The sequence below is a fragment of the Acipenser ruthenus genome, chromosome 18 (genome assembly GCF_902713425.1).
Source record: "Acipenser ruthenus chromosome 18, fAciRut3.2 maternal haplotype, whole genome shotgun sequence".
Taxonomy (NCBI): Eukaryota; Metazoa; Chordata; class Actinopteri; order Acipenseriformes; family Acipenseridae; genus Acipenser; species Acipenser ruthenus.
In genome coordinates this window covers 22372440-22516618 of record NC_081206.1, presented here as the reverse complement: position 1 = coordinate 22516618, position 144179 = coordinate 22372440, and the positions used below count along the sequence as shown (strand labels likewise).

The 144179-nt window shown below is 37.6% G+C and overlaps 5 protein-coding genes across 7 annotated transcripts; 3 read left to right on the top strand and 2 right to left on the bottom strand.

The window, feature by feature from the left end:
• Positions 1-57379: 57379 nt before the first annotated feature.
• LOC117397504 (delta-like protein 4) lies at positions 57380-65824 on the top strand. Its single transcript, XM_033996424.3, has 11 exons — positions 57380-57978; positions 58117-58377; positions 58849-58906; positions 59572-59835; positions 61126-61186; positions 61414-61544; positions 62158-62327; positions 62585-62804; positions 63314-64031; positions 64812-64920; positions 65490-65824. Exons 1-11 carry the CDS (start codon positions 57925-57927, stop codon positions 65493-65495), a joined length of 2052 nt encoding a protein of 683 aa, XP_033852315.3. The 5' UTR covers positions 57380-57924; the 3' UTR covers positions 65496-65824.
• Positions 65825-73666: 7842 nt separating this feature from the next.
• On the top strand, positions 73667-76323 carry LOC117424241 (glutathione-specific gamma-glutamylcyclotransferase 1-like). Its single transcript, XM_058991566.1, has 3 exons — positions 73667-74353; positions 74695-74730; positions 75117-76323. Exons 1-3 carry the CDS (start codon positions 74183-74185, stop codon positions 75513-75515), a joined length of 606 nt encoding a protein of 201 aa, XP_058847549.1. The 5' UTR covers positions 73667-74182; the 3' UTR covers positions 75516-76323.
• Positions 76324-81039: 4716 nt separating this feature from the next.
• On the bottom strand, positions 81040-127823 carry LOC117422997 (chromatin-remodeling ATPase INO80-like). 3 transcript variants are annotated; one of them, XM_058991563.1, is made up of 36 exons: positions 127648-127823; positions 124331-124517; positions 123913-124091; positions 123726-123793; positions 123249-123395; positions 122958-123078; positions 122169-122371; positions 121829-121882; positions 121345-121548; positions 119002-119197; positions 117601-117668; positions 117177-117386; positions 116565-116645; positions 115949-116044; positions 113528-113587; positions 112701-112843; positions 112482-112566; positions 112263-112380; positions 112086-112171; positions 111142-111309; positions 110120-110253; positions 108855-108922; positions 108011-108104; positions 107728-107905; positions 105045-105185; positions 98791-99016; positions 92240-92367; positions 86227-86321; positions 85943-86015; positions 85407-85565; positions 85081-85183; positions 84877-84965; positions 84637-84792; positions 84182-84341; positions 83549-83764; positions 81040-82764 (listed from the first exon to the last, which is right to left on the bottom strand). In XM_058991563.1, exons 2-36 carry the CDS (start codon positions 124471-124473, stop codon positions 82565-82567), a joined length of 4650 nt encoding a protein of 1549 aa, XP_058847546.1. In that variant the 5' UTR covers positions 124474-124517; positions 127648-127823; the 3' UTR covers positions 81040-82564. The 3 variants fall into 3 exon arrangements, with proteins under 3 accessions (XP_058847546.1, XP_058847548.1, XP_058847547.1); XM_058991565.1 differs by having other exon boundaries at positions 84637-84789; XM_058991564.1 differs by having other exon boundaries at positions 124331-124514.
• Positions 127824-129899: 2076 nt separating this feature from the next.
• Positions 129900-137033, bottom strand: LOC131698661 (vacuolar protein sorting-associated protein 18 homolog). The gene is made up of 5 exons (XM_058991562.1): positions 136611-137033; positions 135610-135751; positions 135135-135226; positions 132959-134829; positions 129900-132525 (listed from the first exon to the last, which is right to left on the bottom strand). The coding sequence occupies exons 1-5, from the start codon at positions 136714-136716 to the stop codon at positions 131797-131799; spliced, it is 2940 nt and encodes a 979-aa protein (XP_058847545.1). The 5' UTR covers positions 136717-137033; the 3' UTR covers positions 129900-131796.
• Positions 137034-139712: 2679 nt separating this feature from the next.
• Positions 139713-142903, top strand: LOC117963877 (rho-related GTP-binding protein RhoU-like). The gene is made up of 3 exons (XM_034905416.2): positions 139713-140090; positions 140618-140676; positions 141297-142903. The coding sequence occupies exons 1-3, from the start codon at positions 139886-139888 to the stop codon at positions 141741-141743; spliced, it is 711 nt and encodes a 236-aa protein (XP_034761307.1). The 5' UTR covers positions 139713-139885; the 3' UTR covers positions 141744-142903.
• Positions 142904-144179: the final 1276 nt, after the last annotated feature.

Below are 144179 nucleotides of genomic sequence, written 5' to 3'. Positions count from 1 at the left end.
GTATTGATGAACACATTAGCAGCAGATAGGTTGAAGTAATTTTTTGCCATATTGATTGAAGAGGGAATAAACTGAGTTACGAATGGTAATTGTCTCTAGAGTTGCTACATTGTGAACAGTTACTGCCCTGGGGATAAGGCCACCTGCTCCCTCTCTTACATTCTGCTACACATGAGGGGGTATTCATAGTGAACCAATTAGTCTGCCATACTTGAAAACACCTGATATTACTAGAATATTTTGTTTTCGCTTTCCACATTTCATTCTGCAAATTTTTGAGCAACCACACCCTTACAGAAAAAAAAACCTATAAATATAGTTTTTTAAGAACCCAAAACACATTTGGCTAATGGCATCATCAGTATATCACCCTGAAGAAACAGCAAGTGAAACAGGCCACAGCAGTGACAATACTGGAGCCCAAATACGGTAACACAGGTACCAAGGTGTTGGTGGTTACCATTGATGTACCATTCACTACATCTGTATGTCAGGGGAAATATATTTATATTCTTGAATTCCAGGTCTGAAAAAGCCAACTTCTGCTTTGACAAGCATACTGCAATTAAGAAAAAATACTGTTTTTTAAGATATATGACTTCTTGGATAAAAAAAAACCATACCAAATAGAAGGTAATACTTTGCTGTAATGTATGCAACAATGTTGGATTTACATTGGTCAAAAAACTATTATAAAGTTGAGAAAACTAGTCTTACGTAGGACTCCTGCAATTCCCAAGAGTCAAACAAGCAACAGGTCTTTTCCACCACATGCCTCTCCAGCTCTGTCACTTGTCTTTTTTTCCTTCAATGTATCATGGAAATGGCTCCCCATGGCCCTTTTAACAAAGGTTCCATTGAAGAACTGTAATACGCCTACAATTTACAAAACTGCTAAATTTGCAGCCTTTCTTTTAGTTTGGTTCCAAGCTGTGGGGACCCTACTGAATTCTGACTTTGACAGAGGGCTCACATTCTCTTTTGAGTTGAAACAGCACAGTTGTGTTTGTTGACTCATTGGCCTGTTTTGCTGCAGGCATCACAGGTGTCAGGATGGAGTTTAAAGCAGTGATGCTGGCTGCGGCATCCATCTGGGCAAAGAATGTTCCTCCAGTTGATATGTATCTGGTATTCAGAAAGAACTTTGTGGCAGCAACTGCAATTTAAATACAATGGAACTGTGATTGTCAAATATTGTTTTGTTTTGTTTTTTAACATAATCAATAAGGTTTGATAAAGTCCCATATTAAAGTTTACCATGGTAAATTTGTAGCGTTCCCATTCTTTTTCCATGGTTATACTATGGATGTATCATTAAAAATCACTTTTTAATGTACTTTACCATACCTCTTTGGGCTTTACAATGCTTACCTGTGATTTACTATGCTTTCACTGTGCCTTATTACACTTTGCTATGCTTTTACTATGGGAAACTTTTATAAGGGAGGGCAGGAGTGCTACTCCTACCCTTGCCACACAATTACACACAATGTACCCTCGTAATTCAATACCGTGACTCTGTGATTTGATGATATGGCTACCACAGTAAGCGGACAGTAAACGCCAAGGATTCTAAGACATGCTTTGGTCATTATCTGCAGATGCCATCTGAGTGAAAAAATGTGATGTACCTTCTGTTCCACTGAAAGCAAAGTTTATTAACCTTTTATATTTCTCTTTATTAATTAAGTAAAGATATATCACCACAGATATATAATGTACTGATAAAGTCTGACCATTGTATTGTAACATTATGTGTTGTTTACCTGGGTGGTTAACTAGTCTTGTTTTGTTGTCTCCATTTGTCTTGTTATCCTGTTTATATTTTATTTATATTTTGTAATTTCCATCAGAAACCTTTGTAATTGGCCTCTGGGAAATAATTTCCCCCGTCACTAAAATTCCCCCTGAGTTAACATCATGATTGTGATTCCTGATATGCTAAAAGGCATGAGGACCACCAGACATGACAGTTCTAAACAAACTACTGAGATAACGCATAATCTGCCTATAGTTTTCTTTTACTTTTATTTTTTTTGGCAGTCTGATGAAGCTTTAAGTTAACATGCTCTGGTTTGAAAAATATATTTAATTAAATCGGTGGTAAAAAAATATTTATTCCCTTTGACAACCCTATATTCCCTTAATTTAGCAGGTATTTAATAACATTGTGAATTTTATTAACTTTTAAATTGTAACAGTTCTATTTAATATAAACTGAATAAATAATCCTTGGGGAACCAAAACATGTCACTGTGCTTGTGTTAGTAAACCCTTATGGAAATTGATTGATGCTGTTGATACAATAGAGAGTTAAGGCATGTGCTATGTATATATTTTTTAATAATCCCCTTAGGGAAGACTCCAATAATATATAAAGAAGAAAGTTTGTGTGCCTGTCTGTTCCTTTATGCATTCGGACCCCGCAGGAGCCAGTGCAACCAAACTTTGCATGGCCTCCTCTTTCATCCAGGGGAAGGTCGAGGGCTATGTTTGGATCCAATATTTTGACCCCCAGGGTACTTTATTTAGTAACCCCATTGCTGGATCACTACAGTAGTCATGTATCTCAAATTAAAGAAACCCACAAAACCAAAATAAATAAATAAAAATAACAAAAAAATTTTAAAAAAATTATAAATAGCAAAAACCAAAAAGAAATAAAGTTGAAAAAAGAGAAAGGGGTTGGAGCGCATTGTGCGACACCCAAGATTGGTAACTTATAGGAAACCATAAGACTACCATTCCCCAATTTGTCATGCATGAAATATTTAAATATTGAATTTCCCCAGGCAACGCCGGGTACTTCAGCTAATAATAATAATAATAATAATAATAATAATAATAATAATAATAATAATAATAATAATAATAATAATGAGTACAGGCAAATTAGTACTGGTAATTTAGAGGGAAGTCACATTGATTGCCTGGTCTTTTAACTCTCAGGGAGTACTAGAATCAGGGATAACTATAATAAAGGCTAGGAAGTACTTTAGCTTGGAAACACATGGCAAAGTACAAAGGTTTTGTGACTGTTCTGTTACAAAAATGCATACTAGTACTTCCAAGGAATTGACTGGAAACATTGGACAATAAACTCAAAATAGAAGTGGTTTGACTTGCGTAATGCCTGCATCCATCTTCCTGATCCTGAGGGGATTTTCAACCTCATTGAAGTTGCAGGTGTTCAGGGAGAATGTAACCTTCGTCTAAATGTAATATGTGTGGATCCCCTGATCCAGTATGACCCAAGAGTTACTCACATCTCTCTTTGATGACTAATATGGGCCTGGCACTCTCCCAGACTCGTTTCCTATATTTAAGCATTTCCTGTTCACTTGGAATCAAACCCAGACTTTGGGTTGTCATGCCACTCTTTGAAGCAATTTAGAGTTCATATAACATTAACGACTGCCTTTGCAATGTCATGACTCTGATGTTGAAGAAAATAGATGGCTAATTGTTCTTTTAAGTGTTGGATGGCTGTCAGTGTCAGGGTACATCTTATACAAAGTCTCGATATCAGAGCCTACTGTTATACATTGAAACCAACAGTACAAGCGCATTTCTTCTTGTTATCAAAGTCTTAAACAGTAGGCATAGCTGAGGTTTCATATGTCAAAGTATCAAACCCCTCTGTACTTTACATAAGGTACCTATGACGTAGAGCAAGGGGTACTAAGTGGCAAAGGTAACAACAGGGCAGCTAGCTATGTTGAGAGCTTCAGTACTAGTGGAACACTACAGTATTTGTGCTAAATGCACTTTGCTGCTATTGCTGGTAATGCTGTTCTCTTTGCTGACCAGCATCAACCACACTTGTTACATGCTTTCATATGCAAGTACTACTCAGAGGGTTTCTTCAAGGTATTACAATGATATATTGTAGGGCAGCAGTGTGGAGTAGTGGTTAGGCCTCTGGACTCTTGACCGGAGGGTCATGGGTTCAATCCCATGTGGGGGGACACTGCTGCTGTACCCTTGAGCAAGGTACTTTACCTAGATTTCTCCAGTAAAAACCCAATTGTATAAATGGGTAATTGTATGTAAAAATAATGTGATATCTTGTAACAATTGTAAGTCGCCCTGGATAAAGGTGTCTGCTAAGAAATAAATAATAATATATAATGGTAAGTCAATAGGATTTTTGAACTTTTTTATATGGGTCTGCAGTCTTTTCTCTGAGAATGAAATTGCATTACTGTGGGATGGCAGGTGTTTTTCAGGCAAAGATTGAGAAGCCCTGCTATTTAAACACATACATATCAAAGTTACCCATAGTTTCAGATAATGGAATGGTAACTGTACATTATTTATTTATTTATTTCTTAGCAGACACCCTTATCCAGGGTGACTTACCATTCTTACCAGATATCACATTATTTTTACATACAATTACCCATTTATACAATTGGGTTTTACTAGAGCAATCTAAGTAAAGTACCTTGCTCAAGGGTACAGCAACAGTATCCCCCACCTGGGATTGAACCCACGACCCTCCGGTCAAGAGTCCAGAGCCCTAAGCACTTCTCCACACTGCTGCCCATTACAACAGTGATGGGAGTGGAATAGTAAAAATGTGCAGGGCATCTAGCTTTCTCATGCCAATATTTAAAAAGGTGGCTGTGTGGTCCAGTGGTTAAAGAAAAGGGCTTATAACCAGGAGGTCCCCAGTTCAAATCCCACCTCAGCCACTGACTCATTGTGTGACGGATTGAAGCGGATTCAACTTGGACAGCCACGTACATCATATCTCCGGTTTTGGTATTATATTATTTTATATTGCAGTTATAATGCAGGTGTAGCAGCTAAGTAATGGTTGTTTATTTATGTGATTGTTGCATCTCATACCTGGGGTTTAGTATGGATTTGTATCATGAATTATTATTATTATTATTATTATTATTATTATTATTATTATTATTATTATTATTATTATTTATTTCTTAGCAGACGCCCTTATCCAGGGCGACTTACAATCGTAAGCAATTACAAACATTGAAAAACTAGGTAACATTACGGGTCTCTAACTACATGGTAATTACACTGTAATTGCACATGTAGTTACATAGTAATTATATTGTGAATATACAGTCACTTGTAACATATATAAACAAAGATGTGTAATGACTGTGTTACTACAGTGTAGTTAGGGAAACTTAATGTAAAGGGTTACCAAAAACTGTACACCAAAACGGTATAAGATTTTAATTACATTATGACACTAATAAATGTATTAGGTTGCTTCTAACTAACTGTGTTTACATTGACAATGGGCATATAGCACAGGATAATAACAGCTCTACTCTGTTGATTAAATCATTTGAATACAGATTTATTTTTAATAAACATTTTAGTTGTACGAGTTTTACATGCAGTGACCCAGTTGTGTATTAGTCGACTCGGGTACAAATAGATTACATACTGTAGAAATGCATTTTATTCCTCGAGACAAGCACCCCATTTTTTATGATTCATTTTTAATGCCGTGCATAGTGAACTAAATGGTTGGTAGTTTATTTATTTAAGCTAATGTGGGGCTTTATCTTTTGACTAACTTTGAAGTACTGTGCTGTTGGGAAGTATGTCCTGAAATCAGAGAAACAGACTGAGTTTGTGGAAATCGCCCTTTCAGTCATGGGTTGTTCCATTGTTTTTAATTCAGTTTCTGTAGGAAATAATGTAGAGCCTACCAAAAATGAAAGAGGTCAAAAACACAATACATGGACAGCCTATATATAGTATATCTATCTAGCTGTATACACACATTGGTAATACACTTTAAAAATGTTCTTTTTAGTCTACAAGAGCAACAAAATACAGACTATTCGGTTACACTTTAAAGTGTCAGTATTACAAACATAATCACTGCCGGCAGAATTGTGGGGGCAGGGAGGGGCGCTCTCCCCCCCAGATATGTTCCTCCCCCCAACTCTGAGTCTCTTTATGGCATGTAACAGGCATAACTGTGTATTAAATAGATTTTCTTTAACCTGAAAAATACGTAAATACAGTATTATTTTATGTATTTGACCTTTTTCTGCATGATGAAAGAAAATCTGTTCTAGTACACACCCTCTGAATTGAGGTTTTCATGTGACGTGACTGCAAAACCTCAATTGTCTTTCAATGGGGGAGTTTCCATGTGTGGTTATTTACACGTGAAGTGGCGGTGCACATGCATGTTTGGGAGAACAACTCCACAGGATCAGGTTTGTGGCAGAAAACAACGGCCACAGAGAGGAATAGGGTAAATCTCATTTACTCGTGAGCATGACATAAAACATGGGAAATACACTCATATTTTCACATGAAAACCTGCATTTCATGTGAAAACATCCACTGCTCCCAATCCAGACAGCCTTGGGAGCATACATGGAAGGTGTCTAGCACAGATCTTTATAATCCTACGTCTCCGTCAGTTTTCAGCCATGGTGATCTGCAATAGCTGGGTTTGACAGTTTCAGTATATACCTGTAGATTAATTATTTTCTTTTTTTCTTTAATTAATATGTTGTGTGATAAATTAGTTGAAATATTATTCACTAACGATATGCCACCCCACCAATAGACATTTGAAAAACAATTTGGGCAAGAGCAGTAAAACATATTATTAAAAAAAAGTCACATGGCATTTACAAATCACAGCTTTATTACAAGAGCTTTACACTGTGCTTTAGAGCTTCACTCAAACAAGATGTCACCTGACAACCATGGATTTCTAGGTCAGATTATCTGGTGTACCTGTTCTCTGTGCATAGAAACCACATTTTCCTGAGCTGTCTGCAAAAACAGCACGAGAATGCTACGCATGGCTAATTTGCATATCAACCTCCTCCTTTCCCCTTCATTTGCATGATGTCAGGTGAAAATAGGATCTTCTTGAGTAAAATTAACTGAGCCAATGAAAACCCGAAATGTATAGGGTCATTTTTCATTTGGCACGAGCACCATGTCTTGAGAAAAATTAGAACACACATGGAAACTCCCCCATTGTCAGAGACAATACATTAAGCACATCAGGAATAGCAACTAGTCTCAGGTTTGAATGACAAGACATCTAATTATTTTAGAAATAGAGATGTATTATGAACTGTTACTATTATGGTCTTTTGACAGCAACTAAAAATGAACTGCTAATGCACCCAAATAAAACCCCAACAGAAAACATCTTAATAAAATGTCTCCATGTGATATCAATTATCTTTTGCTCTAGATAAGACAATGGGTACTATCTACAGTTTGTTTTAAGGAGTTTCTCATTTTGATTCATTAAACCATGTTTCGAGATCATGAAACCTGTTTTAAAAATTAAAAGTTAAAAGTTTTTCAAAGCACTGTTTAACATTACCAGAATGTATATAAACACTATTCCAAAAACTGTCCTTAATCTTTACAGTTTTGTGAATATTCCTAATAAAAACAAAATACTGGTACTTAAAAATAAATGAACGTGGTGGAAACTTTGCATTTATACCTCAATTAAACCACTAGATGGAGCTAGTCTTAGATTCCATGACGTTAACAGAAACACACGCACACACACAAAAATGGTTTTAAAGAGGAATATAACCTCTAATATGAATTCAAAGAGGTATGGAATATAAAATACATGCCCCTTCCAACTAAATGAAAGTCAGAGACAAAGTTATAGTTATGCTCGTCCGAGCAGGATCGTTTAGGATCGAGAAATAAAAATAGGTTTTCAAAGAACACCCAATGGTTTAAAGCGGTATACACAAATCTTGTCTTTTTTTGTGACAGAAGCACAGTGGTATTGCCATGTAAGGTTGGGGGGTTACAAAAACGAAAATGCAGTTCTAGTCATTAGCATTTGGTATGAGAGGCCCAAGCAGAACCTTTCATTTTTGTTATAACAATTCCTGCAATTCCAGCATTTTCCTGGAATACTGGAACAATGGATCTTCCTTGAATTTGTTTAATATAATTACATCACTTTTATATGGAATTGGAAAGCACCCCAGCCCCACAGTATCTTATCTCTATCTGTATCTCACACTTCCCAAAAGGAGCTGCCTCATACTCGCAAACAGTCAACTTCTAAGAATCCAACACTACCGCCTCCATCGGAGTTACCTAATTGACCAATTACGGCCTCAGCCTATCCTATACACAACCCCCCTGCAAGCACAACCAATGTGAAGACCCCAGTCATTCAGTCAAGGACCTCTCTCAAACAGAGACTGTCAATTATGCTGATTTGGGCAGATGTTTTTTTTTTTTATGAGGATTCATTTTCTACTCGTGTCTAAGATGAGGCCACCAAAAAGTGATCTGAACCAGATTCAAACCCATAGCCCAAATGAGATGGGCAGGAAGCTAACGTTAAAAAAAGAGACAAACCTTCTGTGAGGTGGAAAAAAGGGAAACGGTGAGAGAAAAAGTGTGTCAAGTAAGAATAAATGGCATGCGTTGTTCTCACAAACAGCAATATATTATTTTATTGTCAATAATGTAGCTAACGAACGAGAAACTCGTTTCTAATTCAGGTTCTGTTAGTTTTTTTTTTTTCTTTTGGCCACTTTAGTGCACAATTTCATTTGACATAATTTGTAAAAATATGTGAGACAAACGCACCATGTTAGCATATGTGCTGATGACCCAACATATTGCCAGAGCACTCTCTAAGTATTTCCCCACTAATATGCAAATGTCATATTTTGTGTAATTCAATTAAAGCTGATAAAATTACTATTTTCAAATAGCGAGTATGATGTTCACTCCATTATGAAAGATGATTATAAATAAATCAATGTAGAACCATCTGTTTAAATACTCTCCCTATCCCCCCTGCCTGTGTTGATTCATGGGGGTACTAGTGATTATAATAATTCAATATTAACATTTTCAAGGGGGAGAGTTTCTGTTTTTGTCAACCCCCAGCTCTTCGTCTTTTTCCTCTTTTTTTTTTTACCACACAATATGATAATAAAAATAACTTGAAAGAGTGGATGGAATGAAATGAGCTTTTGCATGTGGGTGCTCTGGGCAGTTAACCATTTGGGGGATGAGGGCCCCAGGAGAAAGGCCAGGGCAGGGTTATACAGTTATGCAATTCATTATAAATAAGACAGAACCACCTCTGTTCAATTACACTGTGAGATCACTGCTTGCATCAACATCCCTCCACCTCCCCTTACTCTGTATTTACAGCAGTCTCTAGGTTGATATACAGTAAACTGGGGTCTCACAATCTTCTCACTTATTCATGTGTGCAAAATAATATACTGTATCAATATACTGTTATCATTTTTATGCCTTTGAGTCATTTGTACAAAATGTCAGATGAAGCTAAGGCTTCAGCACTCTAGATCTTTGTTATGCAACCCACTAAAATAACATTTATAACCACTAAGATGTCTGGATGCACAGTGAGAACAAGTAAATTGCAGAGCATCAGTGAAAATACTCAATGGTGTCTTGTTGCTTTGTTTTCTCTATTAATCCACATATACTGACAAAGAAACTAAAGCAAAATATAGCCTTCATTGACCTTCGGTCTGCCTATATAGGGAAAGGCATAGTTTTGCATCACCTTATAGAGTTAAATAATTTTCTCTTCATAAAGTTGAATGAAATCTGCTTAATAATGTTAAGTTAACATATTGAATTACATGCTGCTTTGTTGTTTTCCATATACCATATTCCTTCGAATTTAAGATGCACTTTTTTAACCATTTTTTGCTTCTCAAAAATACCCTACGTCTTAAATTTGAGTACAGTAGTGATGATTAAAATCACCAACAAAAGATGTGACTACCCAAGTGCACAAAAAGCAACATGACTGACTGCCGAGAAAAGATGAACAAAGACATCACTGCATGAATACACAAGCAGCAATGTGACTTACAGCAGAGAAAAAACGAACCATCGAATCGTACATGACATACAGGCAGCCCTTTTCAAAGAAGCATCATTAGCTTCCTGAGGAATTCAAAGAGAAGCTTTTACAATTTGGGCATTTCTAAAAAACAGTACCAGCTTGGACAGACCCTGTATTTTTCAACATGCCAAGCAATACCACAGTTCACAAACTGGGAGAAAAACAGGTGTGAGTAATCACAACTGAAAATGAGAAGCAGCACATAACTGTATTGCTCTGTGTGATAGCAGATGGCCGCAAACTGCCTCCATATGCGTAATTGAGGTTGTAGCTTTGTAAATGCATATTTATTTTATGTTTTATTATTTTCTCAAATTGAGGGTGGGAAATTTGGGCTGCATCTTAAATTCGAGGGCATCTTAAATTTAAAGGAATATGGCACTTAATAAAAAATGGAAAAATATGACATTTCAAAATCTAACATGAAATACTGTACTACTATTATGGTTTCCAGTAGACTTTTGCAATATAATTTTGTAGTTTCTTTGATTCATGATGTTAAATAAAATATCTAAATTATGTTCATATAGTTTTGCTTTTTATAATTATCTCTCGATGTTAAAATTCTAGGTGATGAAAAACTTTTGGCTATAGCTGTATTAACAAATCTATAAGCGTAGTCCTTTGCAAGAGTGATTTGTTAGGCATCCTTCTGTTTTTTTTTACAATATTAAATGATGTAAACAATATAAATATATAATCTATATTATATATTTAAAAATATTTTGTCAGCATAAATAAAGTACACATTCACAGACAACATAAACAACTTAAGCAATCCAAGTTCAGCATGTTTATGAAAACCTGTTGATCATAGGCAAGAGAAAAACAAAAAACTGTATTTCAGTAAGTGTTTATTATGATGAATAATGTACCTTGCAGACTATAAAGGGAAGCTGTATGATGCTTGTAGTGGAGATAACAAATAGGTGGAAATATGTCCTTGAACTTTAATCTACTCTGCACACAAGTATTCACTAAAATAAATACATTCTTGTGCATACATAAGAGTATGTATGTATCTACTAATACATAGACTGCTTAACTTATCCAAACCTTTTTTTTTAATTATGTATTACTAAGATAATCATAGATATTTTCAATATTCAATATTGCTTTCATTTAGTGACAACAGATGAAAGGTGCACTTAACCTTTTAGCATAACCTGTATATCAATATGCCTGCCTCTGTGGTAGCAGATTTGTTTATTCCACACTAGTCTCCCAGTGGAATCTTTTTCAAAGATCATCTCCATTTGTACCCCCCCCCCCCAGAGTGCTTTTGTGTTCGGATCGCTAAGTCACGAGCCACACACCAGCATATGCTCAATATGGCGTAGCTGTGGAAAAGTTGGAGTCAGTCACAAACCCTCTGAGGTACAAGGCCATTAATAAACAGACTGTTAAGTTCCCCTAGCTACTTAGCTGCCTAATGAATCGTGCATGTGAAGAAGGAAGCTGCTGTCATGTTCATTTTTACAACACAAGTGGGTCTGATTGGGAAGAATGTTTATTGCGTCTCTTAGTAAACATACCTATTATTAGTGGTTAATTCTCATAGTCTCAACCTCTTGGGTTCTTGTATAATATAATGGTCTGCTGCGTTACTCATCCTTCAGTGCCTTCATGATGGGTTGATATGCTGACTACAAATATAATATTTCAATTGGTTGGAGAAGTAGATCTTAGCAGTTGTGAACAATTCAGATATCAGAGGCTGGATTAGTGTGGTGCCCTCACAATCAGAAGCACAAGAGAAGGCTGTAAAGATGATAATAACTTGGTAGGTCTGGACTTTGTTTTGAACATGCTCAGTTGACAATACAATAGTGGGATTATTTATGTTCTGGCTAATCTTAAACAGAAATGACACTGAATAATAACTGAAGGCTAATTTCCTGGATGAAAACATATGTTACAGTATATTATGACAGAATACTGGACAGCACAGTTTAAACTGTAAATGCTTTGTACCATTAATGTACTTTTAAAAAAGATTTTCTTGATAAACATTTGAGTAGTTTAAATCTTTTTCAAAGTAATTTCTACATGTTGTATTGTACAGGTTAGACTAAACAGGATAGTTGCTGGCTGAGTTAGGGACCATCTGAAATTATCGGCATTTTTTGAAAGCGTACAAAGTGTTCTCTGTGTGTAGGACTATTGCTGAACACATACTGTAATGGCTGCCACATTGGCCTGTCACTGCATCCAGACACGTTATAAAGCACTTCAGTAGTTCGGGACAAAACACCAATCACACAAATTTATTTGATTTAAACTATTTATTTAAAAGAAATGCGATGTATGCGATAGCTGTAAACAAAAACATTTCCATAGAAAACATTAATTTGGCATCAAACCTAACTTGGATTGAGGACTCACGCCTGGCCGTGAGGACGAGGCAGAGACCCCCCCAATTGAACTAATTTTAAGAGGTGGAGATGGGGGAAGGTGGTGGGTTACAAATGAATCAAAACGCATACAAGGGGTAAGTGGAAAGGGGATTTATAATGCTAGCAGGAGTTAATTCGCTGACATGTAAATTGAATGATTCAATTTGGTGATGCGGAGATTGGTGCATGCCCCTCCTCCCGAACTTTAATTATAAATTTCATTTTGAGATTCCTCGTCTGACGAGTTATTCTATTTTGCAAGAAGTATATCTGCCTTGAACTCTGGAGTCAGGAGTGGCTGCAGCCCAACCAGGACTTTTGGGTCCGTTGAGGTGCCCTGATTTGACTCACTGTATCAGAGCAAGTAGAAGTACAGTGATACTAGGAGGTCATCGAGTGAATTCCTAGGTCTACAGTTTTAATGCCAGCATGAACACCATTATAGCAATAAAATCATGCATATTGGTTGGAGCAGTAGATCTTCTCAGTGAACAATTCAGACATCATACACTGGATTGGTGTGGAGTCCTCAGACTCAGAAGCACAAGAGAAGGCTGTAAAGATTATAATAATTTAGTAGGTCTGGACTTTGGTTTGAACATGCTCAGTTGACAATACAGTAGTGGGATTATTAATGTTCTGGCTAATCTTAAACACAAATGACACTGAATAATAACGGAAGGATAATTTCCCGGATGAAAACATATATTATGACAGAAAATTGGAACGTCACAGTTTAAACTGGAAATGCTTTGTACCATTATAAAGCATACAATCCTGCATATTGGGAATTATCAGAGATAAGGATCAGTTTGTCAATTTGTCAGTACAAGACCCAAACTTCACCCCGGACTCATTACTTACCAATCATTCTGTGTAATGCTGTTTAATTATCCTCCACTTCTTACAAAATCATTTCACAACAGGAAGTACAGTTCCTTTAATCAGTCTAAGAATGATCTGTAAACAGACTTTGTGACCCAAGGTTTAGCACATGGTTCTGATGGCTGCCATCACAAGTGTGTCCCTCTGGCCCCTGGTGAGGTCCTAAATGGAAGTGGATGGCTTTCCCTCAGACTGCCATACAGCTGTCTGCCCTGCAGGATGCCAGTTAAACCACTGACATGGTTTTCTGTGAAGGACTCTAGCAGTGAAAAAGAATTAAATGGCTTTGGTTAATGTAGCTAAATTTGTTCAGTGTGTTTGTGTGCTCGGAGGAAATGAAGCATGCCCTACCCTGAGCAATACATTCTAATGTGATTTCTTTGTTGTTCAGGCTCTCGCCACCATTAGAGGCCTGCTGTGGTATAGTTCGGTCACCAGATGTTTCATCATATTGGACACATATGAGAACCGAGTTTTCTAGAAAAAGGTCAATATTTAAATGGATATAACATGCTTGTGTGCATTTCCTCCCACATAAACATGTCCTGTTTCTGTAAAGATTATGGCCACTATTCATACACCTATAAATTCTTATCTCAAAATAGGCAGCTGTTTATAGCTTGTGAAGTACGGTAACTAACAACAATGGTATTCGTCTCAACAAAAAATCTGCTAATTTTGAGATAACGGTTTCTTTTTGTAATTGTAAATTATAGCACCCATGTTTAGTACAAAGACATTAAAAAGGACCAAAATTGACATTGCACCTGACACTGAACTAAAATGGACTCCCTTTTATGATTGTAGGCAGCATGTTGCTTAATGCCTGGTGGTTGCTTACTACAATCACAGCACCAGTTACTGCCAACCTATTGCTTTGTAAAGCACATTGAAACGTTTTAGTGCATGAAAAGGTGCCACTTGTATATCAATGTGAGATTTTGAATAGTTATGTCAGAAGCGCATTTGGGATGCCTCACTGAATGTCAGATGGAGGAAGACCAACCTTGTAAATTTGGCAACACCACAAAAGAGTGTGGATAAGCTGGAATAGTTTGTTGGTAAATCGAAAGTGCACTTACTGTGTTTGGATGTGTTTCATTTTTGATTTTGGTGAAGGTTTCTGGTGTTCGACCTATTTGTATATAAGTAGTAGTATTACTTCTTTATAAACAAAAATAGTTTAGAACCTTATTATTTACAGTTGTGATATGTGTCATGTGATCCCTGTAAGAAAATAAGACTTTGCATACCCGCTGTAATTAATAAACACAAACCTCTTCTCTGAATATGAACTGCTTTATATTGATTGAATGGTGAGATCCTTGCCTGTCCTCTAAATTTAAAAACATGTTAAAAGCCATTTCCTAGTATAACACTGGAAAGCCATTACTTTATCTCATTAACCTTGTTGTTGCTGGGATTAAACTAATGTCAAGCAAGCTGCACACAAGATATACTTGGGAACTTTCATTGTTCGCTGAGGTGGTAGTCAGTCCCTTAGGAGTTAAGGTTGATTTTACTGTTATCCAGAAACATGTGGATTTGGAATCAATTTTCTATAAATCAAACCTCTGTGGTCTTATGCATCAAAAGTTCTTGACACTGATCACTCTATCCTACTATACTCTCCTGCTGACCTGGGAATCTCTGGAACTGCTCTGACCTGGTTCTCCTCCTACCTCTCCAACCGCACTTATCAGGTAACCTGGCGTGGAGCAACCTCCACAACTCGCCCTCTCTCAACAAGCGTCCCCCAAGGGTCAGTCTTGGGTCCTCTCCTGTTCTCTCTCTACACCCGGTCCCTGGGCCCCCTCATCGCATCCTATGGTTTCTCATACCATTTCAATGCTGATGATGCTCAGATTTTCCTCTCCTTCCCCACCTCTGACTCCACCATCCCCTCCTGTATCTCTACCTGTCTGTCTGCTATCTCCTCCTGGATGCACTCGCATCATCTCAAACTCAACCTCTCTAAATCTGACCTCCTTTTCTTTCCCTCCTCCTCCTCCCCCTCCTCTGATCTCTCTATCTCTGTTCCTCTGGAATCTACCACACTCTCTCCCTCTTCCTCCGCTAAGAACCTCGGAGTCACCCTGGACCCCTGCCTCTCTTATTCCCAGCACATCTCCACTCTGGCACGCACTTGCCGATTCTTCCTGAGCAACATCCGAAGAATCCGACCCTTCCTCACCAACTACGCCACCCAGCTCCTGATCCAGGCCTTGCTACTCTCCCGCCTAGACTACTGCAACTCCCTCCTGGCTGGCCTCCCTGCGTCCGCCACCCGTCCGCTCCAGCTCATCCAGAACTCCGCTGCCCGCCTGGTGTTCTCTCTGCCTCGCTTCTCCCACGCAACTCCACTGCTCCGCTCACTCCACTGGCTCCCGATCACCGCTCGCATCCAGTTCAAGACTCTTGTACTAGCCTACAGATGCCTTGACCAGACTGCACCCAGCTACCTCCAGACCCTCATCTCTCCCTACACCCACACTCGACCTCTCCGCTCCGCCTGCACTAGAAGACTGGCTCTACCTCCTCTACGCTCCCCTGCCTCCAGAGCCCGCTTCTTTTCCACCCTCGCCCCGCAGTGGTGGAATGACCTTCCTACAGATGTCAGGACTGCCCAGTCTCTGACCACATTCCGGCGCCTCCTCAAGACTCACCTCTTCAGAAAGCACCTGTAGAACTCCTCTGTTCTTCGCCTGGGACACTTATCACCCTTCCTTAAATGCGCTTTACTTGCTCTTATCTGCCCCCTATTTTACTGCATTTAATCCTGTTAGTCAGAGTACTGTAATCTGCCAAGTGTTTAATCTGTAGTATTTTGTATTTAATCATATCCTGATGTAACTATCACTGACACTTATCTGCTGTATCATTGAATTGTATTTTGTCACACTTGTACTTGCTTGAACCAAAGTCATTGTATTTATCTTGCTCTTAATTGTATTGTTACTTGTACTGTGATACTAGAAATGTATTTTGCTTTCGATTGTAAGTCGCCCTGGATAAGGGCGTCTGCTAAGAAATAAATAATAATAATAATAATAATAATAATATTGGAGGTGTGATGATCTCTAGGAGGCAACTAAACTGAATTAATTTACCATTTAAATAAACATCTTATTATTTGTATTTTTTAAGGATTTTTACAGGACTGTTGGAGGTACTGAGTGACCTTGTCTTATTGTAAAGTAGTAGTGTACAAAAAGCACTTCAATCCAGTGTCCAGCTGGGTCACAGCGTTTGATGAAACAGATTGCAAGTTAATGCTGATGTCTCATTTAACTTGATCCTGCTAATTAAATAAGACTGAGAGGGGGTGAAAATGAAACACATAATTCAATCAAATAAATGGTCCCACACTGACACAATATGATGTATTAAGTTAAAGTACTCAGGAAGAAAGCTGGTCATATATGACATTGTATTGTATTCCTGAAGTTACTCTGCATAATAGACAATGATACAGTCTGGTCAACGGTAGGTTATTTCTTTCAATCATGTTAGTGTCTGCATAAGGTTTGCTTAGAGTTATTGGATTATTATTATTATTATTATTATTATTATTATTATTATTATTATTATTATTATTATGATAGCTTCTCAGATGTTTAGTTTACACTATGGCTATGTTTACGAGAGTAGAACATTCTTTTTCCAGATTTTGGAGATACGCATTCCAATCATGGAGTGCCTGAAGGAGGTAGGCCAGTGCCAATTTGATCAATATAGGAACAAAAAGAAGTGTTTTGTTCTTTTTTTTTTAGACACACAGATAATATAAACGTTTTTACCACTTTGTAAATCCATGAACAAATTAAGTTACAGATTAAGATCCTCTTGCGAGCCATAGAAAGACGGTGTAAAATATAGGATATTTTCACTTTCACTATAGTGAGTAATTACATTTACTTTTAGCATGATTAACATGTTTACAGATTATAACTATTTATAAAGGATTCCTAGCGTTACCTGTATTTCATATTATGATACATTTAATTGTATAGTTACCCTATTGCATTAAAAGTATAATTAAATTAAGACAATTAATTTAAGGGAATGTACATTATTTATAAAACTTATCATGGGTTTTAGCAAGGTGCTACACATATAGCACATTTCGCAATAATATCTGTGATAGGACTATTTTATTGCAGAAAATTTTGACAAAACTATTATTCTAAAGTGTATATTGCATTAAGCCATGCTAGGCAGTTTACACAAAAATCAGGTTGGGCATAATGAGAAAGATGAGCAGGAATAAGAAGCTCCAGGGCTCTTTTTCTAATGAGATTTCCACCTTTGCACAATGATGCCTGGATGATCTGTGAGTAAATTGGTTTTACAAGGGGTTGAAAGTTTCAGAGATGCAAACACAGCCAATTAACATGCCTAATTAAGCCTTACATCTATTTAACCAGCTGTAATCTGTGTAAATGTCCTTGTTAACACAATGCCACACATCAGTAGTTCTATCCTGGTGTCAAATGTTGATAATATGCTCATCAGAAATAAAACAAATGGATTAAGGAATCAAATTCTCTGACCTTTGGCCAAGATGACTTAATTTAAATAAATACAAAATACATAGTTTTCTGTTCCTGTTTAACTTTATTTTAAGTTTAAACATATTCATAAAACAGTCCAACAGTTTGATTCTATATTTTAATTCTTAAAAAAATACATGTCTAAAAACTGTTACAAGTCTAAAGAAAAACGTTGTCTTCACAGCTGTTTTGTTAGCAGAGGGATGCAGTCTTCAGTTCACCAACCCCTGTACATGGAGGATGAATATCCTTGTAAATGGAAGGTGTCTACTATATCGAAATATCTCAAAATACCTTCTAACACATCAACACCCCACGGTTCATATTGTGCTGATCTTTTCTTGCCATGTTTTTTTATTTCTTGCTGGCACCAGGTCTATTTATATAAAACAGTGGTAAAATAAAAGGTTCGATGGAAATCCAATGTCAACATCAACAGCAATGGTCTCGCTCTTTAGAAATTAACACAAACTTTGATATTTCGAAGGTCATGGACGGTCATAGGGGAAGCAGTAAAGTACTGAATTATTTCATTTATTTTTTGTTAAACTGTTTTTCTGTCAAAATGTGTTGACATCAAACTCAATTTGGTTAAACAGGATAAAGCCTATTTGATCTTGTCAACAGTGTCTCCTTGTCAAGGTTAAGTCATGATCTTGACTCCCCAGTGGCTCACTTGTAAGTCATGCATTTAGGAGCTTGCTGGTTCAAATCCAACTGCTCTTAGCTTGAGGCTGTTTATATGAAGCATTTATATGAAGCATTGCCGTTTTAAACATTATTGCTAGATTATTGTTCAAATTTTCATGAGAAATACAGGATTTGTTTCCACTGTATTGGTATTGCATATAGTCATGTTAGTAAAAGGTCATTAAATCAATCTTGGGGACACACAAGCAGGCGTTAATATGTCCCTTGCTTGCTTGCATGTGGGGGTTATACTGTTTTACCAACATCATCCTGAGCTCTATACAGCTGTGTTGAATTGGTCTGTTCTTCAATCTTAATGTAAAGCATCCTGAATGGATTGCAATCCTTTTATTATTTTCTGCAAATGGAAAAAACAGATGTTAAGTTTGTGTTTATTTTAAAAAAAAAAGTCTTGCTGTTTGAATATTGTTACAACAGATTTGCCTTAAATATACTGCATGTCTGCATGATCAACACCTTAACACCTAGATGTTGAGATTTCTACATCGCCTGCATAAATCCAAACATTTTAATATACAAAAATTCTGCATTGCTTTGTCCTCAATTATGTGACTCGTTTGAAACTATGGAAACTGACGAACGGTCTGTCAAAGAGAAGGTAGCAGACCTGTTAGTGTTGACATGTAGCTTATGGGGGGTTGGGGAGTGCTGTAGATACTTTCTAGCACCTGACAGATGTTCTACTGGCACAGTGCATCAACTTGCCTTCCTGGGAGGCTTTCTGTACTCATTAATTGAGAGAAAATGTTCAGTTCCTTGATATAATGTAGACTGCTGAAGGAGGTAATGAATGGCATGGGTGCAGCCAAGCCTAAGTGTCACTAAATTCTATTGTGTTGATCAGACTCACACTTTGCTTAATTGTGCCATATTTCCAGTTTAGTGTAACCACCTTCCTAATTGGATCCCTAATGATGGGGTACTGTCTGACCTTTGTCACTGCTCAACTACTGATAATAAAACCATTCTAGAATTAGTTAGATCAGTGCTGTTGAAAGGATTTTGGTTGATTCTGCCCTGCATGAAGTCCAAAATATTCATGTATGTTTCATACAATTTTTTTCTCATTATTTTATTTAATTTCAGTGAATGATGAATAAATCATAGCACTGACCAGTTTATCAGGGTAATGCCATCAAAATGGGATCCCATGCTTTGTTTTCTATTATGTGAGCATCCTGGAACTGAACCACTTCCTAAAAGATCTGCCCAGTAGTTTATGGTTCAAATCACTTACATATGACACTGTAGGTGCAGCAAGATAACAAACCATATTTAAAACTTTTAGCTCAAACAATGCATTTATTCTGCAGACAGAAAATTAAGTCTTATCAATAAACTAATCTGAGATGGGATTTTAATGACAGAAAATATTTTTCAGGGCTTCAGCACATTTTCACAGGGAATGGTCTCAACAAACAGCTTTATTATTTTCCGTGCAAAGTGCATGATTTTGATGTTCCTCGCATACTTCATTAGAATGAAATATGTAACAGTTACAAGCCAGTGGTTCTCCCATTTAAGTAGGTTTGAACAATATATGGAGATGTGTTTTTTAACATTGGTGCACAGTATTTAGATCTGCTATTGAATAGTTACTCTGATTTCAAGCTGGAAATCAGCATTTGTAGAATTGTTCAACAGTAGCTCATTTAACTAATAGACTCACTTAATGGTACAGTTTGTCATCTAGCTCCCTATTAGTTTAAATTAGTTTGACCTTATAGTTGTATACATTGTAGCCTTGTGGTGAGAGGTGAAGTCTGCCACCATTGAGAGAAAACAATTGTTTACCTGCATGACAGTGCATTATGTTGAGACAAATGTGTATTAGACAGCCTTGTAAGTGCAATCTGAATGTATTATATCACCATTGTTAAACAGCATTCTTGTACCATTTTCACATACAGTACAATACCCTTTTACTTACTAAGTTGTAGACTATTCACTTCTGGACCAGTTAATGCACAATCGGTCTTTGTTGCATTAACAATAGGCAGCTAATCTAGAACAATTGCTTACACACTGACTACGGCATTAAATTCAGTACAAATACCAGAAATTCAGCGGTGTGAACCAGATGTTTTCACAGCGAGAAAGGAACAAGTATGTGCAATGGTTTGCTGTACCTTTACTGCACTGACTTCATTTCACACACTACTTTGGAGTTAGTTGTTTGATTTGATAACACTTTACATTAAGTTTCAATTACACAGCTGTAGCACAATCAAAAATTAAAAATATTGCTTTTGTAATTGTACTGTATTTACATGTGGCTGTATTAATTACTACATCACCATACATGCCATTACAGTTTATAAGAGAAACGTCATGTAATTAAGTGTGTAGTGAGTGAAAACAGTTTAACTGCTGTTTTTTGTTCTGATTTTTCAGATGCAAAATCCAACATTTCTGTGTAATTTCAGATTACAGTTCCGATTATCCAGCCCTTTCTTGGACTTCAGAGTACTGCCTCCAATTCAATTTTTTCCTGAAATCCATATTTTATCCCAAGCTGAGCTCGGCATCTGTGGCAATTGGGGCGCAAATTGACAAAGTAGATTTGAAGCCTGCCAATGAATTTGCTGCTTCTGGGTTTGCCAAGGCTCCACAGCCTGTTATTGCCTCAAGTCTTGTTTTTTTCCTCCACTGTCATTGTTTGTGGCTGCCAGGTTGAAGGGCTAGCGTGAGTGGTTACTATGGCTTCCTACAATGTTCAGCTTTTTAGGGAAAAAGGCAGGAAAACAAGAAGCAGGCGTCTTTTTGGATGCCCAACCTGCTGGCCCATTTCCACTTCCCAAGATTGCAGGTGCAGTGCAAAGGAGAGGAACCAGTCATTGTGCTATGACAGATTTATAGATGTTTTGGGACAACACAGATAGAAACTCCATTCCAGATTGAAGCTGTTCTAGTATATTATAGGATGAAAATGAGAGTAAGATCAAATTAATCATCATAAAAAAGTGCTCTCGATAGCAAATGTACTTATAATTCAAATGGGACAAAATCCAGAATCTAAGTAGAAGCTAGATCCCTGCAAATTAAATAGTGTACATGATGTATTAATTGAGTCACACAGAAAACAAATAATAATTTTCATTTGGAGAAAACAAATAGCTATTTTAATAGCTAGGTTAATAATTGAAATTGTGATCTCGATATAACAAGTTGTTATTTTTTTCCCCTGTTCTTATAATAATATCAATACTACTACTACGACTACTACTACTACTACTACTACTACTACTACTACTACTACTACTACTACTACTAATAATAATAATAATAATAATAATAATAATAATAATAATAATAATAATAATAATATCTGATTGCACTGTAATCAAACCAATATTGCACCTTTTGGTCTCACAAAATCTACAAATCAAATAAAAAATAATAATTTAAGTGTGTTTTACACAAGTACAAACATCAGGTACTGAATAAAAGGATCTACTGGCCATAGATATGGGTTAGCATTAGCAATGCAGTGTGATAGAGCAAAACTGGGATGATTGTTACTAGAAAACAATGATAGCAATGTAACAGGACAAGCAGGATGTCTGTTGAAAGTATGTTGGTGGATTAGCCATCATGTGGCAAGTAGTTTCTGCACAGATTGACTTCCCGCTTAAATATGTGGGCTGGAATGAACCTTAGTGTGAGAGGGCGATGGCACAGTCTGTACTAGCCTGCAACACACCATGACAGGATATGTAATAAGCAGGCCTTGGCCCAGCACGTTAAGCCAAAGGGTTGTAGAAGATATAGAGTGGATGAAGAGGAAACAAAGGATAGTGGTGCTGTCACATGCCAAGCAGGGCGCCTGTTTGAACCGTGAACAAACCATGGCTGTTCAGCTTTCATGGTCTCTGCACAGATTGACTTTCTGTTTACATCGATGTCCTTCTATCAGCAGCCAACCTGTGTGTGGCTTGGAGAGGGCCTACAGTTTGAGGTCTGCAGCACAACAGCCTTACCCCAGTGCTGCATCATGACAGAATGTGTAATAAGTAGATCTTGGCCTGGCAAATCCATCTCTGGTGCCATAACTAGCAGGTGCTGAGAAAACTGGCAGTTTCTGGAGACATCGAGGACGGAGAGAAACAAATCCTCAGCCTCCCGTGGGCACCATAGCTGGTTTGTCAGGAAAGGGCAGAAGCGGTGAGGAAGGGGGCAGCTGGGAGTCAGCTGCATCATTTGCAGCAGCTGCCTTTTCACAGAAGTGAGCGATTGGCAACTGAAGGTGGTTTGCTATAAAGACAACATGTTAAGTGGTCAGTCGAGCCCGTGATTTAATATGTAGGGCAGGTTGTTGTCCCTGATTGGACCTTTATCAGATTCTTGAATTTGTTGAGCATCTATATTTCATAGTAACTGTAGTCCTCAACACATTAGTACTAATATGGTATAAGACCAATGCAATTGATTACCAGTGTGATAGCATTGAGATTCCAAAACTAAAACATTACCTCTGTGGTATTTTTTTTATTTTTATCAACGGCTCATAGTATTGTTGTTTCCCTGGTGCTACCCTTGCCCCTTAGTTCAGAACCTTGCCAGTTCCTTGGTTGTACTTTAGATGAGCAATAACAATGACAGTCAAATGTTTCTATTAAACCCCTACTGCTTAGAAAACGTTAACAGCTGCCCTAAGAATCTCTCGTTTGCAATTCTTGGATTCAATTAAACAACAATAACCTATTTGCCACATACACTGTATAGTTTTTTGTATCAATTTGAAGCACTTTCATCACAGATAAATTCCTGGTATCATAATTACTAAATAAAGACAGAAAGTAAATGGTAGTCATGTTAGGAACTATTTTTCTTCTGTTGATATATTATGCCTTGTACAGAGCTATTTCTTGTAGGTATTTTTTCAAGTTTGTAGAGCTTTACTTGTCTATTGGAATTAAACTATGTCAAATCTCAGACTCGAGCCACACTGGTTCAGAAACTTTTTTTCAAATCAAGCTATTAATTTGGCATGAGTGTGCACGAATAAACAAAGATAAGCTGAAATAGTCATGAGTTCCTGACATTTTAATCTAATTTTACACTACTGTAATTGTCCAGAAGTATGTGGGGAATTACGAACTAGTGATAGGGGATTACTAATAAGTGATCTGTCTGTAAGATAAACAAGAAATGCTACAGAATGTAATCCCAAACAAACAAACACATTTTGTCTCATTAAAGTAAATCTGACAATGTTCCAAAAACCAACAAAAATCAAGAGGTGGAGTGTGCAGACAGACCAGAGGAAAATGATATAAGTTGGGTGTGCCTCATACATTAGGTGCTGGAGGATGCCTACAGCTATGGCCAAAGGTTTGGCATCACCTAGAAAGCCATAATAGTAGTACAGTATTTCATGTTAGATTTCGAATTGTCAGGAGGCCAACTATGGGTTATCAAAATCACTTACAGGAGGCAACATTTTAACCCATCAGTTATGTGGAATAACAATGCAGAGAATTATTGGTTTGTAATTAATCAATGAAGTATGAGTCAATGTGGTAACTGCTGGTAAATACTTGGGAGATACAGTATCATCTTACGTTGATAAAAGGTAGAAAATATTGTTTTATCAAGCAGACCTCCAGGAAACACTTAATGATAACAAGATAATTAGGAAAGCACTGGTACTGGGAGGGAACTTACTGAAAAAGATTAGGGAGGCTAGGAGTGGTGGGAAAGGATGGCACAAAAAGATAAGGAAAGGGGAAATAATATCAGAAAAACCCTTTAGAAAATAACTCACTCTAATGGTCTAGCTGCAATCAGATCATCATACCTAAAGCAAATTTACCAGGATGCAGCAGCTTATCAATAACCCGACTTAAGTTAAATAAAAAGGAAGAATCAAGACATTCTCCGTACAGTAAAAGGTGGATCAGAAATAATGTTAATAAAGTTGCTAAAAAGTAAGTTCATTGAGGAAATAAAACCAACAATAATAATATTGAGTTGAATGGAAAGAGTGTTGTGATCCACCAATGTTTACACCAGTAAAATACAATAGACCCCAATGACTGGTAGTAATTACACTTGATTAACCAAATCCATTTTCCTTTAATAAAAGTAATGTGTGGCAACAGCAACCTAAAAAACAAATGTGTTTCAAGGCCTCATCTATACACAGGAGTCCCTGAATAAATAGTGATCTATCAAAGATTAAAATGAAGAGTGAGAAAGAAAGCAGACTGTCTTGGCAGTACTTATGGGTTATATGACCCAATGACAATTATCTTGCATTTTTATTTTCAGAAAATGAATTTTGGTGCCAACCAGACTGAACTCTGGCCTGTGACATCACAGCATTCCAAACTCTGCCAGAACAAACAATGTGGACTGCCACAGTTAACTACTGCTGCTATATATTTATAACAGGTACCCATGTATCAGCCAAAAAATTACAGCAACATTTTCACGGAACACCATTTCATGAATGTATGCTATTTTATATTAGACCATTATATATAAATAATTACTACTATCACACATTTAAATATGCTTCAACATCAATTAACAAACAAACCTTTGGTGTATTTTGCTGTTAAGCCCGAAGCTTTCATTGGTGAACATCCTACACAAGAGGCCTAAGCAAAAGGCCCAATTCCCTTTACGTTCCCTGTAGGCCCTGTGTGGTGCGTAGAGATTAATTCAGTCCTCTCAGATCTCACTGCTGTTCTCCACTACCCACATCCAATTCTCTGAACCCCACAATTCTACTGCTCTAATGCCAACCCCACCCCCCAAGCTGAGAATTGAGATGACTTGATACCTGAAACTTTATTGTGTATGTCAATGCTGTACACAGATGTAGGTATGTATGCAATCTTTACAAAACATCCTTATTATCAGTTGTTCTCCTTTTTATCCAATATCTTTGTAATGGCTTCAGAATTGTACTGTATGCTATGTATACCAGTAATGTATAGTGTTTGTAAAACCTGTATAATGTGGTAACATAAACAACGTTCATTTAAACAGCGTGATAAGTCATAAGTGATTTTAATTGTTTTGTGTTTCAGTGTGGGTGTGTAATGGAAGCTTCCAGTTGTTAAAGAGCCCCTATTGTTTCATTAGTGTGTACATGATAGAATGTGAGGACTAAATGAAGAAATGCAGAGGGTAAAATAAAAAGTCAAATTGGGACAGAGGCTGGGTGTGCTTGAACAGAAACCTGCGATTTAAGGTGGCCCAGGGCCGCCTCAGGGCCGCCTCTTCTCATATGTGAACGCTCCAAAAAAGAAAAGACAGCCCAGGGCATATATATGAATGCAAAGCAGACTTTGGGCCACCTTTTCGTATCACATGACCAATTTGGTTACGTAGCTCAGTAGACCCTCCTATGCTCCCATGCTCCCACGCATGTGAAATGTACATAGAGCCACTCCCATGCTCCCACGCGTGTGAAAGATAAATTGAGCCACTCCCATACTCGCGCGCGGAAATATAAAAAGTACGTTCATAATTAAGTTTCATTTCCTTTCCTTCCTCTTATTTATTAACTAAGCGATAAATATAAAAACTGCAGGATTGTGGATCTCAGTAATGATCAATAATGCTGGCGACTTGGCATATTCAGCCGCCATTGTTTATTTTGCACACATCAATATACAAAGCTACAGAAGTGTGTGTTGTTACATTAAAATGCAGATCATGTCTTTTGGTTGCTTGCTTTTACACATAAAATACTGTTCTCATCCACAAATATTAAGATCGTTGATACACCATAACATTAAACCAAAATAGTCAATAATATATATTGTTTTTTTTTTTTAATATATACCATACAATTGCTACTGTGCTGCATTGAAAAAAAAGATATTAATAAGAAACATTTGCTACAAATCAAGGATTACTGTATATCCCGGTAGCGCTTCCATTCTGAGTGCAGGCTATCATGCCATAAAAGTATAAATATATATTTATAGTGTCACATTATTATATGGCTTTTATCTGACAACTAGTAATAAATAATAATAATTTTAGCCCTGCTTTTCAGTCACATATGTGAACGGGAAAAATCGCCTTATACCGTAAATGTGAACGGGGTTGCAATACTGACTGAAAGAACTATCTTGTAACGTTATTTTTATGTATTCATAATATTTAACACGTGAGGAGATGGCTTTGAAAAGGACAGATTTAATCCCACACGACAGGTAAATGCAGGCCCCTTATGAACTTCAAAACATTTTAATTAGAATGAGATTGATATGATTCTTTACTATGCTTACCACACCATGCCAAGGCATACAACCCCTATTGGCTGAATATTGAGGATGCGTATTTATTTACTTAACTAAATATTAGTGGATAACTTTACTAATATGTCTGAGAAAATTGAATTACCAGTAACAGTTGACTGCACATCTAATGACTAATATCCCATTTGTAATTATTACCGGTTGGCACCGTTCTTAGGTCTAGCATAGTGTCACAGACATCAAGCAAAGTAAGACAGTGAATTGGTCATTGTGGGTTTATGGAAAAAAATAATATGCATTACAGATTGTGATAACAGGAGGTCTATGGATACCAGCAGTTTGCAGTGAAACCAGCATCTCATGATAGAGGGAGATCAAACAGAATTCATAAAGTTAAAGTGGTGGGAAAGAAAGAGTGTGGAAGTGAAATTCTCTTAAGATCAATGAATGTGGTGGAAAAAGGAGTGGCCGGATCAGCCAATGAAGGGCAGGCCACTGGGACCCCAAGCTAACGTAAACAAGGAAACCACCTGATGTGGCTGAGGTCAGATAAACGCACTCATCGCAGCCGAGGCAGGTGTTTCCTGCACGCTGCTCTAAATCACTTCCACTTTGCTTTTGTACATCAGTTGCCGAACAATCGCTTCCCAAAGCCCTTTTGAATTTGTGTTAAAGGTACAGTATCCTCATTCGAGACATGCTTCCAGGCTTTATGCAGTTGTGTGTGTGTTTGTGTGTGTGTTTTTTACTGAAAACAATTTAGGGCCAGATTCTCAAATTGTAAATTGTACAGTTTTGTCTGGTTTGGTAACTTTATGAAAAACGTGTTCAAATTGATGATTTGGAGAAAAAGCTTTTAGAATCCAGCCTTATAGATTAGAACGTTTCCAGACAAGATTTATATGTTGTATATTTTTACAACCAGTTAGAAACTAATATTTTAAAATAGTCCCAGTTCTTAATCAAATATTACAAAAATGAAAAAATGATCTTACAAAATACAAAGCAAGGTACTGGAAACATAAGCCTGGCTCATAATGTAGGTAATGTTTGTTTGAATGAATAAAACAATGTATTCAACTCCAAAAGGAGAATATTAACAAATATATATATATATATATATATATATATATATATGTCTACAGTACTGTACTTAATTTGGATAATCTGATAAATATAGTGTGGCACTTGCTACATAATCAAAAGCTTTGTTAGACACCTTTCATCGCTTTAATACCATCTTAGACACATACTGTAGTAACCCTTTATTGATTGTAAATAATGTATACAAATTGAAATGATCCCCAGACCAGACACTCACAGTACTTGTGTGCCTGCAGAACTGGTTGCATAGTCACACAGGGGGACATGTATCAAGATCGACCGACACAGCACTAAATTGGCGGAGTGTAAAGTAGCGCTCTGCCATGACACAAATTTGACCCCATCCGGAATGTATTACTGGCCCAAAATTAATGTCAAGGTGTTCTGAAAAATAGCTCCTCCCCTCTAAATGGGCTACCTCAATTGAACAATAGGTAGGTCATTTGGAGAGGCAGAAATGACCCATTTTGACTGTCGTGACTTTATATTATATTATTATTATATGACGGATAAAACCAAATATACATAATGAAAGGGATAAGTTAATGAACCAAGTTTATTATATGACAAATATAAACAATTGTACATAATGAAATAGCTGCTATCAAGCTATAATTTCATCCTCAGGGAAATGCGGACCCTAAATACTCTCCCTTCTTCTCAGTACTCTCCCTCTGTTCCTGGGTTGTTCAGGAAGGTTAGGAGCCTGCACTCTCCGTCGCAAGAAATATGTTATGACTGCTGCCATAATGCTCTTTCCTATCAGCTTCTTTCTGACTTTTCTTTGTGCCCAAATAAGACCAATTTGAAGTCTGACTTATTTGTGGACCCTTTTAGAGCCGGCACAGTTGTTCTGCCACTGCAAACGCTTGATACATGACCCTCATAGTCCTTTGTGCACAACCACATTGGGGTTTATTAACTGGCAGTAAAATATACAAAAATACGTTGAAGAAACATTGTTCTCTTCAATGTTTGATTTATAACCTTGGTACACAAAAGGCTCTTTTTTAATTATTTAAATGGTGGCAGTACTTAGACACATAGCTATTTAGATAAATTGACTAGAACCCATATCTCCACATATCCTTGCTGTAGGCTGCCCAGTGTTTTCAGAGTTTTCTTGCAGGTAGCAAACCTTGACATACAAGTTTGAGGGAAAACAGGTTTTGTGTACTTATTGACTTTTGTTGTCAAAACATCAGAAAATGCACTTTACATATTTTTGAATGGAAGGCTTTAATTCAATAAAATATATACTGTATTTGGAAGCAAGATAATTGGTAGAAAATACACCAACGGTTTCTATTGGATACATAACATAACAATGGTTCCATCACAAAAGGCGAGTTCACAGAGTTCTGTGACAGGCACGTATACAGTGGGAAGGCGGAATACACACACACGCTTGGAACTCATTAAACTTCTGACCTGTACATAACTGGCAAATACAAAAAAGCCATGTATTACTGAATTTATCCAGCAGGTCTAGACACATTCCTCAATTTGTACCGCTGAGATTTGTTTGAATTCTAAACAAATTTGGCAACCTTTAATTTAACTTCATAACTTCACGATCCAGCCACCTGTTTCTTCACACATACTGTATGAATCATTCTATAAGGACTGCACCAACCAAAAAGGGACTAACTTTTTTTAAATATAAAGGAATACATAACCTAAGATTATATTGCATACTTATATGATGAAGGACTATGCACACAGACCGCACAAGTACCCTTTATGGATGTGTTATGAATTGTTAATAAAGGTGTAATAAAACATTGTAATCAATTGTAATGTTAACTGGGTAGTAATTAAGATTGTTCTAGAAAATAAATCATTTTGAAATATCTGATTTTGTTACCCTAATCCTAACCACAGCTCTAACCATAACCTTATCAATTTGAGCAATTGTACTCTCTGAAGTGTGACATATGTATGGTACTAATGAGATATTCAATGTCTTTATATGTGTCCAATTCAAGCTGGTGTAGCTTTTATTCTTTCAGGGATGGTGTTTTAATAGGTGCAGATAAGACCTAATGATGACAGACCAAGTTACATTTCACTTAAAGAATATGCTTAGATTTTTGCTTTACGATCTCTGTGAGCAGTTGATTTTGAATGTGCATGTAAATGTTCACAGAGATAGCCTGGCATCAGTTACCCAGCTTTCTTTTGTTAATCAGGGCATTTTATTGTTTGTAAGCAAGGTTGTTTAGCACTGTTAGGAACACACACACGCACACGCAATCTGTTCATACTGATAGAATGCTAATTTGTTTGTCCTTTGTTGGTGCAATTTTATGTGGAAGCGTGAGATTGTGCTGGTGTTTGTTTATTTTCAATGGTCGATAAAGAGAGAACATTTTTCCCCCCTTGCTCTCCATCAGGACTTTTCTTCTCTCATTTGGTGAGTCCGTGATTGTTTTGCGCTACCCGGAGAGGAAGGAAGCCAGTGTGAGAAAGTGCTTGTTTTTTGGGACCCAACAGGATTTGGCCTCATCACAAGCGGTTCCTTTTTTTGCTGCTCGAACAATGCAGTGGCGTCACACCCCTCCGCTGGACCTCAGAGTTTCACATGGAAAAATGTTCCCAGAATTCCGCTCCCAGGCTCTGGTTAAGGCTGATGGGGGAGGGGGGTGGGGGTGACGAACATGCACTTGTTACCAGAGGCACTGTATCTATGGAAACAAAAAGTGCTCCAAAGCAAATTGGTTTTATGAAGGGGAGAAAATTGAGCTAATGACAATATTTTTGGTTGGTCACGTTTTTTGTGTTTTTTTTTTCCTCGACTGACCCTGAACCCAGTTAATGGAACTATACACTCTCTTTGTATCTATCTCACAAAAATATAATGTGCTGACTTAAACATTTTGCATGCTAATATTTAAAAAACGCAAGCAACTTAAAACATATTGTATTGCTTTTTTTACATTTCCTTTACTATTGTAGGATGTTTGCAATCATTCTAAGTGATCCTGGCTTAAGTTGCTATCATTGCTATCAGTTATTATCATTTTTCTCTAAATATATAGTAGAGTAGATGAGGCCATTTCTTTAAAATGTCTTCAACAAAAAAAGACACAAGCTGTAAATATTTCTGCAAAAGATTGATCTGTCCAGTACAAGAAGGGGACATGTCGATGATAACTGTATATTGGGGCAACAGAACCCAGAACTACCTGGAATGATTGTAAACACTATCAACTAGTAAGGAAATGTAAAGCAATTAAAATTCCATGCGAAGCAACTTACTCTTAAATAATAGAAAAGACCATTCTTAACAAAAGGGTTTGCTGAGGGTTTTTGGTCAATGTATTTGTTCTGAAGTTTTTTTTTTTTTTTACACAGAGGTACGCATAGGTGAACTTTTCTTTCAAGCCATACCAAAAACTATGTTTAAGGAATCGAAAAAATTCAAAATCAGGTCAAAAACTGAAAAATTAAGGCAGCACAGCTAGAGAGACTGTGCATGCCAAAGAAGCCTGGCAGGTTTGACTCTTGATCTATAATAATAATTTGGCCGTATTACTCGCAGAAGACTAAAACTGTGAAAGAAATTAATGTCATGCTGGTGGCAGCAGGAAATGGGCTAAGGATTTTTTGCATTAAAAGCAAAGACAGAAGAGGAAATAAATTGCATGCTGAAAGGAAACACAAGCTGGGGTAGCCAGTAGAGTGGAGAGTATCTTCTAATTCCTCACTCACCCCTACTTTTCTAAATATCTACAGTACTGGTACAAAGTATGGAAACAGCAAATGATTTACTAGGGCTGGGGATTGTATTGCCCGTTTTTACTTATTAAATATCTAGGTATCCCTGAATAGATAATCATCATTGCAAAAGATTTTGAGCAAGTCATCTCACAAGTCGTGAATGGTGTCTGCCAAGACTGGTACAATATTCAATAGTATATATCAAATAGTATTGTCATTCACAATCAATCAGACTAGCTGCAATAGTTGTGTATGCATTGACTTATAAAAACTGTTTTCCTTTACACTGTTGACAGTCGAGAGTACAGTAGAACAACTATTTTGCTGATGTGGGTTTGCAGGTGCGTACAAACCCCATGCCCAGATACTGAACCATACCGATTTGTGTTATTCAGGACTAACCAATATTTGGGGTGCATTTGCCTGGGAATATGGCTGCTTTTCATGCACCAGCATTGAAATCAGATACCACAAGCCACTCTGGTGAGGTGCTGCTGGCCAATAAAGCTGTGGGGAAAGACTCACAAGGGTGTAATGTACAAATCCATAAACAGGCAGACCGCATTTTTTTAGTGCTGGGTGGCTGTGAGGCTGTTTTGTTGTTCAATCTACAGTATAATGTTGCATTTTATATTGAACATGTGTTAAATACCTGACTGTGTTTAATTGTCAGGTGGACTTGTGGTGTGTGTCAGTGTGTCAGTGTGTGTTTGTGGTGTGTGTGCGTGTGTGCATGGGCGTGTACGTGTGAGTGTGCGTGTGTGTTTGTGTGGGGGTGAGCGTGTGTGTGTGGGTGAGCGTGTGTGTGTGTGTACAGTATGTGTGATTCTCAAGACGCACAGATAAAAGAATATACTGTACTACCCTATAGGTTGTGTTAGCTTCTTTTGAATCAAAATGGGATTTTTTTTAAAAATTAAAGATCTACTGTATTTAATAATTGTTACTTTGCCTTTCTTTCCCATACATGTCCATACTGTACCATTCTCAGTTACCTCTAACTACAAATTTTAAAGAACCTCTTTGTTTCATTTTCTAATTGTAATTGGTTGCCTTAATCCTTTAATCAACACTGATGACGCTGTCTGCTTTTATTCAGATAAACGAGAGCTTCAGTGCATTCATGTAGAAAGTATATATTGAAAGTTACCACTGTAATACAACAAAATATACAATATGCATACACATTTAAGAGGAAAATATTTTCAACCCCATACATGTATACTGTTTTTAGGTAGATATGTAGTAAGATAAGAAAGATAAGTACAGAATAAATTAGTTAAGAAACTAAAAGAGAAAGAAGGGGAATAAAGAGGTGGAAAATGATACCTTCTTGAGTTTCAATTAAAATCCCTTTTTGATTGGTAGTAAAAATGTAGATATAAAGGACAGTACAAACTTTCAAAATTTGCACTTTGGTTGAAATAGGATCCTGCATTACATTTTTAAAATGTTTTTATATTAATTAAAATAAATACAAAGGTGCATTCTCAAGATTGAAAAACATGGACATGTTAGTTTCCATTTTGAGTTTAGGAAGAAATTCTAAATTTCTAAAGACCAGAAAAGGATACTTTTAAAAAAAATGTTTATGCTTATCTTAAAGGCGTGATAAAGTTCACCTTGCCTTTTGTTTTCCATGAGTTACACAGTAAACAATACATTGAATCAAGGATGATATGTAGCCCAAGAATGGAACAATAAACAGGATATTACGCACTGACAAGGTGCATCCCTTATTTTGAAATGACACACACAGAACTTTACTGTAGTTCACTCAGTCAGCTTTATAAAAAAATAATCTCAGAACAATGAAGTGCAGGACAACTATTCTGTTAATACATCTAATGAGAGAAAACAAAATGTCTCTCTCAGTTTATTCTAGGAAAAGTTTGTCAGAGTTTACATTTTGCGGCCTAGTTCGACCTTTGGAAATCCTAAACCCTAATACAAATATTTGGCTTCTAATATTTATATAACATTTAAAAATGCATGATTTATATATTTATTAGTATGCTTTAATTGATAGTAGTACTTTTTAATAAGTTCCTGCAGACACACTTACAATACAGTGCAGTGCATTTTATTTAAATAAATAAATAAATAAATAAATAATTCTCAGCCCTAGGAGTGTGAAGACATCTGGGATTTTTTCTTTTTTTTTTTTTTTTTTCAAAGTCATTTTTATTTAACTGATTCAGCTGTGGAATGAAAAGGTTCCACGGGCGGGCCAAAATAATTATCATAATTAAAAGGTTGATGGGTTTTGCTTACCACATCAAACTGAACTTTCAGCCCTGGTACTCTCCCGCCTAGACTACTGCAACTCCCTCCTGGCTGGCCTCCCTGCGTCCGCCACCCGTCCGCTCCAGCTCATCCAGAACTCTGCTGCTCGCCTGGTGTTCTCTCTACCTCGCTTCGCCCACGCTACTCCACTACTCCGCTCGCTCCACTGGCTCCCGATCACCGCTCGCATCCAGTTCAAGACTCTTGTACTAGCCTACAGATGCCTTGACCAGACTGCACCCAGCTACCTCCAGACCCTCATCTCTCCCTACACCCCCACTCGACCTCTCCGCTCCGCCTGCACTAGAAGACTGGCTCTACCTCCGCTACGCTCCCCTGCCTCCCGAGCCCGCTCCTTCTCCACCCTCGCCCCGCAGTGGTGGAATGACCTTCCTACAGATGTCAGGACTGCCCAGTCTCTGACCACATTCCAGCGCCTCCTCAAGACTCACCTCTTCAGAAAGCACCTGTAGAACTCCTCTGTTCTTCGCCTGGGACACTTATCACCCTTCATTTAAATATGCTTTATTTTGCTCTTATCTGCCCCCTATTTTACTGCATTTAATCCTGTACTTCAGAATATTGTAATCTGCCAAGTGCTTAACCTGTAGTATTTTGTACTTAATCGTATCCTGATGTAACTATCACTATTATCTGCTGTATTATTGAATTGTGGTTTGTCACACTACAAAAATTATTGTATTTCTTGCTCTTATTGTATGACTTGTATTGTAACACTTGAATGTATTTGTATTTGCTTACGATTGTAAGTCGCCCTGGATAAGGGCGTCTGCTAAGAAATAAATAATAATAATAATAATAATTCTTTAATCTGCGTTAAACTTAACACTGTAAACAAGGGGTTACACTTAATCGATGACAACTGAATAAATGGTGCAACCAGATTCTTATATATAAATGTGTTCATTCATTTTCAGGCCTTGATTATTCATGTGATGTACAGTATTTTGAACAACGCAATGCTGAATGATTTCTCCAGGTCCATGCTGGTGCTTGCCATCTCATTTTCTTTTTTATCTGCAGAAAAAAATGTTATCATCTCTTGCAGAACACTGAAACTACAAAATAAGGTGGTTTGCTGTTTTGTTTGTGTAAAAATATTACAAAATAAAGGGAAGAAAGTTATATTATTATATATTGTTTTCAAACAATATGAATGTAGGTCCCCTTAAACTTCCTAAAAAAAGGGTTTTTTTTTGTTTCATCAAAACATGTTAGTGGCATGATTTTAATTATCCTGTTAAAATAGTTCACAGTTACCCTGCAAAGTAGCCAATTTAAGGATCAGCCTTGCTCAGCCTTGGGTTTGTTTAGAATTCTCAGTACACTCAATGCCACCTTGCTTCGATAGCGAAGTCTGATAAACCACCTTAAAATGTTTAAAGGTATTTGATCCATAATGATATATAACTGGAATAAATGATTCACAACATAATTTATCTCAGGGTGCATGAAGTACTGTTCTGTGCTGTCACTTCCTTTAACAACAATGTAATTATCATGTGACAGATCATGTGATTGTGTGACCTTTAAACTCTTGTCATGTTATTTCTCAGGAAAAGGACCACAGTGACCTGCAAGTTCAAGGGCAGATGATTAAAAATAGAGAAATATGATAATAAAAAAACACAATAAAAAAAGAAGGACTGTGTCATTTAAGCAGGTTAACACAAGGAATTAAGATTTTACTGGTCAGTAAAATGCACACTGTAAACTATGGACGCAACTTTGAATTCATCGGAGGATCTATCTCAACAGATGAGACTTCCTCCCTCAGTGAAATACACAAGCTTGTCTTGTCTCATAAATCCCACCTCTGTATAAATAGCTCAGGAAAAGGGAAGTCTGAGTTAAATGCTGCTGCTTTTTTTTTGTTGGCAAAATTACTCTACTTTTAAAGGTTAATGGGCTTCACAGGTACCCACGGAATAATCATCCTCATTCCCATACATAACATTGTAAATCACTGATAATGTATGAGAACTTTTGCTTCACAACTAATGAGTTAGTTTAAGACAACAAAAACAGGTCAATGAAATTTATATATGATGATGTACACAGGACTTTTTTATGAGGCTGCTTTGTTGGAACACAGTGGTTTATTGTGTGCCTTGGTTTTCAGCTCAATTGAAACCATAATTTTAACAGTGTTTATTAGTGAATGTGTTTTCCTTTCCAAAGTGTTATACTGACATATGTAAAAACCATGGTCAGGTAAAAAAAAAAAAAAACTAACAGGAAGGACCTCTGACCCCAGACTCCCGTTCCACAAGATTTAATTTTAATCATAAGTTCACAACAAAGAATTGCCCTATAGTGCCCCATACCCAAAATTAAATACTGCATTTGAAAAAGTAATTTCCCAGTACTTTTCAGAAGTATAAATTGCTCTCTGAATCCAATTTTGAGACCATAATTCACGCAATAAACATAGTAACCTATAGCGCCCTCCACAGCAAATGACACACTTTAAAAAAAAAATTTCCAACATTTGGGTTGTCAACCTCATCCTTGACAAAAAGTCACGATTGGTCTGAAATTGAAACAGGAGTAGGTGGGGTGGTGGGGGGGGGGGGACTGAAGAAGAAGTTATGAATAACTACGTAGTTCACCTACATGTAGAAATTTCCACAAATGAAATTCACAAAATAAAAATATATAGTTTGCTGCATGTGTTCTTCTTCACTTAACTAACTTGTAAAAACCATTTAAAGGAAGATTAATGTGAAAAGGCATCACAGCATGTCATACACTGTATATTGGACACATAAAAGAGTTTAAGCAGATTTAGGTAACTTTCTATTTGTATTGTAACATTGTGACTTGTTAAAAGATTTCAGAACTCCCCACATTTACTGCCATTTTTCTAAGAAATCTATTTAAAATATTATTTTGTCATTCAAGAGCAGAAAAAAAACAGCAAGTTACCCTTACATGAATTCTTGAAAACCCTTGTTAACTACCATGCAGCTTGTAACACTATAAACATTCGTATTTGTATTGCAGTACAGAGTATATACTGTAATTGAAGTCTATCAAAATGTATTTCATATTAAAAATAAAGATGAAAATGTCAAATCTAAAATAATCCTGCTTCTTTGCAACAATGGAAACTGCAGGTTAGGCTGTTTAGAAGCCATCTTCTCCCCCCTCCCCTCTCTCTGATGTATACAACTGTGCTCTACTTCCTGTTCTGGAGGAACTAAGATCCAAAATTCACAGGCTTCCCGGAGTTAGTGTCAGCTCGGAGGCATTGCTCCGGGCACGTTCCCAGCGATCATGTGACCCCAGCCGTCGCCTGTAAACAAGAGATAACGATTTGTGTTTTAGAATTTGGATTCAGACACAGAGCTCAGGTCACCACGCGGACAGAGGGGAAGGTGCCATCTGAGCCTGATTGTATCCATCATACTTTTGTGGAACAGCACTAGAGCTGGTTACCGGAAGAGTCATTGATATATTGTAGTATCCCTTATTACAGATTGATATAGGTAGCGCTTCCTTTCCCATATTAAACTATTAATGTAATTGGCCTGAATCCAGTTCAGGTCACAGGTGAAATGGTGGTCTCAACTTATCCCCCAGTAGACATTAGTGTACATCACAAAACCGGCACATAAGTCTATACTTGAGAGAGGTTCAGATCTGAATGGCACGGGGTATTCAAGTCAGGATTGAGGTGTGCCAACAGAGGGGAAGCTCTAATGGTGCTTCCTGGCACAGTGACTATAGTCAGTGCCATTGTTCCACACTTTTCATGAGCATTGATTGTAACACAGCAGCATTTTTACAGGAGTTGGACTACAATTATTTTATTTATTTTCTCAAATCCTCTGGGTCTCCGAACAGACCTGGTTTATGAATCGGCCTATCAATTATGTTCTAGTCTGATCCTGTGGTACTGTGAACAATCATTGCAGCTACATTCTATTTAAAGTCTCAAAGGCGGTCTGAGAGTGCAGCCTCTTTTGTGTACTGGAAAACAATGTGGAATTCGAAACAAAGATTATTATTATTATTATTTATTTCTTAGCAGATGCCCTTATCCAGGGCGACTTACAATTATTACAAGATATCACATTATTTTTTACACATTATTTTTACATACAATTACCCATTTACACAGTTGGGTTTTTATTGGAGCAATCTAGGTAAAGTACCTTGCTCAAGGGTACAGCAGCAGTGTCACTCACCAGGGATTGAACCCACAACCCTCCGGTCAAGAGTCCAGAGCCCTAACCACTACTCCACACTGCTGCCCCTGTTACAATTGTTTTCCAAAGTGTAAGGAATGGAGACACAACTATTGTTAGCTAACCCCTTTACAAGGTGCTTTCTAATGCTTACTTCTAAGCCTATTAGATTTCCTCATTCAAAAGCTGTATAAATAATGTCTTGGTACTTGGCTCCATCCTGTGAATGCAAAGCTCCAAGTTCACAATTTGATAAATTTTACTCAGGTATCCTGTGTAGGCCTACCACTGACTTAACTTCAGTATTCTGCTGCTGACTTACCAAGCCTTCTATAATCTTGCTGTGAGGTGCTTACTCGTCTCTCTATGTGGCAACTCAGGTTGTCAGCTTCTAGCACTCTGACCTACCAAAGTTTGTCTTGATTACATGAAAATGGCGCTGCTCCTTTTAAACGCACAGGAATGCATCCTGTATTTAGCGTTCTTTGAAAAAGTAAAAAAAAAGCACACAAGTGTTTTCAAAACCAACTGACCCTTCCTTCATCTGCAGTGAGCTATACATATAAGAAAGAGGAAGACTAGAATTCACAAAAACTTGAGGAAGCACTTAGTCTGTCTTAAAATAATATTAACACAAGCAACCAGCTTTCTGGGAAAGTGTATTTTGGATTGGTAAAACAGTAGTTGAAAGGGATCAGTTAGAACCATTTGAGCTTAGAATAGTTTTACACATTATTATTACATACAATTGCCCATTTATACAGTGGGGGTTTTACTGGAGCAATCTAGTACCTTGCTCAAGGGTACAGCAGCAGTGTCCCCCACCTGGGATTGAACCCACAACCCTCTGGTCAAGAGTCCTAACCACTACTCCACACTGCTGCCCTGATGAAGTGTAAGAAAAAGTTGCAACAAGTACAGAGTAATTTGTGCATGCATGTAGCTGCCTAAGCAATGTTGATATGGAAAAGAATCCATTTCATAAGTGACTAAATGGTCAGTAAGTTCTTAGTAAAGTAGAGTTGTTGTTAACAGTTGAAATACAAATGCCCCTTACTATATGAAACTTGACCCTTTGGTTCTGAACAATTAATAAGCATCCATAAACATGCTAGTAAGGTGGTGCTGATAGTCAACAAAGGATACAAAATAGTTTATTATCCATCATTTAAAGTGATTCCCCAGCTGCTCGCTGAGTAAAAGCGTTGCTGTTTGGTGTGACGATCATGGCTTAAAAACAATAATCTATTGTTGCTTTTGAGCAATCTTTATAACACATTGGTAATAATGTATTACAGTGGTACCGTACCAATACTTCCAAGACGTGGATTAATTTACAGTTTGTAATGTGTGGATGTACTCAACCAAGTTTTAATGACCTCTTTCCCCCTTCTTCCACCCCTCCAACCCGTCACAATCAAGTTCTGTGAACAGGAAGCAAGGAGAGGAAACCATACAGCATCCAGTGGCTGGGAACGGGAAAAACCCGGAACTTTAAATTGAAAGGAAAAAACAACAGCCCTCCAAAAATACCTCCAGCCCATCACTGCAAATAAACAGAAATATTATTACTCAATTCCTCCAAGCCCTGCAGCTTCCCAGGAAACAATGGCTGTCCAGACGATTAGAGCAGCATTGCTCCCATACAGGACAATCCAATAGCAGGAGCACTAGCTAGTACCATTTTCACACAAATAGGGCTGTATTCATTAAACCTGGCCTGGGGTTTAGCATCTGTCTAATTTTTTTTTCTTTTAGCAACTTGCCAATTATTTAAAATAAGTTGCTGAAATATTTTGTAAACTGTAGTGGCAAAAGAAAAGGCCTTTAAATTTCATTGAAATTATTAATTGAAAAATGTACTTTCAGTGCATATTCTAATTGACGTTGCTAGGATTTTCGTATTTTGTGGTCATAAAACCACCAATACAACTAAAACTCTGTTTTAATCCCACAGGACTGATTTATACACATGTTTAGAGTGGTAGTTATAATATCAGCTGCAGTTTAGATCATTAAAATAGATTGATATACAGCATATTGTAAAGAATGCACATAGGTGTACGATACATACCGGTAAATACATTTTGTCATTCCTGTGGTTATGTTTTTGTATTATGTGCACACTGGTATCTCTTCTGAACAACCTGCAATGCTAAAACACATGCACCAGGAAATAAATGGAGATATGCTATAATCACTGACTTCCATGGTTCAAGCAGGCCAATCTTTACTATAGTCTGTGGGGTTATGGGTTATCAAAACCACACTTGCATTCTGAATGGGAGACATTGCTTATAAGATTTACAGAGAGTTGCCCTTTCCAAGCAGCCATGGCTGTTTCCGTGGGGAAGAAGTATGGCTCAACTATTGTTTTAAAGATATGTAAATGAATCAGGTAATGCTTCTTGTGCTAGTGTGTCTGAAACATTTGATTTATTGATGCCAGCTCCTTGCAGTAAGCTTCACAAACATTATTATGCACCAAACTTAACCCTTACACATTGGCCGTCACTGGAAAACCAAATGGCCACCACTGTGCCCGACACAATCACAAAGTGCAATAATTAGAGTGACACGTTGGTGATAAAGGATGCCAGGATGACTGACAGGTCCTTCCTCTGAGAAACTGGAGGTTGGTGCACTCTGTCCATTTCCTGTGACCTTTGCTTGTAAATGATTTTCTTTTCTTCCTGCCATGTTCAATATCACTTGGAGTGAGCGTGATGTGACCTGGTCTGCTAATTGAAGTACCTTTGATATTGAGGATGGAGATACGTTTGAACTGGCAGTGTTTTGCACAGCAAAATTATTATTTTTTTAAATGTCAACAAAATGTGAGTGTGGATTATCTTCCGGGAATGTTGGACAGTATCCTCAGTCTGCCCACCACAGTGCTTGAACGGCCTATTTTGCCTTTCTTATAGTATAGAGTTCCACATGCATTTTTGGACTCTTCAGTTCATGGGTCCTGTATTTCCATTTGAACCTGGCAGCCAACAGGCAAATCAATCCAAGCCAAAGTTAAGCGCTTTATGTTGCATGGCTGTAGTAGAGCAAACTATTGAGCAAAAAAACAATATCTTCTGTAGAACCAAGTAAGACCAGGCAAATCTACAGTGCATTCATATTTAAATATCTATTGTTACACAGAGCTCTTTACAATGCATTACTTAATGAGTTAATTAAAGAATGTGAAATACTATTTAGTATCTGTACTTTTTAATGCTTTAGGTCCACATTCAAAATTGCAGTTTTCTGCTTATGAATCTGTATCAATCTGGACTAGTTGTAGGATCAGGGCTTAATTCCTGCTGACATCAAGAGCCATTATGACATGTAGGAATTGCACCAGTGTGATACATTTACTCCTGTGAGGCGTGCGGGTGAAAGTCTGACTTTGTTGACTGATTGCTTTCCACGTCACTCCACAGATGGCTGCAAATCCTCTCCTCCATGTATCAGATTACCTAAATTGTTTTGAGGCCTGGCTCCAGCAGCATCTTCTGTAACTGCCACATGATAAATCAGGCTGTCTACTATTGACTTTGTTTTTTTGTATTTTTTTTTTATATAACAGCTTTGCTATTCCGTGCTTTGTTGTTGAGGCAATTAAGATACAGCATTTTAGAGACTCTAATCCCTCTGCAGGCTGCTTTTTCATCTCTCTTCCTATCCAACGTCATGTATCACTGGATTTTTCACTGGCGCGTATGTGGAATAATTTAATTCAATTACAGTTTAAGAGAAAAGAAAAATGTTCCCAGATGGCATTGTTGTAAGGCTATGGTTTACCTCTGAAAATGAGTTCCTGGGAGTTCAATGCAGAACCATATGGTTCATTAGGGCTTTTTCTGGAATGCTGGGTCTGTTTTGGTTCTTTATATACAATTCTAAGAATGCCACCTTAGAACATAGAACCCTCTCGGTTTAGTTTATTACTAATGATCGCTGCCAAATGAGGAGTCTGAATTGACTTGAGCAATGTACAGATGGAGATTACCTTGCTGTCTTTCATGATGACATGACGCAGTTCTCCACATTTTAAAGGACTTTTTGGACTATTTGGAACAGGTGACACTGTAGAAAGAGGGGACAAAGTGAAGTGAAGTTTAAATCAGATCTGTTGTTTCAAATGGCAATATGTACTTCCATTAGTCGTTTTTTATTAGTAGTTTGCATCATTCTGTACTGCGTGTGCTGCAGTTGGTATGTGCTTAACGGTGATGTTCAGTTTACAACAGATGTTTTACACATGGCAGCCTCAAACAGTACAGAACAATACCATCCTATACACTGTCAGTTTGTTTTAAGATGAATTTCAAGGGACCAGCAAAAACAATTGTCTTCCTTATTCCCAGGACTCAGTGCCAAATAGCTAACTACTATACATTGTTCAGGTATTGTATATTAATATTACTGGACATATAGAACACATCGAATTGACATTATATATTGTAAATAAAACATATAGACTAAGACTGGACTGTAATTAAACAGTTAGACAGCAGCAAATCAGATTCTATTACTTCAACAGTATTTGTTTATTTTAAAACACAGTCTGTTTAATTGAAACAAAAATCCAATTGAATGCAAAAGTCAAAGGCGTTAGTAAAATGGTCTTTAAACTAAACTAAAGTACGTTTTTTAGATACCATACCCTTGAAATCAGCAGCCAAGAATGTTGGGGTTCCAAGAATAATTTAATAGAAAATGTCTGACTGTAATTTGGTTCAATATAGAACCAAAGGGTTTAACAACCATTAGAGGTTCTTACTCCATGGCTTCATATAAATCGAACTGTAAGAAAAATCAGTCAAGTAGACACGTTACTATGATGACATACTTAAAATGATTGTCTGTGTGGTTTTTCTTATAGTTGTTTTTGAACCTGTCACATAAAGCCCCTGTTGTTCAGAATATAGCAAATATAAGAGTGTATTATGCTGCTGCAGACAGAAGTTGTATTTCAAAATGCTTTGTAAATAAATCAGGGTTATTGCTGTGCTCCTACTTTTGAAGTTGCATGCATTCAGGGAGAGAGGAATCGGTTTCCCTCCTAACAAATGAATTCAATGGAACCCAATCCCTGTGGCTTGAGGTTTCCATAGCAACCAGTGTCAACATGAAGTCTTGTACAGGTGCTGCCCACAAATTTATATAAATACATGTGTGCATTGTATGTGTGTGTGTGTGTGTGTTGGGAGGGAAGAGAATTCACAGAAATATAGATGGTTTAGACAATTGTTTCTATTAAAATCAAATTTGAGGCTACACAAGTCGTCAAAAATCACTGGATGAAAAAATAATGGCACAGTTTTGTATTTTTAGGTCATCAGCAATACCTGCTTCCACTCTTCTGTACAGTGATCTTTCATTTCTTTAGCTGTATTTTCAAACGGTTCAAGTCTCAATGAATAATAAATAAATAAATAAAAGCAGTTTTAAAGGGTATTGGGGTCAAGCTTTATGTTGAAATGAGACACAATTACCCTTAACTACTGGCAATTGATGCCTGGTTGATATTCATAGCATAATAATAGCTGTCAGGCAGTGAATCATAATTCCAGCAAGGCAAACGGATGGAGAAATAACCCTTTTTTTAATTAACACTGATATTGAATGACAGCGTTAAAGATTGTGACATACTGCACTTTCTATTGCTATGCATGCTGGGATTGATTGAAACAAACTATTACCAAACCATTTATATTCACAAAATACTACACATTTCCATACAGAATGTAAACTCTGATATACATTTAGACTTAGATGAGGATATTTGAATAGCGGACTTAACAACACTTCTCTAAATCTAGCTCACCGGTAGTGAAGAACAAGCTCTGTCCTGCCTACTCCGTGCTGCCTTGTATAAAGTAAACCACATTACTGTGCAGTATCTTAAAATGAGTTAGGGTAGCCACGGCATCTTCGTATTACTGTCTATCTCATTGACAGAAAAAGGAAACATTTAAAAATGACTTTGTTTCATAGTAGAGATCCATTTGAGAAGCTATACATTATGACATGCTATCAATACTGGAAATTATCCTGAACATTATTGGAAGGAAAGCTTAAGAGACTTAAACATTCAGTAGAGGTTGTAGGATTCAAATACTATTCATTCAAGAGTACTTTCATTTTTGTATGCAAACAGGATTTGAATTGGATGACAATGTTGTTTGTTTTTTTTCAGGGAAAGATAATGCAAACCATCTTGAATAAATGTTACATAACATTTTAAATAAATCCTTTTCTGATGAAAATGATTATTAAAAAAAAAAAAACATAATTACTGCACATAGAGAATATACTTTGATTGAAAATCTTTGCAAAATGAATGCCTTGTTCTAGCTATTTCCTCCTTGGTTTTCAAAAAACGATGTTGTGGGGACATCCCCACTTCGTAAAACACCTTCAAAAAAAAGAAAAAGTGTCAAAATATTTAATTTGTTGTCGACTTTCACCCTGTGTGGACTTTTGTCTGACTGGAGTTAGAAATAGTAAATAAAAATATAGTGAGAGTCAATGAGAAGTCCCCACAAATATAGGAATGCAAACGTACGTGTGTGTGTGTGTGTGTGTGTGTGTGTGTGTGTGCATGCGTGTGTGTACGTGTGTGTGTACGTGTGTGTACGTGTGTGTGTGTGTGTGTGTGTGTGTGTGTGTGTCTGTGCGTGCGTGTGTGTGTGCGCATGTGTGTGTGTACGTGTGTACATGTGTGTGTAAGTGTGTGTATGTGTGTGTGTGTGTGTGTGTGTGTCTGTGCGTGCGTGCGTGTGTGTGTTGGTAATGATGAGAGGTGGAGAGTTTGGGTCTATCATTGTTTAATAAACACACCATCAAGTTAAATTGATTGAAAAGTTCCAAGTCACAACTGGGAATCACTTGTCGTGTGGTTACCTCATGCTAGGTAAGTGCTGATTGCTATCAAGGGAAAGCTCCTGGCTTACACTTGACTCTCAGGAGCACTTCTCCTTGGAGACAGATTCATTTGTTTAGTCAAGTGCCACAGGCTTCCAGCTTCAGACAACCGATATCTGGTTAAGCTTCGGAAATTGAAACTGAGTTTACTCCCTTTCTTAATTTTAAAAAGTTATTATTTACCTTAGTGTTCATGAAATTACAACAGCATTAAACCCAGGTTGCCAGGACACATAACACTATATTAAACAGAATGGCAGATGTTTTACAGCAGTATCATATTTACATTTAGATAAGGTCTAATACAGCACTGACTAAATCATGTACTCATAAAGGTAAACTTACTATTTAGATATAGCTTGGATATAGAATTTCAATTACTTTTAAAATTTGATTATTTTTTCTCATTGTATTAGATTTTCATGACATAAAACTACACAAATAATATGAACATTTTCACCTTTGAATTTGTGATAAATTGACAATAATTAATGTATTTGTCAATGCAGCTGTACATCAACCAGTTTCTATAGCAGGGTAATAAAACCGGTTTCAATCATTTAAAAATAAAAAGGTCTGTAACCAGCCCTTTATATGACAGATTCGGTAAGCAATAAACTAAAACAGTTATTGATTCTTAAGATTATAAGATTACAGTATGTGTTCTATCTATTTAAAAAAGACAATTAGTACATTTTACAGTGTCATTAGTAAAGTATTTCAGTTGAAAACAAGCTATCTGCTGTTACCATATCAATATGCACAATGACTGCTCCACATAGAGCATAACCTCCTTGAGAATACAACATGTTCATTAGGTACACATTTCTTAAGCACAAAAGATATCTCCTGCATTTATAGGGCTATCGGACTAGGAATTGTTTTCTCTACTATGTACTATGTACTACAGTACAAAACAAGTAGCACTTTTGTTGCATCTCGGTCTGTGTGTCATTTCTGTCAATGGCATACAATCACACTTCTAAAGCCCCTTTCACACTGGCACTCCTACCTGGGTCCGGACCCGGGTTCTGGCTACCTGGCTCACAATCCCACCTATTGTGAAACCACGTACCTGGGTGGTACCGGGGTCGACCCGGGTCCCAGCGACCCACCTCAGGATGTGGGTCAACATGCTTTGACTCGGGTTGAATGAGACGAAATGCATGATGGTCGCTTGTAAGCTGATGAAATAACAAACAGCCACGCCTGCATGAAGGTTTCACTTCCACACGGAACATTTATGTTTATTCTGTTTAGCCATATTTTTGCATGAGTCAGATTGCAGCAGGGATGTAGAAACATTTGCTCTAATCAACACCTGGGCTGATGCTTCAATCCAGAGAAGCTTGAGTGGAAACATCCTTAACAAGCTGCTTACGGGGTATTGATACACGCATTGTGTACTTGCGTCTGTCACCCAGGTCAACCCTGCTTTATCTAAAAGCAGTGTGAAATCTCATACCCGACCCGCATGACACCGGGTCCTTACCTTATTCAGTTAAGGTAACTGCAGTCCATTCCAGTAGATCTGCATTATGAGTGCCATAAGATGTAGTAATTAACCACCATCTGCTATATACCAGTCAGGTTTACAGCATGATGGCACTGAAATAACCCTGTCCATCTCATAGAAGGACTGTAATACACAGGCTGCTGTAAACTTACTGTCAATATTTTAAAAGAATTAACAACCCCAATTCTGTCACCTGAGATTGGGAAAGTTGGGCAAATATTTACCTGATTAATAAAAAAGACAGCTGATCAGAAAGTAGCAAGTTACAAGTTGCCATAAATTACTCTTGTTCGACAGGTAATTGCAGAAACAGTTCTCTGGCGAGAAACACCAAGTCCTGCTGAGGATTAATTGCAGTCAGAAATCTTATTACCCTGCTGATAAATACAGATACTAATTTGGTACCATGGAACGACAAAGATTATTATTGTGTATTGGTGTGTACCTTTGTGATAACACAATGTTTAATATTATGATAAGGAAAATATGTCCTGTAAAATGTTATTTAGCATAACAATATACAGCAATCTTCTTTAAGATTTATTTTGCTTTCTCAGTTATGATGTACAGTATATAGCCCCAGATGAAACTTGCATCACAATTGAATTAGATGCAGATTTTATATCACAGTTTTTTAACTAAACTTTCTAAAGTTCCGTACCGGCTGCCTTCTCAACCCAAGTAGGCTACTGGACCTGGGCTGGATCATCCGTTGCTGAGCTCACATCTTCAGTCTAAAGCAAAATCTAAGAATATCTTTCTTCACAGGTCATATTAAACATAAGAAATTAAGGCATCACAATTAAGTTTGTCCAAACCCAGTTTTCAGCAACTAGAAATTAACACGTTTTCAGCAAATACAATACAATTACCTAGAAAATTACACTATGAACAATCTCTTTACGTCTTTGACCCAGCAGGTTGTTTTCTTTGCAATCTCTCAAACCAACATTAACAGTTGTAAAATCAAGCTACCAGCTATGATAAAATGTTGATGACCATGGCTGGACTCTCTAAATGTAGCAAAAGGAAATGGGTCAGACACCTTGTAACAACAGCTAGACAAGACTATGGTGGGAATTGTGACCAAGAGACAGGCTGAGACGCTGAGGAAGTCAGGAAACAAGAAGGAGAGATGAGATATAGAATGTACAGGACTCCCTGACAGACTCGACTTGGGACTCATAGGAAGACATTGCATGGAAATGCCACGCACAAATTGACATGTAGGACCAGAGCAAAGGCCAGAAGCACAGTGGAAGTACAAAAGAAGTCTGGAACCTGGTTCGGCTCAAACTGTTGAAGGCTTGTTAGTGGTTCTTCTAACACCAGGGAGCTGGTTTCTGAATTCTCTCAAGGTTCCATTAAGGTTCATGTTCTGGTCTGCAAACTACTGATTGGGAACTAATCCAGCTGCATAATATTAAATTCCATTTAGCCAGAAGTATTTCCAATGATCGAGGCCATCACTGGGCTCTCCATACCGTGGCCCTTCACTTTTTAGCAGTTGAAATCGGTTGCCTTGAGCCTTGAGCTTTAGGGATTACCATTAAACCATCAAGTATTATTTTTCTATTATTTTTCACATTACATGCTGGGACCCTCACTCATGCCTTTGCATGTTACATCAAAGCTGGATTACTGTAATACATTACATTACAGATTACTGTAGTACATTACATTACAGACAGGCTTCCCTTATCAAATCAGCACCGTTTTCAGGCTTTACTAAGGTCATCACCATATCATCCAAGGCTTCACTGGCTTGAAAATGTATTAAAAGATCCTTCAACTCACATTAAATATGCCTTACAGCCAGGATCTCGACGGTTTTTCCAACCTTAAAGAGTACCATGTCTTAGACCACACACAGCTGATTGTTCTGCTGATGAGACATTTTTTGTCTCCCTCCTTCTGCAGCTGCACTTCTAGGGAGCATTTAATATACCTTTTTAATATCATATTATGTGTGTTCTGTACAGTTCTCTATTGATCATTATTTACCACGCTTACTAACTATTCCAGCAAAACACTGTACAGGCTTTGTGTACAATGCTTCAGCTCACAGCACAACACTAATACGCTTCCTCACTTCCCCACAATCAGCCTAAGGAGTCTTTTCAGAAGCTTTTTTTTTTTTTTTTTTACAGGAATAGTTAGTAAGCTTGGCAAACAATTCATGGAACTGTCCATTAGTATAAAATACTTTTGAATAGGGCTGATTACATAATAGAATAAGAATCCACTTCCATTGTACAGTTTGCACTGTGGAATATAGTAACTGCATGTAAGTCGTGGCAGGAGCTTTGTCTGCCTTTTAGCAACAATCAAGCTGAAACCAGAGGCTGAGCTTCATGCTTCATTAGGCTATAACCTGTTACATATACTTGTAAGTACTGAAGCCTCCCTGGTTTCCTCTGACACATTCTATGGTGCTATTGTTCTGCTTCCATGTTTGTCGTATTATTATTATTTGCTTAAAGCCAGATAATAAACTTTCTCAGTCAAATTTACTTTATTGTACTGTTGTTCACTATTTTATTGGTGGACTGCAGTCTTTAATTACAGTAACCCCTATTTGTTTTTTTGGTTTGTTTTTTTTACAAAACTGAGGAACAAATGATTAGAGTGAAAACAGTTGTTTTTTTTTTGTTTTTTTTTAAGTTAATTGAAGACTGGAGCAAGTGCTTGAAAATATGTCCCAATCAGTCTAAAAATGGTGGACAGGTGAACAAAGTTCCACAAACAAATGGTGGATTTTGACTCACTGCTTTGTTTTGCATGCGGTTCTTTTCCATTGCCCAATGTCACGGCCAGAACAGCAGAACGCTAACTTTTGAATATATTCCAAAATCAGATGGTCTGTTTTTCTTAATCAAATTAAAGACCCAAAGCATATTCCACTAGGCGGTGTCAGCTCCCTTCATGCTGTCAAAATGACGAATGGGGAAACTGTTTATCAAGTTGGGTCCTGGCCTCTGTGACCAGGATACTTGTAAAACCCACTTATTAAATAAAGACAAATTAAATTAGTCAAATTTAATTTTGTTAATAAATAGCAATCAGCCATTCCACCAACATATGGAGGAAGATGGCTGGGAACATGTTGTTCTTAAGGTACTGTATGAGTGAACTACAGCACACAGTTAGGTCAATATAACCCATTTTATAAATGCAAATATTATGTAGTTAAGCTGCACTCGATCCAAAGGCAAAGGCAGTTTATACTACTGGGTTACTAAAAAATATTTACATGAGGCCAGCAATGATATTACATCAATCAAATAATAAAGGGTGTCGTTTGGAAAGCTGTGTAATATATTGTCAACTCTGATATTATTGATAGTCTCATTCTACTTCAATTGATAAAGTAAAAGTCATTCTGGATAAAGTAAAAGTCATTCTGTGTTCGGTCCACATTAAATAGAGCAATTCCATCTATTATTTTATGTGCATTCTTTGTTATGTCAGGCTGTGTTGACACAGAGGGTTTTAAACTATTTATTGTCACTTGAATATGATAAATAAATAAACAATAAATAAAGTATTATTTTGCAGGAATTACAATTTAGTTTTACCCATTATTTTTGTCAAAAGCAAAAGATTTAGTGGATAGTTGCCCTGTGAATTGCCTACTTCAATGAACCTATTGAGACCATAGCCACATGTACAAGGGCTTCCTGACAAGATGGCATTCAACAGCAGACAATCATACTCAATGCTCAATGGCCTATTGTTTGTTTTTAAAATATATATCGGATGCTACTACACTATGGGAAGAATAACACAATAGACTTCAGTTAACTGGAAGCAAATAACTTAGTAATGCAAGTTAAAGTCTCATAAGCACTCACAGGTTGTTTATTTTCGAAAAAACAGTAACAGTGGTAACAGTTTCATATTTTGATAGGAGATGTGGTTGGCGTATCCCATTATCAATTCATTCCTGTATGAATGATAAGTTTATAAGGACCTAGTGGCCCTTCAGAAAAGGATGTTATTTACCATCTTTAGGGATCAAAGAGTAAAGCCGCCTCTAACAGTCCTTTCACAGTTGCCCACAATGCCTTGCTCAAGGCAGGGTTCCATTATCAATGGAATAAATGCATAAGTCGCCCCTTTTGAGAGGTCAAGCAGGTGGAGCTTTTTGTAACTAAATTAACTATCGGAGAGTGTGTGATTTGTCATTTTTAACCCTTACCCCAGTGTCTTACTCCATCCTCATTAGGTTGCTTGTTGAACTGAAGTACATGACAATAAATCCTGAATATTCCCTCTTCCTTATTTTACATATTTTTGAGTCTCCTTATTTTAGTGGATGCCTGCACTTTAGTAATCGTGACTCTTTATTTAATAGCAGCCAGGTATTAAGGCACCAGTGAACTCCTGAATACTTCCCAGCCAAGTCCAAAACACTGTTGAAGTCAATAGTGATGATTGTATCATTTAATTGTGCATAATAGCTCCATCAGAGTTCACCTCTGGATTGTTATTATTGCTGTGCTATGAGGCTCTATATATAGCAAACTGGAAAACATCTGTCTTTGGTCATGTCACTCATGTGATACTTTGAAATTTAAATGCCCAAAGATTAAAACAAAAACAAAAAACCTTGCTTCAATATTTTTACTCAGTTTAATTCCAAAATCATGGTTAAAAATGTTCCTTTTAAATACATGATTCACTACAATATCATACTCAGTATAATAGATGACAATAAAAAACAAGATCAATGTGCATGACAAACATTACCATTGTAAAAGCAGAAAGCATAGGTAAGAATGTCAGAGAGGTATAGTAAAGCAGAAATAGTAAACTATTGTAAATGTATAGTATAACCATGGGAAAAACATGGGAAAACTGCAAAATTACAATTAAGATTTACTGTAGTATGTCCCAGAATCTCAATATATACAGTATATTAAACCATATTTGTTGATACAATCTGCTATTTAGTTCTGCTATCATATTTGATTGTAAGTAATAAAACTACAATTGACAGCCTTTTAAACGTTTTAAATTGGTATTTGCCTTTCTAAATCCCATAAATACAATCTGTGAAATTAAGTGAAATGTTGCAAAATGTTAGTTTGAAATGGTGTGTTTGTTTGAGTGAGTTATTGTGTTCTTATGAAACATGTTCAGCAGGAAGTTGATCCTGTCACAATGTCTTTCATACTGTTATCAGAAGTGTTGTTTTTTCCTATCATAACAAGATGCATTTCCCAAGCTACAATAGATGATAAACAGGGCTTCATATTTTGATTAGACAAAATGGGTGCTCTACAACATGTATCTTTCTTAATTAAACATTATGCAATGTCTGCTGATTAAAGACATGAGATCTGGGTGCAGTGTAAACAAATAATAAAGTAAAAGCAATGAATACCAGTTCAAACTTAAAATTCAAATTTACTGTTGCAGCAATGTCATTCTCACAAATCTGTTCTGAATTCTTTGTCAATTTCTCGTGCCCTGGATAGATAACAGACACACTTAGTTGCAAAAGAAAACAATGGCAACTGTGTTCCTTTCCTCTGGTACAGCTGTGTTTTATTGCAGTACTTCATTAACGGTCTTTTTATATGAGTTGTACAAGAAGCCAGTATTACACTGGCTGAGCACACTTTTAATATGTACATAACAGATAACCAAATCGGGAGTTATTATCCAAATGCACACCTGCAGCCTAATCTGTATATTCAATTAACATCTTTCAAGAAGAGTCACAATAACACAGCAGCCGTAAATGGGCTACTGTGCAGTTCGACTTTATTATCTTCCTATTAGATTCATGCTAGGTAAAACAGATGCATTTTCAGATATTCGCAGATTTATTTTGAACTGTGTGTATTTTTTAACTCAAATGAGTTTGGTGGTCTCATACAATTCGCCACATCGTATCACAACTGTTAGTCTCTGCTTGAGACAGGACCAGCACTGGCAGGGGGTGCTCGGGTCAGAATTGGGGTTTCTCATAGGGTTGTGAGGGGAAACTCCTGAAGCACCTGTGGGCACTGAGTCTGACTGCAGCCAGTCTTTGCCCCATATATTCAACAGCATTAAATAAATACACCAGAATTAAATGTTTTGTGTGTGTGTGTGTGTGTGTGTGTGTGTATAGAGACATTCATAATCAGTCCTCTGCTTGAAAGGTAAGCAGTAAAATAAATAAAGCGCTGATGTAATATGCAGTTTGTAGTATTGCAATGTCTGGCTGGCAGGTTTTAACTTTCCTGCTGTGTAGAAATCCCAGTTCCAGGAAGCCCATGTGAACAGGGAGTTGCAGTTTTCTTTTCTGAAAGACAGTTCTGACTCATATGTTGGAGGAGTAGCACAATCGGTTCTCATTGAGTCAGCTACTGTTTGTTTTTTTAATACTGTAGTTTTAGGTCATTTTTTTTACCATATAAAAATGGTATATCATTCAAACATGTACTACAGCATTACAGTACTACTTCAAACTACAGTAAAGACGTGTACACATTTTATCACACACACACAGAAATGAAATAAAATGTTTTATTTTATGTTTAAATCTTAAACAGAAATGAATATGTGTTTGTTTTTAGAGAACATTGGGTGTGAAGCACACATGTAATAGGGCTCTAAGAAAAGACATTCAGATAATTATCATTCAATGAACTGCTATATACCAGATAAATGATAGCTATAGAACTGTCTACTGGATACAGTAATATAAATAATGTCATTCACTCAACTGGGAGCATACGATATCAAGTCTCTATTTCTCAGATTAATTTAATTCCAGACACTTTCCTCTTAGGAACCTGTAAAATGGTGGGAATGGGGCTAGATAAGACTTGCAGATCCTGCAGTGCCAAATCTCAAATTATTCATTGAGCAATTTAAATAAAATCGACGGAATAGTCTATTGTCTTAACAATAGAACCGAACCAGCATTAGCAATCTCAGGCTGTGCAGAGGGGGAAACAGATGAGGTCATTTCTTGAATATACAGGGTCATTAAAGTCGGAACAAATTTCAAGAGACCTAAAAGGAATTTACTGGCTTTGCATTCCACCCACTTAGCAGTTGAAAAGTTGAACTATAAAGTATTGACTATATCATTCAACATGTTATATACATTATTGAATATCAACTGGCCAAAAAAAACAAAACATGGATTGGAAAACTGCCTTAAGATACCATCTAATCAGACTTGTAGAAGGACATTGGCTGTCATGCAAACCTGACTTCTCAGACAAAAAGGTGTAAACAGAAACATTAAACTGTGCTACTCAACATGATACTGTTTGTGTTACTAAAGAAGGACAACACATTTTTTTGTTGAACTAACACAAACTGTTACAGTGTATAAGCACTCCACATTTTAGTGCACATATAAGCATCATCTTGTAGCATTTGTATGTAACATTGTTACAGTAGGCTACCTAGTAACTTGTAATTAATGTACCAGTAATGTTATAAGAGTTGCAGACAACCACATTACGGATTCCATGCATATTGATTATCTGTCCGCCCTGCAGTAATTCGGTATGTTAATGTATTTGAATATCTGTATTTTACTCCCTCCTTGTCCGGCGCATGCCAGCTTTGCACGGCAGATCAGCACGCGCCATCTAACTACAATGAGAGCAGGATGGATGAGACAAAGCGCAGCTGTCTGCAACAGTTTGCAGATCCGAGTTCCCTTCTGTGCAGTCACCCATCCATTGAAACATCTGCATCCAAGCTCGAAAAGCCGATACGTCAAAAAAAAAAAAAAAAAAACCCTATAGAAAAATACATAATATGCATGGTTCGTTTGTTAAAGAAAAAAAAAATGGCACTTGTTTTAATGTCATTTTAGAAACTCATAGCTAGGATTGGCATATTAATCTAATTTATTGAACACCATTTATTACACGTATCCATAAATATATCCGTTGCTTTATGTTTATGTACATGCCGCAGGTGCACTATTACAACCTGCAGTATCTGTCGTCTGTGTTTACATATCTGACAAAGGTAGCATGAAACAGACAACGCGCTTTCTAACACGCTATTTGATTATTATTTTGATTACAGTGTTTGTTTGGGTTATTGTTTGTTTGTTGTTTCTTTAAATTACTTGTACCTGTTCCTTACACCTTGTAAATTAGAGCTGTTGACGCTGATTTAACGTGCAATTGATGGTCAATCTCTTATATTCAAAGGTAATACTGTACGTTAGTACATATACACTTGTACTTGAATTAATGGCTGATGTTTTGCATCAAACCCAAGTATAGCTTCAAACCCAAGTATAGCTTTTTGAAAGAGTACCCTATGTAAAAATAATTGTTTCATATTAACAAAACGAAACGGCTTTATCTCTAATATTTTTACGGTTACATTATTTTTTTTACAATTTTATACCATTCGCAAATAGTGCAGGCATATTTATGAAATACCTAAATATGAATACATATAGTAGATGGAAATTCAACAAAAAAAAAAAAAAAAACTTGTGTTCAAAATTTAAGACAGCAATTTATGTATAGGGTACATTAGCCTATTTGTAATGTGCTTATAAGTAAATACTTCAGAGAGTAAACGCATGTTACATTTTATCTTAATCCACAGTCGTTTTTTGTTCGTTTGAAGATAGTGGACACACTTTATCTGCAGAAGTCGTGTTCATACCTAGCGCCTTGGCAGATGGTGGGAGCATGGTATCCATGTATAAAAAGCTACATTATATTAGTCTAACAACAGATCGAGTCAAAAATCAAAACCCAAAGACTGACATCTGGGAAAGCATAAAGACCCAGCCAGGTATTCAGTACTAAATTCAAGAGCCTACCTCCCTTCTGCCGCTCTGTGCAGGCAATCATTATCATTAATAGCTGCATTTAGCGGGGACTGATGTTATCTGGGTGTCGCTTTTTATTTAATTAAGCCTATTCTGTGAAGCTTGCGTCACTGGAATAGTTATCGGGACCCGAATCTCAAATGAGCGGAAATGTATTTAAAAATATGCCGTATCTCTCTTTGTATACGTAGATATAGAATTGATCTGTGATTCAGTTCAGACCATTTAAGGGTTAAAAACAGACACACGACACTCCAAATTGCTGGAAGAATAATGTAAAAAAAAGAAGGTTTCAAACAAGATTAAAAAAATAAGATGTTGCATGACATTTTAATGCATTGTCTTACTGCGCAATGTCGTCTGAAAATAAACATAACATTGATTAGGAACGCGTCAGTCTTAAAAATGTATTTCTGTTAAATTGAATCCACGTTTTGCAGTGTGATCCTTATAAAATGTTGCCACATTCGCATGGTAATTTTGTATTCATTGCCCATAGGTACCAATGGTTTTGCTAACTTAACTGTGATTTACCACGGTTACCTGAAGCTTTACCATGGTTGCGCATTGCTGTTACAATGCCACTGTAAGCCTTTATAAGCGGAGGTTTAGAGTAGGATAACTGGTAATACACCACGCTTCCACAAAAGCAACCGAGGGTTTTATCAAGCGCTGCCTTACCGTCAACATTAGCTTGAAAGGTGCACTAAACCAACCTCTGTATTTGCACAGAGCGACTGTTAAGCATGTTGCCATAATGGGGCTGTGTTATGTTTGCATCTCTCTCTCTCTCTCTCTCTCTCTCTCTCTCTCTCTCTCTCTCTCTGTAACTCATTTTCTATGTCGATTGAAATCTCTTATTTCGAATATAATCCCTCTTGCATCTGTAGCATTAAAACGAAGCAAGTTCCTGAAAAACACACATACACAAAATGATGACCTGTTTGGCTATGTCCCTGTTTACTGTTGGAGTTGCAATGGTGTTATATGCTGCATAATATACAAATCGGACCGAGTTGATTGCGTTTATTTTCGCGGTGCATTTTTTTGAGTGTCCTCAAGATTTAACGAGCTCGCTCACAAAGGTTTATGATTTCACGAAAACATAATTCTGATCGGACCTCATTATCATACAGCTGAATGGTTATCTACACCCCCCGTTTCCCCCGCCTTTCCTTTTTTCAAAAAAAAAAAAAAAAAACATGAAAGGTTCTTCTGTGCTTGGCTTTAACGAGGGGCGCGCGACCCAACAATAGAGGAACGTAGCAACCATTTATTTAGGCGAGCTTTATAGGTACACGCCAGACTTTGAGCCAGGCAGCCAGCTCCACACGCACTATAAAGCACAATAAAAATCGAATAAAGTTTACTTTGAATACGAAATAGATTTCCAATAGCAGCAATCTGTTCTTTGCAAAAACCCACATCTGTTTTAAAATAACTTTAATGTGCCGTATCGCTAGAGAAAGTCACATCTGAGCACTTAGAGTCATCACCTCCCTTTCGTGTCATTTTGATTCTGATATTCGTTTTTATTTTAAATAAAGAAATATGTGAACTGTATAGTTTAAATTATTTTAAAAAATCTATACATTTCAATGTTAGTTTTACAAGAAAATGAAAAAAGAATCTAGCATCTAATTAAAATCAACATACAAAAAAAAGAATACAATTAAACTGAACAATTTCATATTTTCCCTTTTATAGTGCAGCAAGAAATATGATATTGTCTAATATCCATTGATTATTTCATCTTAATTTCACCGGTGTCATTCGAGGTCAGATCATTAATCTTAAAGCTTTTAATATTATTTATTATTAATAATAATAATAATAATAATAATAATAATAATAATAATAATAATAATAATAATAATAATATAGCCAAATGATATCCAGCTCTGCTTAATAAATATTTTAAGATTCTCTAAAGGCGCATTTTACAAACAAAGCAATAGGGCGTGTATTAATAAAATATAATAAATACAAATAAAAAGCGCCTCCCCTATGTGTTGTAAATAGATCAACAGATGCTCCGCTTGTTAGTACTCAGGCGTTCTCCTCTGGTGGCGGTCAGAAAAGCAGCAGGGCATTAATTCGAATATGAGTGCTGTTGTCATTTAGTTGTAGTAGTACAGGGAAAAAATTAAGATGGGGCGGTGTTTCAGCCTCAATCGAGGTGATTGACAGTTTACATAATGAGAAGCAAGGGCACGAGGCAACTATATAAACAGAGTAAAGAGAGAGACGTTCTCCATTTAGTAATTGTAAAACCAGCGGATAGGTTGCAAATCCAAACCTTTTAACAAAGACGCAACTCCATAATCCTAAACTAAACAACCTTAACCCAACTGGAGTATACACACATATGCAAGGTGGAGTCGATTAAGAAACGCAAGGTACCTTACTTTGGATATTGAGTTTTAGATATCTTCAACCTGTACCACTGGGATCACTGGAATTTCTATAGAAATTACGCGCTTTGGATTTGGAGCACTTGGAGGAAAAGAGGATCTGGACGGCTGGTCAAACGACTGGGAATTTTGGAAGAGTGTTGTTTTTTTCATCAGAATATCCCCGCCAGTACTTGGATTAGGTGTGTTTTTAAGACAGAGGAAAAGGGCTGCATTTAAAGGAAAAGGGCTGTCTTGGAGAAGTGGAAAGAATGGCAGCTTGCTTCATTTTGAGCATCGCACTCGGGTTGACGTTTTTTACGCAGGTAATTGCAATGTTTTTAGTGTTTGCAAGGGTGGTGGAAAAAAAGAAGATGTCATTATTCGAACGTCATTCATTATTTCTTAATGTTCTGCTGTATTTTTTATTCGATTTTGTATCTTTTGTTGTTGTTGTTGTCAAGGTATCGGGATCGGGAGTATTCGAGTTGAAGGTTCAAGAGTTTCTGAATGAAAATCGTTTGCTGGCTAATGGGAATTCGTGCAAACCCGACTGCAGGACTTTCTTTCGGGTTTGTCTGAAGCACTATCAGTCGGTTGTATTACCAGGTGACTGTACCTTCGGCAGCGTTGTTACCCCGGTGCTGGGAAGCAATTCATTCCAGGTCATCGATGCAGACAGTTCAAGCAGCCCTATAAGAATGTCCTTCGACTTCAGATGGCCGGTAAGTAAGGCAATGCTAACTGAGACCTAAACCGCGCTTATACCAAGAGTAGAATGAATGCACATGTGCAGTTTATTTCTGTTTATGCATTCGTGTATTAAATAGAAATTAAATGCTTAATACCAATGCAGTTATGCGGTGCGCGTTTTAATTTCGATAAGCTAAACGACAAAAGGCAAAAACAAGTGCAAAGATACCACAATTATTAATAATGTTGCATCTAATATTAATAAGGTATATAAGAGTATACCTTGCGTTTGTGCTATGCTTTTAAGTGTGCACACAGAGACTGATAAGTACTTAACATGCCCGAGTGAAAACAATGGAGTATTAATTCGCTTTTGTATGCAATCATATTTCAAAGGCCATGCATTTGTTATCTTACTAGTATGCTTTTTTTTCTCGTTTGTTGGTGTTTGAGCTATATGTGTAACTACCTTTTTCTTGTCTTATTTTCCTTTTTGGTCTTAGGGGTCGTTTTCTTTAATCATTGAATCCTGGTATGCTGCCTTTGCCGACCTACCAGTAGGTGAGTGCAACACACCTCTTTACCACAAGGGGGCGAATGTTCTCCACAAATGCAGTGTTGTGCGAGGAAAAAAAATACAGTAATATTTGTGTATGCTTTTACAATGTATATTATATACCAAAACACGTTATTTTATTGTTTGTTTTAGTATACCGTTATTTCATTTTTTTGTCTGGCTTACGTGCTACAATAGAACTTTATTTCATTCAAATTTCATTCTTTCTCAATTTCAAACACAATTGCACTTCCTTTGGTTTATTTTTGGCGTGGGAAAGTGAGCCGTTCTTTGGTGAGAATATGTCAACCTTGCCAAAAACTTCTGACCGCCTTTTCCTGTATTTTACACCTTTTTCTTTTTCGCCCTTTGGAAAAGGAATAATGGGTTTTGAATGTTTTGCTGACATAAAGGAAGAGGACATTTCAGTCTCAGTAGAGTTTCTTGAAAGAAATGCTGTAAAAAAAAAACAACTTTAAAACGACATACTGAGTAACATACTTAGTTGTGTTTTAGCTTCCCAAACTCAAGTAATTATGTTGTTTTACATTCATAATAATAAAAAAATAATGGCATAATGGTTATTATTAGTAGTAGTAGTAGTCGTAGTAGTAATAGTAGTAGTATTTCATGTAATTGACGTTTTATTATCCTCATTTTCTAATTTCAGACACAACCAACCCTGACTTATTGATTAGCTTTTTTGCGACCCAAAGAAATTTGGCTGTAGGGGAGGAATGGTCTCAGGATGAGCAGACTGGCAAGGAGACGAAGCTAAGGTATTCTTACCGGGTCATCTGCAATGAAAAATACTACGGCGAAAGTTGTTCCAAAAAATGCACGCCCAGGAACGACCTTTTTGGCCACTACATCTGCGACACTGATGGGCAATTATCCTGTCTCCCCGGCTGGAAGGGAGAATACTGCGAAGAACGTAAGCAACAAGAGAAAATCATCTTCTGGCCTAAAGTATTTGGGGTTTTGCTTTAAAATTCTGAATTAGACAATTAGACAATGACCGACTGAAATAATACGACGAATAACTGCCTCCTTATCACCGTTGCTGCGTTCTGTGTAATTACTGCTTTTAAGACAAACATATCATTGATATATTTTAGGATTAAATATAAACACGGTTGACAGCTGTCCAGATTTGAAGTGGCCTAGTTGATTTTAGCCCTCCAAGTCACTGTCTGACTGCTGTTAATCCCAATGAAATGTGCGCACTGGTATGGTAATCAAAGTACAGGTTTTTACTTGACAAGAAAGGTTACTTTGTTAAAACATAAAAACACACACACACACACTGAACCCCATTTCAAATGTATCTCTAAAATGAACAATGCATGGTGGAGCGCAGCATTTTTTTTCTGTTTCTTTTTGACTTGGTGCACAGAAATCACAGCTTGGTAAATGTAGCTTTGGCATCCATATTTCACAGACACAGTCTGGTCGTTTTGTTTGCTGCTATAGACATGTGTGTTTGTTATCTCGTTGAATAACAATATGCTGTTTTAGTTATCCCATTGTTTTGTTAATTAAATCCTAATTAGCACGTACAGCTTTTGAAATAGGCGCCAAGTAAAACCCCGAATTTGTGCCGCCACATTTTCCTTTTTTTTATTTAGGTCTGCTTTAATTTAAATTAGCAAACGCGTGCTGGAGTAATCCCCCCTCTATAGAACGCGTGCAGTGTTACCTAATCCCAGTCCTGCGTTCTAATGGAGGAGCAGCACGCGCTCCGGTTAATCGCAGCATTATTATCCGCCACGCGCCTCTAAATTGCGGTCTCTATTGTTGAGCTAGGAGCACGGCAGCTGCAAATGTGGTTCGCACAGCCTTCAAACAACAATGGAGCAGCTGTCCGCTATTCAGAGCAAGCATCTGTTCAGGGCTAACCAGCCGTTAAACACTGGTCTTGTAACCATGCAAAATCAATGTCACACACAACACAACACAAACAGCAGCAAATTAACTGGCTTCTTCAGCATAGCAGGCCAGCAGAACAGTTTGGGTTCAATTGCCCTTGAAAAAAGAGACATATTGTCATGGTCAAAGAGGGAAACAACATGCTAGTTGCTGTCCCAGAAGCTCAGCTGGTAAATACAGAAAGTTTAGTTCAATTTAACACAAGCAAGCCTAGTTTGGAGGTAATACATGTGTGGTTGAAAAAGGACAGCAGTTAGTTGAACTAATGTCATTTTATTCTCTTTTGAATTTCTAGCTATCTGTCTTGAAGGATGCAGCAAAAGCAATGGAAACTGTTCCAGTCCGGGAGAATGTGTGTAAGTGTGTTTTATTAAACCTGCTTAATTCTTGTTTTAATTTGATTGCAAGCTAATTCAAGGCTGGTCAGTATGCTGTGGGATATGTATTTAAAGACCACCGTTTTTAAAATTAAAAATACTCCCATGAGTGGTTAGACTGTATGCTAAAGTGTGAAATGAGAATAAAAAGCTGTGAAGTTCTGTTGATGCACAGGTGTGTAACGCTGGTTGGATTCTTCCCTCAGGTGTCGGGCAGGCTGGCAGGGCCAGTTCTGTGATGAGTGTGTCCGTCATCCAGGCTGTAAACATGGCACATGCCAGTTATCCTGGCAGTGTAACTGTGAAGAAGGCTGGGGAGGACTGTTCTGTGACCAGGGTAAGTCTAGCCAACTCACTACATGTTCTATATGGTTATTTTTTTTGTAGGTTTGATTATTGTGTGAAACACCCACCCATTACTACTGCGTTTTGAACTCACTCAGTAACTTTGCAGTTGTACTACCCAGATCACCTTGCCTAATATAAACTTTGGATACTGGTATAAATACATAAATGAAATTCATCATTTATTTACATGATTATGCCAACTGAACCATTAAGATGTTCAATAAACGATTTTCGACAAGTTGTTGTGCATGTTGGTTGTAACATGTCATCACACATTTCAAATGTGAAATAAATTAGGATCGTACAAATTGGGGTTGGATAAAACAGTGGCTGTCATTGTAGTTGTTTTATTGTGGCTGTATTTACTGCCCTATCGTAAATAAACCCAGTTAATACCAGAATCTCAACTTTCAAGCAAATGTAAAGCCTGTTAAACACTTGGTACCGTAAATAAATTGACCTTGACTTTCTGTGTGTTGCACCATTTATTATTCTCTCTGCTACAGCGCTTCAATTAGCCACCTGCGAATAAAAACAATGAAAGGTTGGAATAAAAGGATTTAATAGAAGGGTTTTTTTTTTCTTCTCTCTTTTGTTTCCAGATCTTAACTACTGTACTCATCACAGGCCATGCTTGAATGGTGCAACTTGTATGAACACTGGCCAGGGCAGCTACACCTGCACCTGCAGACCGGGCTACTCAGGTGTGAACTGTGAACTGGAGGTCAGCGAGTGTGACAGCAACCCTTGCAGGAACGGAGGGAGCTGCACGGTAAGAGACTGTCCTCCAGCAGATGTCTCAGCATAGAACAGCAGGGTTTTAGCTTCTGATGTAGCAAACTGTAAAATCTGGAAGCAGGTTTTTTGTCGCAGGGTGGAAGAAGAGTATACATAACATATTTTTAAAGCAATATTAAATAAGAGCTGGTGTATACAGTGAAAATATCAGGTTGTTCAAAGTTGGGATGTGGGTAGATAATTTATTTAATTGAGGTAAATATTAAACAGTGTTCTCCTTTGTTCCCCTAGGATCTTGAAAATGGTTACAAATGTACTTGCCCTCAAGGGTTTGAAGGGTCTCATTGTGAACACAGCTCCTTAACCTGTGCCGATTCCCCTTGTTTTAACCACGGTATCTGCTCTGAAAAAGACCACGGAAGAAGCTATATTTGTAGTTGCCCTCGTGGCTTCACTGGTTTAAACTGTGAGAAGAAAGAGGACAAGTGCACCAGCAACCCCTGTGCAAACGGTAGGCTCCCAATATCTCTGCCTGGTTTACAGCACATGTTTGTAGATCATTTCCATCTCACATGTAGTTAGCTTCATCCCAGAATGCAAGAAGGTTTCTATCCTTGGTAAATGTTAAAAATGGTAGCGGAAAACATGTCCACTGTCCCTTCAGTTCATTGAGTCTAAGTTATTTCCACATCATCAGTGTGCAATGTGCAATACAAACCATCAATTAGAAGCACCAAACGGATTGAGGAAAAGGTTTTAAATAGATAGCTGGTCCTTACAGAGGAGGCTGAGTTTTTATTAACTGCCAGACAAACTAGGTTAATTATTGCATGTATAAATGAATCCCCTCAATCTATTTTAGTAGTTTGTGTGACTAGGGAGTGTGTAAATGTGTACACTGTGGGGTTTTACATAATATTTGTAAGTGTAAATGTTATTTTTTATGTCATGCCACCTTCCCACAGCCCCCTTAAAATAGGAATGGTTTTCACATGTTTCTTTTTTGTTTTCATTTTTAAGGTGGGCAGTGTGTCGACCTTGGCCACAGCAGGAATTGTCGTTGCCGCCCTGGGTTCACTGGCCAGCGGTGTGAGATCAACATCAACGAGTGCGCAAGTAAACCCTGCAGCAACGGGGGCACATGCATCGACAACATCAACGACTACAAATGCAGGTGTGCTCCTGGCTACAGTGGCAGAAACTGTGAGATCAAGACGAGAGACGAATGTGCTTCCAACACATGTAGCAATGGGGGGACCTGTCAGAGTAGCACCTATGGCAGCAGCTTTTATTGCAAGTGTCCAATCCGCTTCACAGGTAGCCGCTGTGAATTCTACACTGTGTCTGTGCCTGACTCCAGAGATCAGACCTTTCCCTGGGTGGCGATTTCATTGGCTGTGGGTCTGGTTGCCCTGCTAATGTTGCTCTGCATCATTGTGGTCGTCCTGAGGCACATACGGAGACAGAGGGACTTGGAGGAACAGGACTCGGAAACCATGAACAACTTGTCGAATTTCCAGAAAGACAACTTGATCCCAGCGTCACAGCTTAAAAACACCAACAAAAAAGTGGACTTGGAAGTGGACTGTGAGGTCGAAAAATCGAACTATAAACACAAAAACTACCACTTGGACTACAATTTAGTTAAAGACTTCAAAGACGATATGTCACAAGAGGATAAATGTCATAATTGTGACAAATTGTGTCAGGAAGAAAAGATACCGTTAAGAATGCACAGGTAAGAATTGAGTTTCTCTGGTATGTTCGGCAGTTGCAGTAGCAATAGTATGCTTTTTATTTGAATTAGTTGATTGTAGACTTTTATTTTTACTCTTGGTCTCTGGTGACTGTGTTGGAGAGGAAAAGAGCGTCATTAATATTGTCTGAGAGAGGCTTGGCTGAGAAACACACCGGCATGTGTGTTTGACCTGGCCAGCCCTTGACAGACGCTAGGAAAGAACTTCTTCTGTCTAGGGGTCGCTAGAGACCAGCAGGAATATGTGCCAATACTCAACCTGTTATCTAGGAACAGACATAAAAGAACAGCACTGAGGGCCATTCTGGGTTTTACTGGGCGACAAATAAAGTTCACAGCAAAACCTGAAAAGGCTCAATGCAATTATTTGCATCCCAGTTACGACAAGATTGTTTGATTGCTTGAGCAGATTTAGTATTTATGAAAATGAAAAATGTTTGTCATGTCTGTGTTTTATAAAATGAAAATCAGATTCCTAAGCTTTGTTTAGGTTTATTTATTTTTTTTGGTGCCATTTTTATGACATCCAAATTGTTTCTTTTTTGTTCAGAAAAACAGTGGCAACATTTTTATTTGCTTCAAAATCAGACCCTTTTCTGGTCAAATGTGTCAATACCACATGCTATCACAGGCAATGTCTAATGTTTTAACTGATATCTTTAACAATACAAATACAATTGAGGTGTTTGCTTCACGTCTCAAGTGGACTTAGGCTATTGTTTTGCAAGTGGTCTAAAGTTTCTTTGTGATCTGTGTCCCCAGTGAAAAGCCGGAGTGTAGGATATCAACGATATGCTCCCCAAGGGATTCCATGTACCAGTCTGTGTTTGTAATAGCAGAGGAGAGGAACGAGTGTGTCATAGCAACTGAGGTAAATTAACTTGTCTATTCCCACTTCATTTCTTGATTTGAATTACTGGATCATATTCACAAAACTTCACTCACACTTTATATAGACTGTTCTGTTTTTAAAGTCATTAATAAGGTTTGGTTAGAGGTTAAAATCCTTTATGGTCTATTTCTAAAGATGGTTTGTGTGTTTTTAAACCCTACATTTACAAACTGTTATTTAAGTGTGATGTTTTGTGAACTGGTCATTTATTTATTGTTTTCCAACTTGTTTTGTGTTTTATTTGAATTTTTTGAATTTTTTTTTTTGTAGTTACTGTTATTTTGCAAACAGTAAGGATAAGTGGAAGAATTGGTTCAATGTATTTTCTATTTGTGTTTTTAAGCAGCCTTTGATTTAGTCAGTCCACATTCATATTTTTTTCCCATACCAATACAATGCTAAAAGTGGGCACTGACATTTCATATATTTTTTTTAAGCATATATTTTCCCAAAACTCATAAATTCATAACAGTATTCCATGGATTGAAATGTAATGTAAAAGTAGTTTTATTTTACTTAATAATAACGGTTCCTTTTTGCCCCCACAGGTTTAAATCTAGAAAAACAGCAATACACCTCAAACGAAAAGGAGGAACTATCTTCTGCACTGTTTACAAAAAAGACACTGAGATTGAGAATTATTTAAATGCAAATTGCTGCTCTTAAAAACTATTGAGAACTGGATAGAGCCAATGACTGACTGCTCCGGAAATGCAATATTACTTTTAATAAGTGTTAGAATGTATCTGCAGTGTAGGGCTGAGGCAAATCATGGACGTTTTATATTGGGTCTGAATTCCCTAATGTACAAAAAAAAAACCTGTAGATTTGTGTAAAAAATATAAGCAGGAGAAAAGGATCCTTCTGAACTATCCCACCGTGGAGCGATGATCATAAAGAGACAGCCAAGGAAAACAATGGAAGCTGGAAGCTTTGTGCTATGCAAGATATAGGCAAAGGGAAAGAAAGAAAAATTCTCACAAGGACATTTAAAAATATTTCAGAAGAATGCCAGGGACTGGTGACGTCATACCCGTGAAACGTCATCATTTGAAACTCACTGAAGACTGTACGCAGTCCAAATCTCTAAGCCTTACAATTGTTTCAAAAGACTTCATGATTTGTTTTCCATCTTTTCCTGGATCCTTTGCACTACTGATGTTTGTAAATCAAAAGGATATATATATATATATTTTTGGTTGTAAAAGGTGGGACGTCTATACTGTACATCAAGCAGTGCAGCACAGTTCCAGATGACTAAATCCAATTCCTTTCTTAATAATATGCAACACTGCCCATATTAAAAGAACTGACTATCAAACCATGGACTGCCTATAATTAGTGTTGAAATTACAGAACCAATAATGTTATTTAAGATTGGTATTTCACTAGCTAATTTAAAACAAATATGAAGCTCTGATCTTTCTATGTTTTATAAGATTATTTTGTATATAATGTATATTTATAAGAAAAAAGCTCTGAAGTGTAAATGTTATTTCTTCACACTGTTTTTAATTTGATGTCAACAAAAATTTGATTTTTTTTTTTTTTTTTTTTTAAACAATGACCGCATTCCTGGTACACTGATGTTTGCTGGTTTCATTCATCTATTTGCCATGCTAGATGCTGCTTGTTAGTCACAACATTGGACTAGCTGGCAGTAAAATGAATATTTTTAAAGAAAGTAAATTAATTGCAATTGTAAAATGTGCACATTTTCTTTAAAGCAAAGAGGAAAACCTGCTCTTCCGAATTACAACCCTTTAGTTAAACGTTGTACCATTTTTAATCAGGAGACTGACTGTAAGGATTTTAGTAGAACAAACAGCTGTCAGAACAAGATTATGAGTTTTATTAAATGGCAGCCAGTTAACATGGGACATTTGAACTGGGAAGTAAAATAAATGTCCTTACCTGTGAGGTCCCAAACATCAAATCCATGTGGCTGGAAATCCATTCTTAATATTGGATTACCCAGTTTCATGATAAAACTAACAGTACAATAAAATACATAAACTGCTTTGTTTTCCATATATGAAAGCTATACAAAAAAAAATGTATTCATCAAATGTCCATTCAATTTCAAAACGATTGGCTTGATTCCTAGAAATAATAATGCCTTACACACACCTCTCTCTCTCTCTCTATCTCTCTCTCTCTCTCTCTCTCTCCCTCCCTCTCCCTCCCTCCCTCCCCGTCGTCTCCTCTTGTCTCCAGTTTATTGAGTACAAAATTAGCTTCAAATCCTAATGCGTTTCCCTGGCTACCAAAACCCTTAAGCTGGAATTCTGAAACAAAAACAAGCAAAGAGCAAATTATGGGGGGAAAAAAAGCATCTACTTAACAAAGCAGAGCAGATGCTTCAAGATCAGGCACAACACTGTGTTAAAAAACTACATATGCCTTCCTTCTTAGTGAGCACAAACTGGTGACCAGAGTCCCAATAACATAACACACAGAACACCCACACACACAAACTCACACGCTTTAAATAAGGGCAAAAACTAAAGTCACCACAAAACACTCTCCAGAACCTAGCAAAGCAACGAATAAGTGTCAAAAACAGATCTTCACACAGGTACAGATAGACTAGAAGCAGTAGTCGGGCTTCTGTTTTTTGTAAAAACAATCTTCATATTTCAATCTAAATGTTGTCTTTTTGATACAAAAGAAAATATGGTTGGTAAAACACCTTGTGATATTGCATGATCCACAATATTATTAACAATTTCTATACATATAAGTGTCATGCTTTAGTTCTAAAATAATTTTAAAAAAAAGATTTAAACTCTCCAAGAACAAAAATACATTTAAAAAGACAGTTACAGTAAGTGCGAGACTAGACATTAATCAAATCATTCTACATGATTTACTTTTCAGATTTTCACCTTGAAATATATACAACCTTGTGGCTATGTACAGTACAATCAATGGTGTCCCAGGTTAGCGTATAAACTGTTTATATGTAAATATCAGAATGCACACACTTGTAGACTGCATTGTCTGTATAAATATTAAACCTAAATTAGCATGCTGGATATACTGTATCTTCCAACACAAACATTTTTTTAAAGCCAATTTAGCCTTTTCTGTGTCAGTTGTTTTTTTAAAGTCTACTGAGCTGGTAAAACCGCATATCTACAATTCCAGATGCATTGCTGACAAAACAGAATTTGCAGCAGCTCATTTTTCTGACATTTTATGTTTTGTCTTCAGAACGAAACCTGTAATCCGTAAATCTGAAGTAAAACTGTAGCAACAAGCTAGACAAACCTTTTGGCTAATGCTTTTACAAGTGTTGTATAGTACAAAAAAACAACAACCTCTGAATCAATATGTTGTTTTATGTAACTTAAAAAGAAAATTATATGAATGTATATTTTTATTTATCCAAATAGATTGCTTGGTGTACCGGTACTGTGCAAAATCAGGCATTAAAAATGCACTGAAATAAAAACATACATCATGATGAAAAAGGCTGACAACAGTAATAAGTTCCTTAAATGGACCAACTAGACACATTAAAAAAATACAGCACACCTCCAGTTTAAGCCATTACAAGTCTTTGGTAACTTGAGAAGGCATTTTCTTGTGCTGGTGAGTTCCAGTCAAGCACGTCATATCATGTGTAATGCTTTATTTGAATTGGGCACTATGTACGGAAGCATTCATAACACCGTCATAATGGTTACATAACACTATAATTACGTGCATAATCCTTCAGAATAAATCTGATCACCAACATAACATGTTGTCATTACATGTTTTACAAATGTAAATGACTGTCAATTGCATTTCTGTGACTTTTACTGTAATTATTGAGATTTTTTAAACATATGCTTTTTGCAGCATTATTGTTACGTAATGTTATGACAACACATTTGACAACAATATTATGAATACCTATTGTGCCAGTGATTATGAAGGGTTATGCACATAGTGTTATGTAACCTTTATGAAGTGGGTGCTATATAGTGTCCAATTCAAGAAAGTATTAACAGTAATGATCCAAAATCTTGACCACCAAATGTAATGTCCAGTATGCTAAGTTCAATGCAGTACAGGGTTAATCGAAGCATTGTAGTAAGCCACACACAAGAGTATGTTAGAGACCTAAAATATTTGCTTAATGTGATTGCTGATCCAATTATATAATCCATCTGAAACATGATGTTTCCTTCATTCACAACTCCAGTGTTTGGAATTACTGTAAATGCACCCTTTGATAAGAAATGCACTACAATATACAGCTTCTAGTTTGTCTTTAAATGATTTCCTCTGACATTCCAGCCAAAGCACTTGTTATCACTGCAATCAGCCATCTGGTAAAACCTTTGAGTTGCAACCTGCTATAATCACCCTCTTCTCCCCCCCTAGTGTGTGTTTTCCCATCTAGAACCTTCTCTGAGCTCCAGGTTTTACTCATATAGCCAAGCATTTTCATTGTGTTATAATCACAGCTTCCTGTTTGTTACCAAGTGACATCATTTCCGCTTTCCTGTCTGATTAAAGCCCAGAACAGACCGGCCAAATGTTTTTCTCACGCATCACTTTTTAAAGAAAGGCCACTACAGTAAATGCATTTGTTTTCTATATGGGGTGGGGGCTGTTCACTTTAAATCATAATATGAGGCCCTTGATTATGAAAAAAAAAACTTAATCTGGAAACTAAGGTAATTTTAGCAACATTTATCAAATTAAGGTAATTTATGCAAGATTTTCTTCAGTTTATCTATCTTTAGATAATGCATGATTCAAGAGGTAATGCATGATTCAAGATTTATCTAATAGTTCAATGTTATAAGGTAGACCTGTTTAATCTCTTTTTATAATGCACCCATTCAAGAGGGATGAAATTTGACAGCCAGTACTGCATAAAATCCAGTCTGTCTTTGAACTGCTGTGCATAAAAATGGATTATACCAGCAGGGCCCCCTTTGATATTGGCAGATGCCCGTTTGAGAGTGAAAAAAAGCAGAAGACGGCAATATTTATGTTTTGGTGGGACCCTGGAGTTCATCCTACGGTTCATGCACACCAGAATGTACACTTCTACACCCAGAACACAACAACACACACAGCACATACACAGACACACTCACTGTACAGAGTCACACAGATCTAACCAGATAAACTAAGGACTGACATTGTGTCGTCCAATTCTGACCTATCAGAGCAATACAAATAGACTGGTAACTTACCCTTCTATTGCGTTTGATTCATTCACATCCCTCCGACTCCCCCAACTCCTCCTTGTAGCTACCCCTTGGTACTATCTGTCATGGGAAATATTATGCTATGTAGTATAGTACAATAAATAAAGCCCCCTGAGTCAATGTAAACTTGTACAGCAAACAAGGGTCTCTAATGCAGAGCCTTCAGTCTAAAGTACACACTTCTGTGTAAATGGCCTGTTCCTCATGGGACTGATTAATGCAGTGGCTTCCCTCACATTAAGTTTCAGTCACAATGGAAGCAGATCAGTTAGTGAGCTGAAAGTAGATGCTTGGTAGGCAGGTGCTACAGCATCTAAGACTTCACAAATGAAAGCTACAGAGTTATATTATAAATAAACACTAGGAGGCACTAAGGAACCATACATTTTTTCTGGACACCTGGGAGGCCAATTTTAGTATGTAATAAATATATCACATTCATATACAGTATATATTTAATTTGTATATTATAAGAACAAAAAAATATTACATTTAAAAAAAAAAAAACACAAGAAAGAAAAAAATAAAGCAATGTTTTGTATTACTAAAATGTAGGAATATCCGAATATTATCTCCCATTCACAATATTTAAGACAGTGGAGAATATTTAATTATCTAAACTGTGACATATTTCCGTACTGCAGTCCTAATATCTGTAAATCTACTCTATGGCAAACATCATTCAACTGTTGTATTCAGTGAGGACGGTCAGTATATCACACACTGAAACACGAAGGAATAAAGTTAAAGGGAGACTTTAGATTCCTTTGGGTAAGGATTTGTGGCAAATGTGCAGTGATTTATTGGAGTGTATTAAACACAGCCTCCTGCACTGTACTGTGTAATGTTTTTTAACTGTTGTAATAACTTGAAATGTCATTTGAATTGCTTTTTTTTACATTACTATTTTATGGTGTTAATTTGCAGTCTACTACTTGTTATTTCATGGTGTTTGAGTGGTTCTAAGTTCTGTTTTCTAAACCTGCTTATACCAGAAGAATCCTAAACTCCAAGATTGAACAGCCATTCTGTTCAAATCATATGGCAATGTAACCTTTCAACTGCTAGCCCCACCTACTCCACATTAATTACAGCTGCACACCGCTTCTGGTCATTTCTAAAACTGCTTCAGAAATTCAGCTTTTAGAAGTATTTGGTAAAGGTTGTTTTGCTGGAATAGTTAGAAACAAGCATGGTAAATAACCGCCTTAGCAGAAACAACAACAGAGAATGATTGGAATGTCATTTTACAAGATTTAATTAACGAAGGGGGTTTCAAAGAAGCACACTGTAAGTGGAAGGTAATTATCATGACGTAAGATTTGGATATGAACCCTACACACCTACTATTGTTAAAATACACACATCATTACATTTAAGGAATTACACTTGCCCCAACATGAGCTTTGTTTTTCACAGTAAGTTATATGTCATAAAAATATGTACAATTAGATTCATAAGTAAGCAAAAGTGGAAAGCAAATGAGGTAAGTTCTTGTGAGAAACAAAAATGAACCACAGCAGATGAGGGTGAAAAGGCACACAGGTCTTTGTGTTTAAGGGTTTGGATTTTGAGAGGAAATAAAACCAGTAGTGTAACTTACTGCAAACAAGTTTATATAATATGTATTTTTTATGATTATCCCTTGCTTTCTTGAACTGTGCTCTTCTACACTTTGTTCTGCTTACACTATGTCCCTAGTCTTTTTCTCATACAGCATGTGTCCGTCAGTCTGTCTTACACATACTAGCCGCAATACAGCTAAAAGCCAATATCTGTCAACAACTGTCTATTTAAGTCAGGGGAAGTTCTTTGGGCATTTGTAGTATGACAGGAGACCTGAATCGCCAAAGGATTGCTCTTAAGCCATGGAGAACAGACACATATAAAAGGGTGGAAAAATTCTTCCTAAAAATGCACATCTGGAAGTATGTTAGTGGAAAATCTGGATTATTGCATAATTGTTCCTGTACAGATCAATCTGCTGTTTATTGGCTGTTAGAGCAGGTGACCACTTATTGCGAGGTCCTTAACTCTTTCTACACTGCAGACTTGTATACAGGTCTAGTAAAGTTAGCTAAACTAGTAGTGTAGGAAAGATACCCCTCAAAACAGCAGACCGGTAAACTCTTCTATTACCTTAAAACTTCAAATACAATGATTATTTGTTTATTTGGCAGACGCTTTTATCCAAGGTGACTTACAGGTGTTACAGGGCAGTACAGGGTTACAATGCAAGATTAATATTTCAATACAGTATAGTTTACAGTAAGTGCAATAATACTACTAGAATACAATATGAACTAGGATGCAACAAGTTAGGATTACAATCAGTTATATCTACAATGACATAGTGGTGCAATAGTGCAAGTTGTTCTTTAAACATACTATTTCTATAAAACAAAGACACGTTAGGTGGGTTTAATTATAGCTCTAGAAAAAAGGGACCTTTCAAACTTAGCACTAAGAGCAGGCACAATGGAAGCTGAGTGAAAGTATGTTCAGATCTTGTAGGAAACACTTTGATTCCATTCCATTCTGTCCTCGGGTAACTGGTGTCTCAAAGACAGGAACCTCAATAGGGTGAACAGTCCGTTTCATGGCTTGTCTTTCGACAGAAAGATAACATTTCAGTGACTGCACTGTGAGGCACAATGAAGTCCTAATCTGACAATAAACACGTCATGTCCTTAACAATCTGTAAACAGTTAATGTATGTCTAGTTTCTGTATATGACTCTTTCCATTATTGTCCTTGCTTGGCATTTTCATAAAACAAGCCATACACACAACCTCCTGTTGATATATGAAATATGAATCCTTCCTATTTTTGGCTCTTTTTCCATTTCTTTATTTTTGTGTGTGTGTGTCATTTGTGGATTAATTTTAGAATTTAAAAAGTGTATTTAAAAAGGCAAGTTAATTTGCATGTTTCGCTCTGAAACCCAAGTTTGAATGCAACACAACGGTATATCTATGCAATCTGAATTAATGGATGTTGAATCCGCACTGCACACGCACGTTATCTCTGAAATACAGTTTATCTATATGGCAACTGATCTATTTTGTATTCTTAACAAAAAACTATGGCTTAAAATAAACACGGACTTGTATAAAAAATATATTCAATATATTTTGTTTCTGTATACAATTCCGATCACAAACCATACCTGACGCAACCCTATTCGTTATTGCCTGTGACTAGGGATGGTCGACTGAAAACACTGTGCCACATTGCATCAGCCAAGACTATAAAAAAAATGCATGTGGTCTGCAAACTGACGTCTATTACAACCAGTAACAATTCACTTCCTCCTACTAGACACATTGTGTATCCTATCACGGGCATAGAAAGGGAGGTTTTAGCATTCCTCGTGTCCAATGAAAAAAATAAAAAGGGTATTTTGAGTGGGACCGGTCTGCTGCTCATGATTGGACACATTAAAACCCATAAACCATCTTTTACGGAGTCTGATTGGCCCAATCTGCAAGGTATCACGATGAGAAACAGACACGTGTGTACGGAATTGGGGATTATAAATACATGCATAGTTCAACTGAACTGTATCACAGCGTCTGGTGTTAGTAACTGGGTGAGAAAATTAGTTAAAGGTTATGCTCTGGAGTCCGAGATTGATAGCTTGTTGTAATATTCCAGTATTCCAACTAGAATATAGACTATAAGTACGAACTTTAGAATTTAACATTTTATTTTGTAAAACCGAAAACATGACAGCATTTTAAAATTGCAAATTGGCAAAGAAAAAATCCAGCTGCACCAATGAATACTGCGAAAGCGAAAAGGGTCAAATATATACTTCAAACTTCAAAAAAGAGGCACCTCTTAATAGTTTTGAATCGACCTATAGAGCAATAACACCTGCATTATTGCATCAGACAAACCCGACTGCAGAACAAAGTCTGATGTTTAGCATCTTCTCACCAACAACGTTTATCTAAAAGCTAACACTTCTTATTTCACTAATACAACTGCCGTGTTTAATTGCAAATACACCAACAATCGAAATGAAGCTGAAAGAAATCGTGACAGAGAAATCCTCGTTGTGGATTTTCGGGTACGGTTCTTTGGTTTGGAAACCTGATTTTAAATTCAGTAGAAGCAAAATCGGGTACATCAATGGCTACAGCAGAAAGTTCTGGCATGGGGACACGTTCCACAGAGGCAATAAAGAAACGGTGAGTTGGTACTATTATCATTGTAGGCTATGTAGCTGAGGTTTTGGGCTGAGTAAGGCAATTGAATTGGGGTAAATAAAGTGTCATATTGGATGTCGGTCACTAGCCCTATATTGTGTGTATGTATGTATACGGTATCTATCTATCTATCTGTCTCTCATAACCAATCATTTTATTGACCTGTAACAGTACTATACTTCAAATCTATGGCTGTTTAGGCAATGTTTTTATTAAACAGATACAGTGACAGTAGTCTACTATGTAAATTCCAGTCTGATGCAACTCTAGCGTCACTGCATTGCGCGGTGTGTTCTGATCTGTGATTATTTCCATTTCTGCAGCCTGGGCGAGTGGTTACCCTCGTGGAAGATAGTGAAGTAAGTACATTTCTTGTTTTCCGTGTTGCGATATATATATATATATATATATATATATATATATATATATATATATATATATATATATATATAATTGCAGTATCACTTTAGCTACCCTGCTGCACAGTCTTCATTAATTACAACAATACAGCAATTTATTATGGCCTATATTATGTTACTGCAACAGTGTCTTTGTATTTGTGTGAAAACAAACCAAAATATTTTACAAAGAGAACGATTTGCTTATGAGAGCTGTGCTGATGTAGAATACATGTAGATATTTCTATGCAGTTAGAGATTTAAAGTTGGTTGGAGTATACCAATTTAATAGCATATTTAAATCTATATGTCTGTTCTAAAGTGAAATGCATGTGTGTGTGTTTCAGGCTTGCACATGGGGAGTTGGCTATGAGGTCCATGGTGCCCAGATAGAAGAGTCCCTCAGGTACCTGAACATCAGAGAGAGTTCGCTGGGTGGGTACGTCACTGAGCTGGTGGAGTTCTACCCGCGTGGCGAGGATGAGGCGGTGCTGGCACTGGTTTACATTGCCACCTCGGACAATCCCATCTACCTGGGTCCTGCCAGTTCAGAGGAGATCGCTGCACAGATCGCCATGTCCAGCGGCAAAACCGGGCACAACATTGAGTACCTTGTACGGCTTGCAGAGTTCATGCGACTGTACTGCCCAGAGGTAGAGGATGATCATTTGTTCTCTATTGAAACTGCAATAATAGCCATGTTGCCATACTTGATAAACAAAAAACGGTCAATGCCTGTGTTTTAACCTGTTTGTTTCCGGCCTTCCTCCACCACAGAGCATAAGCTCATAACCCCCCCCCCCCCCTTTTTTTTTTTTAACTCTTTCCAAGTAAGGTTTACCAGTCTATAGTTATTGCACACTTCTGCATGTGCATATTGTACTTTATATTCATACATGGTACTTCATATATGTCTAGAAGCTCAGATACAAGTAATAGTATGTGTGTGTGTATATATATATATATATCATAGTGTGTGTGTATATATATAATATGAGAAAATGAAAGGGAAGTCTGTTCAATAGTATTTGTTTGTTTAGCCACAAAAGAGAGAAACAATTTGAATAAAATTGTTGCGGTGTATCACAATTTTAAATACCATTTTAGCTGCTATTGTGCTGTAAGTTAATTTATAGACTCATTTGCTGCTGTGCCCAAGTGCAGCATTTCTGCCTCATCCTGGGTGGTTCCTATGTATGCACTGTATGAATCAACACTGTTTCAAAATATGTTTTCTTCAGTTTTCAGTGGTGCTTTGATAACTGTAAATTCCAATTGGAAAGGATTATTTTAATGCCAAGCTGATGTAGGTGTAAATTGAGTTTAATGGTACCAATGTATACTGGCAATGAAGCTGTTTTAATGTTGGTCTGCCTCTCAGTATAGACTTATTGTGCTTTTGTAGCCATGTTCACTATGACATTGTATGTATGCAAAAGCCTGGTACAAGGTGATCATGATTAATTAATACCTTTGTTTTGAAAGGAAGTATTTAGCTTTTACTTTTACATTGTATGTACAACCATACTCCAATAAAAGTCAACACACACTCGACTGGTTTTTTAATTTGCTCATGTAAAAATGATACCACAAAACCACAATAGTTTATTGTTTCATCAATTCAGAGTACAACGGCAACATTTTTAAATGTACGTTAAATAGATTTGAAGGGAAATTGATTTATTGTGGGAGCCCTGGTATGACAACATAAAACGAGAATAACTGGGGGTAACTCGCAATTAAGAGAAGTTAAAACACAGCAAATAAAGGGCAACTGAATATACTATTAATTCATATTAGTACAAGTAAATGTACCCAACACCATGCTCAGCAGCGTACTTGCAGTATAAGATGAATGAGGTGGTGATAAAAGTATTATTACCGAAAATGTCTCGATGAAAAATTCTTAACACAGAGTTTGGCGGCACAGTTTATGTTGCCTATAAACAAAAAAAACATTTACAGTACAATTAAATAATCACCCCAGGGACTAGGCACTAGGGTTCATTCGACACATTCGGATTCATGACCAGCTATGTTTGGGTACGGTTAAAGTACATTGCAATTCATAAAACACCTGTTGCTTACATGGGAAGCTCTAGAAATAAATTGGATCATGCACAGCGGCAGCACTAGCATACCTTCTGTAGCAGTTTACTTCATATTCATTATGTTTTTTTGTTTTAATAAGTATGAAAGAGCGTTTCCCAAACTGAAAAACAAAATGAACAATTCCATACCTGCTAAAGATCTATGCCTCCTCCCTTTCAAAGTGTTTTGCTTACACCACTCAATATGTAGTGATCCTCAGAGTGTCACCCAAGAAAGGACCTTTCTTAAGCACTTCATGTGCAGGGGGTCGTTGTGAGGTCGTTGTACTTTCACAAAGCAATTCTGGGCCAACCTGAATTTCAGTGTTGCCTGAGGCCCCTTCCTTTTCGTCTTGGGTTTGGGATTTGAAAGCAGGTTCAGGACTGTAGACTGTTATTAAAATACTTTTAGCAGTACAGGTTACCACTCCTAAGAAAGCCATCCCTCCAGATTATCACTTAAACATATTCAAAATTATTTCTTTTCTGCATCAATTACATTGAAGTACTATGGCATGGTTATAGCATACTGCAATTATCTTCCCTTGCAATTACCTATGTGGTTTAATTGTATCCCTTATTTACTAGTACTTTGCAGGGTTGTTTTTCTGCAATGAAAGCCATGCTTCTGGCATTATGTTTTGCAAATACACATTTGTTGTCACGATGGGATTTTTTTTTTTTTTACTCTATTGTTGTTTTCTTAGGAAATAAAGGAAACAATCCCTTTTTTCAAAATAATTAGAAGCAATTTAGGACTACTTGCAATTAAATGCCTGAGCTGTTTAATGCTGGTTTGTAACTTGTATCGGCTGCATATTTACTTTCTGATAAAAATCATGCAAGTGACGATTTGGAGTAAAGAGCTTTTGAGTAACTAGCCCGTTGTTATCTCTGCAAATGACTAGAAGTATACATAAATACTGATGTTGTGTTTTGAAGCCACAGAAGTGCCTTACAATTGCAGAATTTAGAACAGAACGTAGTGTTTCTCACTCTTAGTGGTCTGAGTGGCTGCATTTTTTCCATTAGTTTAATGTTTTTTTGTTTAAATTGGATTTAGCATCTGTATTACATGAAATGTTGGCAGTCATAGACTCTCACAAACACCAGCTCAGTGTTGTTAATGGTTTTAAAATGACAGGCTGTGCTGTGTTCTACTTTGCTTCCTGGAATTATGCCCAGTGTGGGTCAAAGGTCACCCTGACATGCTGCTGTTTACTACAGTAGCTGTGACATCACTTTGGGAATAGGGCCAGAGCTACACATGGAAAGGGGTTATTCAAATACCATTCCACAGCATGTGGGCTGTTTTACAAAAACAATGCAAGACTGGACATTTATATTGTTCATGCAGGGAATATTAAAACCAAATGTGATGCATATTTTAACAGTAAAACAGACCAGTCACTTTGCTGTGAAACATTAAATTCAGTAATAGTGAAAATGTTGTTTTGTTGGTGGTTGTACAGTCCCCTTGCCAGTTTCAGGGTTGCTTTGTATCCAATTTCCAATATTTTATACAGTTTTGTTTTCTTTACTTTGGTTTGGAGTATTTGGCTGCACATCTGTGGCTTATGGATGACCCATTTACATGAACTTGAATAATTAACAAACAGTTATTTCAGTTTCTTGCAGCATTGACAAGTAACAGCAAGAAAAGCACAATGCTTCTGGGGGACAAAACCAGACAATTCCAAAGTCAGAGTTGGCCTGGTTCCAGAAAGCGAAGTGAACAAAAACAGCATGGTAGCACAATCTAAGGGTCAATATGGGTTATGCGGCACTAAAGTGGTTACTGTTCACTTAACACCAACTGCAATAGAACTTTGTAGTCAGCGTTCTCTGATTCTCTCAATAAAGTTCCTTTGTCAAAGCAGTGGGTTGACAAATGTATGCAAGCTCAAATCATGTGCATGAGCGGATGTGTGTCTATAGTGAACCAGATTTAGCCATATACCAAAAGGAAATGAACATTGTAGCAGCTTATTCTGGTGCCTCTTAAAAAATGGAAATCTGTTTTGGGTTTTTATGTGGAGATGAACGCTTAGTTCAGGAGGCTATAAATACAGATTTTACTGTTGGTATTCCTGCACCTAATCAAAATTTAAAATGGCTAATGTTCAGGTATGTATGTGTGTGTGGTACCTCCTTTAAAAAATATCCATGTAGGGCTGGAAATAATACCTTCCATGTGCAACCATAGGAAACAAGAGGCTGTTTGGTCCAGTGGTTAAAGAAATAGGCTTCTAACCAGGAGGTCCCCGGTTCAAATCCCACCTCAGCCACTGACTCATTGTGTGACCCTGAGCAAGTCACTTAACCTCCTTGTGCTCCGTCTTTCGGGTGAGCCGTAATTGTAAGTGACTCTGCAGCTGATGCATAGTTCACACACCCTAGTCTCTGTAAGTCGCCTTGGGTAAAGGCGTCTGCTAAATAAACAAATAACAAGATCGCCTGCAGCACTCTGTACTAGAACATCAGTCACCGTTCCAGGAATAAAAGTTCTCAACCAGTTCCAAGAATCAGGGTGAAGAAAGACCAGGCTCTTGTTTACCAGCTGTGGGGAGGAGCACTGGGAGGACGTGGTTACACAGAGAATTGCAGCTGACTAATGAAAAGGGCATGCCCGTGCCCCCCAAAAAAATGTGAATTTGCCATTGGTACTATTTATTGAATTTACAGCCCAGGGGGATATAATCTGATTTGGATTATGTGTGTTTTCCTAGGGGCAAATCATAATATAATGTATACAATGTACTTGACTTGCTTCCCCAAAGCCAGACTGCTACTTTTGTGCCTCACAGCCAGAGCCAGTCTGTAGAAAGAGCAGAAGCAGAAATTTGATTTGCCATCTAGGCGTCATATATTGTAGACCCAACCTTTCACAGCAACACACAGGGGTAATAGAATTCAGAAAGTGCACAACCTATTTTCTTTGTTGACACTTACACATCATGCTGTGATTTGTGAACATTTTCAATAGCGGACGTGGTTCAAGTTGACGGACAGCATTTTCAAGATTGGATTTAAAACACAGCAAGGCCTAAGGAATATCGGTTTGGTGTGATCTCACCTACAGGAAACAATCCAATGCAATAGAGGACAGATGAGCAACCCCAAGTCTGGACACAGGGCTGTAAGACAAGCAAGATATTATGAAACAAGAAGGCACATGTGTTTTTAAAAAGGATTCTCTATCACTCTGTTTATTTTGATTCTGTTTCTCCAGTTAGTAAAAGAGCAGTTTATACATATGTACACAATTACCTATAAAAATAGACAAACATAAAAGGAAAAACAAAGGGGTAGCAGCCCCCATCAGTATTTACATTGAATTCAGGCAACAAACACAAAAGACAACGTGGTTTACGAACGCAAACGATTTTATACTCCGGTGTCATCTACAACACTGAAGCCGTGAATTTTTAAAGGAGATTTTGGTACTGTATGACTTGATATAACCCAAAGTCTAAATGATAAGTGGGAAAAGTACCTCTTTGGTCTATCAGGACCATGACAAACATTATTTTGTCACTGTAATTGTTGGAACTATGGAGGCTGATTCCATCCTCACACCAAATACCCTTTTTAGTGCAATTAATTTATTTTTGTCATCTTTTAAATGAAATATTACAGTACTTACCATTTGAAATTGTATTTAAATACTAATTTAACCTTTATGAAAGGTTTGAAGAATTTTGCGAGTTTCCTTTTTGGTATTTCTACTAAACTAACCTGCAGTTGTATATTTATAATGGTCAGATTTATCTTAACCCATTCCTTTAAATAGGTTTCCTGCAAATGTAAATGTAGCTTTTCCTCACCGGAATCATTTTCTTTGCGTTTAGTCGGATATGGTTGCTGTTTACATGGGTACAATAATTGATCTACTTCAACGCTGCATCTTTTAAAAAAAATAAAGACTATAATACAAAACAATCTGTATTTTATTATCACTTTTTTCTTTTTACATTCAGGGGTTTGCAATAAGAAAACCCGCTCTTGATTTTGTGCATCTTCCATCTGTGGTTAACCTGTTTCCTGCATTTTTTTGTGCAAAATGTTAGAGATAAGAACCCCATAAAATATCCTCAGACTTTTTCAGTGGACATATTTTGTAAATGAATTCCCATTCCTTATAATACAATTTTACAAGGCATAACAACTTATGTTTTAAAAAATCCACTTGCCTTCCCTTAAAGATAAACTCAAATGTTATTTATCTTAACTAATGTATTCTTGTTTAAAATCACTTTGTATATCATGTTCTGTTGCAGTGATCACACCCTTGTGACATTTCAAAACTGACCTTCACCTTGAAGCACTCTGCCCCCAGTGGATACAGGAAATACCACATGTGTTTCCGTGGTATTTCTTACTGATGTAATTCTTAAATCCACTAGGGGCAGTGTTGCAGGGGAACAGGTAAATGACATACATTTAAGAGTTTCAAAAAGTCACCAGGATGTGATGAATGCAACATTAAATGACATACAAAAATAATACTAAACACCCAGAAGAATACATTATTTAAGATAACTGTGATGTTTCCGGCTCAGACCAAGTTGCTCTTTCAGTAATGTCAGTTAGCTTTCGATGCCATACTTAGTACTTTGTTCAAATTTGAATTTATAGAAAGCACATGCAAGATACATCCTCTGAAGGTACAATGCATTAGAGAAGCACTCTCGTCCATGTTGTTCTGCAGGCACTTATGCTCTCTGTATTGGACAATGTGTCACAATCGTGAAACATTGAATGAGTAACACTCTCCTGTCCCAGTTTCTGATAAGGATGGCACTGTATGTGAAAAGTATGATTCCAACTGGAATGTGGCTCTCTGTACAGCTAAAGAAAACAATACAGAGATAAAGGGTATGACATTGATTCTAAAAGGTGGGGCTTACTTTCTACACTGATTAATACCATGAAATGTTTCACTGCATGGTACAACAAGGATGCTCTTTCATTTAATACTGAGAACACTGAAACTTTCGGAATTAATCACAGAAAACAAGGTGGGGGTTATTGTTCAGGACACAGATAAATACACCAATTGTTTAAATGAAAAACCAGGAAGGATTTTTGTAAAAAAATTAAATATTAGATAACAGCTCAAACTATACCACTTTATTCTACAACTGTGTTGGACACCAGCCTAACGGGAACGGTTACTCAACACTTTGGTCTTTTGTTTGCCTGATGGTATGCAAATTATAAATAAACAACTAACGAGGGAGTTGAATTTATATTGTCTGGCAAAATACAATAACGCATACGCTAAAGACCAAAAATAAATAAATAAACAAAATAAGGGCAAAAAATGATTGTTTCATCAAAGCAGCCCTCTGCTGTGTGTGCGTCCTCCATATTAAATTATTATTTTTGCCTCAAGGTGGTCTTTTTATTCCTCCCATTTGTATTGCAGCATTGGTGACTGTTTTTCTTCTCCAGAAAGCTGAATGGCAAGAAATGTACAATGTTGGTTTCTAGATATTGAATCACAAGTGGCTTGACCTAGTGTTTGCTGAAGAATACACCACTTTAAAAATGGCTAAATTACTGCATAATCTTGGGATGCTAAAATCTGCGCTTCTTTGATGCCTGTATACTGTGGTTCTGTTTCCGATGCAAAAGGACTGGGGTTCGAAGGTGCAGTGAGAGTGCAATGGCAGCGTAGATCTCCTGATGCAGGGTTTCTGCTATTGTTCTCCTGGTGCACTGGGTCCTTTATTTTTTCTATTGGGAGTCGGAGGGTTGGGGGTGCTAGTATGGCTTACAGGGATGCTATTCCCTTTACCCTGCGGTGAGGCTAGCGGAGAGGAAGCGCCTGTAGGGATGAAGGTGGCTGTGCTGGAGGATCGGGAGAGGGAAGGCTGCAGTGTGCTGCTCGCAGGAATACCTAACATGGAAAAATCAAAGAAAAAATAACAGGATTCACGTTTTACTAATATATTACAGATTATCTGTTGAGCATGCTATGTGTTTGCTCATACGTGCAGTTTTGAAAGAAGCACACGTTAAAGCAAATTTTAAGAATTTTTTCTGGTACAATACAAGGTTAAACACCTCTAGCAGTTTGCATACTACTTTCAGGTAGTTCTTTACAGTTTCACTTCATTTCACTCGTCTTTGGGGTAAAAGCATGTCACCGGCTGCAAACTTTGCCATTAGGGTAGCAACTGGTTGACAGGAAAAGCGGCATTTAAGGGATGGGAAAAGGTGAGATGACTAAGGATGTGCCGGACTACCCGAAAGTAAGGCAATGGTCATCATTTTGATGACATCATTTTCTTTTTTATTATTTGACCCCCGATTTTTTCCCCAATTTACAGTAGATTGTCCAGTTATGTTTTTTCCCCTTCACCGCAGCAATTCCCCACACAGCTGAGGAGAACTGAAGGTGACATAATTCTCTTTTAAATTAAAATACCGGTTTGCTATAAAACGGTGTGCTTCTTTATTTAAAGCATGAGGTAAAACTTTCAAAGAAACCAGAACAAGCGGACAAACATTTTTGCGTATGAAGGCATTCTAATTTTAACTCCGAATTGATAATTTTGTGTTGAAAGTTACAGATGAGTCATTATTATTCTGAAAATGGGAGTCATTTTTTGCCATAAAAGCTGCTATATAAATTGTAGATTCCCCTTGTTGTTATCATTCACAGTTCCAGAATGTTTCACCTTTTGATACGCTGTAACCGTATGCTGCGTAAGCAGCCGCTGAGGCAGCTGCAGCTCCCGCCATGGCCCCTGCTATCGCTGCGGCACTTCCTGCGGTCGACTTGCGGCTCCTCCCCTTCCCAGCTGACTTGGTCCCTCCGCCTGAGCCTTTGGGGCGCCCGCGGGAACGACCTGACCTTCCACGCCCCGGGCTCGACGTGTCCTGAGAGGAGACGCCTTCAAAACACAAGATGGGAAAGTTATTGTGAATAGAGGCAGTTTTAAAACAGTGAAATACCATTACACAGCCTCCGGTAGCATATTTCTGATTTAGAGCCTTGACAGAATCACTTTGTTGTATCGAGGAAAGGTCATGCCAGACCATTTCATTAGTTAAATGCTATAGACTCAACTATAAAAAAGTAGGTCAATCATCCATCCACATGGGTTGCACATAGTTGTACCAGGCCATCAAAATACAATTTTTTTTTTTTTTTTTGGTATAGCTAAACAATTGCCCAATATAAACTGCATGTGCATTTCAAAACTAGACATTTGGAATACAGTATATATTTTGGTTGCTTGTTTGTTCTTTGTGGTGGAAGAAGGGTGTTACCAATCCTTTAAAAGTGGCACAAGTGAATCTTTCCTCACCGTTTATGGTGTCAGACACAGAGCCTGTGATAGATACGGGCGAGTTGGTTGCCCGAGACTGGGGAGCGGAGGATGTCGGATCGTCAACAATCACCAGCATGTCACTGCTGCTCTCGTCCGCGGGTATCGATCCTGCTAGCAGCTCACTGCTCATTGAGATCTGTATGGAGGGGCAGTGCTGGGGTAAGGACTGGGCTCTGTTCTGTGTTTATGAATACTATAGTATTATACAAAATTGTATTTGTAGCCCTTAACTCAGAGCAATAATATTGAAATGTTCACCTAAACAAACACTTCTTCCCAACAGCAGATTATGCTTTGTTTATTTTGGTTGTGACACTTCCTCATGAACAAATGCATTTTGGTTTTGACTTGGTAATTATTTCAGAGAGTTGTAACCCTCGACAATACTGCTTGCATTCATACAAATCATCAGTACAAGAGTTTCTGCTAACCTCGCTGAAGGGGCTTGGCATTGCCGAATCCACACTGATAAAGGAATCGTCTCCGTCTGCAGACAGGTTAGAGTTGTCTGCCAACGGCAGGAACGGAATGACAATATTCACCCCTTCTTTTTTCTTTTTTAAATCCACCTCATCTTCCTTCTTCTTCTGAGGAGAAACAAGACCTTGAATTATTTCTACTCTTTCCACTTCGCCATTCATGGTGTGCCAAGATCCTGGAAAAAACATTACCTTCTCAGCGTATTTGTCTCTTTTTCTCTTGCGATCTTTAACTTTATTGCACTCTTCCAGTTGTCTCTTTTCCTCCTGCCGCATTCTCACTGTGGAAAAGAGACCAAATGAAAACACTTAACATGAGCAACACAGGTTATTAGCCTATGATTTTAGAAATCAGTTTATATGATGTAATTTTCACACAAAACTACAGTGTCTTACATTTCTTTTCCAGCTCCTCGTCATCCAGTAACAGACTGACCACCTCCTTTGGTTTCAGAGTGTCTGGTTTGAAATTTCCGCCCGAGATCACCATTTGCTGGATCTACATGCACAATGTGACAGTTAAAACATTGTTACTTTGCTACAGTTTGTTTTATAACTGGTACTGTTCAAGCAAAATGCTCATGAGACAGATAATATTGGGTTAACTGTACATTTTAATTATACTGTGTAGTAGTACTGTATTTTTTCTTGAAAACCATGCATTACAAACACGTTTGAAACAGCGTCATCTAAAAATGAAGGCAATACATCTCTGCACACACCTCACTCTTCTCCTTGGCTCGCTGCAATATCCTCTCTTCGATTGTCCCCTTGCATATTAACCTGTACACAGTCACCTGCTTGGTCTGCCCCAGCCTGTGGGCTCTGTCCATGGCTTGCTGGTCCACTGTTGGATTCCAGTCACTGTCGTAAAATATAACCTGAAAAACATTAGTTATTTCATTATTTAAAATATCTTATAACCAAGACAACTGGTGCACAAGTGAGGCCTCTAATAGTTGAATCTGATTTTGTAATGGAAGTTCTAGTTAAAATTCTGGTAGGTTACAGTACATATAAACACTGCCTGAGGGCTGGTGCTGGAACATGGCAGTGCACAAACAAGAATCTTAGTTCTCTGATCTCACCAGCAGTGCTTAACATTATTGTCATCTGTAACAGAAGAAAAACTAAAACCTCTCATCTCAATTCTGTTCAGCTCGGCATTGTTCCAGTTTTGTTTGCTTTATTTATTATTGGTGGTGGAGTGCTGTTTACTGCCACACCCCTCCAGACTGTAAGGGAACACTAGACTTACTGTGTCAGCAGCTGTCAGGTTGATGCCAAGGCCCCCAGCTCTAGTACTCAAGAGGAAGACAAAGATATCGGTTCTGGGAAAGGGGGAAAAAACACAAGGGTTTGCTCTAGATGTAGGTGACAGCAGGTCTTACTTGCAAGGGTTTCTGTAGGCTTATCTGCATCTCTAATGTGTAATGATATTTTAGTGATTACCCAATAAATATTATCACCACAAAAACATAACAGCAATTCAATTAAAAAGACTGCTTCTTGTTCCACTTCTGTGAATGCTTGGAGACATACCTGCTCTGAAAATCTGCCACCATGTCACGCCTCTCTGAAATCTTTGAAGACCCGTCTAGCCTCATGTAAGTGTGCTTGCGAAAAACCATATACTCCTGGAAATAAAAGATACAGAAATGAATTTCATGATTTATGGGAGTGTTGTTGTTTTAAGATACTTATAACACAGCTAAAATAAATGTAACATTGCCTCTTACTTTTGGTTCCTCAAACTATCATTTTGTAGAGACACTGTATACGTTTTGCTCTGTTGAGAACAAACACTTTCCTTTGTAAAGGAGTATGCTTTATTTAATGTGCCTGGAAGCAGCACTGGCAAAGGAACATCTGGTATTATAGTGAAGAACAATTGAGCTTTTAATGAGTATAATATTAGCTTTTAGCAAATGAGTAAAAGACCAGCACGGTAGCCCCAAACAGTGATAGAAGTGCCAAACTGGTATTGTTCCAGAAACATCTAACAGAATCAGGCAGTCACCCTCTGGCATTGTTGAAGGACTGTAGGGCTGCTGGAATATACTGTACAGGAGTCTAAACACTCAATCGTAAATACTGAGTTAAAAATATTATAAAAGGAGTGCTGCTGTTGTCTCCCATTGTTTATTTAGTGTGTATGTACTTGGTAGGGTGTTGTGTACGCCAAAATGGGAAAAGGTAGACATAGAGGTTTTAAAAAAAAAAAAAAAAAGCAAAGTATTGTAGCAGATGTAGTTAAGTAGCTAAAATTCCCAGATACCACTAGGCTTAAGAGTAAGACAAAGGATCCCCTAAACTGATACGTCTTGTGAAAGCTTTGCAGATTTTTTCTTCTTAATAATGTGGCTAACCCAAGGATTATGACACAGCTATCTTTCTAGTGGCTTTTCAAAAGTACCACAACTGCGTGCAATTATGGAATGCTAACGTTGCATAAAACCCCAAACATGATCAGTTATCATTATCACAGTTGCTGATTGTTTTGTTGTTCAGATTTTTTTTTTAAATCCAGTACTGTATAAGGATAGAGGTGCCAAAATTAAAATGTAATCCTAGGGTAGGTTTCACAGCACTGACTCAACAAACCATGGCTATGAGGCAAAACCATGCACACAGTGCTGTGCTGCCCTCTACAGGCATTATCTCCTAAAAATGTCTAATCCTGGCACAAAGAAACTAAAATCTATTGCTACCAGTTACGCTCCGTGAAAAACAAAACACACACATCACACAACAAGCCTTGAGGCAGTATAGCTGTGTGATTAGATCAAACTTATCTGTGACTAGGCAGGTGCTGTGACTGTTTTTACTTGTTTTAAGGTTTCCAGGTACCAGTATTATATTTTTAAAATTATGCCAGGTAACTGAAAATGCAATGTGAAATTTACTGCACAATAACTTCTGTGATACTTTTTTGTTTCTTGCTGGTGATGTAATGCACTACCGTAAATGACTATCACCACTGAAGGAAAGCAGGCAACTGACATTGTACACAAACTTATTCTTGTTTACCCATTACAGTTAAAGAACATTTGCCAAATAACTTCTGCATTATTCTTCAGTCTGGTGTACTGTCTGCAAATCATTTACAAGAGGCAGAAGAATAACCAGTAGCACAGTGTCTGCATTGTGATGATCAAATCTCAAATAACGTGCTGGTAATGACATATGGATATCCTGGAACCTGGCTGGTTACTGGCAGAGTTCTTAGAAATTAAAAAAAATAAATAAACACCATTGTCTGCTGGCAACGGTTTGCTTGCTCACTGATCAAAACACCTGCCTCTACACTGTCAACACGGCAGCCAGGACAGCACTGGACTAGTCATCTATAAGGTCTTTAAATTGTTCTAAAGGGATACCTGACCATTCCTCAATGACGACAGCCTCAAATTCCACAGGATGGAAAGCTGCAACATAATCTGTTCAACAATGATTCGTAGTTTACTGAAATCGAGTAGGTTTGGCTACCTCAATATTTCTATCCTTGTTTTACACAGTGTCTATCTTTCACTATTCATCCATCAGTTTTTTGTTCCCTTAATTTATGACCACGTCCGTTGGTCGATGTTTAACTGGAGGTCTTAATGAACACAATGTGACCTCTAATACTAGTGCGGGTCATTGCCATGGCGATGATGAAGAAGCAGTGCTCTTGTGAACAGTCTTTTGGACTGATTTGTAATGATGTTATCCCTGTAAAATTAGATTTAGGTCGAGTCAGTGAATACATGCACACTCACTCACTCACTCACTCACACACACACCACCCACTAATACACCACTAACACAATTGACCCCATCCTCAACTAACATGCAGATTATCATAACAGAGTACTCTGGGTTGCTACTGCCTTCAGTACCCTTAGCAAAAGCACCAATAGACTACAGCATTACCAACTCAGCAGATTTTGAACAAATATTGTACAGAGGTCGATACTGTAGCAAACTGGTACCGATATGGTACCATAATGAATTACCAGTGTGTATTGGATCAAATCAACGGTGTGCGATATCAGTATGTGACAATATGTGGTACCATTCAACTAAAGCCTCATACCATTGTAGTCAACCTTTTGCTGCCTTTACACCTCAGTACAGAATCATTTGGTTGCCAATGTAATGAAACTTCATTGCCACTAAAGATAATTTGCCAAACATATTTTAGCTGTAATAACAGTCACTGAGGTGGCTGGCAGAAATGCTGCCAGGTCAATATCATCATCCAAACTGAGATGGATCAGCTCAGGACTCTGGGTGAAATATATGCAAATGTGAAATAAATCTGCTCAAGATGTTCATGTTGAAATCCAATCTAAATGATCCATTTCAAAATAAAAAAAGCTCTTAAACTATATTCCCATTTAAACTCTATGGTCTCACAAGGTATGGAGTACTGTGTCTAATTGAGACCTAACCAGATTCCATTATTTTTAACCTGGGCTAGATACATGTGATTGAATGTGTAGTCCACAAAAAAATAATTAAAAAGCATAAAACAAAAATGAATCACACAAGCAAGAAATGGTAGCTTTACCCTTCCCTTAACATACATGTATTTCAAATGTATTTATTTCAATTATTCATACTGTAACTATAATTTTATAAGCAGTTGAGTCATCATAGGGTGAAAAATAATACAGAACTACATGCAGATCAACAAATTTGAAACACATGGCCAAAGTCATTATCCAAATTCAGGACTGAGTAGAATTACATGTGCATGCTCTATAAGATTACACATTACTGTTCACTGCACGCTTCAAGCATCACGACTAGCCCATATTCATTTTAGCAACCAAGAGAGCATTTCAGGATCCTGCTAATAGAATTAATATGAATGTCTGCTTTCAATAAACTTAATTATGTTTACAAATCTTTCAATACAACAATGCAAATAGTCTTTGGGGTCCCAAATACATTAAATACACGATTTCAACAGTGGTCTAGTGATGGAACTCAAGCCATATGCAGTAATCCAGTTTAGGTGGCTGTTCCCTGCATAGGAAAGTGTGATATAATCAAAGCAGTGATAACAATGAGTGTCTACCCATTGATAATCCAGTGTTGATAAAAAACTGCCTTTTTGAATTTCTTGAGCTGTTTTTACTCCAGAGGAAGTGCACATGTCTAAGTTAATGTAGTGATCAAGGAAACTACTATGACAGATTTCCCTTTAATCAGCTTCCACTTTGCACAAGATGACCATCATTCTTTCCCTCCACTATGCAGTCAGACTTCAGGTAAATGGTAAGTCATTAGGCCATTTAATTCCCCAGAAAAAAAGTGATTGCGGTGTGATGGATTTTCTTCCAATACATGATGTAGCAGTTTGAACACCTAATAAATGACAAACCTGCATTTACAACCAATAAGGGTAAACTGCCATTAGCTCTCTAAAAATGAAGACCCTTATCAACAAATCCACAAAACATATGTGAGCCCAGCAAGAAAACAGGATTCCTAAACATTTTGTCTTTGACCAATCAGGAGAGATATTTTGAGAAGGTGACTCACTTATCATGTGACCAAGCAAGATGGCACTTTATTGATATGAAGTGTGAGTCTATTTAAATGATCTGAATAGTGGTGGATCTTAATAGCACCATCCTGATAGGTATTTAACTGGTTTTCTGAGGACTACTGTAAGTTTAATTGTAATTGTATTATAATGTCAAGGTCAATACATCACTCCTGGTTGAAAGCACCAGCAGGATTAATACAGAGTTATAGGTTGGTATTTACATCGGCACCTGATCACTAAAATAAGTCTGCATAACATCTTTTCAATGCAATATTAATGTCTTTCCGACTTATGTAGGGATTGATCGCTTGCTGCCTTGCAGCTCTCTCTCTCTCTCTCTCTCTCTCTCTCTCTCTCTCTCTCTCTCTCTCTCTCTCAGCTGCCTGCTCTCTGCAGCTGATGCCACAGTAATTACCCATTTTCCACACTGATAAATCTGTTCTGCAGAGGGCAAGAGGGTGTCAGGGAGAAGAAAAACATCTTCTCAGAACATATGGTCAAATTGGTCGTTTCCGTCTGATTCAATGACACACCCCGGTTAACTTGCAAAGAGAGTCTACGGAAACCATATCTATATCACAAAAAATCAACTCCCTTTCTATAATCCTTGCATTAAAGACAGTAAATCTCAAAAATCTTTATGATTGCATAGAATTTTTTAAATGCTCTCTTGTAAACTGTCCAATACTTTTCACAGATTTTCTTTGTATATTATTATTATTATTTATTTTTTAGCAGACGCCCTTTTCCAGGGCGACTAACAATTGTTACAAGATATCACATTATTTTTACATTACTATTATTTTTTTATAGTATGCATGCAGTAGTGTACTTTGATGTAGCTGACATGATTAATTTATAATGTCCCAACGTTAATAAAGCAACTACAATGTAGTATCATGACTCCCTCAGACATCCGATGGATGGATTTAATTGGATACCTTCGCTTATTCAGTAGTATAAAAACGGTTAGATGAGATACAGACAAACTGGTGATGGTCAATATATGCTCTAAACTGTTAAATCTTATTGTGGTACTTTATTCACCACAGCAGATGTGCTATCACTGTTACTGGGCAGCAAAATAACCACCAGAGGAGAACAGAGTGATTAGTGCCACCATTTTCTGCATTAGTGCATGAAAATAAATTGATATCAACAGCTGGCGTGTCACTGGCTGACAAGACTTGTTTGAATTGTGTGCCTCCAGTTTTAAAAACTTGGCAGGTCAGTGTAAAATCCTCAGAAAATCTCTGATAGGCAGACACCTCAGCATGCAAATACATAGCTAGTTTAGATACTGTAAACCCATAACTGTCTCTCATTCAGCCAATCACAAGAGAGAAATTAACGACGGTGAATTTTAAAGTTACTGCATTGATAATGTAGGGTTTTCACTGCTGTGAACTGATGCTTCCATGGTTTCATGAGCTTTTCCACTAAGGACATATTTACTGCAAACAATGCTCTGTTGAACTGAGGATTGTTCTGTTAAATCAATATTTGCTTCCACATGGCGGTTGAGAAAGTTGGCTAATTTAAATAGAAACCAGAGCATTGCAGAAATTAAACCACAGTACTGGTTGGTTCTTATACACCTTCAAATAAGGGTTTTTCTGGTTTCAGTTGAACAATATATCCCTAAGAGAAATATGTAGTCATTGGAAATGTACAGAAATTGCAACACTCCCTCAAGGAAGTCTTGGTTTCTACTATATAACCTACTGCATTCTTTGATTATTAAATTCTTGACTAGGCACTATAGTCTCCAAAAATCAGTTGCATGGTGTCAGTGCAGTGAACCAAACTAACAATTCTGGACTTTTAACAGCTCAGAATAGATATCACTGAATATTGTATAATGAAGAGGTTAAACTACAAACCCATGTGAAACATGTATGTTCTACACCTTATTTCCATAAGAGTTTATACTACTGCTTCAATATCTATACTACACTTTTACATGAAAGGCGCTAAAGAATAATATATGACATTGCAATGCATTGCATTTACCTCCAGCAGGTCTATCATTCGGGTCATCTGGGAGTAGATGAGGACTCGGTGTCCATGGGATTTCAGCCTGGTCAAGAGCAGGTCCAGAGTGTGCAACTTCCCACTGTCTGTAATCAAAGTCTCCTTGTCTGAACAGGAACAAAAAAAAAAACCACACTGTTAATCATACTGAATACCTGCAATAATTCAGCACTTGCCTTTTTGTGTGAACTTCTTTAGGGCATATCCAGTTATGAATAAATATTATAGGATATAGGTATAGATAGGGTTTATTGGACAGCGTTAAAGGTGCAGCTGATCTCCCCCTTTCAAGGGTTGTGCAGCAATACCGTACACTCTTTTACTGTATATACTTCCAGGTCATTTTCACCACAAATGCATATTTTTTCAGTGACATACAATATCAGTTTCATGAAAAAGAGCATCATGAACTACTGTACAAATCTATACACGGACGAACAGATATATAACCCCAGATTCAGAAACCCTCTTGTGCTAAAGAATGTCAAAGTTGTATTTTCAATTGGATATATGTAAAGCACTTACATACACTTATGCATTCCAAGTGGGAGATAATAATTCAAAGAGACTTTTTTGACGGATGTAAATGGTCATATTACAATAACCTGACTTGAGGAATTTATGAATAAATGTTAAATTTCCCAAAAGAAAATAAATGCACTTTTTTTTTTTCATAAAGGTTTTTATGGCAGTAACTGCCATAAATATATAATGTCACTAAAAACTTCATTGAGTATATTTCCAATACAACACAGATACTGAAATGTTGGGGACCTTGCGTTGGGAGGTCAGGTTATGCACGGGTTGATGAAGGGCCTCATCAGAGACCTCGAATGTGAAGCTGACCCAGGCCAAAGCACTTGAAAACCACTCTTTATCTAACAGCTGTGCTGGTCTCATGTGGAGCACACTGCCTCAGCAGAACTCCCATTCATAGAGACCACTCTTCACAAGACCAACCAAAAAAGAGCGCTAATTTGGCACCATTGGCTGATTTTGTAAAATAATATTAGATATAAGTAGAAAATCATCAAGCAGGAAGTGAGACATGTGTACAATACTGTATGTAAAGACAGACAGACAGACAGGCACATCCATATACACCCACGTTTTTATCAATACCTTGTGCTAAAGAATGTTTTATCTAACAAAGTTTCATCCCAACTGGATAAATGATTCTCTTCATAGGTGTAAAGCATCTGTACACAACCAGAGTGGGATAAATGTATGATGCTTTTTGTAGAGCTGGTGGTTAATACAAAATGCCTTTATCCAGCAATCTTTTCACTCCTCTACAATAACATTATTCTCTCTCTCTCTCTGACAAATGTAACTGGCCAATGCAACAGACAGTCGTGGCTGCTTCGCCAGTTCTCATGAGGTCAATCCAGAACAGTTATCTCCCTGCTGTGAATAGTTTTGCAAGCTACAGTAGCAACAGAGTCTATTAACACTCATACAAGCCCACTCATGCATTAGATAAAGCACTCTAATTTGTAAGAAGTGATTACAAGATGTCTGATTTGCAATACATTCAATTCATGTTTTAAAAAATATACATAAACTTACAACAGGGTTAAATAAATAGTGTTTGACTAGAGAATCCTTTTAGATGTTTCTATTAATGGTAAAGGCTTTCTACTCGTATCATTGCTGCAGCTGTGCTGTTTTCTTTTTACTTTTGCGTAAAGAAAATGATATTTCTCTGATTCTGAGTGAACAGTGAAGTTTTAAATACCTTGATATTACTTGCACAATGCAACAAAGAAGCTTGTTGCAACATTGGGCTGTTTTTTTCAATGGGATTCTGTTTTGAGATTTTTTCATAAAGTTTGAATCTGTGCAGCTTCTGTCTTCCCCACCTGCATGCAAATGTGTACTGCTAATGAACCCGGACCTCTTTCCAGTGGAGGGGGGTGAAGGTCACCCGCTTGTTGTGTCATAAAGGAACAAATCAGAGCCTTAATGAAGCCAAGGCTTCTGTAATAAATTATCATCTTCAGGACAGAGGCACATCTAAAACCTATAACCTACCTTTCTAAAAAGCACATTAGTGCAATTACATGGAATCCAGAATCCCTGTAAGTAGTATATCATACCGCATTTAATTTTCTCTCATCATTATTATTTATTTTTTTAACACTGTGGCGCAAATACATATATGACCATGTACAAAGAGAGATTGGGGGGTGGGTAAGATTCAGCTCATCCTTCCAAACTTGACTCATTTTGTATGTGTTTGTATTTATTGAATTACATATACACTGTGTATATAGAATCAAAACTTAAATGTCACATGAATGCACTTTTCATATCATCTAGATAATTACTTCAGAGGAGGGAATGAGTGGGCTTGATAGCTTGATAGATTTTCAAATAATATTTTGAGCTGCAACCTGACCAAACCGGAAAAAAAAAATCTTTGTAAAATGTAAACTGTGCCTGAGAAGTAACTATTTGTAACTGTAACTTTTTTTTTTTCAAAATAACTACTGTAACAATTTTGTTTAAGTAACTTGTAACTAACAGATTACTTAAAATAAATAAATAAATAAAATAAATAAACAAAATTAAATCCTGAACTAATATATTAATACAAGCCAACATTGTATGTTTTTTATTTGATTGAATGTTGTTTTAATTTGAACAGTAAATGATCACACATGCAAACATTCTCTGGTAGTATTTAGCCCCATAGGGATACAATCACAATACATACTGTACGTTATAGCACATGCACAGTTATAAAACTGCTGCTGTTGATTCATTCCATTATACTGCCCTGTAGGAACACATTTATAAACAATATGGCATGCAAGCTTGAGACAGAAAAGACAATACAAACTGTATCATGCTTCACCATCAAAAGTCATCTAATTAACATCATTAGGCACTGCAATCTGGGTTGTGTGTAATTGTATTAGGTTTTGATGATGAAATACAGCATAACGTAATGTGTAAATATCATGCAGTCCAGCCACAGTAATAACACTGTCTACCAGGCATAGTTTGAAGCTGAAGTCAAAATGTTATGACGATGCCCAGTTCCCAAGATTTTAAAACGAAAGATTCAGTGCTGTCTGTAACTTTATTGTAACAGTCCTGCAAAAGTGTGCTCTACATACAGCCCATTTCAGATTAGCATTCTCTCCAATGGAACATATCTTACCATCACACTGCATGACTTACAACTGTAATAGAATACAGCATTTGTTTAAATCAATGTTTAAAACTATGGAATTAAGCAATGACTGAAACACATTTTATTCAATTGTCGTAACAGACCAATTTGAGTTTCATCTTTTTCTCGAGGTTTCAATTCTATACAAACACCCTTTCTATGGGTACAGTAAACTGTTCTAAGCATCATTTAGCTAAACCAAACTGTTTATACCCAAAACAATCTTTCTGGAACATCACGTAATTCAATGTCTTATGCAAACAAATGACCGGTGTTTGACCCAATTAAAAATCCACCAGAACGGGTGTTTACTACTTACTGGAAATGGCAGACACGCAATTTCTGTTTTATTATACATAATATTATTAAAATAATCATGTTTCCATTTAGGCAAACCAAAGGCTGGAAGATGACGGAAGATCCCCTGGCAAACAGCTTGATGTAGTGAAGCAAAGGTCAACAACACAAAAACGTTTACACTTGAAATCGATAACTACATAAACAAAAACACAGAGAAACCATGACAATAGCACATGCGTCAGCATATACACATTGTTATTTATACATATCATGGCAGATAAATGGCACATGTATAACCCCGTCCTTCTAAAGCCTGAGCCAGGTTAATCACTGGCCTTCCACAGGTAATAGGGGTTTCTGCTCCATAGCCTATAATTCACTACCACACTAGCTGCATTGTAGATCTTAATCGACATATCAAATGCCACCTCCTTTTACTGCAATACAGTACACTGTAACTTCAGGTTAATTATGCAGTCAATTTGACTTTTTCTAAATGCTTTTCACTGCAATATTGCACAACACTGCACTATAAGCACTATAAATAGAATTTAGTCACACTTTTGAGAAACTCAAAAACTGATCGATTTTTCAGGGGGGTAAAAAGCTACATTTGAGTTGCAATGTCTCCATCTACTGTTCAGATGCTGTAAACGAACTCTACTGATATGTAACCAATTCTCAAATTCAAGTTCCCTGCTGTTTTCTCCAGTCTACCACTGTAAATGTAAAGAATCTGACTGACAGATTAATTATGGTTAATTTATAATGAGTTCGCTATTTATATAGCAGAACGTTCAATATACTCAACACAGAAAATAAGTGTTAGCTTTTTTAAATACTTTACGTATAAAGGGCCTCATGCACTAAACGGAGGTATAGTTACTTGAAATACTGTGTGGCAAGGGCAACCCATACTGCGCGCAAAAAGGAAGGTGTGACCGCTCCAGTCATTAATATGCACTAATAAGGCGATCAAAGTGTTAATTGTCTGCATTTGTCAGGCGATATCTTTTTAAATTAACGTTACATGCAAAATAATTAAGTAACTAAATCCAGTAGGCTTACAGCGTCGAAACACTTGTTCTGTAGGCTAATATAAATTTTCCTGAACTTGTACTTATATTGGGGCGTTTTGTAGCTTACGAGTCCCAAGTTGTTAAAGATTTTGTTTTACGGAAATGACCCACACAAGATCAGGGGGAGGTAAATTTCTAGGCAATTCTAATCTCGTATTTCAAGATTGGCAAACTAGTACATCAAAACTGAATTAGAAATGTGTGCAATGTGATGACATTTCAATATTTCAAAACCCCACACTCTGCCAGTTCAATTCCATGAAAAAACTGTAGTTAAAATTAATTAAGACTGCTGCTTTGAATACGATAGCCTTACAAGCTCTCACTGTAAACAACAATGTAACCCTCAAAGTTTTGCTGATTTCAAAAGAATCAGGATATTTCCTGCTATTTTACAGGAGCACGTTTTTCTTTCAAAGAACAGGAAGGGAACCAAATGTTTCCCACAGACTTGGAGAGAGTACCAACGTGCTTTCAGACGATTTCTATGACTCTGGAATCTGGGTCTGGAGTTTGCAATAAAAGAACATCTAAAGCTATTGTAAGCGTGTCTGTATACAAGATTGTTTAGCCCTCCTAATTAATGTTCTAAAACAAAGTTCTGACTAACAAAAGTTTTTTTTTTGTTGTTTAAAGTACAGCCTACTTTTATTATTTGATGAAAAGATTAAACAAACGCTTTAATATTTTTCAAAAATATACTTGAGCAGTATTTATTTATGTTCACAAAGGTCTGCAGAATTGATCTCAGACTGTACCGGTGTGTATTTCTCTTTGTCTGTATACAAACGTGTAGGGGAATGTGGGTAAAAATGCATGAGTGGCTGTATAAATGTGTACAAAACACAAGCTTGCTTTTTTTCATTTCATTTTTGGTAAGATTCTTTTTAGGGTTTTCTTAATTGCAGACCACATTTATTTCCTCTTGAATTTAAAACAGCAACAACTAAATTAAGTTCTATAACTACACTATTGTTAAAGTATGTGTAAAAAGTCTTGTTAATATCCGGGCATCCTTTGATCAACACATTTACAAAGGTGCTTCCCTCCTATAGAGGTCCAGGATTCTGCCACTTCAGTACCCCAAGTATCTCAAGTTCAAAATGGTCCCAAAGGCAGGGTCCCTCAGCAGATGACCAATGCCACTTTAGACTCAAAAAAAGCACTACAGAGTTGCCATTTCACTGAACAGACCCCTAAAAACATGTTTTTGTAACACAAAGTGAAGTACAGTCAATTTATTACTTTTTTTCTGTTTCTAAGCATTCTTTAGTAACAGAGATATACAGCTTCTTGCACTGGGTTTCGTCATTTGTCCGTAACAAGGGTCTGAATGGCCGTGGGATCCCAGTTCGACACACCTGATGTAGTAAATTATAACAAATTAGCTGACGACAGTCTTCTCTGGAGCCAGGAGTGTTGTGGGATAGTTCTAATCCCCAGCTCGCCCTTGCCTTGGTCTCAGCCTTTGGTGTGACCTTGCTGAAGTTTTTACAGACATTTTTTGCCCAGTCTGGGAAAGATCAAGTGATTTGGCACAGAGTGGGTGTTTTTTCCTCTTGGAGATCTGTGCACTTATCTTGATCATTTCACAAAGGCTAAACTGTTTATGTTTCGAGCTGGCCTTAAAGAGGCAGCATTATTAAATAAATTGTAATCCCTTCTGAGCAATGTTCTGATCAAAAAGTAAGTGGCTTGTAACTAAATTACCAATCATGAAAATGCAGCAGAGGAGGGCTGTAAAACATTACATACTCTCCACGGTCTCAGTGGAATTCAGAGTCTGGCATATTTCATGATTGTCTAACTGCATTTTGCTTATACAAGATGAATATTTTACAGAAATAGCAAGAAAAAGGATTAAAACATAAGACCAACAAATAGAAGAGTGGATTTGTCTATTACAGCCACTACACCCTCACCCTTCTGTACAGTAATTTTGCTGATATAACAACCCTTTACAGTCATACCTGGGATCCTTATGAAGGACCAGCCGTGTCGCGGGTAGAGTGCCATCACACCCCCAGGGCTCTCAGGGAAAAATGACGGTCGGTGTCCCACCCAATTGCTTGCCAGCTCTGGAGCTCCGTACAGGAAGCACTGCTTGACAGTGAGACCCCCACCATCTCTCGTCATCCTCCAGTCATAATCAGCACTGCGGTCATTACAGTACTGATCCATAGGGACTGCTGTTACCTAGAGAAAGCAAGAGAGAGACAGAAGCACTGAGAAATCTGAACATAACATTTTCAAAAGCAACTGAAAGGACAACAATAGGGGGAAAACAATATAAAAAAAGATTCATACACACACAAGAGGCATGGTGTTCATATATTTTTAAAAGGAGAAAACAACTAAGTAACAATTTCTAAATTTTGTAACATTAACTTGGACTCTTCTACTTTAATCAAATGAGAGTACATTTAAAGACTAACGCACACTTGTCTTCATTCCTGTTTTGGGAAAAACTTATTTTGTTTTTGCTTTATTACCATATTGAAGCAAAACACGGTGTGCTACAGTAATAACGCAATGGCATTTAGGTAGGTTAGCAGGTAAATTTTTCGTTTCTCGTTACCGTTTATCAGTTGTTTCTATCTTCCCAGCCCTTTGCTTGCGAGTCTACAGTAATTGCTCCCAGTTGAAAAAGAGTGCTTCAGTTTGTGAACTGAAACTGAGGTTTTATTTACTGTTTTGCTGTCTCTTGGGACAGTTCAGATTGCCAGAAAAAAAAAACACTATCAGCGATATATGTATATGTTTTGTTGCATATGTATATCATTTTAATAGTAACCTTCAATAAATGCAATCAGGTATCTCTGCATTTATCTATTTAGTTGAAGAAAATGGCCCAGTGTTGACCTCGAATGGCTTGGCTGTTCTTTACCTGAAAAGGCTACGTGTGCACCTCCGAACCAGCAGCGGCCCACAGGCTGCTAACCTTTTGAGGGGAAATTCCCTGGAATTGAGTTCACTTGACAGGGAGTAAGAAGGGGTCAAGCAGACATCTCCTCTTCCAGACTGTTCTAAAACAATTGTGTTCTCTTTACAATAATGGGAACTATTTGAAGTAGAACAGTACTGTTTCATGGTCAGATAGGTACAGTATGGAAACGTTCTTTATAAAGTGTGGTAAGTTGCAAAGCAGAAGCGTATGTTTAGGTAAACTGACATTAACTCTTTCAATACGAAGTAACTTCGCAAAATATTACTATACAGTCGTGTCAATGTCTTGTAAGGAAACCAGTCACACAAAAATGAAATAGGCACAGTTAACTGGTCTGTTGCTGAGCAGTTATTTCTCCTACACTAGCTGTTTGCTTTTTTTTAGTGGCGACGTCTGCCGAGTTGAATGAATTCAATAAAAGTTTTAGCTTAGTTATTTCCCAAAAGACATGGAAATATACTTAAACATTCATAGAATGCTTGTTGAAAATAACGATACAAATAATTATTATTATATATGTTTTTATAATAATGTTAAACATTCAAACATTTTATATTTTTTAAGATGATAAAGACATATTCATTTTTTATGCTAGCATTGCTGGGATAATGTCAGCCATCACAAATGTGGTAAAAGTGGGATTACTTGTGCACGGCAAGCTGTCTGATCTGCCGGTATCGTTCTTAAACAGGTTTATTAACCCTATTTAATGGCCATCGAGACAAAGATTAGGTTTCTAAATTCAGTCTTCATGTCTCTAGTGTATTTAGAGCAAATATTTACCAGCATGGGCAGAGACAGAAAGCAGCATTATAAAGCAGTGGCACTCCTTGTCAAGTCCCTTTCTCTGAGGCTATAAACTAGGTTACCTATGTTGCTTTGGTAAACTACTACTGCTATATGATTCTAAGTATACATAATACTAAAATAACACTTTCACTCAAATTGTTCCATAAATCTATATGTACTGTACCTGTAAGTTTATAAACCTAAATATTTGCTCCTCTAAAATATAATTGTGTTTAAATTGAAAAAGTTTAGGGCCACTGTTTAGATCATTCTAGAAAAAAATACTACGACTATTATTTGTTAGTTTTTATTTATACTTGTGTTTTACCAATTACTATTAACACATGTAATTGTTTGCACTTCCTTTAAATTTATGGTATGCTTTTATTGCATAAGAAACACTCCACACTAAAATGATTTATGTATAGTATATGAGGGATATGGTACATCTTGCTCTTTGTGACAGTTTCTAGGCCGAGCGCTATGTTTTAAGCAGGGCAGTAAAGTTCTGTATCTATTCTTTCGATGGTGTTGACAACAGGACTTGTTTCCTATGCTACTACTGTGTGCTGAGTCCCTGGGGAGTTCACATTCAGCTTGGGAGACTGGGACAATAAATTCAGATTTGGGCAAACTGGGGTTAGGCATCTAGAAACTACAAGTACTATATAAGGACATGAGTTTACTAGGAGGTATGTGTGGGAATGAGATGGTAATCTGGTTAGGTTTTGAGAACCATATATATAAAAACACAGTTCCATCATTGCTCAATCAGAGATGTGTTGCAGATCTTTCTCTAAATACCTGCCTTTATATGCCTGAAGATGTCTGCTTTACATGCTTAATCATCTCCAAACTGCACACTGATATCTGTTATATTCACAAACCTGATAACACTATGTAACACAATTTTTGTTCCTGGGTAGTAAGTATTATTTCCTAATTGCTTATGCCTCAAAAGTATAGAAAATGGCTATTACTCCCCACAAACTTTGCTTTTGTGACCAGGACAGTGATATTTTGAAATTTACCTATTTCCAATGAGAAAACGGGCGAATTTGTGTCTTTTCGTTCACATAAAGTCAGAAAAAAACAACATATGAATCCAAATTAACATGCATTTATACTAAAGTAATACAAAAATGACTACAAAAGATTTAGAAGCGAGTAGTGTTTCGAGATTTACGATTATACTGTAAATCACTTTCACGAATCAGCCCCCAAATGTAGTCTCCCATCATGTTCTCGTTATACTGTCCTTGGTAGCGGCGTTCAAAGTCCAGTATATCCTGGTGGAAGCGCTCGCCTTGCTCCTCCGAGTACGCTCCCATGTTCTCCTTGAATTTATCAAGATGAGCATCAAGGATATGGACTTTGAGGGACATCCTACAGCCCATTGTGCCATAGTTCTTCACCAGAGTCTCAACCAGCTCCACATAGTTTTCGGCCTTGTGATTGCACAGGAAGCCCCGAACCACTGCGACAAAGCTGTTCCAAGCCGCTTTCTCCTTACTAGTGAGCTTCTTGGGGAATTTATTGCACTCCAGGATCTTCTTTATCTGTGGTCCGACAAAGACACCGGCTTTGACCTTTGCCTCAGACAGCTTAGGGAAGAAGTCTTGAAGGTACTTGAAGGCTGCCGACTCCTTATCTAGAGCTCTGACAAATTGTTTCATAAGGCCCAAATTGATGTGCAGTGGTGGCATCAGCACCTTCCGGGGGTCCACCAGTGGCTCCCACTTGACGTTGTTCCTCCCCACAGAGAACTCGGTCCGCTGTGGCCAGTCCCGCCTGTGGTAGTGAGCCTTGGTGTCTCTGCTGTCCCAAAGGCAAAGATAGCAGGGAAACTTGGTAAAACCGCCTTGGAGACCCATCAGGAATGCCACCATTGCAGCCTCTTGATGCCATCTCAGAAAAATACAGATATGTATCCATTCAGGCAGCTGGAACTAAACTGAACTGGTGGGCTTAAGGCCCCTGTATTTATACTATTTATATTACTGGAAAGTTCTAGAAAGTTCTAGAAGTTACTCCAAGTTTACTCAGCACTGAATCTATCTGGAATGTTCTGGAAAATAGGTAAATTTCAAAATATCACTGTCCTGGTCACAAAAGCAAAGTTTGTGGGGAATAATAGCCATTTTCTATACTTTTGAGGCATAAGCAATTAGGAAATAACATTTACTACCCAGGAACCAAAAAAAAATAAAAAATCTGTTACACGGTGTAACTAACAAAGCATTATGGGTTGGTTCTAGAAAGTAAGGTAGTGTATCCAATTGGTTAAAGTTCATCATTCATCAATTTTCTGTTCAGCAGCTGTTTTATGAGCTTTGTTTGCAGATCACTGGTCTCGTCATGGGTAATAAAACTCAATACATGTCACTTCTCAGCCCTACAACTACAATTTGAAATGACGCAGCTCATCCATCAGTGGCTTCCCTCTCTCACACCTCAAATCCTGTTGAAAGACTTTCCGACACAGCACTTAATCCCTAGCTCGCTGTTACAGATCATTTCTGCTGGTTCTGGATGGGCAAACCATGCACAATTTGTTAATCTCAGATTGCACTTATTGTCAGATTGTTTCCTGCCATTATAATAAAAAGTCAAAATTTGCTTTCCCAAAGAATCAGCTGCCAAGAGAAATAAGCCCTCTTCAGACCGGACTTATTCACTTTGAATTATGATTGTAGATTTCCTGCAATAATTCATTAAATGAGACGTTGCTTTAAGAAGTAAACCCGTTAAATCTGAATTCCATTTTGACTTATTGATTTTAGTCACGATCCTAAATCTTCGTTAGCCTATGTCCAATTACAAGTCACTTCATTAATGTTTCATTTTGAAAAAAGAAAAAATGTCAGTGCGATGAGGAGAAACAATCCCTGCCGGTTTTGTCTCCCTAACCCACGACAGCGCCACAGCCAATGCAGCGCTTCCTTTGGAATCCCCAGTGAAGACCAGTGACTTCGCACAGCCAGGATGCAAACCTGCATTATATGACTCATACTGCACACGGTATCACGCGGCTGTGCTTCTACCAGATGAGCCACAACGAACCAATGTTATAAAGCAGCATTTTGTTTCAGGGTACAGATTAAAGCCATAGACAAGCATCAGATAATTTTCTGAAATAGTCACAGGGTCAAATATTTGACAGACATTCAGACTTTCCCAGGACAGTTTTCATAGAAACCACAGGCCAAAAAAACGGGCCTTCCTTGGCACAGCTTTACAATGTCTTCTCGTGGACTGCAACACTAATTTCAGGTTAAAAGTAAAATAAGTTAAAAACAAGAACATTACAAATGTTAATCTTAATACAAGCACACCCCTTCACCACTAAGTCACCACAGAAACAGTCAGCAACATTATCAAATTCAATTTATCAAGAGACAGGTAGCCAGAACATATCAGCAGACAGCAGCCAGCGTGCTCCTGGATTATCTTACACAACTTGTTTTAAATACAACACTTGATTCAACAGCCGCAACCAAATACCCAACACATGTTTACAAGATAAGGATATCATTGTTATACAACATCCAAGTACACCTGAGCCACACATAATGCCTTCCCAAGGCAGTATTTTTTTTTTTTACTGATTTACTACGGCGTGTATCTCCAAACTGACTGCTTTCACAACAAGCAATGAAAAACCAAGCACTCCGTTAACATGCTGCCTATTAGCCAGATGGTCGACAGCAGCATAATATGGTCTATAACTGGGAAGTACTATAACTGGATGTACTTCTCTTTTAATGGCCAATAAAACAACAGAGACAATCTGTAGAAATATGGAAACGTAGCTTCTTTTCAGCACTAAGAAGCTTTTTTCTCAGTATGTAAAGGAAAATAATGTAATACTCAAGTAATGAAAATGTAATATATAAAAAATCTGAGTGAAAAAAGAATACAGTACAAATTATTCAAAAAATGGTATGCCACAATACTGAAGGGTTAACCTTTTACACCTCAGTACTAGAGAAACATGTTTGATAACCCATGAAAGCTCACATTCTTTTTTATGTAAGTAGCTATGGTGTTTAGATAAATGTGTTATGTATTGTGAGATGTGACTTATTGCTGGGTTTCTGTTTTCCATTCTTACATGATTTCAAATTCTATCAAATCTTGCCTCTTACTAAGTCATTTGTTTGACAAAAAATAAACCAAAAAGCTATACAACATCTAAAGATTAACAAGGTGTAGAGGGTATATTGGCATACCTAGACAGATGTATTCTGATGCAATAACCACCCCATAAAAAATGTATAGCCACCCACAAAGCAAATATTGCAGATAAATATAGGCTATCCTAATAGACTTAGTAAACATTTCACTGAGTGAAGTGAACTATGCAAGTGAGGCTGAAGCAGCAAAACAAATCTAGAACTAGTAACATGAAGTCATTTATTGGGCGTTTTGCAGTTTCATATATTTTAATTAAGCAAGCTCTTTCCCCAAAGCATGCGTTAGCCTTACCCGTGGTATAGAGTTGAATAGGAATTTTGGAAGTTCTGTTCGTTGGCATTGCCGGATGGTTGAGGTAGCCGACTTCCTTCGGTGTATAACCAGGTCTGCGTGGCCCATAACTAAACTACTCTGACTAGTGAAAATGAGGTCCTGCAAAATAAAAATAAACCACATTTCAGATGAAGGCAGTAATACCATCTGAAAATTCTCATGAATTAAAACTTTTTCAATTAAGTACCTGCTCTGTATTAAATAAAATATATATTTTTAAAGTATGACTGCAATAAAAAATAAAAAGCAATGCACACAAGCAGTTAACAGTAAAGAATGAGTTTAATTTTAAAAAGACAGCATGTTGTGTGACAGTTTGGCTAATAAATTAATCTGTATTACAAGTGCAAGATCTTCACACGACGACAAGAAACGGATACTTACAATGCAACACTGACGATGGCTGAAAATTTTAGTCTACTTGACAAATTTTTTATAGTTTTACATGTAATAAAACTATATAACAAATTATTTTACAGAGGAAACACACAGTGCTGTATGATAGCTCTTTCAGTAAAGAGCCACAGAGGTCTAGAAACTCAGCACATCGTTGGTGAAGTTTGAAGCCCAGTCTACCAGACTATGTCGGGATCGAGTCAGGTCAAAACACAAGCCGATTCAGCAAGTGATCCTGCCAATTCCTGTCAGAACTGGCACTTGTCAGGCATGACCTTGTTATGAATTCTCATCACTCCACCCCCCAAAGTGAAAAAGACTTTGCTTTTGTGAGAGAGAAGGGAAAGAGTAAACTAGTAATTTTGTTTGTCAGCAGAAATCTCACTCTTGTGCTTGAGTATTAAACGTAAAACAAGGGCGCCTCCTACTGGTGGCATTAAAAAATGATTCTGCCAAGACCAGGAATGCCAGTCTGCTCATTAACAATGCATACATACAATCTCACACATTTTGGTTGGTGTAAAATTATGATCTTAAAATCATGTTTAAATTATTGTTAACATTGTATCTCACAAAACTAAGCAGGGCTGGTCCTGGTTATGTTTGAGCCCTGCAAGTCAGTGGAGGTGGTAACTCAGTAGCTTCTCTCCAGTTATATAGAGCAGAGCCAACGTCCCAGCCTAGTGTTACAAGATTTTAGATGGAACAATAACCTAAAGTCCTATTCCTGGGACTGCTTTATTTGAAAATGTAAATGACTTAACATTTTTACAAAGTTCAACTGTGTCAACATTTTCCTAAATCCCCCATTAGTAACCCCAAACTCCATTCTTCTGCACTGTAAGAAGACAATTAATTGGATAGCTATAGTGATATATCTGTACAGAAGAGTGCTTGGACAAGCTGCTAATATTTAGTAATGTGTATCGGAGCTACAAACACATTTCAATCGGTGCATAGTCAAATTTCAGCCATCATTCTCCTATACAAGCTTGTTTGGCATCATTTTGGTCAAGTCTAGATTTCAGTAAAAAAAAAAAAAAAAAACGCTTGTGTTAATGTGTTTAGACAGTATAGAGTGTACCTGACATGCCAGGTTAGAGCTAGGGAACGCTGTTCTGTAAGTAAATGTGTCACATTCACTGAAGTGACTGAGGATCTCCAGTTACACACAAAGAGAACATTGTAATACAGTAACTTAGAGCCAAGCACCAAAAACAGTTGATACTAAGGCTGTAAAGGTTTAATTGTTTAAATGGTAAAGGAAAATACAATTTCTAAGTGGAATCGTGTTTTCAATGTTTAACGAGGATTAAACAAACAGTATGTTTAGTTTAAATGGTAAACAACTGTTTAAATGAAAATAAATGTATTCTATTAATTATATTGTCTATTAATTATAAATTATATTAATTATAATTACGTTGATATTAACAATAACCCATGATTTAGAAAACTTGTTTTTATTTTGTACCACCTCTTCCCCAGTACACTGTGGTGGTAGTGCATTCAGCAGAATGGATCTCCTCACCCTGAAACCTGACACACAGAGCCTCTATAAATTATTAAGCAGGCTAACTCACCTGATTTTCCACAGTCATCAAATGGGAGATTAAATAATCATGCAAATGCTACAGTGGCACGAATGAATGAATGCAATACTCACAATCACATACAAAAGACCACAAAGCCATAGTTTTCATTATGTAACCAACGCAACAAAGTTAAAAACGGCTATATTAAATTATTCAACAGGTTTTTCACACAGTCCAAGTACAGTTGTCACATTTAGACTGAACTCGTGCCATCTTGGCTTCCGGTATATCTTCATGTATTTTCAATTCATCACTTTAGCACACTTCTGGTAAAGTGATTTCAATGTCTTTGAATATTTAAATGGTTCATGACAGACCACTAACAAAACCAATATGCTTACACATGTATTTTAGTACTACTAAAACTTTAGGCAAACAAGTCACGAAGACACTGATAAAGGCTTTTCAATGAAATTATTGTCTAAGATTTTACTTTAAGTTTCTTTTACACTATTATTGATAATATGGATAAGTGGTGCAAACAATACACTGGAGCAAAGGCTGTCCCTTTAAAAAAAAAAAATCTATTAAACTGATCTGTCTGTGACACTCTGAAGTGTATTTTGTCTATAAACAACAGGTTTGCTCCTAACTGGATATTTAAACAGTGGTAAGCCTGTCCCTTTAAGCCTATACAAACTGCTTCTCACCTGTAATACTGGACTGCTGCGGACACTGGGGAAGGAGGTTGGGGAGTCCAACCACAGAATGAGAGCCTTGTTACCTAGAAACACAGACTTGGCCTCAGCTTCATCCCCTCCTGCAGCCCACAGGTGCTGCTGGTAGAGCCGGTAAGAAGACTTCAGAGACAGAAAAAGAGCTAACCACCTGAAACGGATACAACGACGTCAAACATGGAGGGCAAAAGAAAACTCTGCAGCTACTACACAATCACTGAGTCAAACCTTGTGATTGAAGCACTGACTGACTCACCTGACTAATATTCCTTGAAGCATTACATTGGTCATTTCAGCAGGAGACACATCTATAAACCGCAGGAAAGAGAAGCAACTGCCCTCATTGTTCCCTGCGAAACAGCAACAAAAGTATATGTTTTAAACATAGGGGGTTCTTCTGGAATCACAGTGAAAGCGTAAGGTTTACAAAATGCTGTATTCTGTTATAGAAACATCATTGACATGACACGACATATGAAATACTGATAGAATAGACATTTGAGTACGGTCTTACAGCCAAATCATTTTGTAAAGAAATTAAGGAAATGTGCAAAGTGATACTTACATACAAAAGACAAAAAGTAATTCTGAAAAATCAAGGCGGCACATTTGTTTTTATTTTGTATCTAAAGCAAACTTGGCAAATACGTCAGGGATAGCCGTTTTTTTTTTTTTTTTAAAGGCTTAGTGTTTGGAAGCTGCATATGTGACAAAGCTAGTGAAATAATATGTTATCCCCTAAATCAGTTCCATTGTTCTGCTGCATAGGTCAGGTTGTTGTTCACCGTTTATCAGTGGTTCTATTGTGTTTTTGTGAAGGACTGTGTGACTGAAAGGGGGAGTTCCACCTGGCCACTCACCAATGTTACTGGCTGTTTGATGCACGACTCTTTTCATTCCAGACCTTCTTGGCCACAACTAAACATAATTCCCATCTGGTGCAACTATGGAACGAGTAGTTATGTTGTTCTCAGCACAGTTTCTAGTGGGCCTATGTCAGCTACAAAACAAATGAGGGGGGATCCTGGAAATAAAATCAGTTCTAAGTCGTCTTATAGAGAAAGGCTAAGCAGTATTTCTGTTTTATATCAGCCACTCACCTTTCCTGTGAAATAAGGACTGATGGATGTGATCTGGTGCAAATGGCGAAAGCAGGACCTGTAACAACCTGCAATGAAACAAAGAAATGATAACACTGGTCTCATTTCCACAAGCATACAGCATTTCCACAGACAAACAGTTAACAGTAGGAGCTGCTGTGGTACTGCATGTTTGCACAGCACATACAGCAGTCATTCATATTAATATGTTACTCCTGATCTGGCTTCATGAATTCCAGACGTTCTATACAGTACTGGGACGTTGAAAAAACTTATTATGAGAAGTCTACTAATGTCAGAGAAGACAACACTGGAAAAATAAAAAGTAAATTATGAGGTGTATTATTTTGTAAACAGAAGAAAATAATATTTATGCTGCTTTTAATGTTCTCAGTACAAAACCTTCTATCTAACAAATTTTGACTCAGAAGGAATCCAATCCTCAGGCTAGGTTAAATGCCAATGTGGCAGACGGCCAGATCTTAATGTAGCAGAAAGCAGCTATCAGCTCAACAGAACTGCAGCTCTAACCTACAGGACCTTAAAAATCAACTGCATTGTACTGACACTTTCCCAGCTACCTGTCACACAAAATCGCTTGGTACATGTCAACTGCAAAACCATTACTTAAAAGTGTCACCTGGCAAACATACAAGACAATTATAGCATGGATGCAAAACCAAAAAAAAAAAAAAGTACATTTTTGATTGACATAAAATATTAATTTTCACAGGTTTCTTAGGGAATTACATGACAAGACTATAGAAAGTATTTCAAGTCCACCATAAATGGTAGCTGATTTTAAGGACATAGAGTGCTGTTAGGGATACTTTATATTATTTACAGTTTCATAATATTTATTATTTGTACCATTTAACAGTCTTACTTACTATGCAGTATATGTTATTTATCATTCTCTAGACAGTTATTGACCAGGCTTCCTATAGTCCAGCCACTCTGTTTGATTCTGAAAAATGACCCCAATAGGTGTGTAGCTGGAATTTGCTGATTTTGGTGTAGGGAGTTTCCACTTCCTAACACACAGCTGCAGAGGGGGCAGTTACATATGGTGGTCATTTCAAAAACCACATTGAGAAGCCCCTGATTGTAACAGACATTAGACAGTAAGCCTGGTAAATAGTGATCAAATCCAAAACAGGAATTATACAAAATGCACATCATAGGATATTGAACAGGTAAGGAATTCAAGATTTAGAAAAGGAATACGTTTTTTTCTAAACTGCTAAGAACTTGTGCTCACCCACCTGGTGCGGCTCTGGTTAAACGTAGAGACCAGGCCCTGGCGGTAAAGAAACTTGCACATGACATAGGATTTCAAGGACATGTGAAATGGAGATCGGGTTTCCTGCCGTTCAAACAGATCTGGATGGTTACACACCTAGAGATGGAAAAATATATATATTTTTAAATGTCATTCAATTATATAGCTAGCCTATGTGAACCAACGTTTTTTGCAGGGTTAACTGTATAATATTAAGTCGAACTACAAATACAAATACAAAATAAATAAAAGCAGACAAATATTCATGCAAAGTCTTTAAATGTATTCATTACAATGAAGATAATTTGACTGAACAGTTTTTGTAAATATGCAGGACTATAGACACAACAATGATGTAATGCAGTAGCTTCAATATAGCAGGTACTGGTGTAACGCTGTACTACCAAAGAGGTTCTGACAGCAATATTTTCTTGGCAGATCTACAAAGTTTTTGTGTCCAAAACACCTCTCTATTTGTGTGTAAACTGACTGGTGCATATAATGACATTGTTTGATTGTTTATTATGAATGTGTATGTTATGAATTCTTGTTATTAACAAACAAAAACAATTCAAAGGGAGACAGTATGTGCCAAGCAGGTGGGGGGGCATAATTCAGTTGTTTTTTAGTTTTTTTAAATAGTGAACAGTATCTTTTAATGATATCAATGAACTTTTCATTTAAACAGTGCGGCAAACCTAAATACAGCCACTGCTAAAAATATTAAAAATAAGAAGAAACCAGGCCTGTTACTTAGATTTGTACATAGTCCTCTTATTTTAATCATTTAAATACTGGTAGTATTTAGATCGGCCACCATTTTGATCAATTGAACAGAGCCCAGTATAATTAAAGATGGCTCCTGGTTTTATACCCCAAGAATCTATAGTTTAGCTGTCAACTCAAAAAATGATTAAATTGTGTTTCTGAACACACAGGAAACCCGTGTAGATATCACTTTGTGGTGGTGCACTGCGATGCAGCTGGTGCCACTGAAATAAATACCTTTCTAAACTGCATGACAAGGTTCATTAAGCTACTGGTTGTGTTCTGTGCCTGCTGTGTCGTGCCCATTGAAGACTGGAGAAGGTCCTCAATTGAGATTTTGTTCTTCAAAGCCTGGTACAGAAGTTTCTGACGGACGGTCAGTTGACAGTACATGAGAATTTCAATCTGTAATAGAGATAACATTTCAGCTGTTAATTCACCAAGTGGGGCTTAGTTCATTGATTCAGATGAACATGTAAGTGTTCAAGTATATAATTACAGACAAACCACTGAATGATTCTAATGATGTTCTGCTATGGATCCTTAACATACAAACAAACCGAAACTCTAATTACCTCTTACAGTCTTCCAGTCATGTGTGAATTCACATCATTACAACGTGATTACTTGGCTTTGTTTTACCTTACAATCTGGAAGTTTTTAATGGATAGCCACTTCAGACTAAACAGCGTCTTTCTCAAAAATGGAAATATCTGATGATGCATGATGAATGTTGGAGATGAATACATTTTATAATAATCAATCACAAATAAGTGCAATTAGAAATGATTAAAAAAATTACAGTGTTTGCTAGTCACTGCTACAAATGAGATATCTTTGTGTAGAAGGTCTGCGACTACTTAAGGAAACAAATATGCCAACATCTATTATTATTATTATTTCTTTCTTAGCAGACGCCCTTATCCAGGGCGACTTACAATTGTTACAAGATATCACATTATTTTTACATACAATTACATTATTCTTTACACATTATTTTTACATACAATTACCCATTTATACAGTTGGGTTTTTACTGGAGCAATCTAGGAAAAATACCTTGCTCAAGGGTACAGCAGCAGTGTCCCCACTGGGGATTGAACTCACGACCCTCCGGTCAAGAGTCCAGAGCCCTAACCACTACTCCACACTGCTGCCCTACAATGTGCATCGAAATATACCTTATCAGAAAGCTCATTCTCTACATCCTTCTTGATACGTCTCAACATGAACGGCTTCAGGATCATGTGCAATCGAGACAGCTGGTCTGAAACGAAATAGAATAAAAATGAGCATGTGAAATCGAATCCTGCACGTTATATATACAGGTAGATCGAGCAGTTTGAAAGGGTACTCACTCTCGTCAATGCCCGACTTGTTTTCCGCATGGCTCTCAATGTCTCTAGAAAACCACTCATTGAACTCTTCGTGGGAGTCAAACAGAGTTGGCATGATGAAATGTAAAAGTGCCCAGAGCTGTACAGAACAAAACATTTGAAAATCATTTCTCTTCATATGATGTGGAACTGAAGAAGGCGAGTGCATCCACAGCATTCAGTAATACCAGTTAAACTCACCTCAGCCATTGTGTTCTGGATTGGAGTTCCAGTCAGCAGCAATCGATTTCGACACTGAAACTGGAGCAGGATCTTCCACCGCACACTGAAAAAAACAAAAACACATGAAAAAAAAGCATGAAGTGTATGACCTGTGAAAGTACACAACAATACAGTTTAGATTTTTAAATGTCCGCTTGTGCAATAGAAAGCTAAGCTAGCTCAGTGGGACAGTTTTACCTGGTGCTGCTCTTCAGAGCCTGTGCCTCATCCAGTACCATGTACTGCCACTTCACCCGCTGGAAATACTTCACATCCTGGACGACAAGCTGGTAGCTGGTTATCACCACATGGAAAGGGGCATCTTGCGTGTACAAGGTTTTCTACCAACAGAAAACAGTACTGACGTTTGTTTTTTGTTATAGTTTGCTGTGGTTCTCATGCGGTTATCATAATCAAGGTATGTAAATAATATACAGGTCATTCCATAACAAATCCAGACACATTTTCCAGTCACCGTATCAGAATGTGATGAATTTCTCAATGAATCCATTTTATGATAATCCCCAAAATCACAACCCATGTAAATACATATATGATATAAAAAGGGCAGGTTTAAATGGTAGTGTGATGTGAATGGTTTTAGGAAAGGACTCTCAATCTCAATCTCAATACAAAGGACACACGTGTGCACTATGAGGCTGAAATATAAAATGTTCATAACTTGCATAAATCCATCTGATTGGTCATACTGTACTTACCTGTATAATACACTTTGAAAACAATTCAGGTGTGTGCCCTTTGCTTCAGGCATGGATTCATGCGCATGAGTTCAATCAAATCTCTATACCCTGAAAATGAGCTGAGATGGTGACCCTGTACCCATCAGCTGGTTTGTCATTCACAGTATTGGAATATCTTTATATAATCTGACAAATTTGGGCCAGCGGTTCTCAAATCACAAAGGTTAGGTCTTATCTGACACTTTTAATCAAAACAGATTGGTCAAACCACCATCAACAGCAAACACACCAACAGAAATGGATAAAGAGAAATCCTGTCCTTACCTGACTCCAAAATTTACGGATTACCTTCCTGTCATGGGGGTTCCCCCAGTAAGGCAGCACCTGAAACAAATGCATTTAATTACAAAAAAATAAATTAGAAAAGGCAAATAAAGCAATTGCTGCTCAGGTAATGTATAGCATTTTAAGCAGTACTTTACAGAGCAATTTTAGGAACATGTTAGTGACAGGGTGAGGTACAACCACATATACAACTGTCAAACAGCTACCGGGTTTTCTGCTGACAGTGGGGAATTACTCAATGGAAAACTGACAGAAAACTGTAACCTACCAGGAGGGATGTCAGGTTTGTAGTTTACTTCTAACACTACTGCCTGGTTTAACAGACCCAGATTAGCACTGGTTTTGAACTTCTTTACTTACTGTAAAGTTACATTAGGTAGTCCACGATTAGTGCTAATCAGTTTGTGAAACCAGACGTAAATGTTTCTCAGAGCTCTAAACTCATTCAGTATGTTAGTTTATCTTTCTGATTGTGCACGTAGGTTCTATTAAATTTGACACAATCAAGAAATGTCTAACAGCCATATTCAGAAAAAACAGTGAGTGTCAGAGGTTACGTAAATGTACCAGGTTGATAGTGTTTCACTTAAGTGAGCATTCATACTATTGTTTGCGAATACAGCTCTAAATGGTAACAGTAATGTGTTTAGCTATTATATCTGAATCTGGAAGCCCTACCAGTAATTATATATATATATATATATATATATATATATATATATATATATATATATATATATATATATACACACACTGCATAGATGGTACCATCAGTGCATTACCACCTGCAACAGTCCTTTGCAGATTCACAAAATTGAAACATGACAAATCAAGCACATGCTTCACTCCTCTAATATGAAAACCTTTGAACTGACCAAGATTCTCTAATTATGCTTTACAGGTTACAAAATGAGTCCTGTCTTGTTTGGTTTTAGTTTTAAATTGTTTTACCAAAGACACCTATAAAGATATGTTTCTGTTTACTGATCACACACACATATATATAACAAAGGCACTTTGTGTGCATAGCAGCTTTAGCGTAAGAAAGTCCATTCTTACCAAAAGAGCAACCTGCTGCAACACCTTCCTAGGCAGTTTAATAAGCTAGAGTGTGTGGCCCCTGGAATATAGTGCTTGCAATACAGGAGTGTCTCTTTAAGCATTATCCAGGGGGAATCCCTTGGGAGGGCCATTACAGTAGGAGAGATTAGGAGACTAAGCAGATTATTAACACAAATCCATGTCACGACTCAGTTATCTGTATTGAAGGATTTAGCGCTGGTTCCTAGTAACAACCACTGTGGTAACTCATATGAGCCGTGCAGACACATTGGGTACTCACATCTAGACATTGGGGAACAGGAGACAGTTAAGCTGGGCTGCACACTGTCTCTCCCTATTACAAAGCATTTCGAAGATCTCCTTATCAGTCGCTCAGCCCTAGGCAGCAGCACTACCAATAAGACTGCATATTTATCACATTAATAGTAATGTACTGCCACCTAGTGGTCAGCTCTGAGATATTCTGTTCTGTATGTAGCTAACATTATTTATATTATCATTATATATTTTTTTCATTCTACAAGACAAGAAATGTGTTTTACCCAACTGTTTTTTGCAATAACTAGACTATCATAATGCATCACTATGACTCTTCAATTTTGTGGTTTTTTTTGTTTATTTTACCCCTATCCCTAGAGGGCATATGTTGGTTTGCCAGTGCATACCTATTCTGGAAAACAGAAATGTGGTTATGTATTGCAAGTCTACTACAGCATACCAGCTTTTATTAAACACACACTTACACTTAGTTTTTGGATACACAGGTAGCTATTTATGTCACTTTTTATAGAAAGCATCTGTATGTTGCCAGACATTTAAAATCTGCCTTACGAGTCTGGGCCTCTGCAATCTATAATCCCAATATCCTGGACAACATTCATGCTATGCTGTATATTTCTGCACATTTCAAAGGCTGGGAAACTCACATGCTGATTGGTAAAAAAAACAGCCCACATGCCCTAGTAACCTGCCTATGACCTCATAACCAGATGCTATACAAGCATCGTTCTTGCACACCATGTAATTAACTGAATACATTGACTTATTTAAAGTACAGTAACTTTCCTTAAGCGGAAGAACACAAAACCTAAAAAAGTAAATAAAGCAGAATTAAAATCCACCTCTCATATTGACATAATAAAATGCCCTCCACCAAATGTTCTGTCCTCCTGCTCAAGAGTTTTGGAGTGTACATTTTTTTCTGTGGATTCCAAATTGTCTTTATCACACAGCACTATACCAACCCTCATGTTTCTAGATTTAAACACATAAACAATGCAGCTTTTCCATTTTAGCAGAAAGCTGTTTTTCTTTTCGTTTCCTGTGCGACGTCGTTACCTTGAATTTCGGAACAAATCTGGTGAACTCTTGGTGCCAGTTGTTCAGAGTGGAAGCGGGTGATATGATTAAAAATGGACCCCAGATGTTGTCTCGCTGAAAGAGGAGAGAAAAAAACAGCAATTCATCAGAAAGCAGGTGGCAAATGGGGAAAAAACAGGAAGCACTGATCTTTAAACAGCATACTCAAAGTATTTCCTTCAGGTTTAACAGTTATTATAAACAGACATTCATTTTGCATTTCTGAAGCCATTTACCAGAATGCCAGTTACTGGAAGTTCAATAGAAAACTAGAGACCAGAGGTGCAATCAGTATTATTATACTTAGTATACATAGTAATATAACAGAGTGTGTGCATTGAGAAAACTACTGTTATTTTGTTCATTAGATTCTGACATCACAAACCACATACAAACAGAAGAGCTTTAGTTTAACAACACACCAGGAAATAACTGGGCAGCAAGTAGCTAGAGCTTCCTAATCAATCAATGCATGTTTAAATGAGGCTTACAAAATAAAAGCCATGGCCATCAATAATTGATTAATCGTTGCCTTTAATAGACACCATCCACTGTTAATAAACAGACAGAGTTTATAAACAGCCAGACCTCTCACCTCAGCGAGATGAGCCAAAAGTGCAATACTCTGAACAGTTTTACCCAAACCCATTTCATCAGCAAGGATTCCATTGATACCCTGTAGAACAATAAACACAAAACAAAACAATACCACTAGGTTATCAAACTCTGATTAACACCACTCGCATTTATCATTCATACAACTGATTTCCACCACATTTAATATCACTTTGAGTAACACAAGAATTTGTTTCGAAAGTCAGTGGCTGTACATTATTGATATGTTCTGATATATAAAGTACTGTAGCATGTACATAACTGTGTAAAGTGTTTTCTTATGTCTTTTGTTTTTTCTAATTATACATTGTATATGTACAGTATTTGATTGGAAAGACATTGTAGTAATAAACACTATTGTAATAGCTCGATATATGTGGATTAACACAAAGACCGGTATGAAGGAATTAGAAGGAATTCTTCCTGTTGCTAGACCGGGCACAAAGAAGCAATATCTTATTTCTAAATGCAACTTCAAAAACAGGAAATTGTCAGTGCTAAGTTTCAATTTATGTTTCTTGACAAAATCTGTCATAATATAGTTCATTGACAGTCATGGTCCAGGCCTGTGTATTGTGTCCAGCACAGTCACCTGTTCATAGAGATTCGCAAGCCAGTTCATGCCCTTCAGCTGGTAGCCCTTCAGCTTTCCGTGGAAGATGGTGGGCTGAGGAATATCCTCTCCAGCACGGATTGATGGGTTAGCCAGGCTGTAGCTCTCTCCAAAACAAGAACTGTCATCTTTGGCAGCTTGCACAGAGGCACAGCGACTGTCCTTCGCCTCTTCATCGAACAACCGGGTCTAAATCGGACAAGGAGACAGAGGAGGTGGGTTATGATCTTCCAAGGCCAAATGATAAAGTGGGCTGCTGATGCATTACTCAACGTGTGTCTTGTCCAGTGCTGAAGGTTTCTGTGGGCCACAGTAACACATCTGTTGCTTGCACAGCTCATTGTATGGGTTGTAAGAATGGTTTGTTGAGTATTAAGTTCATTTCAGGGGAGTTTATACTCACTCTGGCTTGGTGGATCTGGAAGGCCTCCTCTGCATTCTTCAGAGCCTCAGACTTGTAATAGTTACTGTCTGGAAAACAAGCACATTACACTGCTGATCCCAAGAAACTCAACCCAGAGCCAATTCTTCAAAACGTTGCCGTTTTTAACATTAAAAGTTGACAAAGATATACTGAAAATACAAGAAAATCATGACAGGTGTCTTGTATAGGCCTGCAGTCTGTCAGGTTTGAGTCTGGCTCAAGTCACTTGTGGAATGAGTTTGCCCCCTGTGGACTGTTGTACATATCACAACATTGCCTCTGCTCGAGAGAGGGCCATATCCAATGCCATGTCCCTCACCTTTCCAGAGATTTAAATACATAAGCACAAACTTTTTTTTTTTTTTCTTTTTTAAAGCATAACGTTTTACATTACTTAGTTTCTAAACCTGGACCATTTTATTCCAAATGCTTTAAATACCTAACAAATGTACCAGTACATCAAATCAAACTAACGAACAAGTACCAGTGAATCAAAGGTTTCTTGATGCTACTGTACAATGATGATTAATACCGCATCTTCGTAAAGCTCATTAGGACTCAAGGATATAAAAAGTGAAAGAACTTCTCTCAAATGAAAACAGACTGTGGGCTAGGTGCACATTGAGTATCACCAATGAGGTTATAAATTAGGAGAAGCTGCCCCTCTCTGCATATCTAACAATGCAACTTTAATCTTAAGAGGAGTTCATTGATTAGAAAAAGAGCCAGCCTGGGAAACAGATCTGTTTGCTGCACCTGACAGCTGAGCACCGAGCCATTGAGCAGCTGTTAACAGCAATACAATGCAAAGTCAACACTGCCAGCTATTTACAGCACACAATTGGAGCCGATGAAGAGGAAATCACTTTAGACATTACAAGGGCACTCAAAGCTGATGCATGGAGAGCAATGCCAGTTTATTCTCTGGTTCCAAGTAGCAAAGCTGCCCTCTACAGTCATTCAGGTGTAACTTCACCCTAAACTTGACACTATTTTTTTATGACACAAACATTGGCAGACCTAAATACCACAGACATTAAACAATTTCAAGCAATCAGTTTACTTGTTTGTTTTTTCTTAAGCTTCCCTCATGGTCACATCCGATAGACCCAAAATACGACAAAGCAACACTCTTTATCTTGTATCTGATGTTTTCTGTTTTTTAAAAAAATAAGTACACTTCCTCCAAACCTTGGACACATCCTTCCACCACAATTAACATGGAAACAAGGAAGTATCATCAAAGACCAAAGGACAGGATGTCTGATGCCTGACGTGCGCCTCCAGTATATATCCCTATCACCAGCGATATCCACTCTCTGCGGTGCAAAACAAACACATAAATAAATAAATAAATAAATAAATAAATAAATAAAGTACCGTAGTCCTCGTGGCTGACATTAACCATTACACCTCCACCAATATCAATCTGGCGGTGCGCTGAGCTGTCGTCCAGTTTCATCAGGATCTCATCCTGTATCGCATCACTCTCTGCGTTGCGCTTGCGGCTCATGAAATGGGCGTACAGCTCGGTCTGGGTGATCAGGAAGTTTAGCTTTCGCTGTTGTCTCTTGGCCTGAGAAGAAAAATGCCGAGCCTTACATTTCATGTTACCACAGTTATATTATTATAGTATGTACTGTATAGTTATTACAACATGTCATTTATCAATAAGTTAGTAAAACTGACCGAAAACTGGCACTGAAGCATTCCTTTTTGCACTAATTTTGCTCACCTAAGTCGGCACTGCGCTATGATGCAGAAATTCTCCATCACTGCAGCAGGTAGTGCCTGCATAAATCTCTCCTGCAGACAAAGACTAGGAGGGAGGTCACACACTAAAATAAAAGAGCTAAATCAAAGTGCTCTTGTCTAAGCATGGATAATATTACCAGAAATATGCCAGGCGCACAAGACACATTTATTAACTCTGTTGTACCTTTAGAATACACTTTGTTTTAAGAACATACCCGAAGATTGTTAACATTGTATTTAGAATAATAGACCTAGAGTTCATTATCAAGTGGAAGTTTCAGATGACATACTCTATACCGAACACTGAAGACTGCAGGTTTTAGTCATCTGAAACTCTCCTTCTGCCTCAGTCCGAAACGCAGCAGATGTTCTAAAAGAATTGAATATGCACACACTGAGTGTAAATCACTACAGTTTAAAAAAACATAGTATAAAACTTGTGTCTGTCACTCGTTAAACACAAGCAATGCCCATATAAAAACAGCTTTGTTAATTGCAACGCAGTATTAACTTTTACTGATTTTTCCAATAATGTACTGTCGTTGCATGTCATTTTATGGCTTTAAGTTTAATGTATAATGAGATTTGGTCCAAATGTTCTCAGAAAAACAGGGTGTCTACTACCACTTAACCACTTGAGCTCCAGGACATACGCACGTACGTCAAACGAAAGAGCACTTGCAGTACCACGCTGTACCTGCGGACGTCAAGGTTTGCCGTCAATTCTGTTTTATTTTTCAATCTGATTTCTTTGTATACATGCCTGTCAGGTGGCGAGTGGTGTGGGTGACAAAGTGAATGTCAAAACAGTCTTAGAGTTACCAAAATAGTCAGTTTTTAATTAATAATAATCACTGTATTGTGTTATTATTTTGTGAAACCTTTTTGTTTGGGACTGAAAACCCGCCATTTTACCCCCACACCATTGCTGGTATAGAGGTAAAATGGCAGGTTTTCAGTCACAAACAAAAAGGTTTCACAAAATAATCACATAGCACAGTAATCCACAAGAGCATTGGCTCTGCTGTGCTAGTCTCTGGGGTCCATGCTGGCTCTGTGGCTGCAGCTCCCAACTCGCTAGTCATCTGCTACACAAATAAACAAACGAAAACACAGAGCTCCCACTGCGTCCCCTTTGTACTGAGATTTGCGGCTCAGATCCCTTCTCTGTCACAATGTTAGTAACGTGAAGTCAAGAAGGAGAGATCGAAATCATCAAGTGACTATTAGCCAATAAAAAAAATTCCTATCTATCTGTGAAGACATTGAGAAGAGTTGGAGATATCGCAGCAAACAATCAACAATCGAAAGTATATACATAGTATTTCATTTTACAAACAAAGTATGTTTTTTTTTGTATTCCTTTTATATAGTGTGTGCTTTATTGAATATAACTCTTTCGTACACAGGAGCCTAAAGGGTTAATAAAATTGTTTTAATTGTATTGACTTTTTTCCAAATAATATTATTTTATACCAATTTCAGGGGTAAAAATACCAATTACAATAATTTCTAAATCTGGTACCTGGAGTGCACATTCATTTTTGCATCTGGAGTTGAAGAGGTTATTTGTATAATCAACTGTATAACACCTGTTGTGACATTTTTAAAAAGCCACACGTAATACATATCTTAATTTTGCACTCCCTCGGTCATTTCACATGGAGAGTAACGTTGTAACCAACCCTTTACAGCCTCCTTTACCATCATTAACCAAACAGCTGGTTTCCCTAATAGTAGGCTTTTTGCTTTGCAGTCAGTGGCATGTTTTGAGCCTGAAGATCCTGTTTAGATGAAAGTAAGGCAAATTGGCGTAGGTGTAGAAAGACAGGCCAGGCTTTTCAGTGACGGGCCAGCTGAGAGAATTAGAAATTCTGAGCTTAAGATTTAAATCAGCCTAACCCTAACCCTCTCCTGTTGCACACCATTGTTTTCTCAGACGTGGGACTGTGCCGAGGTGGTACCTACCTCCCTCATCTCCTCGTCAAGCTTTCTCTGTTCCAGAGCCTCCTTCTCAGCCCGCTTGCGGTGCTCCTTCTCCACCTTCTCATACTTCTTCCAGTACAGCAGCATCTCCTTGTTGAGACGGCGGGCCCGCGGGAGGGTTTCCTTGCAGTTCTTCTGGGCCTGGATAGCAGCCCGCCTCACCTCCCTCATGCACTGGTGGGCCAGCTAGAGCAGAGAACACAAGTGGGCCACTCAGTGAATAACATTTCAAGGTAACACTTCTTGTTAATATCAGACTACTGACTTTTGTTACGATGAAACTTCTGGTGTATTAGGATAGACTTATCCCTGCATAAAGCTGTATTTGCTGTGTTTACACCAGCCCAGGTTTGAGCAAGACATAGGTACTGGAGGATTTATTAGGACTGTCTATCATTAAGTCTACTTGATCTTAACTGAATACATACAAATTATTAAATAGTGTACAGAAGAGAAAGAAGATTACCTTTTTGGCATTTGTTACGACAAGGTTCCGTGCTGAGGCTTTCTGCTTGAACGTCTGAAACAAAACAGTATGTAAGAGATACACGCTGCTGTGAACAATTAAGGGATATTAGCTGTGGTCTCCTCAGGCACCATTCATTTCAAACTTGTCTAATAAGAGCAGAATCAATGTTGCTGCTGTCCTGGCTAAAATCAAACTTAACACCCAGCATGTTAACAGGGCCTATTTAGAAATGCCAGCCATACCCCCTTATAAATGGCAGCCTGGGGGTGCTACTGCTTTGGAAATAAAGTCTGTCTTCACTCTATGAATTTGCTGTGAAATGAAATGAAACGCACACCTTAGGGTTTTCTTTTTTGGCAATAGTCAGCCAGACTTTGCGTCGCCGTGCCGTCAGCTGTTCGACTGTTAGGTGCTTCTTCTTGGATATGGGTGGGGGAGTGTCGTGGGAGAACTTGGCAAAGATTTTGGTGGTGTACTGCCGCCCCTCAGAGAGGAACTCCTCGTCACGCTTCCTCTTCTTTTTCACCTTCTTTAACTTTGCTAAAAACACATCAATAAAAAGAGCTGGAGATAAAACTTCATGCAAACGAATCAGCAGATACAGCTGAGACTTCTGGAGTTCATTTAAATATGTAACATTATTGGGGGCAGGGTGGCTAACTGCAATGGTACGTTATGAACACACTGTGGCTCTATCCATGTTAACTAGCAACACAGTCATTAAGTAGCTGTTGGGGACCTACTGTATATATAAAGGGTAAGCAACTTGAAATTGAATTTCATTCACTTTTTTGTTGTTTGCAATAATTTCAAGTGGTTCTATCATTGCAGAAGTAAGTGCAGGATCCATCTAGTGATCTGCCAGTATGGATCAGCTTTTTCTGGCAATACACTCCTGAACACTAGATGGTGCTGGTGCTTACTAATAGAATCTCTTTAGCAGCCTAAATTACATATGTCAATGGCAGGTAATTAGAACTGGCACCAATTCAAACGGTTCTTTAGTAGGGCCAAAGATGATGCAGCCCAGAAAGGTGACAAACTTGTATTCATATCTAGTACCTGTTTTTAATAACATTAACTACTGTCAACTAATCTGTGTGCAGTAAAATGCAGTTCCACCAACCCTTTAATTTCTTCTCCTCTTTAATTTTCTTTTTCTTGGGCCCCAGTAGGTGGCGTTGCTGTTCATAAAACGGGTCATGGGTGGAAAGAAGCCCTGCACTGTAGTACTGGTACTGCTGCAACTGTAACAGAAATCAAATCATATTAGTACAGCCGGAAAGACATCAACAGGTGTATGACACTTCAATACATCTATTCCTTAGAAACACTGCTTCCACATGTCAAAAAGTTTAAGCGTTTTCTAAAAAGGGAGCCCTCATACAAATGAAATGGCTGCAGAGTGTAGCCCTACCTCTCTGTCTGCGTGGAACTTGTTCTGATGAAGCTTCTTGTATCTGTGCAGCCTCAGCATGTCCTGAAGCTCTTCTTTAGAGAGTGTGAACTCCTCCTCGTCTGTATCAGAGTCCGAGTCTGTGGTGTCGTCGCTCAGTAAGATACCCTGAGGAAAATAACGCCTCACGCTCAGACACTATATATTATATATAAACTTAGCATCACTGACCTTAACCCAGCTAAAGATTTTAAATTGAAACAGATCAAATACCTTTAACTCTTTCCAGTTGGGTTTATTGATGCCCATATCAACATTATAAATACAATAATAAATATGATAGTCCGCAATAGTGCATGTTATGAATTAATATGTAATTAATATTAGTTAAAAAATGCCTATAGAAGTTAAATTAATTGCAATTGTTTATTTTAAATATTCTCAACAAAATAGAATTATGTTAGATTATTTCCTTATATAATAAATCAATTAAAATACCTTAAGCCACTTTCTGCTTTTCTTCAGCTTCGAAAAGTTGTACAAACTGCCTTTGTCTATTTTTGGTGCTGGTAAAATGAAGACAGAATTAGTTTTGTTTTGCATAACGCATAACCTTTATGTATTCATTTGAGGTATAAAGCAGTGAACCGTGTAGCAGCTTGTGCAGCAGCCGGCTCTGTCCTACCCTGATGCAGAGCTCCGTTGAGTGAGCTGGTTTCTGGCCGGACCCCAGGCTCGGCTGCTCCGCAGGGCTCCACGCCCTCCTCCTCCGGGTCCACAGGCTCCTCTTTGACTCTCAGTAGAGGGCAGGGGTCCGAGTGGGCCAGGGAGGAACCCATATCCAAACCGTCATCACTATCGTCACTGAAAATCATTAACATTGAGCAGTCAGGGACAATATTCCTAATCAAATAAATACGAATTGAGGCCAATAGCGTGAGCACCATGTCTCAATTTACATGGTAGGCTTAAGTGGTAGGCCTAACAGACCCCTATTGGCATACACCTCATATCTTGGCTTTCCTTATATGTAAAAATGCAAAAGAAAGATTTTTCATCAGTCTTTATGTTCAAACTGGGTGCAAGCAGTCTTGAAGTTTTACCTTGAGACATTTTTGTTGAAGAAAGTTGCAGTCTGTCGTAGGAAGGTGTCTAGCTTTAGGGCTCGTTCCAAATACTGCAGATGAAGAGGTCTTGCCAGTTCCGAACAGCCACCATCTTCCACTTCATCTAACTCTGAGGCCATAGAACACTTCTCTCACACCCAAGTGTGGGCTTTAAACTGCACTGCTGCAAGAAAAACAGAATCTCATACACACAAATAAGACCTGAGAAACGCAGAGTATTACAACTGTTATACATAAATTGTGCAATAATTAGGAATGTCAACAATACCCACTTTGGATGAAATAACAGAAAAATAAAAGACAAGTGCATGAACCCACTTAAGAAAAGGAACCTTTTTTTCTTTCATGCATTTTAGTTTTGTATTTCTTCACAGATGTTCTAATACTGGTGGGGCCTAGGGATATTATGTCACAATGTGTTGGGTATTTAAGTGATATAGTGTATAAGATTAACATCTCCTGATTGGATATAATCTGATAAGAAGTTAGCAAGGAGGCAGCTGTCTCAATTACAAGTACAACTGATGCATCCCCTAGTTGTGCTATTCTATTATTTGTTCCTTTACTGAGGTCCTGGTTTAAAACAAATAAAAGAGGAAGTTATGTACTGATTTAAGTGTGGCATCAGGACACTGTTGCCATTCTGTGCCCCTTTGTGACGTTTGTTTAACACTGTACAGTCTGGATATCTGGATAACAGGATCTGAAATCCCAGTGAAAGTGAATGGCAGAGAGGGCACACCTGTCACCTGTGTGGCACACGTATGTAAATCTCCATTATATCTCTTACACAGGTTTATATATTGAAGATTAGAAGGCCTAATATGCAGGCGTATGTAGAAAATTGCTAATAGTTTTCTCTGCCTTGAAGTATTGAGAACATTATCCCAAATAATGTTACGGACACAACACAAACCCAGAGCACGTTAGGATGACCAGTGTTCCTTCACCAACAAAAAGGCAAGCACTTGGCTTCTGCGCATGGAAACATTCATCAGGGGAAAAGCAATATAATGTACTTGTGGGTTGTGTCTAGGAGTGGATTTAGGGATAGGGTTAATATGAAATACTTTATTATATGGGTTAATATTTGTGTGAATTTAGCCAGCTATAAAAGGCATGCTGATCCATCCCTCACAAGTAACGATTTCCATTATCTTTCTCATGTCAGCGCTCCTACATGAAGAAATGTAAGAAGCTAAATAAATAAGCGCAGAGCTATTACTTGGCATGTAACCTCGGACAGATAAATCATCACAATAAAATGAGATTAATAATAAGTGCAAGACTTTTATGTTTAAAGTAAATGTGCATTAGAATTTACCATCATCGCTACCATTTAGGGCTTGCCAATGTCTGATTTTAATGACTTATCAGCGCAACAAACTACATGTTTAAGGACTGGCCTTGTAATACTAATATTGCAGTATTTTATATTGTTGTTCGTAAAAAATGCACTGTGTCCTAAAATGACTGCTTTTTATTGCCTAATACTGCAGTATCTCAATTGCAATGCATCGGTGGTGTGTGCCAAGTCTAACAAGGAACTCCTATTACCCACTTTGAACATACTAGGATAAAAAAGGCAAGAACTGTCTTCATTATTCTTGTAATAGAATAGCCTTGTGGAAATAAGATTTATTGTAGTTGTTCAATTTACATTTGCCTTTAACTGTTCCCACCTATGAAAAGCTGTATTGTATTGTATGATATAGAGTCTTTTTATGTGGTAATAAAATACTGTAAACATAGATCAGGCCACATATATTCCAAAACGGACATATAAATTGTCCTCAACCTTTATTGAATAATTCCCCAGTGTTGCAATATGATGATATACCAGGGTTGGTCACATAATTAGAAACACTGCCACCTGTAGTACAGTGCACACTTTTGTGTAAATCAGCCATTTGTAGGCAAATTGATTTGTTTTAACTCATAAGTAACAAGACAACCCTTGTATAACTAATGAAATTGTTTACTTTCTAGACTGTGGTCATACACAAATGATATAAGGCCATATCCAAGACTGGGACCAGTTGGCATGTGCTTCTGTATTCAAGACTGCAAAAATCACTAATGTTTCACATGGCAAAGTCAAGGTCAGTCTGTGCTCTACCAAGTACTGTAGTTGTACATACCAACAAAAAACTTCCTCCCAACCTCACTAACTTGTGTGTGCCCAACTAATACCAGTTTTACTGTAGTTACATGAACTGCTCTCGATTAACGTGAAACACATACTGATTTCTAAAACAATACAGCTGTAAGCAGCTCAAATCAGATTCATCTGACAACTTTTAAATATTAAATGAACCTACAAACTGTAAACTAGCAAGTTAATGTACACTGTATGTACATTTAAGTTTTTTTTTTTTAAACTTTCATCATAAGTAATACTGCATCTAACAGGAAAATACCAAGTTGATAATCTGTATTCCTATAGTACTACATGAAATCACCAAGCCTGTGAGCTGCTTTGATTATGATTTTGACAGAGAGGAAAAAGTGACTGTTGCTTTCATAATACAAAACAGATATTGCAAAATATTGCATTGGTGACAGTGTATGATTTTGATTTATCTCCAATCCCACAACTACAGATTGCTGAGTATGTTTGCATGGTTAGCAGAATAAAACCGGAACGCTGGTCAGTATATTGGTAACCTGCAGCATAAATTCAGTTGTCACTTTTCTATGTAGCACATCTTAGGAATTGCCCCCTACTGAAAAACGTTATGTTAAGGGCCAATGCTAAAGTACTTTCACATTTAAACTGTGAAACTGCACCTTGAGTTTTTTTATTTATTTCTATTCAATACACTTCTTTGGCACAATCACATTACAATATGTTGTATAATTTACTGAACGTCGATTCTTGAGAATAATCTAGTACAGGGGTATTTAGAAACAAGAATTTAGTGACTCTGGCAGAGGCCTTTTACGTTTCAGGCTGTAAGGTTAAATATAGGCCTTACAGCAAATGATTGCATTTCACCTGCACACTAAAAACTTAGTACTTAAAACTGGTGTTATTGAAATAGGTCCTGTCGCTTTAAGGCCTCCACCACTAATATTAAATACGAATGGTATCTAGGATTAGGTGCTGTTTTGGCCTCCGCGTTTTTCCTGCGAGGCCCTGGATCCTAAACGGGATATTTTCCCTTCTCCTATCGTCCTAACGCAGAGACCATCTGCCTCAGCTCTCCCGTCCCCGCATTTACAATCTTTCTCCCTCCCGGCCATCTTCCCCCTTCGCTCCCCCACCATGCTCCACATAAGCACTCGCTCACCTCAAGCCCCGGTCCCCTTTTCTCTCTCTCTCTCAGCTACTGCCGGCTCCTGCCTCTCTGTCTCCAAAATGGCGGTGCTGGGCAACGAGCGAATCTGTGATCGCTGGGCCGGCAGCAGCAGAGAGGCGGCCACTTTCAGTAACTGAGAGAGCAGGGACACGGCGCCATGGCGAGGAGAGAGCAGGGAACAGGTCTTGTAATCAAGCACAGAGATGCAAACAGAGGGGAAACAAGCTTTAAATACACACCGGCACTGGTGTTTAATTTCAGAGCTAGCAAACACTAAATATATGGTATGTAATTATAAAAGCAACGTAAATCTTGATATTAATGACTTTTTTAACCTCTTAGATCTATAACATCTGGACTCTATTGGTGAAGTCTGAAAACGACGAAGATTGCCGAACTGCAGATGACGTATTTCAGATCTAAAACCACTTCGTTGAGCAAGAATTCTCGCGGTGTTTGGCTCAAATGAGGAAATTGAAGCAACGTAGTTAGTTTGTTGATAAATATGAAATATTTATCTGGGCAGCCGGCTAGTGATTTATAGTTATTATTATTATTTATTTATTAGCAGACACCATTATCCAGAGTGACTTACAATTGTTACAAGATATCACATTATTTTTTACATACAGTTACCCATTTACAGTTGGGTTTTTACTGGAGCAATCTAGGTAAAGTACCTTGCTCAAGGGTACAGCAGCAGTGTGTCCCACCTGGGATTGAACCAACAACCCTCCGGTCAAGAGTCCAGAGCCCTAACCAGTACTCCACACTTTATTTATTTATTTATTTATTTATTTATTTATTTATTTATTTAACAACCCGAAATTGCTACTGCTTTCTCATGTCAGCCACCTACTCTTTTTTCCAGCATTGTTTAAATCTCCCTGAATTTGATGCATAACATCCCAAAGAAAATAAATATACATCTCACCATTAGTGAAAGACACTTTACAGTGTTAATTTTATTTTCACATCAAACTGTTCTGAACTGATACAATTGCAAAATTATATACAGCGAAAATAACACAAAGCGTAATTTTGTCTGGTGGAATAAAAGCATTGCAGTGTTTAAAAAAAGTCACTACTGGTGGCCCACCATGACTTTAAAAACCATGTCAGCTCTCTGTGGATGCCAGATGCAATTACACTTTGAATCAATTGAATGGTGTCTTTGTAAACCAACAATTCCAAATTCCAAAAAGTAAATCACTTGTTCAGTGATTGTAAATATTTTATATAAAGTGCTATTATCACAATTACATCCCTTTCACTCATGACTGAATGTGTTACATACAGGATGAGTAGGGGGCACTCTCCCATTTGTTCTGAAGCTCAATCAATGCACTGCCAGTATGATATAAAGAGTATTTCATTTTGAATGAATAATTTAAACAAAGGTCCTGTTCTCCATAAGGAGAGCATGCTGGTGCCTTGCCCTGATTGAATATACAAGAATGACCTGCACTGTTCCATCCTGTAAGCTGCTGGCTGATGCTGATTCAAGAACTGGTTAAACACCTTTTACAGTAAAACTTGATAGTTGTCTACACTCTTAATCTAATCAAAACCGCAGGTGTTACCAGCTGGGTGTCCAGTAGGTGAACCAGGAAGCAACTGTCCAAATCCAACCTCTGCTGCATGGTCTGCTACAAACTGAAATATTCTTGGCAAACACATTCATTGAAAAATCAATTAATCAAACCCCCAAAAAACTGACTGCACATCACTTAAAAAAGATCATTGTGTAAAAATATCTTGGCATGTGAGTCGTGAACTGGTTCAACGTAGCCATTCTGATTAGACATGGTTTTTTTTTGTAATTGTTTAACAACATTCTCTTAGGCTAAACCATTCTTTAAAACCCTAGAATAAACTTCTGACCATCTCCTAAACAGTTGTAAAATGACTTTACAGACTTCAAACATAATTTAATTCATCATGTTTTTTTTTTTTTGTGAATAGGATCCAATATGTATTTAAAGCTTCTGAAAGCAAAAATAAGATCTTTATAAAGCCTCTATCTAAAATGTAGTCTACAATAATGGTTAAAAAGCCCAGAACTTTAACCACATACAGTTGACTGGGACTGTATGAACATTATGTCCTGAGTTATCCTTCTTGTTTTATAGTTCTCTTTTTTCAGTATGTATACCAGTATTGTATTCCATGTCCTCTTTTGATAATAAAAACACTGTTGTGCTGCAAAACATACAGAAAATAAAGTAGAAAGGAAAAAAGTCTAAGGTCATGTAGTATTTTATTTTGTACTGATGATAATACAGTCACAATTATTTTAGTCCATGTAATGCTTTTTTGGGTGGCAACAGCTGATTAAAACATCTTCCCTGCACAAAAATGATACAGTATCACTTCATCATACTCAGCAGTGTTACAGGCTTTAATTCAATATGACCAAAAAAAGTAAGTGCATTAGTCATTATAGTATATGTGATAACGTAACAAACAAGACTGATATGTCATAGCCTCAGTTTGAATTCCATTCCCCTTGAAAAAAAAAACTCAATCATGAAAAGCTACTGTAAAAGCTTAATAATTGTGAATTAAAATTAATATATAGTTTTTAATTAAGTTGGTTTTCAAGCTCTAAAAACATATTAATACCTCCTATTAGTAACATTACTACTGCTGTGATGAAGTTCTCTGACTTTTAGCACAATGTAGGTTTTTTCAAATACAGTTATAGATTCCTGTGCAGTAGCTAAAGTGGCCTGACAGGAAGTGATTAGGTACCAAATGGAACTGCAACAGGTAAAGAACCAAGAGATATTCCACACAAAAAATGGGATTCAATGATAATGCAACTAAAAGGTAGAGTAAGAAAACCAAAAGCCTTGGTTTTAACTTCTTTAAGAATACACACTGTTTTCTGCAGGATATTTAGCTGATTATACGTTTCTGTAATACACTGGTTACCTTGTGCTGTGTGGTTCGACAGTAGGAGCAGAAACACAATCACACAGCTGTTTGCATGGTAATAAAACTGAAAAGTGACCTTTAGGATTTTATCGTGTTTCACGTACAAAGAGGCATGAAAGCGAACAGAAGTGTTTGTAGACACTCCAAACCAGATCATTCTTTATTTGACAGACTTGTGATTGTTGGGTTATACTTAATGCTCTTCAAGGCTTTTAAAAGGGGTGCATTAGTCACCGTGTATAGGAACCTCCTAAGAGAACACTTCACCTAAGAGAACACCCTTGTGATGAAACTGGTTTTTGTCATTGCAAATGCTCACCCTGACTTTAATTTGCTCACCCTGACTTTTATTCACGTCTATTCCTCATTAAAATAGAATTATACAACAAAAGAAAACAGGGAGTCGGTCTGGAGCTTAAACAGGGGCTCAACCAAGCAAGAGTACAATAACACTAGAAGGCAGCATTTAACCAACATCAATTTGAACTGGATGGCAATGAGGTTACAGCGTGGAACTGTATGTTTTGTTACACATCTTCATCTACAAAGGGGACATGAAGAGGAAGAGAGGTGGGTAGCTCAGTGGATTGAAGTTGGAGATGGAGCCTGTAAAAAGCCAGTAAAGGTCAGTAGTGGTGGAAATCTATACAAATCTGTGGCAGTTTCAGTTCAGTTCCTAATATACCTCCCGTTACCACAATCAACACTCTCTCAGAGTGAACAAAGATAGACATGTAGACTGAACTACATACTCCCAAGAGATTGTTCTCTCTACGATAGTGCTGAGGAAGATCGATAGGTAGGTGTGAAAGAAACTTGCATGGTTTGAAAAACATTTATCAGGGTGACTAATTAAAGATGTATTGATTTACATTTTTCAAGCAGATTTAGTGCATTTTCTAATTTCTCAATGCTGCCACTTCTGCTGTACCTTCTATGAAGAGAATTAGTATACTTCTGTTTCTGTTCAGGAAACCAGGTGCTTTACAAACACATATTTGAAGGAAAATGCTATTCTTGTCTTACAACCACAAACTGAGCAGACATATTCACAAGTGCTGTTGTAGGTTTCAGTTTTGCTATACACCAATGCAGCAGTTAAGTACAGGCAAACTTCACAGTACATCCTAGCAGATAGTTCTGCACTTGCCCTTAGCTTAGTGAGAATCATCCCCATTCTGGATGCAGCTGTACCAATCTTTACAGCCAGCTTGATTTTTCATCCTCATACTTCTGTGGGTCAATAAAAGGCTTATCAATAGACTTGATCATCAGCTCCCCACAGTACACGCACTCTGCAGCAATGATGTCATCAATGTCTGACTTGATCTGCTGTCGGCTCAGCTGGCCTTTTCCCAGGCTTACCGTGTCCTCCTCTTTCGGCCGATGTCTGGACTTGGTGGGCTGGCTGGTGGTCAACAGCTTCTTTTGGAGTTCCTCCAGCTTGCTGTGCTTGTAAGCAGACAGGTGGGGGCTGACCTCTTGAAGGAGGCAGTCATAATGGAACATGTGGCTGCACAGGAATAGGTAAAATGGGCGGTTGAGCAGGGGAAAGTCACAGGCAGCGCATTTCTCCTGAGACTCGACAACACCGTACTTGTTCCTCATCTCCTGGATGTCCTCTCGAATCCGCTTGGCACTCTCGGTGGCTTCTTCCATCTCCTGCTTGAGCTCCTCGATGTGTTTGTTGTACTCCTCCAGCGAGTTGCAGATGGCCTCCTTGAAGTGGTCAATGGTGACGAAATCTGGGAAGAAGGGCAGGATGTCTTCAATCTTGAGCAGGTTGCAGCTGGAGAGGCAGTTCATGGCTTTCTTCACGTCCTTCTCCTCCTGCACCACGTGGCGGGCGATCTTCAGCCACAGCTTCTTCCGCAGTTCCTCGTCATCCTCCGGCAGGTCTGCACAGGATTTGGCCAGGTCCACATCTACCTGCAGTGAAACAAACATGAAAGCAAGCAAGCAAATATTACATCAACACGCATCTCCATCATTAAGAGTGGATTTAGCTGAAGGCTAGCTGGAGACAGCTACATGGAAAAATTATAAAACCCAATATTGGGGAACCAGAAAGCACTGAACAATTGTAAATGTAAAAAGACTCATCACTTTTGTTGGTATGAATTTCTTTTGATTAAATAAAAATTGCTAAATGTAGCCACTTTTTTTGTTGTTGCATATTGCATACTGGTATTTCAGGGGTTCTGTGTAAATAAGTAGTATAATAATATTACTACTATCAATATTATTTTTTCAAATGGATAAACTTAAATATCAATAATAATAATAATAATAATAATAATAATAATAATAATAATAATAATAATAATAATAATAATAATAATAATAATGCCTCATACTGTACCTGCAATGCCAGATCCACTGCCTCCTCATACAGTTCCATTATCTTATAGACGTGCACGCAGGCCTTATGATGCCCATGTTCAGCACACAGACGCAAGGCGTACTTGAGGTCATAGTGAATATCTGAAGAGTGCGTTCCAGTCTGCTCCAGGTACAAAAGCAAAGACTCTGGCTTGTACTTGGCATAGAGAGACAGCAGGTAGTTGTGGATTGCCTCTTCCGTTACAGCCAGCTCATATACACAAAACTCCATGTAGCGTATGGTCTCATTGATCTGCTCTGTACTGCCAATCTGGCTGTAGTTGACCAGAGCAGGGATGAGATTCTTGGAGTCTAGTTTCTTCCCCATCTGGATCCAGGCATCTACCACCTTCTTGGGGATGTGTTGCATGAGGACTGGTGAGAACTTGTAGAACAGCTTCTCATCGCGGTGCTTAGACAACACCTCCAGGGCTGCTTCGTAGTCATCATGCTGGCAATAGTGGGAGATCACACGCTCATAGTCCTGCATAATGACAGAGAAGAACACCATGTCTTCCACATTTCCGTGGCTGGCCAAAAGGTCATAAATGGTCGTTCTGTTATTGTACAGACATTCTTTGATTTTGGAGCTGCTGAGGAACTTGCGGAACTCTTCTCTGCTCTCCAAGAAAATGCTGCGTTTCGACTCGTCACCTTCTAAGGTGCCCAACCTGTTGAGGCAGAGTTCCGTAAGCCAGGTGACCAGGAGGGTGATCTGTGTCTTCTCGCTGGGCTTCAGGTTGTTGAGTTTCTTCATCAGGAATTCTTTCAAAGCATCCTCCTGCTTGGCATCAATGAACTTTAAGGCGATCTCTTCAAAATAGTTTTGCGTCAGTGCATAACACTTGGCACTCTCCAGGTATTTCTTATTCTGGAAGCAGTGCTCAGCTTCTTTGGCCAAGACAATGTCAAGGCACTCTGGCCTGTCTTTGCAATACTCTTTGGCCAAGTCAAACTTGCTCATGCTCATGTACATTTGCCACACATCTCGCGCCTCTCTCTGAATGTGGTAGCGGAAAACAGCTTTCTCGGTGTAAATCCACACTAACCCGCCAGCTGAGTCTTTGTTCATCTTTTTCAAGGAACCAAACTTGTCTGGGAAGACATCTTCGTAAACCACCTGCCCATTTAAGATGCATACAGCTTTCACCCGATCAGGCAGCAAGAGCAGAAAATGGAATTGCGTCAGGACAATGGAAATGGGCTTGTTGAAATTGAAATCGATATCCGGAGGATACTCCCAAACCTGAACATCACTTAACAGAGAATCAGGACGGGCATAGTTCAGTGTTCCATATAAAACTCCATTACCCATCATCCAGGCAAATGATCGCGGCGAGGTACGCAGCTTGGGGGTGTAAAACGCTATTTCGCTGAAGCCAAGATTGGCTGGAAACTCCTGAAAGCTGGGGAAATGGTCTGCGTTTTGGCTGAAAATGGAACTAAAGCCCTGCTGCTCTGTACCTTCTGGCACTTTCCCGACAAACTGGAACAGACGCTTCCGCGTGGTCGCTATGATGAAGAACTTCGAACCGACCCCCCGCTCAATCTCCAAACAGCAAACAGGGGCTGATTTGCCATCTTCATCTAAAGTGTAGACCAGTCTAAAATACTGGTCTGGGTTGGTACTGAATAGGCTTCCTTCTGATGTCGAGATCTCTGCTTCATAGATCTGTCCCTGGCTGGTGCCCACCAGGATGGGCCATGTGTTGGTCTCTGTACCCAGGAGCTTGTTCCAGCCAATGCTCTCAATGAGATGACCCTTCCATCGTGAGAGGCTCCGCACCTTCTGAGTGTTTCTGTTCAGGTACAGACACTCGTTTGTATTTAGGCTGATCAGCAGATGGGAACCTGAGGCAAATCAAAACACAGGGTGTCAAATCATTGTTATGTCAATTCTACATTACTCAAATGGTACCTTACCTCCCTCCCCACCACCCCCCTGCAACTACAGAAGAAATTAATGTGAGACCATACTGATATGCAATCTCTTGAGACTTGCTATTGCGAGATTATGATGAAGCTATTTTTGCATTAAAACAGCCAGATTCATCTTAGATAATTGATTCCTAAAAATAACCATTCTACCCGATTCACACTTCTAATCAGCTAGAAGCGCATATAATTAAATTCAAAAACTCTCATTGCGGTTCTACCTGTAGGATCCAAGAATAGCTTGTGTACTTTTGCATCATCCTTACGTCCAAGTTCAATCTGATTTGGTTGATCAGGCTTTCCAAGATCAATCCTGCAAAAAATGAATTGCAGAATTAGGGTACTTCAATGCAAGTTTTTATGCATTTTATAGCTTACTTTATCATGAAACATTATACAGGCATACATACAAATATTGTGTAAATAAACCAAAAGCATATTCTCTTCACATCAGCTTCATAATATAAAAGCAGAGTATACCTAATTCATTTTCATATTTAAGCCTGCATATTTCAGCACAGCACCCCTAAATACTGATCTATTAAAACACTCTAGCCAGCTTATTTACATTTTGTTGTTTAATGAGACAATGAGATGTTCACCCACACCATATTGTAAGCAAGGTACCACTAGAAGTACAGTGCTTGTAAACTACGCCAATTGTAAATACAAGCAGAAAGATCTAAAGGTTCCTACCTCAGCAGGGTGTCTTTCCCAAGGCTCATACAAAGTTGGTTATTGCAGACTGCAAAGTGGTTAATCTTCTCAGGGGGAGAAAAGTCAATCCTCTGCTTATTGAATATCGGCTTCTCTTCCTCCAATCTGGCATTTACGAATCCTGAAAACAAAATACTTCAGTTCACTGCTTGCTTAGGCACTTCAGAATTTAATTATTAAATTTACTTACAAGATTGATCACTGGAATTGGAATTCTCCGCTATGGTCTGATTCTCTACTTTCTATTGAGCCTCAAGTCACAGCTATCATGCCAGTCTGGCCCAGCTCTCATAAAGCTTCACTTTCAAGTCAGCAAGCAGATTGAAAGATACAGTGAAACTGCAATTACTTCACAAAGAGGAATTAAGATGCAAAATCATATTTACTGTAGATCAGGGGTTCTATAGTCAAAGCTGTGTCTCTTCAAAGTCCTGTAGACAATAACATGTATTTATCTAGCTACTGTAATTCAGGACTTATGAAATCAGTGACTAAAAATGCATTTAAATTATTCATCACATGTTTATAGATCACATAATAACATTATCATTGGTAAATTTATATAAAGCGGGTGAGGGAATAGTGTGATTCCAAGTTTAAACATCTGGTTTTCGTTTGATAGCTACAGGTAGTAACCAGTGCAAAGTACCATGGCAATCATTCTGTCAATCCGAGCCATTGTGTTGCTTTTCACGGTTACAGCATCAGTAAAAATCACCAGCAAGCAAGCAGCTGAACCAAGTACTAGTACCGTTACTTGCTTCATTTGTAGAAGTTTGATGACACTTCAAAACTAGATTTTGCATGTAATTATGTCATAAATGACATCACAAAAATCCGTGTTTTATTTTACTTTTTATTTGACTAATTGTGGCACAATATTTTATACCCCAAAATGATACCCCACATTTACTACACCTTATGCAAGCTGCCTGCCACCCCCAGTATTCATGGATGCAGGCCCTGATCCCCCGGTTTACCTGAGTGTGTAATCCCAATGTTAGATGCTGAAAGGCGGGTATGCTGCTGCTGCGATGGGTGCCGAATGATCTGAGAGTCCTCGTATTCATCAAGTATTGAAGCCATGGGGATAGCCTAGTTTTGAACAAATCCAAATAAAAATAACACAACTTAACGCGTGCGGAAGTGCAGGCCTTTATTAATAATTAGCATTACTTGGGGAATCGGTTGCGAACGACTTCCCCTTCCTCAGTGTCTTCTTATACAATTATCTTTCTGACAGACCGACCGAGCCTTGCACAGCCGATTGTTCGCAGTAATTCGGAATGCGATTACTATCCCGAAACTCTAATTCAAATTCTACGGGGTCTTCTGTTATCAGGTTCTGTTCATGAAGATTGTGAATGACAGTAGCAACTCATATCAGCTGACCGACAGGGATCACATGATAATCATGAAAAAAGCAAAGACATAAAATTATTGCACCACTAGAGGGAGCCGTGATATCAATACAGTCTGAATACAGTTCTCTTAGTTGCTCTCAAAAGGAACGATTGATCTGATTAACTGTGTACAATGATTAAAGTCGAGGAGCAATTTGATTGCATAATTTAATCTATTATATTTCATTAAAAAAATAACAGAACTACCATTATTGTGCGCAGCCCTTTGAAAAAGAAAGATGCATATAAAATGCTATTGATAAATAATGTTGGAATATTTGTAAAGACTTAAAAGAATCCCTACTACTTCATGTAATGGCAAACATACAGCAGAGTGCAGTAAAGCATATTACAAGCATAGGGAAATTATGATTAAGAGTGCATTCTTTATCAACGTATTATTCCTATTACATTATAGTCATGTTCTCATGTTGATGTACACACACATACATTATATGTGTGTGTGTGTGTGTGTGTGTGTGTGTGTGTGTGTGTGTGTGTGTGTGTCATACAGGTAATTAAATCTACAACCCAAGACTTAGTTCAATGTTGACTAGCTATAATTAGATTACTTTCACATGCAGATAAAGAAAATAATACACGGCCTGGGTCGATTAGCTTTTTGTCTTTTTTTTTTTTTGGTATTCATTTTGATTTGACTAACGCAGTTTCGACAAGCATTAGCTCTCAGTGAACATAGTCTGAATAATAATTCAACAATAATTGGTGGTCTGTGCTACCAGGGCAGGAGACAGCAGTTGGGGTTGAGGTGTGAGGGGAAGGGTTAGGGTTAGGGTTGAGGTGTGAGGAGAAGGGTTAGGGTTAGGGTTGAGGTGTGAGGGGAAGGGTTAAGGTTAAGGTTGAGGTGTGAGGGGAAGGGTTAGGGTTAGGGTTAAGGTTGAGGTGTGAGGGGAAGGGTTAGGGTTAGGGTTGAGGTGTGAGGGGAAGGGTTAGGGTTAAGGTTGAGGTGTGAGGGGAAGGGTTAGGGTTAGGGTTGAGGTGTGAGGGGAAGGGTTAGGGTTAAGGTTGAGGTGTGAGGAGAAGGGTTAGGGTTAGGGTTGAGGTGTGAGGGGAAGGGTTAGGGTTAGGGTTGAGGTGTGAGGAGAAGGGTTAGGGTTGAGGTGTGAGGGGAAGGGTTAGGGTTAAGGTTGAGGTGTGAGGGGAAGGGTTAGGGTTAAGGTTGAGGTGTGAGGGGAAGGGTTAGGGTTAGGGCTGAGGTGTGAGGAGAAGGGTTAGGGTTAGGGTTGAGGTGTGAGGAGAAGGGTTAGGGTTAGGGTTGAGGTGTGAGAGGAAGGGTTAGGGTTAGGGTTGAGGTGTGAGAGGAAGGGTTAGGGTTAGGGTTGAGGTGTGAGGGGAAGGGTTAGGGTTAAGGTTGAGGTGTGAGGGGAAGGGTTAGGGTTAGGGTTGAGGTGTGAGGGGAAGGGTTAGGGTTAGGGTTGAGGTGTGAGAGGGAGCTTTTATGGCGCCCGCTGGCAGCATCTTATCTGACTGTCACCCGTATCATTGGGATGGATTTTCCATTTTCCCTTTATTAAATTGTATTGAAAAGGCCCCTTCCTTTAAGATAAATAACCCTGCTGCAATATAAAAAATAAATATAATGTATTTTGGTGTGTCAGGTAAAAGTAAAATATACAGAGGTTTAATTATAGAAAGTGTGGTTCATGGCCTTTCTTTTGGACTAAAGTCACAAGAGAAATATTTGATAAAGAAATAAAGAATAAGAAAATCTGCAGACCATTCAGAGGATTGAATACAGAGCACTGTTATGATAGGTTCATTTAAGCCAAACACATGCCAGTTCACAAGTTCTGTTTATTGCATGAACTTTGTAAAAGGCGTAGAAGTTAATTGAATACTTCTACGCACAAAATACTATTAGCCCTTATAAAAGCTTGTGGTGGTATACAGTGAGTGTAGTTGAGCATGGTAAATGGAAAATTAAACATAGGAAATAATTGAAATGCACTGAAAAGTATGTTAAAACCCCCAGAAAATCAAAATTACCACGCAGATTTACCCTCATAAAAACACTTATAGTGGACCTATTCAAACGATGCGTTGTGATGATGTTAAATCGTGACTGACTGATTGTATGGTACATCTCTTTCGTTTACCATAGTAGAAGCATAACAAATTGAAAGCATGGTAAAGCATAGGCAAGCATTGTAAATTACAGGTATGGTAAAGCATATACAAAAAGGTAAACCATGGTAAACTGGTATGCAGAGCATAACCATGGGAAAACTGCAAAAAAAAAAAAAAAAAAAAAAAGCCATGATACGCTTTTATAAGGGACAGAGCTGGCCAGCATTGAGGGAAAATAAAATAATATACAGTAAAGCAGGAACATGTGAAATAGACATACTCCATATACTGTATTGTATTTACTTTTAGAAACGAATACAATACCATTATTATTAAATACAATCATACCATATCATATAATGTGAAACATGGCGGTACACGTGAGAAATACCATTTAAAAAATCCTGTGTGAAGCAATTAGGCATTTATAATGTGTATTTGTCGGGTAATTTTGTTTATTGAAAGAGAATGTAAAGTTTGTGGATTGGACAATTGTCAGGAGTGTGACGACGATATCGGGTTACCTTCCTGCTCTTGGGAGCGGTCATGCAAATGACAACCTGTTTGATCAGAAAGTTGTACTCAAGTGAGAACTGCTTGCAGCGGCGTTACAGACGACAACTGATCAGAGACTGAGAAAGTAGTGCTTAATCCATGGTACGCAATAGGAGAGCTTTCGAGCTGAAGTCATACAGAAAAATCGACTTTTGTGGGCAATTAACCTCGGAGAAAAACACTATCAGTCACAATACTTTTTTAAAAATATGCCACCGCAAATGGAATACCAGTGCGAGGAAAGAAGGATCCCACCGATGACTACATCTCATGGTCAAAAAGGTACCGTCAACCATGAAATTAAATGCGTTCTAGTTGGGGATGGTGCCGTAGGGAAGACCAGTCTAATTGTCAGTTACACCACCAATGGATACCCAACGGAATACCTGCCAACTGCATTTGACACTTTCTCTGGTAAGTATCCAAACAACTAATTCATTTAGTGCAGTTTTTTTTTCTTAATTCATGCATTAATAGGCTTTTGCTCAAATAAACATTTAAAAAAAAAACACTGAAAAAGGACAAACGTCAAACGTCAATGCAGAAACATGTTCAGAGAGCGTGGGAATTGCATAAATTAGAACCTATCTGGGCACTTTCATCTATTTTACATGTTTTATTACTGGTTTTGAAAATGTATCTGAAACGTAAAAACGCTGTTAAACTTTTAGACCAACAGTCAATATAGTGCAGCATTTTATTATTATTGTTATTTTGTTTTTTTATAACAATGTAATAAGTAACTTTTATAAACGGGTGAGATTGTCATTGATCCCTGTATCTCTCCTAATCCCCACTGATGTGGTAAAGCTCTAAAAAGCAGAATAAGAAACACAATTATAACCTGGAGTTAGTCACTGTTTATTAGTTTTGAGATTAAATGTATTTTTAAAGTACCCAGAAAATGTAATGTAATTATTATTATTATTTTTTTCCCCCAGCGCTTGTTCAAGTTGATGACACCCCAGTACGGATTCAACTCTGTGATACTGCTGGACAGGTGAGAATAGTTGATATAGAAACAGTTTATATACACAGTTTTATTGAAAATCCACTCTCTCACAGTTTATTAGTACTGTGAATATGATCAATAACCCTCCTTTTCTTCTGTTTAAAATCTGTTGGTTCGTGGCTTGTATTTAATACTTCAGTTTGGAATATGCAGATTTTTCAAAGCCAGTGCTATATTGCTTCCTGGCCCATAACCACTTCCTGTGAGTTCAAATTCACTTCAATCAGACCACATGACCTACAACAAATATTTGCATACCCTGATTCTCACCGCAAAAAAAAGGGGACCAGTACAAATGTTAATAAAGTTAATAATATGGTGGTTAATTAGTGGAGATTAGATTCCAATAGTGATATCTATGAAAATTGTTTTGATAACTAATAACTTTATATCCATTTGCTCGTTTCTAAACCATGTTCCTCATAGGATGTGTTCAGTCTTGCTGAGGGAAACAATAACCAGAATCACTGCATCTTCAGTCTTTACCATGGTTGTCTTCCAAACCCCAACATTTTTATTTAGTATGTTTCATTGTATATTTGTTGTGTTGTTGTTTTCAGTGTGTCTTACCAGCTCATTTTACAATATCTTTGTATTATTATTTGTAGGAGGAGTTTGACTGCCTTCGTTCCCTCTGCTACCCTGGGACAGATGTTTTCATTGTGTGCTTCAGTGTTGTAAACCCTTCATCGTTTCAAAACATCACAGAGAAATGGATTCCTGAAATCCGAGCGTACAGCCCCTCCACGCCCATCATACTTGTTGGAACGCAGACAGACCTCAGACACGACGTCAACGTTCTTATCAACCTGGACCGAATTCGGGTTAAACCCGTCCATGCCTCTCGAGCCCGAAGTCTAGTAGAGAAGATCCGGGCTCAGGACTATGTGGAGTGTTCTGCCTTGACCCAGAAAAACTTGAAAGAAGTGTTCGACACAGCAATCTTTGCTGCAATAAAGCACAAAGCCCGGCAAGAAAAGAAACTCAAAATGGACACGCACAAGATGAAAACCCTCTCCAAGGGTGGGTGGAAGAAATTTTTCTGTTTTGTCTGATCTCTTCCGAAAAAAGAAGACTTTAACTTCTTATTAACTTATTATAAAATGGATTGATAAACTAACATTTTAATTTAGGAGAACGTTGGTGATCATCACCACCAGGGCCTCTTGAAGGATGTGATTCACGGACCATTGTTCTCTGGGTTGGCAGTTGAAGATCAGCAAGATTGGATTACATCCTTAAGCTGCAACACAAACACTTTGGTTCAGGTGGACAGAAAATGTCTTTACTGAAACCAAACTGCTGTAAATGGCCATTGCAAATCTTAGTGTGAACATAAACATATGGTGCCAAGGGGCCTTTTACTTCAGCAGCGCTCTTGTTGTTTTATCACTCTGCTGATACAATTGCACTTTAAGTCTTTGGGTTTCTGCAATTTTCCCAAGTCTTGATTCCCAGCATTCACACATGTTTGTATAGATTGAATTCTAATGGGAAGGGTAATAAGTCATTTGAAATGTACAGCTTTACAAAGTGCATGACTATATTAAAGGCTGGGGTTAAAGGCCCAGGGAGTGAATTATATTTGTTTGTTTGCTAACCATAGTTTTTCAACACCCATCTCAGCTTAGAGACCAACCGTAGAGACCAATCGTTGGCCACACCTGCTATGAAAGAGTAAAAAGGGGCATATACGTGAGCAGTCTTTAGAATTAACTATTCAGACTATTGTCAACTTGAAAGCTAAAACCAGTAATATATATATATATATATATATATATATATATATATATATATATATATATATATATATATATATATATATATAATACAATTATTTATAATCTCATTCCAATGCAGTGCCCTTCAGATCAGTTATCTATCATGGTATTTGTGCACCACAGCAATGCTGTATGGAAACCACATCCATGAATGTTAATGTGTCATATATTAGGTGATGCTCCATTTTCCTATTATTTAACATAGATATAAGGACCTTAACAGTTAATAGCTGTTAGAATGTAAATAATGCATTATTGCTTCTAGTGGAAGCTTTTATTTGTTATTGTTTTTTTGATGTTATAAACAATGTTTCATATTCCCAGTTTCATTGCTGTTCTCCCCCCTGTACACTCAAAACTCTGCATTTAAAGCAGGTTCATATGTGTTTTTTTTATGTATGAATTGCTGAACAAATAAATATGAAAAATCTTAATAGCTGCCTTTGTGTGAAGTGCATTGAATTTTAATAAGCTGTTTCAGTGACCGTTGAAACTTACTGTGTATCATCACAAAATGGTTTTATTAACTTTTTCATCATATCCTTATAGATTTTTGGTTTGTACAATATACACAGTATACAGAAGCTAATCCAATTAAAACAAAAAGACAACATTATTTTTTTGTTTTAAATATTACTCCCAGAAAATATATATTTTTTTAGTTGGTGCGACCAATTTTATTGAATGTTTCATTTGAAACGGCATATGCAGATATATTAATTTTATAGATAATAGATAATGAAGAAGCATAACAGTATAACTATGCATTTACTCAAACGCCTCAATTCAAATATCCACATTTCTAACAAAAGGACATTGAGGATACAATGGTCCTGAGTTGGTTGTCTTTCCTTTCCTCTCAAATTGATTTACAATATTTTGCTTCACCCACACATAAGTATCAAATCACTTCAACAAAAGAAGATCTTAACTGGAGGCTTTTAACTTTTATTACATTTTTTATTGGCAGGTATTTCAAAGGATGGCAGCAACTGTATTTGGTAAGTATTGGGTGTAACAAGCAGACTCCAGATACTTATTGACTGTAAATGGCTGGTGCAGGAAGGACCATCGTCATATAGTCAATGTGTTAGAGCCTCCCTTAATTACACACTGGAGAAGGTTACAACTGCATTTTAACAATACCGTTCTTTACATTAATCCTATGCGCTTATTTTCTTTTTTTGAGCGTGATATATTTAGGCAGAACGCTAAACAAATCAGACAATAATTTCATAGTGGGGTTACAAATATACTGGAGTTCTAGCTGCTAGTGTAGTGCTGTGGAACTACAAAATGCCCTTTGGGAAAGGCTGTGCCGTTACAAATTCATCATCAGTACTTCAGCCAGCTGTGACCCATTGCTCTTCGAACACTATGCACATACAGAACTATGTTTAGATTGCTGTGACAACAGGGAGTGCAGTGTTCACAGAACACAGGAGGCTTAGCTTTTTAACAAGGTTAGCTGAGCTCTTTGACTAACACTAACTCTTACCATATCAATAAAGGGTTAAACAAGGTGGAGATATTTTTGTTGACATGTTTCTAGATTATTTCATATTTAAATATTTAAACAACAGGAAAGGTCCTTGCTATTTATCCATATTTAAGGAATTAATGAATACAGTGTTGTAAGTAAGGGTCTAGTGCAAGTGTAGCCCCATATCCATCCCCAAGTCCACACTGATGGGAAACCTTTTTTTTTTA

Coding starts and splice junctions, on each gene's coding strand:
- LOC117397504 (XM_033996424.3), top strand. CDS start 57,925: ATGGCAGCTTGCTTCATTTTGAGCATCGCACTCGGGTTGACGTTTTTT. Junction 58,378..58,848: donor CCTTCGACTTCAGATGGCCG/GTAAGTAAGGCA, acceptor TTTTGGTCTTAG/GGGTCGTTTTCTTTAATCAT. Junction 59,836..61,125: donor GGGAGAATACTGCGAAGAAC/GTAAGCAACAAG, acceptor TTGAATTTCTAG/CTATCTGTCTTGAAGGATGC.
- LOC117424241 (XM_058991566.1), top strand. CDS start 74,183: ATGAAGCTGAAAGAAATCGTGACAGAGAAATCCTCGTTGTGGATTTTC. Junction 74,354..74,694: donor ACAGAGGCAATAAAGAAACG/GTGAGTTGGTAC, acceptor CCATTTCTGCAG/CCTGGGCGAGTGGTTACCCT. Junction 74,731..75,116: donor CCCTCGTGGAAGATAGTGAA/GTAAGTACATTT, acceptor TGTGTGTTTCAG/GCTTGCACATGGGGAGTTGG.
- LOC117422997 (XM_058991563.1), bottom strand. CDS start 124,473: ATGGCCTCAGAGTTAGATGAAGTGGAAGATGGTGGCTGTTCGGAACTG. Junction 110,254..111,141: donor TTGTCATGCAGTTTAGAAAG/GTATTTATTTCA, acceptor TTCCATCTCTAG/GTGTGTAACCATCCAGATCT. Junction 84,342..84,636: donor TGCCAAGCCCCTTCAGCGAG/GTTAGCAGAAAC, acceptor CCCTCCATACAG/ATCTCAATGAGCAGTGAGCT.
- LOC131698661 (XM_058991562.1), bottom strand. CDS start 136,716: ATGGCTTCAATACTTGATGAATACGAGGACTCTCAGATCATTCGGCAC. Junction 134,830..135,134: donor GCTATTCTTGGATCCTACAG/GTAGAACCGCAA, acceptor GATTTGCCTCAG/GTTCCCATCTGCTGATCAGC. Junction 132,526..132,958: donor CAGTGGATCTGGCATTGCAG/GTACAGTATGAG, acceptor GTTTCACTGCAG/GTAGATGTGGACCTGGCCAA.
- LOC117963877 (XM_034905416.2), top strand. CDS start 139,886: ATGCCACCGCAAATGGAATACCAGTGCGAGGAAAGAAGGATCCCACCG. Junction 140,091..140,617: donor TGCATTTGACACTTTCTCTG/GTAAGTATCCAA, acceptor TTTTTCCCCCAG/CGCTTGTTCAAGTTGATGAC. Junction 140,677..141,296: donor TCTGTGATACTGCTGGACAG/GTGAGAATAGTT, acceptor TATTATTTGTAG/GAGGAGTTTGACTGCCTTCG.